General features: G+C 38.1%; 2 protein-coding genes and 1 pseudogene across 6 annotated transcripts in view; 1 reads left to right on the top strand and 2 right to left on the bottom strand.

The window, feature by feature from the left end:
- STON2 (stonin 2) overlaps positions 1–48,405 on the bottom strand; it is a 138,756-nt gene extending 90,351 nt beyond the window's left edge. For 2 of the 4 annotated variants that reach the window (XM_079128053.1, XM_079128056.1), the window contains exons 1-3: positions 48,254–48,405; positions 14,521–14,796; positions 11,905–12,180 (exon numbers count right to left, since the gene is read on the bottom strand). In XM_079128053.1, coding sequence (XP_078984179.1) covers positions 11,905–12,180; positions 14,521–14,608 — 364 coding nt within the window. In that variant the 5' untranslated portion in view covers positions 14,609–14,796; positions 48,254–48,405. Of the gene's footprint in view, positions 1–11,904; positions 12,181–14,520; positions 14,797–26,784; positions 26,927–48,253 lie in introns of those variants that run through there. The other 2 variants (XM_079128055.1, XM_079128054.1) reach the window with 2 other exon arrangements.
- Positions 48,406–71,392: 22,987 nt separating this feature from the next.
- SEL1L (SEL1L adaptor subunit of SYVN1 ubiquitin ligase) lies at positions 71,393–131,090 on the bottom strand. The gene is made up of 21 exons (XM_079128057.1): positions 130,913–131,090; positions 125,564–125,601; positions 124,520–124,751; positions 107,144–107,311; positions 105,448–105,553; positions 104,478–104,640; positions 102,151–102,204; positions 101,999–102,058; positions 99,349–99,430; positions 98,874–99,028; positions 96,770–96,826; positions 95,320–95,388; positions 93,464–93,541; positions 92,307–92,369; positions 84,181–84,268; positions 83,468–83,616; positions 82,603–82,768; positions 82,198–82,272; positions 81,295–81,467; positions 77,565–77,693; positions 71,393–75,521 (listed from the first exon to the last, which is right to left on the bottom strand). The coding sequence occupies exons 1-21, from the start codon at positions 130,980–130,982 to the stop codon at positions 75,312–75,314; spliced, it is 2,385 nt and encodes a 794-aa protein (XP_078984183.1). The 5' UTR covers positions 130,983–131,090; the 3' UTR covers positions 71,393–75,311.
- On the top strand, positions 99,954–100,555 carry LOC306654462 (large ribosomal subunit protein eL29-like; annotated as a pseudogene). The gene has a single exon. The product of its transcript is annotated as a large ribosomal subunit protein eL29-like (transcript).
- Positions 131,091–144,179: the final 13,089 nt, after the last annotated feature.

Below are 144,179 nucleotides of genomic sequence, written 5' to 3'. Positions count from 1 at the left end.
ACAAATTCTGTTACTTCTACTTTCAAAATTTATCTGCAATCCAAATCATGTCAATCTCCAAGCTACCAACCTGGACCAAGCCACCATCTTCCCTTGCCTGGATCAGTGCACTGGCCTCCTACCTGACTTTCCTTGTACATCTGTTTTCCTCACAGCCTATTCTCAACCATGCCACTTTCAAACACCATACTACAGCAAGGAACACAGTTTCAATAACGTTCAACTGAAGTTGGGCAGGGCAAAGTGGTTCATGCCCATAATCCCAACTACTCAGTTTGAGTCCAGCCTGGTCAACTTAGAGAGGAGGCCCTTTCTTTAAAAAAAAAAAAAAAAAAAAAAAAGTCAGGGCTGGGGATGGAACTCAGCAGTAGTGTCCTTGGGTTTAATTCCTAGTATTGTAAAAAACAAACTGAAGTTGGATCATGAATGCATTGCTGAAAACCTTCCAATGGCTTCCACTTTAGCAGTAATAAAAGCCAAAACCCTCACCAGGCCCTCCAAGGTCCCAGGTGCCTCAGATCTTAACCTTCAGGCCTCATCTCTCTTTTCTCCCTTGCCCCCATGCACTCTGCTCCAGTCACAGATCACAAACAAGACCACCCTCAGTGCTTTTCACTTGCTGCTGCTTCTGCATAGAAGGTCCCTTCCTAAACTCTGCTAGGTTCACTTCCTCTATCCCCTCAGGTCTTCACTTACATTTTCTTCTTAAAATATAACTCTCTGCCTTATAAAAAAATTTCACAACCTCCTCACCACATTAGCTTCCTCTGCCTCACTCTTCTCTCCTTTTCATTTGAAGGAGTTAAAATTTAAGTGCCCACAATTAAATCACAGAATCTGTAGTCTAGCAAATGAACTTAGGAAAAGAAACAAAGAGGGACAGGCTTGAGGCCTGAACATACCTTAACAAGCCTAAAATAAGACTGCCAAAACATCAAAATCTAACTGGCCATGGAGGATAAACAATCTCCACAAGGCCGTGGACCATCTGGTGTCACCCACTTTCCCCCTTCTTCCCTTTTCTTTAAGGTTAACTTGACCGCCTGCTAACCAAAATAAACTGCCCTACCACATTGCTGGAATGTCAATTTGCACGTACTACTTGCTGATGTAATCAATGTAGTCATGTGCCCGCTTATGTTTGAATCAGCCAATTATGTGTACCCGCGCCAAACTCCCTAACTTTTCCTATATAAACCCCTGACTACTGAGCCCCGGGGTCAACTCCTCTATCTCCTGCGTGAGATACGTGTTGGCCCGGAGCTCCGTTATTAAAGTGCCTCGTGCTTTTGCATCAAGCCGGTCTCTCGTGCTTCCTGGAGCGCGCCATCCTGAGACTCGAGTAAGGGTCTTCCTTTTGGGGGGTCCTACACATTCACAATACAATAATGTGAGTTTCACTCACATTAGTACCACACTTACTCTACATGTACCGCTTTACGGTGTTTCTGGTATGGCACCCCCAGCAGAACATGTGCTTCATGAGTCAGGAAAATTCAACTGTACCCAAAGTGCCTTGAACAGTGACTATCATACAGTGCAACACTGGTAAAATAAGTAAGGTTATAAGGGGCTGGGGAGATAGCTCAGTCGGTAGAGTGCTTGCCTTGTAAGCACAAGGCCCTGGGTTTGATCCCCAGCACTCCCCCCCCCCCCCCAAAAAAAAGTAAGGTTATAAACTGTCAGCTAATATATTTTTCTCTTTCTCCTTTGGGATCCTGGGTAGATTAAAATGCTAAGTACTTACATATGTTTTGATGTCATGTCCTTTATTTTTACTTTGATGTCTAATCAATAGACAATGATTTTTTTTTTCAATGCTGTGAAGGTCCCTATCAGTGAATACAAAACAGATCTAATTCCATTCTTCATTTGTGACTCTCCTGCTATTTCAGAGTTAGCAATATGAAGCAGCTGTCCCTAGTACTGGTTCAGAGGAACTCTTATTCACTCCCAGAAGTCTTCAGTAACCGACTGCACAACTGTTTAGGTAACCTCAACTGAGGGAGAGCAGGGACTGTGTTCAACTTTTTCATAATTGTATTCCCAGCACCTAAATATTTTTTGCATGAATGCCCTAGTTAATTGATGCATGCTTGGGTAGTTTATTGTGTTTTATGTTCCACATTGCAAGTACGACAGGCCACAAAGCTTCCCTGGTGAGCTGGCACATTTCCTGGAAGAGGAAAATAGTGAAGTTAAATTTTAAGGTTCCTCTTAGAGAGAACTGAGAGCTCTCCCCGACTCCCACGTCATGATAGTACCTTTAAATAAAAAATATAGCAGACAGTTTTAAGTGTGCTTTTTTGGAAGGTAGTCTCCCAGGTAAAGATATATATCACGTATATATTTGGAAGTGTATGTCTATGTGTATGTGCACGCTATGTACATATGCTTTCTATGTTTAAGTATATATGTTACATATGTATGTATATGTATCTATGTATATGTATGTGTTATGTGTACGTGCTATGGTTTAGATATGAGGTGTCCCCCAAAAGCTCATGTGTGAGATAATACAAGAAAGTTTAGAGATGAAATGATTGGGTTATGAGAGCTATAAACTAATCAGTATATTAATTCCACTTAAAAAGATTAATTGGGTGGTAACTACAGGCAGGCAGAGGGTGGCTGGAGGAAGTGGGTCACTGGGAGCGTGCCTTTGGGGTGTACATGTTTTGTCTCTGGTGGGCAGAGCTATCTCTGCTTCCTGATAGCCATGTCCCCAGTCACTTTCCTCCTCCACATACTTTCACCATGATGTATTGCCTTTCAGGTCCAGGGCAATGAAATCAGCCATCATACACTGAGACCTCTGAAAGTTTGGGCCCCACACTTTCCGCCTCTTATGTTGGTCTTGTCAGGTCTTTTGGTCACAGCGATGAAAAAGCTAACTAAAACAATATGCGTATGTATGTGGGTGTTTATGTGTATGCAGGTATTGAGTATTTAACAATGGGAAATTATAAGTTGATGATAATAGTTTATAAGAAAGGGCATGATGAGTAAGAGGTTGGCCTGGTTTCCTTGTCTATTCTCTTAAAAAAAAAAAAATAAATGATTTCACAGAGGAACCATCACTCATGGTCTGCCTAATGCTCATTTGTACCATCGATGGCAGTCATTTAGGGAGTCTACAATAGATTTCATATATACCTTTCATTCACTAACTCAACACATACTAAGTAAGCACATACTAAGTTCCACACACCATTTTCTGGCACAGAGAGTAAATCAGAGAAATGAAATGCCTCCCTCTATGGGATAGAGAAAAATGAATAAACCAAAAAGTTAATCTAAGACCAAATTCAGGTAGAGGCACAGGCTGTGAAGAGATTTAAAGCAGGAAAAAGTTGGAAAGTGGGCATAGAGTATTCTGGACCTCCATGAGAAAGTCACACATGCACAAAATTCTGAAAATGTGAAGGAAGAGTCCTCAGGGCAGAAAACACAGCAAGAATAGCAATGAATTTGTCTGGAACGAGAGAGGCAGAGTGGTGAGAGCAGAGTGGAGACCAGCAGAGAGGAAAGGCTCTGTTGAAATTTATTCCTGGGTATATCCTCTAGAAAGGTCATTTAGAAGCACAGAACAATTCAAGGTATTAAAAGAAAATAAGACTGCCTCTGTTTAGGAGGGAAATACATATGCATGCAAAATGTAATAGGCCTGGTCTACATATTCACTCAAAGATTGGGATCTTATGGCACCCCACCCACTCTCTACCCCCAGTAGCCAGAATGAACAACATAATAGAAATGAACCACTGGGCTAATCTCTGGGATGAAATCTCTCAGTTGTCACCCTTGTCTCCCTCTTACATGGCTGATGTCATTTCTGATCCTCCTCCAAACAAGTGACTCTTTCTCTTGCCCAGATAATTAGCTTCCCCAGACACAATGGGAGAGCCTTAGCCCAAGCTTTTAGGGAAGAAGTTTGAAGCACAAGGGAATACTAGTGTTTTGCTTGGGCTATGGGACAAGTGCTCCGGAAATGAAAGGGTTTTTTTATATTTGTAATTATGCACATCCTGCAGTATCTGCATAATGGGTCCAATTCAGGCTTGGCCTTGCCGAAAAATTGCCATGTCCGTGGAGGAAGATCAAGTGCATAACGTGATGAGTGAACAGGAAGCCTTAATTTAGTGCCTTAGTTTTTTTCTTAATATTGAGGATGAACTTCGCTCTTTCAATTTGTCTGCAAGCATTTGCAAACATACCTTTGCTTGGCAAGAATCCTTACGAACATTTTAAAAGGTCATCGGTAAGCTGACCACAACATTCTTCATGGTGCATGGTGACATACTAGAGACAGGAGCGGCCTTATATAAGTTAATAAAACTTTTTCATCTAGGAAAAGTCAGAATCACTATTTCTAAATGACTCAAAAGGGAAAAAAAAAAAAAAAACTCAGTTAATTTAGTTACTTTTTCAAAAATATTTCTTTAGAGAACAGTATGAAGGCTCAATTGAATTTAAACAGATTTGCCAGAAGTTTGTTTGTTTTGCTCTTTGATTCTACTCATTTTCTAGCAGAATATCTCTGCATCTAGCCCAGTATAGTAAAGGAATTTTCTGTTAATTTTTTTTTTTTTTTTTAATATTTTTCACTGTATAACCCTGCATAGTATGGCATCTTCAAACTGAAATGTGAACGATGCTCTTGTGGCTAATATAAGTGTGAAGTTTAAGTATTTTATGTTTAAAGTCTAACACAAATCCTTATTAAGTTAAATAGATGAACCCTACATTTGTCCTCTGCCATATTTAAGGGATTTTAATAGAGTAAACAATTTTCACAAGAGATTAAAAAGACAATTTTATTTGCCCCCTTGTTCCCAGTACCCTCAAGTCCAAAAAATTGATGCCAGCCCTCCTTCCCATATGTGTGGTTATAAAAAAGATATTATAGATCTGACTTTATTTTAACCATATATTTCTAAAGAAGACCATATATCTCCCTTTTCCCAGACCAACCACGATGGCATTTATTCACTCCAAATCCTGCCCTAGTTAAAGTCCAAAAGAAAGTTGTTTCTTTGATGGATTTAAGTATTTCTGGAGTTGTCTGCCCCACTAATGGTTGCTCCTAGTTACCCAATCACCCTTGTCATGTGTCAGTGCACATTAAAATAAGTAGCCAGGTCACCAGGGTAGGGACTAACGACTCCTTGGCTTCTCTAAACTCCTCAGTGCAGCTTCTGGCCATTTAAATGCCATAAAAGCTGTACCACTAATGACAGTCTCTTTGTCCCTAATTCCACTGTGCCTACAGTCTCCTTGCATTTTAATTAGTACAAATAGTACATTCCCATTCCAGGCTGAATTCCAATGCTCCTTTGGCTTTATTCTTAGGTAGAACAGCTTAAAAGACATATTCTTTTGTTTTTTTGCTCTTCATTTGCTACAAAAACTTCAAAGAGTGGAAAAAAGGGACCTGGGGGAAGAGAAGAAGTGTCCCAGATATGACTGCTTCACCGAGCCACTCCTGTGTATGTGATACCCTGTGTTTCCCAGCTCTCTTTGCAAACCAGGATATTCAGGTATGAAATAGCTAGCTAAACTTTTCCTTTCATAAATCAAGGCTAGGAACAGTACTATTAGTCCCACTTCTCTTCCTCCCTGTCATTTCCCTCAGGCCACAATATCTACCTTCTCATAGAAGGATACCCCACGCAGAGTGCATGGCACAGAAACCAGAAAAAAAACATTATTTTCTTTTCTTCTGATTCCAGGGCAGATTTGATTTGAAAGTCTGGTCATTTAAACAGAAGCAAATAAGACATGGGAATGGGAGAAACTGAAAACTGTAGCTATGTATCATAGGAATCAGTTTGCTGTAGTGCTACTGATGTGACTGGGAAGTTAGCTGAAGCCAAAAATTACTTTCTCTGGCTGAACTTCATCTCCTCCATGCATGGAGACAAACCAATGTATTCCACATTTACACTGAAGATTTCAAATCACTTTCATGTTTAAGCACAGCATGTCTACCATCCCTCTTGTCCCAATTCCATTTCATTTGTGAATTATCCAACTAAAAACAGTTTGCTTGATACACAAGGGTGCAACTGTGGTCCCAAACAGATCCAGGACCTGACTTACAGAAATTAATAAACAAAGAAAAACATGTTGGGGGGGTAGATAAGTGAGAAACTGATGCACAAATCATTTTTTTGTTGTTGTTGTTGTCAGATTAGACTAAACAGCACTAGATGGCCACCTATTTAATATTAATTTTGTGCTTCTCTGTGAATTTTCTAAGTAGGTACCACTAGTCTAGGGAAAAATTAATTAGGAGCTTTGGGGAATCTCCAGAAGTAAATGATAACTAGCAAGGGAGGGAATTTTGAGTTCTGATTTAATCTTTCACAGGAAAAAACAATGGATGGATCTGGCTATAAAAATGAAACACTCAGGCAAGCAATTCTTCTAGTACTCACCTTTTCCTTTGCTTTCTCAGAGCTAGTTCCAAATTCTCAGCTACCATGAAATAGAAAACATTACCAACAAAAAAAGACATGCTGTAGTAGAAAGACATGCATGAAAAGACATGCAGTTGACTATCAACTGGAAGCAGATGGAGGAAATAACGAGGGCACAGATTAGCCATTTTCCTACTAGAGGACCCAGGAAGAAGCTCAATGGATGTTATATTCAAAGCAGTAAATATGTCTTTGAATATCCACATGTAGCAGAACTGCAGAGAGTTAAGTACTTAATACAGTGACTCACTGAATAAATTATAAAGGGCTGTAGGCTTGGAAATAAAGCACAGTGGCTAGCATCAAACTGCTTAACAAATGGTCTGTTCTATTACAGATGCCCTCTAGACCACACAGATTCATTTTTGGCCTTATGCAAATGGTTCTACTTTAAGAATTTAGAGTTGGGCTCCAACGCCTAAAATCACAGAGATTTAGGATGCTGAGGCAGGAAGATTGCAAATTTGAGCCTCAGTGACTTAGTGAGACCCTTATCTCAAAATAAAGAAATAAAAAGGACAGAGGATGCACTCAGTGGTAAAGCACCCCTGGGTTCAAACCCCAGCTCACACGCATTTCGCACGCGTGCGCACATACACACACACAAAGCAAAAAAAGAATTTAAAGACAGTGCATTCGTTTCCTCAATAGCTTATAACAACAGTAATTTATTTTCTCATGGTTCTGGAGGCCAGAAGTCTGAAATCAGAATCCCTGTGCCAAAATGTCAGCAGGACCCTACTCCCTTCAGAGACTCAAGAGGAAAATTTGTTCCTTGCCTTTTCCAGCTGCTGATAGCTCCTGGCATTTCTTGGTTATGGCTTTATCACTCTAATCTTTAAGCCCTGCATCTTCAAATCTTTATGTTCTATCTTCACATTTCCTTCTGTGTGTGGGCAAAAGCACCCTCTGGCACATTTTTATAAAGATGTACATGATTGTATTTAGGGAGCCCACAGAGAACCCAGGATCATCCCCTTATCTCAGAATCCTTAATCACATCTGTGAAGACCCTTTTTCCAAATAAGGTAGCATATGTAGATTCCAGGAACTAGGACCTAGTGTCTTTTGGTACTGTTTGTTATTCAGCCTATCATATCTCAAAATTAAACACAGCCAATGAACAGGGCACACAGCAGTGTGTACAAGAAGTCTCACAATTTCTCCATTGTGAGGATACTTGCTGCACATCTGGGTTATTTCTGTGTAATGACTGCAATTATATATGTGGTATTTTTGACAAGGCACATGTATCCAAATATTTTAGATTCAAATTAAAATATGAGCTGCATAACAGACTTCAGAATAGAACAATGATCTAACTTGAGCAATGTCTACATTATCCATGCTGAGTGGGCTAAAGGCCTAGTTTCTTCTGCTTATCATTTGGTTTCAGTTCTACCAACCACTCTTCCTTATTGTTAAACACAGCCTAAGGGAGGAAACCCAGGGAGTTGAGTAACAGGAATGTATCCTGCAGCCTTTTATTTAGTAGGTTCATTGGTGAGTCAAGTTGGATACTGGCAGGAGATTTAGAATTTGGCTCTTAAATTTATTATCTCTCTCTCTTTCTCTCTCTCTCTCTTTAACCACTCTAATGCTGCAGAGTTTTCTGTGGTTCTTAGGCTTGTAGGTTAGAAGCACTGCCTGTGTGAGAGGGAGGGTGTATGTGTGTGTGTGTGCGCGCGCGCGCAGGGCTAGTTCTATGCATGGCTTATTTCTGCTGTTTGCCTATTCATCAGGAATCAAGTCTGCTGGTAAATCATCCTACAAACTCCTTCTAAGGCAGGGTTGAGTGAAATTTTTAAATATGAAAACAGATGGGATTATTAATGTCTGAGCAATTTTCAAGCCAAAATTATGTTTTCATGCAGTTGAAAATTGTGATTTCTTGATTTTTTTTCTTGTAATACCAATAAATCTCATATCTTTAAAACAATTCAGGGCTGGGATTAGGGTAAAGCAAGTGATGCACTTGCCTTGGGTACAAAATTTAAGGGGGTACAAAAAACTGTTACTGTAGGGGCTGGGGATGTGGCTCAGTGGTAAAGCACTTGCCTACCATATGTGAGGCACTGGGTTCAATTCTCAGCACCACATATAAATACATGCATAAAATAAAGATCCATCAACAACTAAAATAATATTTTAGAGAAAAACTCAGTTATCATTGTAATAATTTAAAAAAAAAAAAAAAACAGCAAACTATGGTCAAAAGGTTCATCACTATTTTTATAAATAAAGTTTTACTGGAATGAGCCAGGATTAGTGTGTGAGTCATGCAAGTATTAACTGGATCTTGTCTTTAAAATATGGATATGGTTTTCATTGAGTATATTTTGCATTATTTTGATTTTTAAAAATAATTTTAAATAATTCTAATTTTTAAATTGATTTATTAAAAGTTTAAAAAACAATTTAAACCCCAATTTTTTTCAAGATAAGAACCCCTCGAACAACCACTATACTTTGGTGTGGATCAAAAGTGTTTGGTTTATTTCCCAATATATCACAAAGGATATTAAAAAAAGATATACTGAAGAACTGAGATGCAATAAAATTAATGTTTTTTATTACTTCATTAAGTATATTATTAAGTGAAACTGGAGTTTTTCTTTACTATGAGTACATAATGGCCAGAAATTTAACTCACCATTACTTCTTCATCAATACAAATGCAAATGCAGTAAAAAAAGCAAATAACATCTTAGAATTATCATGAAAATAATTTTGACCATACAGACCCCCTGGAAAATGCCTGGGATCAATAGGCATAATTTGGCAACTGTAACCTTAAAGAATAAAGTTTTTAACAATACATCCAAACTACTGTGAAGTATAACAAATTTTTAAAAATTAAAAAATTTTTAAAAACCACTGTAAATAAGATAGTATCCTTAATTAGATGGGGGCACCATAATTAAGACTTCCGCCCAAATTAGTTTTACAATAACAAATGGGGAAGAGTTGAAGCAAACTGACCCATCTGACATATAAATAGTTTTGAGCAACCACAAAATCTTTTATGAGGCTAAAAGTAAGATATGAAAAAGATGTAAAAAATCTGAATGCTATGAATATAATCAGTGACCTAAAGGCAAGGCTATTTTAGGGCAAGAGGAGAAATACCATTGCACCTACCTTTCACCTCCTATGCTGGCCTCTCATCCCTCACCTCCCATTTAATAAAGGAGCAAAGGCTCTAGAGCAGCAACAGAAGGAAGAGAAAGGCATGAACTGCACAGTACACCTAGGCTGCACCAAGATTCTGGGGTCAGCTTGCTTGGTAATGGAGCTCTCTTCTGCTGCTTCCTAGCATACAACCTTGGCACATTCCCAAACCGCTACTTGTTTCAGTTTCCCCATAGAAATATGAATATAATATTAATATCTTTTTCGTATGATTACGATAAGGAGTACATGAGATGACAGACTTAAAGTATTAAACATGGTGCCTGAGAGAGTAAGTATTTAATAAATATATCTTATTAGCTGGGCATGGTGACACATGCCTGCAATGCCAGCTACTTAGGAGGCCAAGGCAGGAGCATTGAGAGTTTAAGTCCAGCATGAGCAACTCAGTGAGGCTCTGTCTCAAAATAAAATAACAGTAACAAAATAAAAGATCTGAGACGTAACTCAGTGGTAGAGAACTTGCCTAGCTTATGCAAAGCCCTGCATTTAATCTCCAGTACTGAAAAAAAAACTATCTTATTAAAAATACAAAATATACTTTTGTACTTATTCATTACTATTTTCTTAGTCTGTACCTGCTGCCATAACAAATTGCCTTAGACTGGGAAATTTATGAACAATAGAAACTTACTGCTTACAGTTTGGAAGACTGTGAAGTCAGAGATCAAGGCACTAATTAGATTCAGTGTCTGGCAAGGACCCATTCCTTAAGGATGGCAGCTTCTAGCTGTGCCCTCCTAGAGCAGGGACAAGCACTATTTTGTCAAATGTGGGGATAGTTCCTTCAAATCTCTTTTATAAGGGCACTACTCCCATTTACAAGGATTCCATCCTCATGACCTGTCACCTCCCAAAGGTTTCCCTCCTCTAAATATCAACATAATGGGGATTAGATTTCAACATGAATTTTGGAAAGACAAAACATTCAAATTATAGCACCAGGGTTCGATAACTTTCCCCTGCATGAACAAATGCTCAGTCCAGTGTCTAAACAATGTTAGGTATTCTACCCTCTTCAGCCAGACCGAAAGTCTGTTGGACCTGTTACATCACTATGCTCCTTTGAGCAGTACCAACAACTCAACTGAAAATCTCATGCTTACATATGAAAAATATACATAAAGGTACAAATTATTATATAAAAATGGAAATGTTTACTGTATGGTTGAATCATGTTTTATATCTTCTTAAAAATTTTATTGGTGTTGAAAACATATTTGAAAAACAAATCATTTGTATAAACTAGCAAAATATTTAACTTACAAACAGAAAAATGAAAAAATTGTTCTTGTGGGACAAATGTACTCACAAGGGTCTCTTAAAATGGAAGAGAGAGGCAAAAAGATGTCACATTGGAAGACAGACACAGAAGAGATGCTACATTTCTGACTTTGGAGACAGAGAAAAGGGTGGTCGCATGGCAAAGAATGCAGGCAGCCTCTGGAAGCTATAAAGGGCCAGGTTATGATTTGTCCATAGAGCCTTCAGAAAGGAATGCAGTCCTGACAACACTTTTATTTTAGCCCCAGGACACAAATGACACAGAATTATAAAATCATAATCTCATGTTGTTTAAGCCACTAAGTTTGTGGTACACTGTTAAAGCAGCAAGTAGAAACTAATACGGACCCAAAAGTTATCCAATCACCTTTGATGCTTCAGTCCATGATACAACAACAAATAGCCAGACTGCCAGAAAGGGAACAAACGACTGGCTTTTGAGTTTCTCAGTACAACTTCTAGCCTGTTAAATGCCACAAAATCAGTGATTTACTATTTACAACCTCCTAAAGATTTGGAATTCAGAAGTCTAAAACATGAGAATCTTCAGATTCAACTAGTCTCACTGGAGACTTTACAAGATATGGTTAATGATCCATATCTTGAGAGAGATTCATTTGTATACATAAAGAATTTACAATTTAAGTGCTGAGTAAATAATTACAATTCCTAATAGTTAAAAAAAAAAAAAAAAAAAAGTGTACTGTTTCAAAGACAAGTCAACAAACAAAGACAGGGGTAAAAGACTGAAAATGCCCAGACAGGTAAATTCTTTTAAGTGCATCTCTCAACAAAACTATATAATTAAACCAGATGTGATCTCTCTCTGTTTTCTCCTATGTGACAGAGGTGCTTTAGGACTCTGGAGTAAGTAAAATAGAATCCTGGAAGCCCTACATACTTCTCACACATACCAAGGCAGAACTTTTCCTCCTGACTGTCCCACCTGTTTCCTTAGAAGATGGTGAGGTGCTGGCCCAGGGTGTGTCGTCTTCAAATTGAACCCAACTGCTGATGGCTGAGGCCAGGTCAGGTGAGGGCTGCTCAGGGCTCTCAGGAGGAGAGGCCACTTCAGAAATGAGGCCCATTTTTTCAGAGGAATCATCCTGCTCTGAGTGGGAGAGATCCTGAGAGGCTCCATCCACCACATGGTTCTCCCCAGAGGAGCTCTCAGACTGGTCTGAAGAAGATGACAGTACTGGGAGGTGTTCTTCAGTGACCCCTGAAACAGACACCAGACACTGCCATGTGAGGAAGGACACTCATCAGAACTGTCTTACAGAGGCAAACACTAAAGATGGGCAAGGTATGACCACAGGACTTACCATTATAGTGGGTGAGGAGATGAAACAGCCAGGCTGATCCATCCCTATGCTAAATAGCTGTTTCTCCAATAATGTATAAAAACTGTATTAGCATGTTCCCAGTTGTATCTACACAGGTTAAAAAATGGAGTCTTATTCACTATTTTTAATCTCAGTATCTATTGCAGAGTTTGAGGATTACAAATTAAAATACTTAGAGAAGTCAAATAAGAAATATAACTGAGTTGAGCGAAACAAATGAACGGCAATAGGGACTTCTGGAGACAGGCTGAACAGTAGTGCTTTTCTTTATACTAAAGACATTTAAATTCAAATTTTAAATTGTGTAGTCTAAACTATGCATGTCTTCAGGCAACAGGTGCACACTCTGCACTAATGACATATGAATATGACACAGGCTCTTTCTGTAGCTTTGTATCACTTTATTGGTCCTGGAACATTTAATATTCTTGAAAGAATTTCTTTGAAAATAAAAGAACTATATACTGATTATGGTGATGGATATTCATCTATACATGTGCTAAAATTCATCAAATTTATGTAAAAGCCCACCAATTTTACCATATGAAGAAAAAAATTTAGGGCTGGGGATAGAGCTCAGTTGGTAGAGTGCATGCCTTGTGTGCACAAGGCTTTGGATTCAATCTCCAGCACCACGAAAAAAAAGTTTTTGTAATGGAGATTGATCCCAGGTGTGTTTTACCACTGAGCTACACCCCCAGACCTTTCTGAAAAATTTAAATTTTAAGATAGGGTCTTACTAAGTTGCTTAGGGCCTTTTAACTTGCTGGGGCTGGCCTCAACTTGCAATCTTATTTATTGCCTCAGCATCTTGGGTCACTAGGATTATAGTTATGTACCATCACACCCACCTACTTAAATGAAAACTTTTGTTTTTTTTTTAGTTATAGATAGACACAATACCTTTACTTATTTATTTTTATGTAGTGCTGAGGATGGAACCCAGCCCCTCACACGCACAAGGCAAGCACTCTACTGCTGAGCCCCAACTCTAGCCCCTTATATGAAAAAATTTAAAAAGCACAGAACTAACATGAAAATCCTTTTTCATATCACTAGTCAAACAAACTGGTAACCTGAATATAACCAAAGTCTTTAGAGTAGAACTGCCTAACAGTAATAAAAGGTGAACCATATGTGATTTTAAGTTTTCTAGTAGCTGTATTTTAAAGAGCAAAAAGAAACAACTTTTTTTTTTCCTTTTGTGTTGCTGGGTATTGAACCCAGAGTCTTGTTCACGCAATGCTAAGCTAAATCCCCAGCCCAAGAAACCATTTTTAATAATATGCATTTCAACCCAACATGTTGGAAATTTGTAATTTCAACATGTAATCAATATAAAAACTGTTGATGAGATGTTTCACTTTTTTTCTTAAATTAAGTCTTCAAAATTCAGGCTAGGTACTCTATACTTTTAGAACATCTCAATTCCGATTTGCCACATTTCAAGGACTCAGTAGGCATATGGAAATCATGTTGGGTGGCACTGTAGACTCACACTTTCCAGGTGTTTTAAATGAAGGTGGGATGATTTCAGCTGGCAATGGCAGCTGTGGTACAGGACCAACTGGCATGGCTCTGCAAATAGTCCCTGGATCCTGCCTTGGCCTTCATCCGTGACCATTAACTCCCTAAAAGACACTATAATCACCTTCACTGTGACCAGAGATGACCATGCTGAGCTCCTTCTACAAGGCACCCTTCTAAGCACTTTACATGTTAATTCACTTGATTCTCACATAACCTTCCCAAGCAGATATCAGGATTATCCCTCTTCTGCAGATAATGAAACAAAACAGAGAAGTTAAATAAATAAATTTCCCAAGGGCACATCACTCATCTATGATGAAGCCAGGATTTGAGCTCAAACAATATGGCTCTGGAGCCTGTCACTTTTAACAGTTCACTTTAAAAACTGAGAAAATCCAAATTGCTGATGGGAGTAAACACCAAAAAGGCTGACAATGAAGTACTTTTTAAAGATAAAGTTTATGTTCCTTAAGAACCAATGCCTTTGGTATTTCCAGGTCCTTTTCTGGGTTCCTGAGGTTATTTTCTATACTTAAATGGGAAAATTCACATATCTTGGTAAAGTGATGAAAGTAGCTTTCTTCTTTGTTAAGATCCTTTTCAAAGAATAACCAAGTAGAAGTCACAACAAGCAGGCATGGTTCTTTGCCAATCTTGTCACTTTAGGAAATGAAAGCACTCCTTACCCTCAGAAGGGACAGGAAAGAGTGGTTCTTCATTGAAGGAGACCCACTCTGACTGATGGGTAGCAATTATGTGGTCCAAGGTCGTCATGCTAGGAAGGCACTGGTCATCTTCACACTGCTGACTTTGGATGAACCCCAGAATAATATCTGGGAGGAGGGGTGTATGGCAGCACAATAAACTTGGCCTACAGTCTGTAATAGGAGTCTTGCTGAGGGAAGTACTCAGAACATAAATTAGCCTTCCTTGCTTTCTTGATTAATCTGCCAAGCAGATATCTGTCAAAAAAAAAAAAAAAAAGTAAATTATAAAGGATAATCATTGCATCATACCAAATCCACACAGTCTAGGACTTTCAGCACTGCCCGTGAAAAATTCTGAGATAGTTTATAACTTGCCATATTTCTCTCTACTCCTGTCTTGCCTTTTCTTCATTATGCTGAAACATCTGCCATGAGCATCAAGATCTCTGGATAAACCTTCATATCAAACTTCTGATCATCAGTCAAATTTTGGCAACTAGAGTCCCTAATTTTCCTGATCTTTATATTTCAGAAATACTATTATCCATAATACAGTGCTATCATTGTAAAGCAAATATTAAAACTTTTCAAAGTGTTTTCACTTTGTTTTACCAGATGGTAAAATAAAAGCATGTTCTTTTCTATTAAATTAGTGTAGTTTCTTGCCTTAGGCAGGTAACTTTTTGCAAGCCTGATTTAAATCTTTGGCAGAAACCCAACAATCTCCAGATGGTATCTCCAAGCACAGTTTACCAATCAAGAAAAATAGAAATGGAATCATCTTATTCATTTGGAGTAAGAGGATAGGAATATTTGCTTTAGTGAAAAATATGAGTTAAAGAAACACATTTTCAAGTAGGCCAATTTGAATTAGCATATGAATGTCAACTCTTTATTTACATTGCAATTATGTTCTATGTATACAGAAGCATAGTTAATTGGCTTATAATTTTGTTTATGCTTTAATGTCTTTTAACACTTGAACCTAGCTATTGATCTAATGATGAATTAATAAAATTGGAATTAATGCAAAATTAATGTTTCCACAAAAGATCTGTCTTGAGCAATATCAATTCTTATTAACTGTACACTCACAATATTTAGATGGTTTCTAGAATGACTTAACTCATAGCCTTCCCATTGGCATACAGTAACAAGAAAAGCTGAGGAAATTCTACTGCATTACTATCTTCAACAAATAATCTACACTGGGCAAGATCAAATAGAAACATTTAATACATTTTGCCTTTTATAATTAACAGTTTTATTTTATACTTCCTAAAACAATTCATTTTCTATAAAATTTATGACTTTCAGAAATACATTTTCAGACAATCCTTCATTTGATTTAATAGTCATTTCAGCTAAGTAGGACAGGTGGTACTATAATTCTTTTACAGAAGAAATCTGGGCAGAGAAAATAAGTTGCTTGTTCAACAGTTTTAGTGTTCTCAAACCTTTATTGGGTGCCCTAAGATTCCTAAAATGCTTTTTCTAAGTAGAAGAATCCATGAACCGCAGAAGAGTGATTAAGTAACCTTTATTTCCATAATAAAATACCACATAAAAAATGATCAAGTAGAATTCACAATAAACAAGTGTGTTAGATACATCAAGCTAGGAAGGAATAGGTACAACCCTTTAATGCAGGTCTTTGGATGCTAAAACACTTGAACCCTTAGGTTACAGTCACACACAAAAAAGTACTACATAATATATAGAAACTATCACCCAACTAAAATATTTTACAAACACCAATAACAATTAAATAGCCTGAGAAACTTCCCATGTGGAAATCTGCCAGAATACCCTAAGCATAGAGAGGATGGAACACCCAGAAATCTCTAGTCCAAATCCTTTCCTGGGATCCTTACCAGTCACAACACTGGACTTATTCAAACCACCTGAGAGTGCACAAACCAGATCTTACCAGAGAGCAACACAGAGCCTACACTCAAAGGGCTGATTCCCATGAGCTTCTGCCTATGAAGCTTTTTTTGAACCCTGTCAAATATTAGTGTCACTCGATGTGGTTATGGCTGTAGGCCAAGATAAGACAGCAAATATGAAGAGTCAGATTCCTCTCCCCACAACAGCAGCAGCATGTAAACCGCACCCCCCACCCTGCCCTCTCTAAAAGAAAGCCACAAAACAAGCCCATGTGCTGACACATGCAGCGTCATAACTCAGTGGGAAAAACATCCTGCTGATCCCGTGATGATGAACCCAGTGAAATTCATGGATGAGTGGGATGGGGGAGGGGATGGGGAGAAAGAAGGAAAAGGTAAAGGTAGCGGGAAAATAATTAGAAATTTTAATCAGAGGTGTTTTAAAGATCAATAGTGCAGCTCCTAAGTTTTACTAATGAGAAAACTGAGGTTCAAGGAAATCAGGTGCAACCACAAAGATTAAGAACATTGGATAGGAAGAGCTCCTGTCTGGATTTGAGAGCTGTACAGTATTTTATTCATAATTCAAACTCTTTAAGCTTCAGTTCATCCCTGTACAGCAAGAATAACAAAACTCACTTCATGATTCTAAAGCTAAGTGAGATCATGTATGTCAAGTGTTTGGGTATAATAAACCCTGTATAACAATGACAATGACAATAATAGCAGATGTCCTCACAGAGGGCAGACTCTGCACCAGGCATTATTCCAAACCCTTTGTAAATGTTAGCCACTGCCATCACTGCTGTTGTTAAATGTCTCACCCAAGGCTGCACAGCTCCTTAGTGGAAGTCTTAGGACTAGAATGCAGATGTCAGGAAACCATCCCACTTCTGTCACTTACACATTCAGCTTTTAGTGATTTCCCTGTTCAGTTACTGTAGGAGCAATACTCCTAGATGCCAAGTGGAGTCAAATGCTCAGTTACAGGTGGATTCTGAAACATCCTCTTTATTGCTATGGACACATTCTAGCTGAGAAACATTACTCAGAAAGTATCAATGAAAAAGGGCCCCAAATATCGATCTACCCTTACTTAACTTGTTCATCACAGATCATACATGGGCCAGTTACAAATAAGAAAATAGTCCCAAGAAAGTCTGGTGAAACATTCATTACAGGACCCCCCCTCATAAGCCCAAGAAATGAATTCTAGGCATTTGCCATGGAATAGCCACATTTAATAAACCCTAAGACATTAGACCTTGAGAAGTGCTATGCTTGCAGATCAAAATTCACAAAGGAACACAATAATTGTGAGGCTAAATTCAGACTAGGATTAGTTCCTCAGTAAAAACCTCACCCCATTTTTAGAATGTGAATCATAAAGTGAGGCTTAGAGTCACCGCAAATGAAAAGTGACTCAGAATCAGCAGCAATACCAACAAGGAGACACTACAAATTTCACTGAAGTTTTAGGGTTGCCACTCCAAAGAGATACTTCTTTCTCAGTATTCCTTACACCTGAATATTGGGGGGTGGACAATGAAATTTTCTGATAAGACTGAAGTCATCAAAGTAGATCTGTGTTATGTCAATCCCATAATATGCATTCATGACCCCTATGTGTCTGGACAAGCATCAGATGCCCTTGGAGAATGGTGACCCTTGAGTAGCTCACAAGCCAGTTGGGGAGACGAAGATACAGAATGGTAAACCCAAGTCTGGGAATAACTGCCAGCAGAAGGACACACTGCAAGTGCTGTAACAGTCTAGCCATGGGGAATCTTTGAGGACTGAAACTGTAAGGGGCTGAGTAGGTTTCTTTGAATTTGAAGGATGTTCTTAGTTTTGGACCACCAAAGGATAAGCAAAGATGTCCTTGGGAAAGAGGATCAGCGTGAGTGAAATTTAACTATCAGACCTCAATAAGGTTTGCTTCTGGGACAGTATAATGAGATCAGAGGTGCAGATTCAATGGGAAATGAGGAGTTGTTCAAGGTTTAGGAGTACAGAGTGACTCAAGAAGTGTAACTAAGGAAGATTAACATAGCTCAAACTGCTAGGTAAGAGCCTGGAGATGAAAGTTAACAGCTGGGAAGGTCCCCTCTAGTGTGTTCCACAAAATCAGGGGCTGATATTATCAGGAAGATGCACCAGGCACTCTGTTCTGGGACTGTTATAAATTTGAAGGGTGCAAGGAAGAGCAAGACAGCATCAACACCTTTATGTAACTGATAGCTGCAGGGAGGTATGACAGTGACATAAAATAGTAACTACTGCTTTCTAACCTATTCAGATGGGTTATCCATCAAACTGCAACAGTAGAGAGGAAGGGCATTCAGAGACTCCTGAGGGCTTCAGCAATGGATGGTCTTGAACCACACCTTAAACTGGAAAGGGGGGCTCTGAGCAAGAGCAGAGGAGCAGTCACTTAGGATGGGGGCACAGGAAGGGCATGGATAGCCAAGTGAGCTATGCCCTGTTTATCTGAAAAGTTGGGAGTGGTATCAGGTGTGTGGGACAAGGAGGACTTAGAACAGTGACAGCTTAGATTTCAGAACCAGTTTGAGGGACTCTAGAAACTACCCTTTCCGTTACCACTGCCAATTCCTTGGTTCAGCCCCTCTTGTTCTCTCATCCTACTAGTCTCTTATCTGTCTCTTATCTTGGGTGATCTTCCTAAAACCTGACAACAGCCATGCCATGTTTCTACTTAACAACTCCTTGATGGCCCTCACAGGTTAAAGTGATGTGAGAAATGAGCAAAGGCCCCTAACAGGAGAGGCACACCAGCTTTGTCTGTGGATATATATACCTTTGCATTGAATAGAGTACCTGGGATGTGTTAGGTGCTCAATAAATATTACTGCATTGATACAGGCACACTGGAATTCTTCCCCGTCTACATCTCTAATTTCCTGCCATTACCTCCCCATGTGAACCTTACATTTTTTACAAATAATTATTTTTCTCCAAAATACTATTATTTTATATACTTTATCCTCTTCCACTGTGTTTATATATTTATTAATTAAATATGATATTAAATGTTCTATCCACTTTTGTTTCATGAGCTTCTACTCACCTTCAAGTCTTAGCTCATGCATTGTCTCAGGTTTAGTTCAACAATCTTTGACACCAAGTGGAAATTGCTGAATTCAGTGATAGAGAAGACAGATTCTTTTGCTCTGAAAACTTTACAGTGGACATGTTTGCTATTTTTGGCCATTCAAAAATCCAAAAAACCTTCCTTTTTTTGAGAGGAAAAAAACACCCTCTTCCATTCCTCATGACAAATTATTCATTGTTAATAACTCTTAGAATCCTGAAGGAATACTAAATGGTGCAAGGGCCTTGCATGCATTCAAGAGCAGTGTGCAAGCAATGGAAGATCAGGGCAAGCCCAGAGGCAGTCACAACCCAATTCAGCGATGATGGTACCAAATGCAGCATCCTAACCAGACCTGAGGGTGTGACTCTGATTCTGTCCACTGCTGGAAAGATTCTGTGGTTCCTATTTTTCAAGTCAAGTTTTACAGTCATCTGCTAATCCAATGAGCTCTCCAATATCTTCAATAGATTCCTTTCCTTCCTACATTAGCCAAAGTAATTTCTGTTGCTTAGAACCAAGAACTGTAATATATAATGCCCTCGTCTTACACTAATCTCCCATTTACTCTGTATGTTGATAGTATCTTAACCTATACTCACATACTAAATTAAAACAAAACTGTTTGCTAATGTGATTAAGATGTTAACTAGCCTGTGAGCTTCCTGAGGAAAGAGACTATCTTTTTCTTGCTATCCCCAACTCCTAAAACAGAGGGTCTGGCATTTAGTAAATACGTGTTGAGTAAATGGTTGAATTAATTAATTAACTTGTTTACGAAGGCATCTCTGAGTCTTTTGAGATGGAAAATGTTTTAGGAAGATTCATTTAAACACTAGGTATACGGAGTTGGGGAGAGAATTTGGATATAGGGCAACATGCTTACTTCTTTTTTTTATACATATATCAATATATCTCAAATTATGCTATTCAATTCCAATTTAGTAGCCACTAAACACAGGAAAAACTGAAATGTGGCTAGTACAAACTAAGTTGTTCTTTAAGAGTAAAATAAATGCACATCAGAATCCAAGAAATTAAAAAATGTGTGAAATATCTAATAATTTTTGTATTGATTACATGTCAAAATGATATACTAGATGTATTGAATTATATAAGTACATTGGTGCTGGTGATATAGCCCATCACATAGAGTGCCTGACTCCCGTGCTGGAGGCCCGGGTTCGAGTCCCCAGCACTGTGGGATTGCGGAATTAACAAACGAAACCATATAAGTACATTGTTAAAATTAGTTTCATTTAAAAATGAAATGACTAAAAATTTTTAAATAATACATTTGCAGCTTATACTATATTTTTGTTGGAAAACATTACTCAAAAGCAATCTATTATTTATTTCACAACTATTTTTGAAACTATGTCTCACTAGACATAGAATCTTTCCCTCAGTGATTTACCTTTCAGTCTGAATGTTTTCAATGAGGAGTTGGTTATAATTCTCTATGCATACAATGTTATCTTTTTGCTCTCATTGCTCTTAGAATTTTCTCTTTATCTTTAGTTTTTAGCAATAGGCTATGGTGTGTCCAGATGTGGCTTTCTTACAATTCATCTTATAAATTTGTAGTTTCTTGGATTTTGTCAAATTTTTTCATTACATTTGAAAGAGTGGGTCACTACTTCAAACATGATTTTCTTCCCTTTTCTCCATTTCTTCCAGTTTTTTTTGTTGCTGTTGTTCGTTTGATGTTTGTTTTTAACTTTTCATTGAAGTACAGCAAACATTTAGAAAATCTCCATCACTTAATATTGATCTGGTCTCAAGTTCACTGACTCTTCTGTTATTTCCTTTGTCCTGTAAGTTCAACCTGTGAATTTTTCATCCTATTCAACTTTTCCATTTCAGAATTTTCAATTAATTCTTTTACAATTTCTATCTCTCTGCTGAGATGCCCTAGAAATTCACACTGTGACAATATTTTCCTTTAGTTCTTTTAACGTATTTAAAATAGTTACTCTAAAGACTTTGCTAAATCCAACATCTAGGCCATTTAGGATTAGTTTCTACTGAATATTTTTTTCCTTAACTACAATTTTCCTATTTCTTTGTATACCTAGTAATTGTTGATGATACACTGAAGACATTCTGAATTTGATTTTTCCTCTGCAGACTGTTGATTTTTGTTTTAGCATGTAATTTGACTACTGGCTCTCACCTTGAGCTTGTACCAGCTTGGTCTTTCACTTTATTGGATGAATTTGTTTCCTAGGCCCCTGTAATTGCTAGAAGATTCAACCTTCAAACTCTACCAGATCCTCTGCAGAGCTTAAAAGGATTTGGTTCTAGGCCTTTTTATGTGGACTAAATACAAGTATTATTCTAGAGCAGGGGTTGACTAACTACAGTCATACCCTAGGTCTAGCCCTCCATATTTTTTTTTTTTTTATTCATTATACACAAATAGGGGTACAACTTTTCATTTCTCTGGTTGTACCTGATGTGTAGTCACACCATTCATGTAATCATACATGTACACAGTGTAATGATGCTTGTCTCATTCCATTATCTTTCTTTCCCTCACCCCCTCCCCACCCTTCATTTCCCTCTGCACAATCCAACTTTCCTCCATTCTTCCTTTATCCTCTCCCACCCACCATGCCATTATGTATCAGCGTCCACTTATCAGAGAAAACATTCAGCCTTTGATTTTTGGGAATTGGCCATATTTTTTGTAAATAAAGTTATACTGGCATGCTGTCACATATATTAAATATTATCTGTGGTTGTTTTTGATTTCCATGGCTAAGTAACTGTGACAAATACTGTATGGCTCACAGAGCTTAGGATAATTACTGAATAATTAATAATAATAATTATTATTATTACTACTACCGGCTTTTTTTTTTTTTTTCACTTATGCATTTATTCACTTAACAATCCTTTATCAGGTACATGTATGTGCCAGGTATGGTAAATAATGCAAAGAATAATAAATTTCTACCTTGAAAGAATACAGTGAATTATTACATAAACAAAAATGTATTTATTTTATTAATAAAAGGTTCTATAAGGATTGTCTAGAATGGAAAGGTATAGTGAAATTGCTTATCATCAAATGGTGAAGTTTTTGTTTAAAGAAAAATCACTTATTTTTATAAAGGTGGTAAATGTTCATAGACTAATAATAGATTTAAATGAGATGAACAAACATAAAGACAAAGGTAAATAAAAACATTTCCCCAAATCACAAACTCAGGACATTGAAAAAAAAAAAACATTGATATCATATGACCATCTTTTCAGGATTCTGTGTGTGTATACAGAGAATAGGATGGATATACAGATTACATCTTGACTGGCTACAGAGTTGAGTTATACTTCTTTCTTTTGAAAATCTTTGTTAGCCCCCAGTTTAAAATATTTCTGGAGAGAAGTAGGAGGTTAGACTTCTAAATTCTCCCATGTCATCCCAGTTTACTTTTCTTCCTGCACACCTAAATAATTCATTCTTTTGTGAAAATTCCTTAAACGTTCAATAATGCAAAAAGAAAATGTTTTGGTTTGCAACATTCACTGTCAGATTTTTCTTTTGATTCATTATATCTTTCATTCTGTTGTTTAAATTGCTAACCCACAGCTACAAACTACAAATACTGGACTATATGTTTTATTAGTTTCCTTTCATCGCAAACTTTTTCCCATTATAAAGATTTGGCTTTTAGCTTCTTAATGTTTCCAATTTATTTTTAAGTCATTCGATGGTAATTTTCCTAAATATTTTTTCTTTAGGCAATCAATCTTTTATTATTACACATTACCTCAAGTCATTTCCTCCTTGAGAATAAGTTTTCTGGAATAATGCTCTTTTTAATAAACATGAAATTAATTTTCTTTTTTCTTAAGTTATATTTTCTTCTACACTGGGCTTTTTTTCTTATAATGTTGTATTCCTGTCTTCTTTTTAAAATTTTGTTCTCACTTTGTATTTCTACTACTAGTCAATAATACAATATTTCCATATTAATTATGCCATTTTCTTCCAGTTTAGTCATGCTTGAGAAGCCCTATTTTCTGTTTCAGTGTGGGTATATTATTGCTTTTCTGCTACATCTGATGCTTGTTTTTGTTTTGAAGTTCAGTTTGAAGACAAATGTGGCTGCTTTCTATTCCTTTTCTGCTATCCTAAAGCATGACATGTGTCTATTTACTTATGTGAGAGATAAAGTTTATTTGGGGCACATACATAGTATACTATCAGTTTTCAATGACCTGCATTGATGCTCACTCCATTTGAGGAAGAAGAAGCTCTTGACATTTTTTTTTCTCTTTGTAAAGAAACTTCAGTACCCATTAATCAACCTCTCTCCATTTCTCCCCCACTTCTGGTCTTGAGTATGGTTACCACCATTACAGTCTCAACTTCTATGAAATCATCCAGTCATTCTTTTTGATGGTTGAATAGTATTTCATGGGATAGATATACCACATTTTCTTTATTCACTCATCAGTTGATGGACAACTTAGGTTGTTATTTCCATTTCTGGGCTACTGTGAATAGCTCTGCAATAAATACAGGAGTGCAGACGTGTCTTCAACATACTGATTTCATTTCCTCTGGTAACACACCCAATAGTGGAATTTCTGGACCACAGCAAGAGTAGTTTTAGTTTTAACTTTTTGAGGAAACTCCATACCGCATTTTAGAATGGCTCTACTAATTTATATCACCACCAACAGTGTGAGTTTCCTTCCTTCCAAATCCTTGTTAGCACTTTCTATTTTCAATCTTTTTGATAATAGTCTGATAATATCGTTCTTACTGGGGTGAGGTGTTATGCATTTGATATGCAATGCATTTTGATATGCATTTCCCTGATCATTAGTGAGGTTAAGCATTTCTTCATTCACCAGTTGGCCATGTGTATGTCATGTTTTGAGAAAGGTCTATTTAGGTCTATTGCCCATTTTTCAGTCAGGTACTACCAGCTTTTTATATTCAAAAAATTTACAAGTCCTCCTTGAAAGCATCATCCTTACCCCTAAGACACACACTTTCTGTATCTTGGTTGAATGCTCGAGATGTTAATAAAGTGTTAACAAGGTCTTTCTACTGTGGCTGTTCGACCACCTTCTTAGTCTTGGAGCAGTCACCTTTAGTAAGCTTTATAAGGCTTCAGTCAGTAGATACACACTCCAGCACTGCCAAGGATTCTCCCAGTACACCCAGACACACTTCTGCTTCCCTCTCTCCTTCCCCATGCAACTCTCTCCTGTCTAGTACCCTGCTATGATTGGAATATAGTATTCCCCATGTGCTAGAAGCTTGATCTCCAGACTAGCAGCACTGAGGTGGCAGAACTTTTAGGAGGTAGAGCCTAGTGGAAGGTAGTTAGGGCCCAGGGCCATCTCATAAGAGCAAGTTGTTATAAAGTAAGTTTACCACATGCCATTACCTGCTCTGAGCACAATGGTTTCCTTTCCTCTTCTCTGCCATTTTTTTAACACATAATGGGCCCTTGCCAGGACACTAGTGCCATGCTTTTTAGAACCTCCAGCCATCAGAATCGTAAGTCAAAAAACATCTTCTTTATACATTACCTAGCATAAGGCATTTTGTTAGAGCAACACCAAAGAAACATGCCCTCTTCTGTAGATTCCAGCTGCTTCAATGGCCCCAAACTTGAATCTCTATTTCCTTAGCTCAACAGGACTGCTGTGCTCAGTTTAGACTTCAGTTGACTACACTATAATCAGGAAACTCTCTCATGAAAGAGAGCCAAGGTAATGGTTGATGGGGCTCACCTCGTGAGTTTTCCTTCCCTGGGGATGGAAATCTTGACCAATACCTGAAAATAGTTGCCTCATACATGTGAATATTTTGTGGCTATTTACTGAAGAAGAGCCGGTTTGTTGTCAATTATAGCCAGAATTAGAAGTATTCTGCTAAAACATTAATTTCTGGTTTGTGTTTACTTTTTAAGAGAGACCAGTCCTGATAATCTAAATAAAGGTAATTTTATATTGGTGTCCTGGAAATTAATTAGAAGTTTTATAAAACTTTTATAAATCATGAGAATAACAGGAGAGTTTCATACAACCATAAGGATTAACCCTGTCCCTCCAGACAATGGAACAATGTTTCACTTTATTAGGTTGGCTATACTAGGTCCTTGCTTGGCTAATGACCCAAAAGAAACTGTATAAACCTGTGGTCATCTTTCCCTTTTCCTCTTTTTCATATGTAATTAACTTGATAGCTTCCTTGAAAATCTTAGTATCTACTTGTTGGATTTGAGGCTACTTGCAAATACTACCCAGACATCTGTTTAGGTTTATGAAGAAATATTTTAAACCAGATTCTGGTACCAATTCTAAACTCCCAAATCAGGCCTCAGTTTTTTCCTTATCAAAAACAAACATCTATAAACCACATTTTCTTTATCCATTCATCTGTTATTACTCAGCTTTAAAGAAGAATGAAATTATGGCATTTGCTGGTAAATGGATGGAGTTGGAGAATATCATGCTAAGCAAAATAAGCCAAACCCAAAAATACAAAGGCTGAATGTTTTCCCTGATGCACGGATGCTAATTCATAATGCCCTCCCACCCCAGGGAAGAAGGGACTTACTTTAGATTAGGTAGAAGGGAGTGAAGGGAGCGGAAGGGGTTTGGGGGTAGGAAGGATAGTAGAGTGAAACAGACATTATCACCTCATGCACATATAAGACTGCATGACCGATGTGATCCTACAACATGTATAATCAGAAAAATGAGAAATTATAATCCATTTATATATGATTCATCAAAATGTATACATGCATTCTACTGTAATGCATACCTAATTAGAACAAATAAAAAAAAAGATCGAACATCTAAAGGTCCAAAGGAAAACTAGGTGAAAGGAAAAACGGGAAAATAAGACGACATGGATTCTGTGTATTCATAGTTTTCTTCTAAAGCTAGACATTCTATTAACTCATTAAGCATCTACTATGTATACAGAATTATAAATATAAAATATCAGACATGGTTTTACATCTGGAGATCTCTGTTACAGTGGGTTACAAAAACCATAAAAGTTAATCAGGAAGCTAAAGTAACCATACTGCTAACTTCATAAATTCTTAAAATAAACAAAAGGGTGGAAGGTCCCATGACCCGATGAGAAAGACCTGAATCAAATTAAGGATTTTCCTTTATGAGAAAACAATTATCATTAATAGAACCTGACAAAGTTTCCTGGACAACACACACACACACGTTTTCATTGACAGGTACCTTAATGCTCTGAAGAGAGATATGGAGTTTACTGACCAGGGTTGTTTGCTCTTCATATTTCAACCTTTTTTTTCTTTCATTCTTTCATTTAAATATTTCATTCTTGGAAGAAAAAAAAGACACTGGCCATTCTCCTTCCAATTTTCAGTGGAAACTGGAGAAAGGAATGAACATCCAGCTTCAAGTTAAACACATCTGAGAAAGAACTCTAAATGGAACAAATGCAGGTATCAACTGTAGTAACTACACATGATTCTATGAAATAAATCCCCGCTCCTTTTTTTAATCATTTATGTCATAGTCCCCTACCCACAGGTGTCTTTCTCTTTCTAAATTCATATTTTATGTGTATGAATATGTGCACATATACATAACACACAGATAAGTAAGTGCATATATATCCCAATGGTATAGTTACAAAATAAACTACTGTGTAATTTTTCTTCAAATAACCAACCCTCATGGATGTGCTATCCAACAATTCCCTTGCCCCACATTCAGAGTCCCAGATCAAAGTCACACTTTGCTTGAAGAACAGGTTAGACATAACTTCTGGTCTCTGAAGCATTCCTGAGGAAGTGACCTTGAATGACATCCCCAGGCACCTGAATATTGTGTCACATCAGTGAATGACCCTGATAGGAGGTCAGACTTTAAAGTGTACAGAACACTTTCTAGTCTCTTGAACTCTTAAAAGGTACTGGCTTACTCCATCTTAGCAAATTCCTCTTAGCTTACCTTAGTTTCACATTTTATAATGAGAATACTAGACTTCATCCATATGAAGATAATGAGTTAATGTGGATAATTTCTTCTCATCTATATTTTAGAGACATGAGCGTATCACTGTGGATGTTCTAATATTACACTGTCGGTTTCCTGAGTCTACAGGAGTCTTTGGGGTTCTATTGGTAGCCACATTTCCTGCCCATAATCCTGTGGCTTTATAAGAACCTTAACAAAGTACTGCTATATGTATTTTTATTTATTTGTTTATTTGGTACTGCAGACTGAACCCAGGGATGCTTTACCAGCGAGCTTCCTCCCCAGGCCTTGTTTATATTTTAATTTTGAGACAGGGTCTTGCTAAATTGCTGAGGGTCTCACTAAGTTGATGAAGCAGATATTGAACTTGGGCTTCTCCTGCCTCAGCCTCCTTAGTCTCAGGGATTAAGGGCATATGCTATCACAACAGGCTTACTATTATATTTCATTGAAGTTAAAATGCCATAGATTGTAAAAGACATTCAATTTTGGAGATGAATGATATTTAAGTACACAGTATCTCCAAAAATAAAAGAAATATAGTCTTATTTTTACACCAAATGTTGATAAGAAGTCAAAAGTCTCAGAATGGATCATTTCAATTTATTTTTACAATAAGTCTGAGATAAGTGAAACAGATATTTCCCTCACCTGATATATAAAGGAACTGGCTGATAGAGGCTATATAATGAGTTCAAGGCCACCTCGCTAACCATGACAGAATTATTACAGGATCACAAATCTTCTATTTTTAAATCCTGTACTCTTTCCATTACACCACATTTTGTCTTTCATAAAATAAGTACAATGGTATCGGCTGTGTCCCCAACATCCATTTTCTCTCAACATCCAGCACTGAGGATAAATCATTATTGATATAAATCAATGACAATTTGTATTCCTGCTTTCTCAGCTCCCTTTGTACCTAGTGGTAGCCAGTTCACCAAGTTCTAGCTAATTAGACATTACTGAAGATGTGGGGTAAGGAATATAGTTGTGAGAAATTTTTTTTTTGGGGGGGTCTTTGTTTTATTTGCCCAGTGAAGAAGAAAGCTGTAGCTAATGCAGCCTTCACTTTCTCTTTTCCTATTCTGAATATGGTCACAACAGCTGGAGCTACAATAATCATAGGGAGAACAGACTAAGAGAAACACAATCATATTGGCCCTGATGTCACTGAGCCACTGCAATGATATCAGTAACCATTTGCCTATTTCTTGTTATCTGGGGGGGGGGGGATATATATAGATAGATAGATAGATAGATCGATAGATAGATACATATGTATGTATATGTATATATAGAGATATATATATGTATATGTATATACATATAGTTTATTTGTTTATTTAAGCCATTTATATGTTAGGTTTGTATGTAACCTATTTGTATGTTAGTGCTGCAATTACATACAACCATAATGGAAAAAATGGGAGAGATAAATCATGGCAAGCAGATTCTAAGATGATCCATGATCTTCACAACTTGGTATTACTCCTGTGAATATTACATGGCAAACAGATTTTTACAGATGCAATTAAGATTATCACTCTGTTTACTTAAGAAGGGGGATTATCTAGTGAGGTCCCAGACCACTCTATATCTGGCCACTTGAAAAGAGATGCATTTGATAGACCTTTATTTTTATTTTTTTGTTTATTTACATGTAGTGCTGAGAATCGAACCCAGTATCTCACACATGCTAGGTGAGTGTTCTACCACTGAGTCACAACCCCAGCTCCAAAAGAAGCTGAAATGGGGCTTTTCTCTATGAGATGTCTTTAATTCTAGAGTTGAAAAAAACCAGAAGTGCTGCCAAAGAACTCAGTAAATATAGGAGAAAATATCCTTGGCAATAACTCTGACATTAGGAGAGGGGCAGGTGCCAGGCATGTTATAACAAGAGCAGGAATTTCCTGAAACTACAGTCAATTTAAAAATTCTGAGTAATTATTAAATGACATAATGTGGGTGAGAATGCTTGGCAGACTGCAGCACATTATTTAAAAAGTAAGGTCTGTATATTGTTGTCTACCAAGTGGCAGAATATGGAAAGGGGCTTTGTCCCTGAGAACAAAGTCAAGTGCTTTGGGGACTCACATGAGGTCACCAGCCCTTCTTTTTTGTGGCTATCAGGTGGGCAGAGGCACAAGGAAGGGAAATTTTGCTGACAATGATGCCCATGATCTCTCTCCCAGCATCCCCACTCTGGACCCAAGCAGTATTCATACACAGGCTCACTTCTGCAATTCCATAAATGACATACTTTATCTCTTTTGTTCCTCTCACCAACTTTAGGAGGCAGATACTATTAATAATATCACCATTTTAGAGATGACAAGCTGAGGTCAGAGAGGTTAAGTAATATGCTCTGAACTTTCAAGTTCAGAAAGTAGTAAATGATAGTTCTGGGATTCCAACCCAAATCTTCCTAACTTCTAAGGCAATTCACAGACAATTCTTGGACTCCTTCATTCACCTAACACAATTTAAGAGTCTCCAATGTGCCAAGTTCTGACCCTATACTAAATGTGAGGGATTCAGAAATAAATATAGACTCCAGAAAGGCTGACTGGCCAATAGCCTCATACCATGAAGGATTTCAAATAACACACTGAAAGAACTGAAAGAAGTGTCTCCTACAACCTTAATTCATGTCCCAATACCAGACGACTCAGCATAGAGTTCAACGTATATCTTTTGTAATTCTTGTAGTTCCCTTGTGTCTAACAAAATTAGACAACATTGTGGGGTTTTGTATATTAAAGGTTTCAATTTGGTTAAATGGAAACATAACAAAAAAGATCATAATTTTTTCTAATCTTGTCTTGAAAATTCAGTTTTTAAAATGCTGTAAACCTCAGAAAAAGCAGTGAACATCAGGCTCTCTCCACCACCTCCGAGAGGCCCTGAGCTTGAAGGACAAAGCAGTTTATTTGAGAGAATAACCAAAGATCTCAGGTCTGAGGCATGAGGAGCTCAGGGAGGTCTCATGGAAGACTGTTATCTAACCTGGATCTTAGGAGGATTCAGAGCACAAGGTCTTCAGGCAGGCAGGCCAAGTCTGGCTGTTAACTGTAACCATGGGTATTACTCAGTTGACCTTAGGAAGGGGGATTTATCCAGGTGAGGTCCCAGACCACTCAATATCTGGCCATTTGGAAACAGAAAAGGGGCTTTTCTCCATGAGATGCCTTGAATCCCAGAGTTGAAAAAATAAATAAATAAAAGTGCTGCTAAAGAACTTGGTAAATACAGGAGAAAATATTCTTGGTGATAATTCATAAATTCTTTAAGACTTTGTTTTATATGATGGTATCTACCTCAGAGATTCCTCTAGGATGAAAAAAGATCTGTAGTGTAAGGCTTTGGTACAGTGAATAATAAGTGCTCAATCAATAGACTCCATAACTATTGCCATTTCTACTAGTAAAGGATGAGCAGGAGTTAGCGTGGTAAAGAAAGAATAAGAACTTGATGATTTCATTCCTGTGGTGATGGCATTCAGGAAGTGAAAGTGGAAGGAAAGGGGAGACCTTAGAAATTTGGGTGAAAAGGGAAGTAGTGGTGTGAGATAGTAGTGAGACAGGAAACAGCTAGGCCAGCCTGATGCAAGGCACTGGTTGGCCTGGAAATGAGCAAGGAAAGGTGTGGGAAGTAGTGCCACCATGCTGGACAATACTGAGGCCCCGTTCACAGGGTCATCTCTGTGAGCAGCGCCATTGGGGATGTACTAAATAACCTGTGCAGCTGAGGGGACAGCCTGCCTGCATGGTTCTCCCCAAGCCCTGAACAGCAGACACTGCTGTTGTGCTGATGTGCTCAAATCACCCGTTTCTGTCAACAATGAACAGCAGTGTGACCAGAGGCATCGCCTTCTTTGGGTCACATGGAAATCATGTTCAAAGAAGTCCAGTTGTGACACGGGAGTGTGAGATTATCACAATTTATCAGTACAGCGGCAAGATCACAGAACTTCATTTTAGAAGCTCCTGTCAACATTCTCTACACCAAGAATAACAAGGGTTAGAGGAAAATAGCTCCAGGCCACAAATCTCGAGTGTGGTGACTTTTTCTCCAGTGAAGTTAGCTCAATATGGACTCATGTAGAAAAACAACCCAGGTAGGAAAATTCCCCCGAAGTAGATGATAGAAAGAAAAATGATTTCACCATCCTTCCTGCTTCTGTAGATATGAAACTTTCCTCCTGGGTTGATCTGCCAGTTCTCCTCAATGCTTTCCCTGCCACTCAGGCCTCCAGCACTGCAGATGCCTCACCCTCATTGCACAACTCCAGGTGGCACCACTCAGACAGGTATAATGTGAACTGAACCCCCTTACCTAAACTCTGCCCTGGAGATGTACAAGCCAGCAGCCCTGCATAGCACACACCTCCTCACCACATCCACATATTGGAAAAAGCAGGAAAATGATGAATGTGCAGGAGAAAACTCTGAGCAAAATATGAAAATAGACAAAATGCCTATAGCTATAGGAATCCTTGGGTTATTCTTCATTCAACAGAATGAAAGGAACAACAGTGATAAGAAATTGTAATTAAGCTTGGGTGATTACAAGAATGTAGTGCCATTAGCAGCTGAACTGAAGGCAGAGAATGTCCCAGTACATATTCTAAGGAAATTAGGAGTAACCCAAAAAGACAATTAAATGAAAGTGGGGAAGGGAAACTTTTCTGGGATATGTTGAGATTCAATGTTTGTAAAACCAAAAGGTAGTTAGAGAAAATGTAGATTTGGTACCTACAGAAAAATTAGGGGTAAAAAGTTAGATTTTTAAAGTCATCCAAGGAAGATGATATATGAAACCAAAGGAATAAGTAAGTTATCATTATGGGAAGTAAAAAGGTAGACAAAGAAGTTGACTCACTCTCAGAGCATGCCTACACATAGAAGGGGATTTGGAAAAGGGGGAGTTTTTAAAGTCATCCAAGGAAGATGATATATGAAGCCAAAGGAATAAGTAAGTTATCATTATGGGAAGTAAAAAGGTAGACAAAGAAGTTGACTCACTCTCAGAGCATGTCTACACATAGAAGGGGATTTGGAAAAGGGGGAGTCTCAAGTAATAGCCAGACAGAGAAACAGAAAAAAAAAACAGAGGGTTTCAAGGTCATGGAGGCAAGAGACGGTTTTTTAGAAGGTAGATTTCTCTAGTAAATACTACTGGGAGACAGAAAGGGGCTCAGATGGTCATTAGTGACTCTTGTAAAGATTCACAGGAGTATTGGCTCCAAAAGGGATGGGACATGCCCTTCCTGGTCATATTTCCAATGCTCAGTGCTGTAACACAGAGGAAAGCAACAAGCATTGCTGGAATAGCTGACCTGGAAGTTGGACTGCAAGGAATTAATAATAAACCACAATTTCAGTTTAAAGTTTAATGATTCAATACAACTTTTTAATAGAAGGTTAAAAAAAAAACTACCAGTGTACACATTGTTAACTTGATTACATGCTTATACAGAGGAAATACTTTCTATTTACTTCAGATAAGTGAAATTCGCCTGAGGCCAGTGGCAAGAGGTTATTCCTGGAATCTTCTGGGCCATACTTCTCTGACTGACCATCACAAAACTGTAAAACTTTCTGCCTTTCTATAAATTTATTAGGTTGACATAAACTTGTTTGCAAAGGTTTTGAAAATATCTAGAAGATGGAAAATAGACTTAAAATACCTAACAAGCAAACACTGCTTCCATGGAAGTTTTTTTGTTTTGTTTGTTTGTTTGTTTGTTTGTTTGTTTTTATCATGCCTTCTCATCCATTTTGGTAAGATGAGCCTACACATTTTATTACCTAGAAAAAATTTCCAGGTCAAGAAAATACTTTTTGAAGTCCCAATAAAACCTCTAAGGACTACGAAATAATCACCCTAAATCTGTTTTCTATACATACCGGGATTAACACATCATTCTCAAACTGTGTTTTAAAAAGCAAATACTAATAACTAAAACTAATATCTTTTGAGTGCTAAGGGTTTTATATGTATCATCTAATCTTCATAACAGCTCCATGAAATAAAATACTCAAGCATTTCATAACAGTTCCATGAGATAAAATGCTATTAATGTTCATCATCCATGTGAGGTAATTAAAGCTTGGATGGGCCAATTTTCTCAAGTTCACACAAATAATAAACAGAAGAGCTAAGATTTATAGAATAATATCATAGATCTCATAATGATCCATTTTCATGGCTATTTGATATCCCACTGGATCATTCCCATTTAAAATTAAATACATTTGATTTCTTTAAAATTAGATTTTTTTAATAACAGGCAATCATGGAATAGGTGGCCAACCTTCACAGGGTTCCTGAAGATGTATCTTTCTATACTAATGGACCCATCTGCCTAGTTCCCCTAAATGAGGGTGGCCAGTGCCACTCACTGCTCCACAGATAAGGAAGGACAGGGGGATAAATGAGTAAAATCTCAGACTCCCAGCTAATTTCTGCTGGATTCAAGCACTGGAGACTTCCTGACCACCTATGGTGCCCATTTGTCTTTTACCTTCACTAGCTTGTGTTTTTCCAGGGAAATGGGGGCAGGATGACTATGTCTTAGGCTAGACTCTAGAAAACAGCTTGAGACTAAGCTTCTATGCCAGTACCTTACAGCAATTCCAGGGAAGCCAGAGTGGAGGTGGGAAGAATGAAACAGGAAAAGCAAATACAAGATGGAGTGGACTAGCCGGCCATGACTTCACATGAAATATAGCTTGTTGCCTGGTCATCTCAGAGAGGCTATAGGGACTTTGGCATCTCAAAACCTTCCCATTAGAGGGGGTGGTGCTAGGAGAGGAAATGTATTTGTCAGCTCCCATCTGTTTTTGTTCCCCTTTGGTCAGAGTTCACCAAATGGTGACCCAACTTCCCCAATGTTGGGGTACATCTTCTGGTTCCTGCTGCATTAGATAGGACAGATTCTATACCCTTCAATGTGTTGCTTCATCTGAACCCAGAAAGGGTAGGAGGTCCCCTAGCAGTAGCCTCAGGTGTCTGAATGGATCAGAAAAGCAGAGTCAGTCACCATGACAACCCAGAGTTGGTGGGGCTAAGAGGATTGGAAATAGGGTGCCTAAGGGGCAGTCAGTATAGGAGGCTTATACATGGATAGAAATCCATTCTGGCATGCAATCTCATGCACAGAAGATAGATGGGATGACCCAATAGGTCTTGTTGGATTCACCATTATTTGTGCTCACAGAGCTTCTGCAGGTTATTAGAATTCTGCGACAACGTCGCCTGTTCATTTCTTCAAGCATTTAATAAGCATCCATTGAGCATCTCCTGCTGCTAGTAAAATTCTAGGGATAGAGGGGACTAAGACCCAGCAGTTCAAACTGGCAGTATGGTATCTATGAGAACAAACATAACAATACAATATGGTCAATTAGAGGGTATCATTTTACTTACCCATGTTTAAACAGTCACAGTAACAGGCAAAATCACTGTTTGTTATGCAAAGATGTATACAACAGATATCCCTGATCCTCAGGTCTATCTCTAGGCGTCCTGCCTAGCCCCATATTTGAACAACATCTACTGAACCCAACTTCTAAAGTACATATCAGAGATGGGGTAGGGATCTGTAAATAAGAGTAAGCCATGGTATGAAGGGAGGCTGAGGCTCAGAAAGAAGGCTGGAGTTCATAGAAGCCCTAAGATTCAGCATTAATGTTAGAGATAGGGTGATGCAGAGATGGCCTACAGTGTCTGTTTTGTACACATCTTAGAAACCTGAAGCGTAATAGTTTCTTATAAGGCCCCCACTCAAAAGAGCTGCAACAAAATGTAATACGCTCACATAGAGCCTAGGAGACAAATGAAAGCATGTTGTTTTTCTGAACCAAAAGTAATTCGGTGTGATGAAGCAATGAGCCAGACGAGCCATCAGGCAGGAGGTAGGAAAGACCAGAAGGAGACAGGTCAAGCAGAGCCTTGTAGGCTGGGCTAAGGAGGTTATTTCCTCACAGAGGCAATGGAGTTCAACTAAACGATTTAAGTGGCAATAGAGATGGACTAAACATGGTTTGCTTTACGTTTGATGATCACTCTGGAAGCAATGAGGAAGATGGATTAGAAGGTGGGAAGATAAGCTAGTAATTATAGAGATCAGGCACTGAAAGATGAGGGACAGAGGGATGTTTCATAGCTATTTAGGATATAAGATCAGCAAGACATGAGGATAAAGTCTCTTTGGGGCTCATTTAGATTGAAGAAAGGATTACTGGTAGGTGGATGAAAAAGAACCTTGGAAAACTGGATCAGTTTTGTACTATTCATCAAGACAAGGACTCGGAAGGAAGAACACAATTCAGGGGTGGTAGTGATGAGATGAGTTCAGTGTAAACCCAGAGAGTTTGATGGGCCTGTACAACAATCACTGAGGTGTCTATGGGTCTTGCTAGAGGCAGGTCTAGAGTTCAGAAGAAAGATGAGTGCTGCTAATTCAGAGGTCACTAAAAGAAGGGTTTCAGTTAAGTCACTCAGAATAATGTGAGTAGAATAAAAATCAAGGTTGAGATCCTGGGGAAGGTTAACATTTGTGTGTCAGGCACAGGATAAGCAGTCACTTGGGAGTTCTCTTATTACCTTCTTAGAAGCCTGGGTCAAATTCAACTTTCCATTGTGGGGAAAATCAACATGATTCTCTTAAAACTCAGAGGAAGACCAGGTAAAAATGATATCTGTGTTCACAACTGGTGTGAGTTTCAGGTAATACTGAATTAAGGGAGCACAAGAACAACCAAGAGAGGGGCAAGCAGGAGGCATGAGGATCATGCTATAGGAGCTGGAGATTTGTTTCCAGCATTTGAAGAAGTGCACCTGCTTTACCTTCTACAGGACAGATTTCTAGGGGTGTGCCAAGGTGCTCCACACACTTGCACAGCTACTGCCACTAAATTCATGTGTCCCCAATGAGAATCAACAATCTAGTGAGGGCCAAGAGCAAGATGAATAATGCAAACTTGAAGACCTCTCCCTGGAACTGGTTCTTTTCCTCCTTTCCTTCCTTTCTACCCTCCATCCTTCCTTTCTCTCTCTCTCTTTTTTTTTTTTTTAATATGGCTCTTCGCATCTCTTTGAATTTTAATTTAAGTCACAGCCTCTTGTCTCTGGAAAAATGTATATACACATACCATCATTTGAAATTTAAGGTGTTTCATAGATGGCCTTCCCAAAGTCCATCCAAAAATCCCCTAGGGATCTATGAACTCCCTGTTAAAAGCTCCCACCCCAGAACAATTTATCTAGCTCAAGTCACTTTCAAGACTTCAAAACAAAACAAGATCATTCAAGAGGAGAACAGAAGGAAGCCAGGCACTGTGGCTTCTACTGACTCTAAACTGATAATTCCTTATTTCCGTTTTCATTAATGTGGAGGATATCGTCTTTCCTTTTCTGAGAATCCATCCCCTCCCTCTTCCCCCAACAAACCAGACACACAGGCATAGAACCAAAACAACCCATCCAAACACTAAAGCTTAGGCTGAAGCAGTTGGCCTTCTGGGCTGCAGCTGTGCACGGGCCAGGCTGATTGCAGCGTTACCCTTGTGAACCAGGCCTCTTACAAACAAGGCACATCCCAAGTTCTTGTCTGTTGACTGAAGGCAGGGGCACGTGGGTGTCTCCATCTGCCAAGGACAGATGCGATGAACTGGGACATACTGGGTGGGCTTGGCACAATGTGAGCACTGTTGACGGAGGGCTGGCTCTAGAAAAGCAGGGTCTGGGTTTTGATATATGAAATGCACTATTTTTTTTTTTTTTTTAATTTTGTAGCTGTAGATGGTTGGCATGCCTTTATTTTATTTGCTTAATTTTGTATGCGGTGCTAAGGATCAAACCCAGTGCCTCACACATGCTAGGCAAGCTCTCTGCCACCGAGCCACAGCCCCAGTCCCTGAAATGCACTATTAATATTCTACCCTTTTAAAATAAATCGTAAATTAGAGAGCAGATATGTAAGGAAATGTCCCAATTGGTAGAACAAAAGAGCTCTCACATTAAAAATGTGAGCAACTGAGCCCCTGTGAACAGCGACAACTCACCCATCCCTACTCTTACTTTCTTCCTTCTTCTCTATTCATTTTTCTAATTTCTATATAGTTTTATTATAAAAAGAACATTTTCACTAAAGACAATCTGGAAAACATGGAAAAGCACAAACACTGGTATACTTCTAAAATGATATGATTTGTAAAAATAACGTTTGCGTGCACTTCAACTTCCCAGGGACACTTCCATTGTTTAAGGTAAGGTGTTCCTGGTGGAGGCAGGAGACGCTGTCACCACAGACAAATGGGACAGGATCCTCTGACCTTGTGACTCGCTAGGTTTGCGCCTTAGTGACTAAGAATTATTCTATTGTTTTATCCAAGTTGATGGAAATTTCCCACCATGGAGGCCTATTCTCTATATTTCCTCAACCTGAAAGACCAGAAAGAAAAATTTAATCACTAGAAGCTCTTTCCTATTAACTTTTTTCTTCTGCTCTGTTGTTTCTAATGTTTTCTTCTTTCAGTCCTCACATCAACAATGCCCATCTGGAAAAGGTTTCTCTAAAACACTGTTAGAATTTAGAAACAAACCACGCCATTACATGTATTTGGTCCTGCCACCACTAATAGTAGTTTATCTTTTGGTGGCTGTCTCACTAACAGTAACTCTTGAAAAAGAGAAAAGCCACAAATTCAAAGCACATCAACTATAAGTGCAAACACAGCAGACACACTAATTAGGGAATGGAGAGACAAGACTTTGGAATGTGGTTCTCCCTATCTCTGAATTCTTATTTAGCATATTAGAGAAAGAGACTTTTTAAAAAATAGACTCAGAATAATATTATTCTGAAACAAAATAGTTTAGATGAATTTTCCAATAAACCACAAAACTCAAATTTAAAACCGTAGGGAAGATCAGCTAGTCTATTAATTAGAAGAGAGTAAGTAATTTCTTTCATGACTCATGGTGGCAAAGAGCAGGCATGAGGTTAGTGTGTGTACTATTAAAACACTGTAATTGCCAGGGATATCCCTTTTTACCCTGTTTCGGCTTTCACATCTCTGAATGCTCATGCAGCTGTGATTCATGTAGCAACTGCTACATACATGAGTCACTCGATCTTTGGATGTAGTGTTTCAAATATGAAGGAAACCTAAGTGCCTGACTTGTATGCAGAATTTATTGCAGTATCTCCCTGACCTCCCTTTTTTATTTGAATAAAAAAAAGAAATATAGTAACAGTATGAGTTAAATTAAAATATGGCTGGGAAAATTCAAAGGACTTTAAAAATGTGTAAGCTCTTACTGTTCTCACTTCCAACTTGGCATGAACAGTGAGAACTTTACAGTGAATAAAGGAAGAACAACTTCATAGCATTAATGCAGTATTTAGTGAGCCCTCAGACCCATGAACTAAATTTTTTTACTACCAGTTCTCATCCCATAGGTAAGGAAACTAAGTCTTAAAGACTAAGCAACCTGCCCAAAGGCCCAAAACTAGTAAGACATCAAATGGTAGCTGCTCTTATTCTATTAACTTTAAAGTCCATGTATTTAACCATAGCATTATAGGGATCAAATGATAACACACTATACAAAGAAAATGCCAACATTCCAAAGAGCCACACTTCATTTTACCCTGGCAAAGTGAAGGAAAGGGTAAACTAGAGAACTAGAGCCAGCCTACCTTTTCCACTGGAGCTCCAATGCCCCCTGGTTCAGTCCTAGGACCACTCCCCTGGTACACATAGATTTCATTTGCACAGAACTCATCTTGAGTACCCTTGAAGCAGTCACGTGGGCTGCATCTATCATGGTGCTGTCTAACCTACACACAATGATATTCACTTACCACTTTATTTTTATGTATTATTTGATATACACTTACATAACACTCCCTATCTCCCAGATGCTGATGTCAAAGTCCTCTACAACTCATTTAGTTAAACAACTCCTGTAGTCTTTATAATAAGTCTATGGAGCAGATTCTATTATTTCTTTTATAGAGAGAAAAAAACTGAGAGGGAGGTTAAATAACGTACCTAAGACCTCGCCATTCAAACTTGGACAGGTAGTTCCCAAGTCTACCCTCCTTACCACTTCACCATGCTCTCTATCCATGAGATATACATTTTTTTCCCTTTTAAGTTTTTTTTTCCTTGTAAGTACAGACATATATGCATAAATGAACCTATACTTTTATCTAACTATTTTATGGCTAGGACCCATCCCTGAAGTGCCTGGTCTAACTTCTTCATAGGAAAAAGGTAACCAAATGACAGGGGATCAAAATCCCTGCTCCCCTGAGCATTGTCCTATGACCACTCATGTCATCCAGACAGAGCTGATATATGACAGCAAACAGCTCTGACTATTTGGAACTGCATCTCCAAGGCCTGCTCAGGGATCAGGAACTCAAACCAACCAGCAGCAGAGCATCTGAGCTCCAGGACCCCTGACTGTCATGGATGGTATAGCTAGAGGAATATAACCTGGCTGTTGTAGACAGCACCACTTACGTTGATGTGTGACTGAGAGTCAGGCTGTATTTACTCAAATAGATCACTGCTCCCCCGGCCCTTTTTGTAAAAGTCATTCTATGACAACTTTGTTAAGGAAGAGGAAATAAGAGAAAGAAGTGTGCTCCAACCAATTGTGTGAACCAATAGCCTCAAAATAAGGGCAGTGTGGACAGTTAGCACTCATTAACTCTTTAGAGCACTTTTCCTTTAGTTTCCAGATACTTTAGTGACTGAGATCAGAATTAAGAGATTAACAGAGGTAGATTCACAGCCCAGCTCCACCCCAACCTCTGACAAATTACTTAACCCCAGATGTTGTCTCATCTACAAAATTGAGATACCACCATTCCTGACCTTAGTGAACTGAAGTGCAAATAACATGAGATGATGTTGCAGAGGACCTAAGCACCTAATAGTACTCAATGAAGGACGGCAACTGATAGTGATTTTGATAATTTCAATGGCAACAGAAGTGTTTCACATCCTTCAAGTGCTCAAAATCTGAAATAGAGGGAAATACAGCAACAAGGAATGATATGGAAAAAATTAATATTTTATGTTTGGCAAGGGTAGAGATACACACAAGTAACCTGTAGTCTTGACAGCTCTGGGTTCACGTAATAGATAACATTTAAACAATATATATGTTAAATTCACTGTCTATGGATCACCACAGCCTTATCCACTTAATCACAGCATTATAATTCTTCTCTTTTAAAAGCTTACCTCAGAAAAAAAGACTCAATTTCTACAACAATTTCTACTACAAACAGTGAACTAAAATCAATCTTTATTTAAAGCATCTGATTTTCTAAAAAGCAATTAACTAACTTCAGAAGGAAGCCAATAAAAGATTCTATCAAACTGGTAAGGGTGTCTATCAAACTGGTGTCTCACTTCAAAATTCAGGCAGATTGAAAGCTACTGACAGGCATGCCTGCTATACTGGTTGGCATTTGGTCTGAAAAATACTTCGTGTCAGCTGGGTGTGGTAGCACATGCCTGTAATCCCAGCAGTTTGGAAGACTGAGTTTGGAAGGCTGGATCCCAAGTTCAAAGCCAGCCTCAGCAAAAGTGAAGTGCTAAGCAACTCAGTGAGCCCCTGTCTCTAAATAAAATACAAAATAGGACTGGGGATGTGGCTCAGTGGTTGAGTGCCCTGAATTCAATCCCATGTACCAAAAAAAAAAAAAAAACCTAATGTCATTTCATTCAGATGGTGTATGTGCACAGACCCACAGCACTAAAATTGTACCCTGTTTCAGTGAGCACAAGGATTGAGTCTGAAAGAGAAGGTGTAATTATCTCACTGTCAATTTAAAATTAATGAGAACTTTTGGGGTTATAGTTCTTCCATGGAATATAATGCTAGCCCACAGAGATTCCAACTAGATGATAGGGTCTTAAGTTCTTAGTACCACCATGCTTATGGTGATCTGTAAAACAACTTAAACTAGACACCACCAAACATCAAGGGAGATGGTATCAGTTAACACGGAAATGCCAGGGGATTCTTCATGACTTTAAACAAGTCACTTGACCTTTCTGGGTTACTCTGGAAATGTAGAGAGACTGATCATTTGCCAGTATGACACAGTTTATGGTAGGATTAGATTTTATTTATAAACAGGTTTGACATCCTTAGCTCCAAAGTGCTTTCCTATTAATAAAATGAACATATTAAGAAGGAAATCAGAGTCCAGTATCACTCATCTATCAGTGAATAATCTTAATGTGTTAGGAGAGTATACAAGCTGTCATATGCAAGAATATATGACATTGTATGGTCAGGTGGCATCAAGAGGGACTTTTAAGAAGTGACTAGTTCAAACTTCCCTTCTTCTATCCTACTTGGATTCTTTTACTCTAGACACAGCCATATTGTCAGTGAACCTGAAACATGATTGCCCACCAATGCAGAGCCTCAGTTCTCTTAGATCCAATTCCTACAAAACCAGTGCTTCCATCTAGCTAAATCCTATTTCTGCATCTAGCCTAGAGCAACCTTTATGAACCTTCCCAGTCCAGTACAACCTCAAAATGATTCCCTGTCTGAATTTATGGCACTTGGTACTCTATTTGATTACTTGCCTACTGCTGGTTTCATTGTTGTTTAATTATTAACAGCTTTGCACAAATATGTTGTTTCACTCTCAAAACAGAGGCTATGTCAGAAGTCAGAAGAGTGAGCATTACACTTCTCTGAGTTCCTCAGAACTTGTTCCTCAGTGTCCCATGCCCAGAAGATGGTCAATGCCCATTCACATGAACTACCTTCCAAAGGTTTTACTAGGCCAGTAGCAATCTGCAAAGCAGCTACATACCTCTCAGAGGGACTAAATATCACAGGAACACTAACCACATTTTGCTGGTCAGTGAGGCCACCACAAGTAACAAGTTCAGGTTAGTATGAGACCAGTTGGGGTGAGAAAGGTGTATACAATGAATGAAAAATTCAAGGGCTCTTAAGCTTTCTATGATTCCCTTTTATCACCTATCTATAGAATTTTGGTCAACTGTGTCTTAGTTATTGTATTTCAGGAAGACAACATTAACACTGTATACCTACCTCCTGATATTGCTAGAGATAATATAAAGAAGGATAGTATTTATCTAGTGATCTTATTTTTACATTTCTTAAATGTTAAACTGCTGAATAAGTGTTATACCATGGGGGCAGTGATAGTTTCTAATGAATTAGAGATAGTGACACTTTTTTTCTTTTCTTTCTTTTTTTTAAACTGGGGATTGAACCAGGGGTACTCTACCACTGAGCTACATCACCAGCCCTTTGTTGTTTTGCTTTAATTTATTTTTTATTTTGAGACAGGGTCTCACTAAATTGCTTAGGGACTCATTAAATTGCTCACACTTGCAACCAGTCTCCCAAGTTGATGGAATTACAGGCATGTGACACTTTCTAATGAACAAACACAGCATTTTAAATCCCTTCTAGCTAGTTTCTCTTTCACTTTTTTTTTTGGGGGGGGGGCAGTACTGGGGATCGAACTCAGGGCCTTGCACTTGCGAGGCAAGCACTCTACCAGCTGAGCTATCTCCCCAGCCCTTTTTTTTTTGGGGGGGGGGGGGGGGGTACTGGGAATTTAACTCAGAAGTACTTTACCACTGAGCTGCATTCCCGAGTCTTTTTATAAAATAATTTTTTAATTTTGAGACAGGATCTTGCTAAAGATGCTGAGAGACTCTTTAGTTTGCTAGGCTGGCCTCAAACTTGCAATCCTCCTGTCTTGGCCTCCTGAGTCACTGGAATTATAGGCAAGCAACACTGTGCCCAGTTTGGCTAGTTTCTCTTATGGCTCTCACTCTTGTTAAGTCTAGGGTTTTATTTGTTGCATCTTTTGAAACTTTAGGCCAAGTATTTTGGAAACCTGAGATTGAAGGAACTGTTGTAATTCTCAGCTGACAAAGGGAAGATGGGACAGAGGCCAAGTCTGAAGAAGAAAAAAACGGCTTTTCAGAATTACCTGGAAAGGCAAACAGTTGGCCTTAGGTCTCCTGGACAAAAGTCTGGATCTACGCTTTCTCATCCACCTCTGGAGATACCCAGAACTCTTCACAGACAGGGAAACAACCTGTCTCAAAAAATACTTTAGGGCTGGGGAGATAGCTCAGCTGGTAGAGTGCTTGCCTCACAAGCACAAGGCCCTGAGGTCAATCCCCAGTACCGCAAAAAAAAAAAAAAAAAAAAAAAACTTTAAAGTTGTGATTTATCTGTCAAATCTCAAATAGAAAAAGGCTCTCTTCAAATCTCATTTCATTTTATAGTTTGAACCCACCATATTTATTATTTCAGACAAAATGAATATACAGTCTCGATTTTTTTCTATCCATGCTCCAATGGACCATTTTGTACTCATCTCACCTTGAAACAAATATTCAAATCTGCTAGCAAGCACACCAAGTGTTGACTCTGGAAGTATTCATGCCTTCACAAGTTGTCTTTTGGATGGGCATACTACTGCTACCTGGGCCCTAAGTAAAATTCGAACTTTTGTTACTTTCATGATAGAGAAAAATGTAATTAAAAAAATAAAAGAAACATTTATATTTTATTTCCTGAATCACATACACCCCTTAACATATTTCTTCCTTAACAATCATTTTTTAAATGCTCTGTCATCGTAAGAGTGATGAGTCAGAGTTAGGGGAATTTGTTGTGTCTTGCTCCACCTATTAGAATAAGTCAAATGATTTGGGATGGGTTGATCTTGGGTTCTCAGGGAGTTATTTGTCTAGGGAGTGGAGAGGATGGACTACAATTTGTATGACCACACAGACAGATGTTTATTTATAAAGATTATCTCAAGTGAAACAAGCAATTTCTTGGTTGGATTGTATTAAAATTCAGCCAAGTGTCCACCCAGTGGGCAAGCTCAGTTCCAGAAGAAATTATGACTGGAATGACAAGAAGCATGAGGGACCAGGATTGGGGATATGTGGACAGGCTTGAGCCATGGTTTACAGCCAAACTAAAGGGTGTGTGCTCAATGACAAGATGTAGAGGTTGGGCAGAATTATAGAGGGAGGGGACAAGGCAGCACTTGGATACTTCTTACTTCTCTGAATCTGAGATTTTTTTGTTGTTACTTACTATTTGTTTCCCACTAGAAGAATTACATTTGCAATTTAATATAAACCTAGAGACTCAGTCACTCATACAAAACCCCACTGCTCATGGCCAAAGCTAACACACAGCAAAACTGTTACATGGAGAATGCTAGAACATTCTAGCCTTTTTTCTCCTTCCACTGGGACCCTTCCATTTAGGTCCTTCTCTCAACCACATCTTAATTTCTACCTTTGGTGGTTTTCACAGTGTAGTCATTGAACCAGCAGCATCAGTATCACCTGAGCACTGGTCAGAAATGCTAATTTCTCAGGCTACACCCAAACCGACTGCTTCAGAAACTCTGGGATGAGATGGGGCCAGCAATCTATTTTTCTCAAGCCCTCCCTGATTTTGGTGCACACTAAAGTCTGAGAACTGCTGCTTTAAATGATTTTCAAGATAATTTTAGGTTGAAAGAGTATATGCTTTCTAGGAGAGGACTTGTAGAGAAGATAAGCCACTCAAGTGCTAAACAAATAATTTTCTAGTAATGGAATTTCATGTCACATGAAAGAAGACAGTGAGAGACTCAAGGCCACTATATTCATTCTGGCCCTCACCATCCCTTGCCTTTCATCTCACCTATTTCAATCTTCCCTCCACATTGCCATTAGAGATGTGTGCTCAGTGGGAAAACCTGACCCTGTCAAATCGCAACCTAAAACCCTTCAGAGGGAGATAGCTCAGTCGGTAGAGTGCTTGCCTTGCAAGCACAAAGGCCCTGGGTTCGATCTCCAGCACTGGAAAAAAAAAAAAAACCCTTCAGTTGCTGCTCCCTTGCCAAAGTCCCAAGACCCTGGCACACAACCCAAGGTCCTTCATTATCTGCCTCGGGCCACTTCCCTGACCTTGTCTCCTTCTATACTTGACCACATACTGTCACATCTTGCTATCTGCAGGAAACTTACACTTCCCCATACCTCTGACATTGGGTATGACCATGTGATTGACCTTGGCCAACAGCATAAGAGCTGAAGGGACGCTGCCACTTCTGAGCAGACTTGAAGTGTCATAGTTTTGTTCTGTCGCTTTCTCTTTCCCGACAGAGATTAGGACTGTCCCAGAGAGTCTGTTTTATAAATTCAGTGGGTCCCCAAATAAAGACAGATGAGGACAGAACTACAACTGACCTACTCTAGACATGCAGCATCATTGGGGGTTATTTGTTCTTTAGCCTAAGCTGACCATGGATATTTTGGTCATTCCTCTCTGTCTGGATGTTTTCTCCTAACTATTCCATCCTTTCCAATCCCACTGCAGACCTAGTTGCACAGAAGATTTGCTCATAATTTGACACTGAGCAACTCTCAATCAGGCCTTTATCTTGCCTAGGTGTAACTGATCACTCTCACCTAGAAGACCTCCTCTAGATGCTACATCAGTAACTACGTCCCTAGAACTGGGTTTCTCATTCATTAACACTATTCTTAGAATCCACTAAAATAAGAAAAAATGCAAGTCTTCACTTGAAAGAGCAAGAAGATTTTGGCTCAGAGAAGTGAAGGAGCTTGTCCAAGTTTCCCAGCCTCAGTCAGAGCCTAAACTCTCACAGGTGGGGTCTGGCTCTGAACTCAGCAGCCTTGTCCTAGGCCACACGCTTCTCTACATCCCCAGCAGATCCTCCCACTCCAATGAACAGAGTAAAAGCCTCTTAGTAAACAACTGAAAAAAAAAAAAAAAAAAAAAACTGTCACATTAATTTGAGACTTACAAGATTTGCATCTCTCTGAAAGTGAGTTTCTGACCCCCTGAGAAGACACTCGCTTTCTCTAAGAGGATGTATGTGTTTTAAAACACTTGGAAAAGACACTGTAAACCCTAGGAGAACTGGGGCATTCTGTCTGCATTCTCTCCCCAGGTCCGAGGCTGCAGGGTTAGGAAAGTGTGGTAAGACAGGCAAATGCAACCGACATCACCCTGAAGACCTTTTAGGATGGTCCTTATGGGTTTGTCATAGAGTAGAAAGCAAGTAGCTGATGATTTAGAACTCCAAGGAAGCCTACTACATATTAATAGTTTAGGTTTTAAAAAAACGAATGGAGTCAAATGTCCATTTGATTCTTCAGATTAAACAAGGAAAGGAAAATGAAACAGTGGCAAAGGATTGGACTAGACCACCCAGATCAGATGCAGGATCAAAAGTCTGAAGGTAACAAACGCAATTTCAGGTTTCTATGAGATGCTAGTATTTTGTTGTGTGGTGCATTTCCTTTGTGTTTCTTTCTCCCTTTTTAACTTTACTTATTTGTTCATGGGAAGGGTAGGAAGTACAAAAACCTATCCCATCCCTAATTAGCCCATATGAGCCTTCAACAAACTACCCTGATTTTTATTTTTTTCATGTTATGTTCATACTAATTTTTTCAAGGATGACAAAGCTTCGGTTTCTAGTTGAAGGCCACTTGTCTCAACATCACAATGAAGTAGGTTTGTTTTTTTTTTTTACCCTCCTCTAAAGGTTATATTACCTTTAAATGATATCATCAGTAATACTAATAATAGCATTTTTTCCCTTTCAAGTGTAGAAAGCTGTTCAGAGCCCAAAGTGGTTGTTGGGCCAGTTCGGACACATCTGATTTACTCTTTAAACATCCATCCACTTCATACAATAAAGAAGAGTCAGCATTTATTGAGTGCTTGGCGCTGTGCTCTGTTTTTCAGACATTGAAATCCTCAAAGCAAGTGTAATTAATCGGAATCGGTATCTGTATTGCCACTTCATAAATTAGGAACGCGAGGCAGGGAACTTGAAGGAGAGAGGGGAAGAGCCAGGAGAGAGAGGAAAAGAGAGAGGAAGGCAGGGGCCAGTAGCTGCATAAGACTATAGTTAATGATTCACTCATAGCCCTGGGGCAGCTCCTTTCAGTAGGGGCTGCACCAGAACGAAAACACACACACACACAGTGTCTCATCTCCAACTCTCTTCAACACACACACACACACAGACACACACACAGAGTCTCATCTCCAACTCTCTTCATCCCAGCCAGAGGCGGTGTCCGGCAAATTGCTTGGCAACGCGCGCTGGAAACTCCATCCAAAGCCCGGGTCCCGGCGGCCTCTGGGCGCTGTCCAGCGGGCAGCGCGCCTGAGGGGCCAGGCCGGGGTCCCGTCTCCCGACACCCCGAAGATGAAGCGGAAGGCCAAGGTTGGGATTTCAGGCGTGCGGGGGGAGGCACCGTTCCCAGGGACACCTGTTGTCGCCTGCCCACTCACGCCAGCGAAGCAGTCCTGCACGACCTGGATCTCTGGGGAAGACCCCGTGGCAAGAAGCGCCGCGCAGGGTGCGGGGGTCGCAGGTGTAGTCCCCTACGCCCACCCTCGGCCGACTCACCTAATCCCCTCCCACTCCCGGACGCCGGCGCTGGTGAAGTGCCGCGCCTCGCGGTGGCTCGGAGGCACTCGGGAGGTGCGGAGCTGCGCCGCGGCGCTAGGACCTCGCGGCCGGCCGACCCCCGCCCGCTCCACCTGCGGGGCCCCTTCCTCCCAGCGCGGTGCCCCCGCCGCTGGGCGGGGCAGTTACCTGAGACGCCGTCCGCAGGGTCTTGAAGTCGACTGGCGGGCGGCTGCCGCAGACCGGCTGGTGGGGCCCGGGGATCCCGCCCGCAGCGAGGCTCTCGTCGCGGTCCCTCCTCGCCGCAGCGCAGCCGCCGGCTCCCCACTCTCGGGCTCGCTGGGCGCCCGCCGGCTCCCGGCGCCGCTCCCGCCGCTGCTGATTGGCTGCGGCGCGCGCCCAAGCCGCGCCCTGATTGGGCAGTTCGGGAGCTGGGCGGTGGGACCCGCCGGGCACGGCCGGGATCTGCTCCCCGCGCCTCCTGCGCGGCTGCCTGGCGTTCCTACCGCAGCCCGGGCCCAGATCGGGGCGCTGAAAGTCGGATCCTGTCCCCTTTGGACCGAATGGGGCCAGCCAAATACCGGGAGGAGCGGAAAGTGTCGCCTTGAATAAAACGGGAGTGGGGGGCAAATGGTATCGCCTTGGAGTATCACCCACACCCCCTGGAGGCTGGGGACTTCCTATTATTGGTCTCCTGGCCTCACCTCTACCTGACGCTTTGACTTCATGTTTTTTTTTTTTTTTTTTTTTTTTTTTTTGCAGTGCTGGGGATTGAACCCAGGGCCTTGTGTTTGCGAGGTATGCACTCTACCAACTGAGCTATCTCCCTAGTCCTTCATGTTCATTTTTTATTCTTTTTACTGTACGTAGGCCGTAGGTATCAGGACAGTAGCTTGTAAACACTGGGCGCCAAATAGTGTTTGTGGACTTGAATTGGAATCCGTACACAATCTCTATGTAGTCTTACTGGAGTTCGGGAAAGGGAAGCGACTTGTCCAAGGTCCTAACCATGTCAACAAATTATTAATAACACTGGTAGGTGCTGCGGGAAGAAGTAAAAGAGCAAGACGTTGAGATTTTCATTTACAATAGCTAGGAAAATGAAGCTGAATAATAATGATTACCCATAACATTGTCATGGTGCATATTATTTGGTAGGCACTGTTCCAAGTGTTTTATTACTATTCATTCAAAAACACAGGAACTGGGCTGGGGTTATGGCTTAGTGGAAGAGCGCTTGCCTAGCATGTGTGAGGCACTGGGTTCGATTTTCAGCACCACATGTAAATTTAAAAAATAAAAAAGGTACATTGACAACTAAAAAATATTAAAAAAAAAAAACACAGGAACTAAGTCTCTCATAAGGACATCCTTATGTACTATGAGACATGTGGACAAGTGACTTTAGTTGTGAAGATTGAGAGATTTTCATCCGAAAGACACAACAGTAGTCCATACTAGGTGGGGTGGCACAACTGGACCAGAGGAAATGTGGGGGATTTTCATTGTTCCCATCCTCCAGTCTCTTCCCCTGTAATCCTTTGGTTGATTTTTTTTTTTTTTTTTTTTTTTTTTTTTTTTTTTTTTTCGGTGCTGGGGATTTGAACCCAGGGCTTTCTGCTTGCAAGGCAAGCACTCTACCAACTGAGCTATATCCCCAGCCCCTCCCTTGTAATTCTTTATCCCGCCCAAGATTTCCACCCACTTGAACAGAATCCTTCTAAAAAATAAATACATCCTCCACTTATTAGCGATATCATTCGTCCTTTGGCTTTTTGAGATTGGCTTATCTCACTTAGCATGATATTCTGCAATTTCATCCATTTGCCTGCAAATGCCATAATTTTATCATTCTTTATGGCTGAGTAATATTCCGTTGTATATATATACCACAGTTTCTTTATCCACTCATCAATTGAAGGGCATCTAGGTTGGTTCCACAGTCTGGCTATTGTGAATTGAGCAGCTATGAACATTGATGTGGCTGTGTCTCTGTAGTATGCTGATTTTAAGTCCTTTGGGTATAGGCCAAGGAGTGGGATAGCTGGGTCAAATGGAGGGTCCATTCCAAGTTTTCTAAGGAATCTCCACACTGCTTTCCAGAGTGGCTGCACTAATTTGCAGCCCCACCAGCAATGTATGAGTGTACCTTTCTCCCCACATCCTCGCCAACACCTGTTGTTGCTCGTATTCTTGATAATCCAATCTCAAAAAGCCAAAGGACGAATGATATCGCTAATAAGTGGAGGATGACACATAATGGGGGGGAGGAAAGGGTTAGTGTTAGGGTTAGAGTTAGGGTTGGGGAGGGGGGCAAGTATGGAGGAAGGAAGGACTGTATAGAGGGTAAAGAGGGGTGGGAGGGGTGGGGGGAAGGGAAAAAATAACAGAATGAATCAAACAACATTACTCTATGTAAATTTATGATTACACAAATGGTATGCCTTTATGCCATGTACAAACAGAGAAACAACATGTATCCCATTTGTTTACAATAAAAAAAAAAAAAATAGGCACCAAAGGGAAGCAAACCCACCATATTCTTTTCATGTTTGCTTGATCAGTGTTAAAGTGCTATGGCTGAAGTTTTTAGAACTATACAACCTGAAAATTGGTCCCTGTAGATGTCTTATCTGTGATTGTGAGTCTGCATTCACTTTCATATATGTATCATTTTTACTGTGATATTATTTTGTTTAATAAATACTTTGTGATGAGAAAAATAAATAAATAAATAAAAAAATACAACAGGGGCTGGGGAGATAGCTGTCGGTAGAGTACTTGCCTTGTAAGCACTAAGGCCCTGGGTTCGATCCCCAGCACCCAAAAAAACAAAAACAAAACAAAATAAATACAACAGCTATAAATCTGGATATCACCAGGCCTTTGTTCTGCCACTCTAAAAGTCACCCCCTGGATACACCTATAGGCAATAAGTAGAAGTAAATAACACAGCATATGAAATCATTTTTTCTGCAGGCATTTCTCCCTAGTTCTATTCTATGCAAGTAGAACTTGGGAGTGGGAAATTTGGATTGGTAGACAAGTACTTAAAGACTCCAGTAAAAACCAGCTTGCCCTATTCTGAAAGTCTTGGCTTCTACCTTAGGACGAGCTTAAAAGTCATGTACTTTGAGCAGCCCAAAAATGTCTTCTCTAGTTTATATCAGTGAGCAATTGATTCATTTTGTATTGAAAAGATGAACTAGACTGGGTTGAGCCTCACCTAGTTGGAACACCAGAGCATAACAAGGTGGAGACCATATGAGGACAATTCTTCCATGGGCATCCTTCTTCAAGTGCCAGGAGCACATGAAGACAACAGCCCATAGATACATAATTCTAGTTGCTAACTTTTCATAGCTGCGAGGTTTTCTTTTTTTCTTTGTGGTACCGGGGATTGAACCCAGGGTCATTCTACATCTATATCCCCAGCCTTTTTTATTTTGTATTTAGAGACAGGGTCTCACTAAGTTGTCCAGGCTGCCCTGGACTTGCGCTCCTCCTTCCTCAGCCTCCCAAGTAGCTAGGATTACAGGTGTATGCCTTTGCTCCCTGCTTCACTGCTGTGGCTTTTGCCAAAGCGGAAGTTCCATTTGAATTGATCATATCACTGAAGCCAGAATTGAGGACAGGTAGTTAGTGTAGAAATAGGGAATTGAGTCAAATTGAAGAAATGGAAGCCATGGAAGTCATGAAAGCCATCAGACTGTGGGAAGTTGGAGACTGCCCCTGGGGGACTGGACTGTCAGTGTCTCCAGAGCCCTTTTGATCACCAAGGATACCTGCCTAACTACCCCTCCCAAAATGCTGCAGGCAGGGAATTGCTAATTAATGTCCCCTGAGCCCCTCCCTGAATCTCCATTTGGTTCTTCCCCCTACCGTCTGCTGCTCACCTTTTTTGCTATGTCGCCAGCAACTCCTGGAACTAGTCACATAGACAGGAAGGAGAGATAAGTGGGAAGAGAACAGAACAAAGAAGACCCTAATCTATAAGAGTTGCAGAGCACACTCACTTCTTGGGACTCTAGAACATCAGCCTTGGCTCCTTTCTCCCTCCTGGGAGAAGCTGTATTATTACCTTAAATAAAACCTGCTTGATATGCTTGCCTTGGTGTGCTTCTCTGATGTTATACTTCAACACGTGAGGAAGCAGAACTCGTCACTGGTAAATGGCAGCATCACCATCATCCCAAAGGAGAACAGAGGGCTTATTTCAGTCAGAGGATGAGGCTACCCCATGACGATGTGGCACAATGCTCAACCCTGGTTGCATTGTACTAATCTCAGTCCAAGAGTGATGAGTGAATGAAAAATCTGGATCCGGTGGGATCTGGAATCTTCCTATGGGCAGGAATTGCCTGTGTTTAGATCTGTCCCTGCCTTACCTAGAAAAATGCTTTACTTAGTCCTGCATCCTGCATCACATTTCTTCTTTGACAACTCCTATTTAGCACTTAAGCCTTCATTAACTCTCCCAGGCACTGAGCAACAGCATTCTAGAGATCTGCTTATGTGACCACCTTTTCAACTATAGGATGGTGTGTTACTTAGTAATGAATTCCCAAAACCTGACCTATTAAGTTGAACAGAGTAGGTACTCAATAAACATGAATTGACATACTAAAATTCCTGACAGGCTAATAAAGTGACCTGACAGGCATAAAGGAAACTAGGCCCACATCCCTATCCTGGTCTTCATCAGTGTATCCACCAGTTCCAGACCGGACGGACATTTGATGTAGGTGATCATCCTTTCAATTCAACTATGAGTACTATGAGTAGGTAGTTCCTGTATATAAAGCAGTTTCAGGAAAAGAGAAAAGAATGAAATCTTTCTTATATGAACACAAGATGAGATGGTATAGTTGATTTACAAAATTCTTTGGCAATTCCTCAAAAAGTTAAACTTAGAGTTACCCTATGACCCCGAAATTCTGACTCCTATTTATATACCTAAGAGAAGTGAAAACATGCTCACTTAAAAACTTGTACATGAATATTCATGTCATCCTTACTCAAAATAGTTGAAAACTGCCAAAAAAAGCTGTTAACTGATAATAAATGAACAAAATGTAGTATAAATTGGAATATTGCTCAATCATAAAAACTAGTAAAGTTCTGATTGATACATTCCACACTGTAGATGAATCTTAAAAGTATGATGCTAAGTGAAAGAAGCCAGAAGCAAAAATACACATAATGTATAATTCCATTTATCTGAAATGTCCAGAATAGGTAAATCCATAGAGACAGAAAGCAAATTTGTGATTTTCTAGGGGTAGGGAAAGGCAAAATGGGGAGCAACTGCTTAATGGAAATAAGATTTCCTTTTGGGGTGATGAAAATGTTCTGTAAGTAGAGATAGTGGCTATAGTTACATAATTTTGTGGATATACTAAAAAACCACTGGATTGGAAAAACAAAATGTACACAGCCTACAACCCAAGAGTGTAGAAACTGTTAATGGGAAGTGCTAATTAAGTACTTAGGTGTAGCAGCTAAAAGTATAACAGTGTGGAGGAATTTTGCTTAGCCTGTGAAAAACATTTAAATATCACACATTTACTGCTCATACTTGCACCCTCAGCAACTCAGGGTGGATTTACTCCCTAGATCTGTGTTGCTTAACTGAATAGCTCTTTATCTGAGCTATTCAGTATATCAGCCACTAGACATGTCAGCCATTAGACATTGAAATGTAGTTAGTTGCAACTTGAAAAACTAAATTTTAAGCTGTACCAAAATTTGAATAGACACATGTGGTTAATGGCCACCAATAATGGCAGTGGAATGTTGGCAGGTCTAAAGGACGAGAACCATTTTAACTGGCAATTTGGAAAAACACCGGGGGCGGGGGGGGGGGGCATGGGAGAGGGAGAATCTGTGTTTTTATGTCCCATAGCCCTCCTGAACTCTGTATCCACTAGAAATCCCTCAGTAAGAGCTGGCTGCTCCCATCCTTCTCCTTTCTATGAATTCTTAATGAACATCAACCCATAATTCAGGGTTTAGCTTTGTCTTTATGGCAAACTGCTCAAACTCCCCAAATATCTATGGCATAGGCACTTTGTGGAACATGCTAAGATGATAGACAATGTCAACCAAAATCCAAAGGGTTGGTCTTGCTTGAGGTTAAGAGGTAGATGGGACAGAAGAAATCCCTTTCAAGGACCTGACTCCTTCCTTTCCAATACCCCCATCCATTACTCTTCCAAGTGGGAAATGTTGCTACCAAGATGCTGAATTTATTTATATTTAGATTTCTTGTTTCCAACTCAAGACTTGTAACATCCTTAAGGCTTTCAACACATCTGGTTCATGTTGGTCTTTCCCTTCTGTGAACTCTCATTGAACTTGAAATCAGTAGTGTAGAATGCAATGATTTTCTAGATTTTCTAGGCATTCTCCATAACATGCTATCCCCATGGCAGAATTTATTTGTTACATAAAATCTGTTTGAGCTCCTGTCTACTTATTGCCACAACAGTCCTGGTTTGCTCTGGATAGAAAGAATGAAGACAATCACTGGGCAACTAAAAGCATGGTAAAGAGACACAAAAAATAGTAAAGCCAGAATTGGGGACAGGCAATTAGTGTAGAAATAGGAGATCGGGTCAAATCGAGGAAATGGAGGCCACGAAAGCCATCTGCTCTGGAAGTTGGAGACTGCCCCTGGGAGAATGGAATGTCAAGGATCTCCGGAGCCCATTGATTACCAAATTTACCTGCCTTTATCAAGGACTGCAAGCAAGGAGCTGCTAATTAATGGCCCCTGGGCCATTAAATCACTTTGGCCCTCCCCCTGGCCCATTCTTCTCACTTTATGCAAAACCAAGCCTAGTCACGTGTGGGCAGGAAGGAGAGATAAGGGGGGAAAGAACTGGAGAACAAAAGAGACCTTAACCTATAAAAGATGTAGGGTGTGCTCACTTCTTGAGATTCTAGAACATCAGCCATGGCCCCCTTCTCCCCCTAGAGAGAAGACTGTATTATTACTACTTTTAAATAAAACCCGCTTAATATGCTTGCCTTGGTGTGCTTCTCTAGTGTTCAAACTTCAACATTAGAGGGAGCAGAACTCGTCACCGGTAAACGGTGATATCAATAGCATTGAGTGAGTTAATAATCAATCAAGTGTTTAGGACAGTGCTTGGTGCACAGTGATTAAAATTGTTAGATGCTATAAAAATCATTATTTTGAACTCACTTAAAATTAAAAATCAAGTTTGGAGACTGCAAATGTAGTTCAGTGCACCTGCCAGCATGTGCAAAGCTCTGGATTCAATTCCCAGCACCCCCATAACAACAAAAACCGTAATAATATTAAAATCAAGTCCATTCTTATACATCTCAATTAAACTTTTATTTCAAGGGGTCTGTATTTTAGTGATTGAAAATAAACAAACAAATAAAAAAGAACAGGGAGATAAGAGCCGGCTTTGTGCCTTTGCCTGAAATTCCTTTATGCTCCATAAAACCACAAAGTATTTTTCCGCTCCCCCAGCAACCAGTATTAATTCTGTCACACTCTGGTCCCTCAAAACAAGATACATCTCTCCTTTTTACTGATCCATGTATTTTCTAGTGTACTCAACAAATGATTCTTGAATGAAAAGGTAGAAGAAAGTAGCAGACGATTTTAAGCTATTATAATTTACAAAACAGAAAACTGTAGTTCGTAGTGGATTAATATTCTTTGTCTCAGATGGCAAAGGAACTGACAGAATAACAGTGCCTCTCTCAACACTAAGAGGAAAAAGCACAACATTTAACAAGCAATTAAATCTTTAACTAGTAAGGGCTCTGGCCTCCAAAGCCAGGTACTCCTGGGTTGGGGACAATTCAATACAATAGAATAGTCCAGAATGGACTGTGGACTCTGCATGAATCCCATTCTGTCACTCTAACAGCTGTTTAACCCTGGATTAAAACATCTCTGAGCCTGTTTCTTGCCTACAAAATGAGGTCATTCTAGCCTCCAAGGGTTATTTTGATGATGAAATGAGATAGTAGTACAATGCTTAGTCCTTGGAAAATGTTTAATGTTTGCTGAGTAAATAAAAAGAACTTTTTATAAAAGCACTATTGTTGGAGAAAACAACAATTGTTGTCCACTACTCATCATTATCAGTGAACCATCCCCAAATTGTCACGAGGCCTCCAACACACAGCTTCTCTGACTCTGAATCCAGAATTGAACTGCGACCAAGAAGCCTGGGAGGCAGGGACTTGGCACACCCCTACCACAAGCCCTTCTCTCCAGCTGGCACAGAAACACTCCACATTTGCAGCTTCCACAGCAATTACGAGAACCTACACCCTTTTATTGTTTTTCTTTTCCTAACGATGGAGTAATCACATGATTTCAACAGGAAAAACAGTTCTTGAACTGGAGACAGTGTGGATCCAGCCGTAGAGTTTCTGGTCCCTGTGTCTGAGCCCCTGGAAAGAAAAGATATTTGATGCTGGCAAGATGGGGCGGGTATGGGGGGGCAGATGGATGGCGGTGTGTTTGGGGGCCAAGCTGGATGAGAAACAGGGCCTGTATAATCTCACACCAACCTGGCCAACTGAGCAGGTTGTGTTTCAGGATTACACATAGTAATGATCCTAACAAAATAGGAGCTCATATTCACTGAGTGCTAAGTACCAGGTGCTCTAGGGGCATCATCAAAAAACAAGAGGAAAATTTTATTATCTTCATTATATCAATAAAACAAATGCACCTCAGAAAGTGAAGGATTTAAGCTAGCATTTCACCTGGTCTGCAAGCCCCCAGAGCAGAGCCTGTGTGTTCATCCCCACCTCCAGTGCCTTACAGCAAGCTGCAGTGCTTCCAAATCCCCAAGTGCAGGAAAATCTGGGAATCTTCTTGGAATATGCAGATTCTGATTCTCTTGGGCTAGGGTGGAGACTGAGAGTTTGCATTTCCAACAAGCTTCTGGGGAAGGCTGCTGGTCCAGGGACTTCAGTTGCAGAGATTAGATGGGAGGGTTCAAACTGCACTTTTCAATCTCTCAGGAGCTGTCAAAAAAGCTGATGTCTAGACAAGTGTGATGTGGCTCAGGTAGAAGGATCGAGAGTTCCAAGCTAGCCTCAGCAATGGCAAGGTGCTAAGCAACTCAGTGAGATCCTGTCTCTAAATTAAAAAAATGCAAAATAGGACTGGTGATGCGACTCAGTGGTTGAGCGCCCCTGAGTTAGATCCCCGGCACCCCCCCACCCCTGCCCCGGGGTTCTAGTGCTGGTGCCTGGGCCGGGCTCAGAGAGTGATCCTATTGATTTGGTGTTGCAGCTCCAGCCCAGCATTTCCAAGGCTCTCCAAGTGAATGAAAGTGTAACCAGGGTGGAGACTTGGGTTTCGGAGGAAGTACTATCTGCAACTCCCTGAGGACACCCTGTTACCCTGAGCTTCCCTTTCCCAGCCCCAGAGGCCTCCATGGCTGGCCTTCGAGGACGCCCTTGAAAGAGGCCTCTCCCAGCAAACTCCCAGCCTGGAAGAAGGTCAGAGACGCCACCTGTTTCCTTGAAATAGTTCGCAGCTGTGCTGGGTGACCTCATAACTCTGGCTCTGCGGCGGGCCAAGCCACAATCTGGAAAGCTTTCTTCCCAAGTCGGGGCTCCCCCTGCATTGGGGGCTGTGGAAGGAGGAGCTGCAGGCTGAGGCTGGCTGGGGCTCCTGGGAGGGACCACGGTTCCAGCCCAGGTACCCAAGGAGGTGTTGCCCTTGGCTATGAGTGAAAATGACAGCCTCTGCTCACCCTCCCCCAAACCCCTGGGAACTGTTGAGATCACAAAGGGCTCTCCTTCTCCTCCTTTAAATGATGTGTAAACAAACCCTGAGGTATGTACGTTAAAATGGAAAGTGCACCTCTTCTTCCCCTTAGACTTCCTGGAGGCAAGAGCAGCTGGGCGAGCATCCTTCCAGAACTTTTTCTGCACAAGTATGCATACGTGTATTTCGACACACATGTACTTATGTAATCATGTCTTATCAACAAAAATGCATCATGGAGGGCTGGGGAGATAGCTCAGCTGGTAGAGTGCTTGCCTTGAAAGCACAAGGCCCTGGGTTCGATCCCCAGCACCACAAAAAAAAAAAAAAAAAAAAAAAAAAAAATTATTATTAAAATAAAATACTGCCTGGCATCCAGTGGCCAAAGTCTATAATTCCAGCAACTTGGGAGGCTGAGCAGGAGGATCACAAATTCGAGGCTAGCCTTAGCAAATCAGTGAGACCCTGTCTCAAAATAAAGATCAAAAAGAGCTGGGGGTATAGCAGAGTGGTGAGCACCCCTGAATTCAATTCCCAATACCATGTATACCAAAAGTAATTTACTATTGTTTGAGTATTTGTACCCCACCAAAGTCGTATGTTTTTGTTTTTGTTTTTTGGTGTACTGGAGATTGACCCCAGGGGTGCTGTAGCACTGAGTTATATCCCCAGCTCCTTTTTAAAATTTTCAGAATTTTGAGATGGGATCTCACTAAATTGTTGAGGCTGGCCTCCAAGTTGTGCTCTTCTTGCCTCTGCCTCCTGAGTTGCTGGGATTACAGGTGTGTGCACTGGCTCCAAAGTCATATGTTGAAACCTAGTCACCAAGGTCATGGTTGGTATTGGAATGAGGTCATGGGGTTGCAGCCCTCATGAACAGGATTAGTGCTGTTAGAGGCCTGAGAGACCCCCTCATTCCTTTTATCATATGAAGACACAGAGATAAGCCACCACCTGTGAACCAAAAAGTGGAATTTCACCAGGCTCAGAATCTGGTGGGGCTTCAATATTATCCTTCCCTGCCTCCAGAACTGTGAGAAATAATTTCAATTGCTTATAAGCCACCCCGTTTATGATACTTTGTTAAAACAGCCAGAACACACTAAAACAATATTCTACACCTATTTTTCAAGTTAAGTCTTGAAAACTGGTATGAATTTTACACTTGCAGTATGCTCAACTTGGTCTGTAACATTTTAAGTGTTCGGAAGCCACATGGACTGGGCGACTCTTTTAATGGATAGTGAAGATCTGGACCTTTTATTTTCCTTGGAGGATATTTATAGAGAACAAGGAACAAAACAATTATGGGACACCTATGATCTACTTGTACTGAAGGAGCACCTGTCCATTGTTTTTAACTGCTCACTAAGTAACTGCTATACCCACTTCGAATTGTGCCCGGAGTCCCTTCCATTGCTCCACATTTGGGCTCTGATCTCTGTTTACAGAACTGGGTCACTGGGGAAGTGAGTTGGGAGGTAGGGGAGCACACAGAGAGGGGAGTTCTAGACAGAGATTCAGGGAGGGTGAAGCGGTTTCTTTGTGGACACTCATGGAAGCTTGGGGGTTGCAGCATAAGGAAGGCAGGGCATGGTTATTATTGTGTCCATTATCTCAACTTAAAGTCAATGATCACCACCATCCGCAGTCAACAAACACAGAAGCAGAAATGGAATCGGATCTTCAGATTCCAAAGCTGGTACTTCTCTTTGAACCCACAGATATCACCAAGATGGCTATTCAAAGTCTATCCCTCCATTAGTGATGCAGGGAGAACTATCAACAAGTTAGGGGAATTATCAGCAGTCCCATACACAAACTGGTAGTTAGACTAGAGGTTAAAAATGTGTGCACTTCCTCCCCCTGGTGGACATCAAGGTTAATGCGAGGGGCTGGCAAATGCCTTCGTGGTCCTTCTTTGTTCATTAACAGAATATATAAAAATATGACAACTATAATGTGGAGGTTCTCAAAATTTAAAAATTATCCTCCTTTTGGGATAGTTGAGAATAAATGCAACACATTTTTCCATCTCAGACTGTCATAGAAGTCATGGAGGGACCCACAGTTTTGGCCTCAGACATGTCTTTTTTTGCTGAGTGTTTTCGATTGTACTTGGTTAGATCTGAGTCTCTAAATTTACAGGCTGGTGTGTTATTGTATCTGGTCTTCAGCTAGACTGTCAGCTTCTCTAGGAAAAGACTTGAAGTCCCTCATTTATAGCTCTGGACATTCTGGGTTCTTGAATGAGTATCCTTGATGGAATAAAAGAGCACAAAATAAATATGGTGTTTGTAATGGAACTTATGGATTTTGATGACTTTGAATCCCTTTCTCTTTGGGCTGCAGTTCCCAGATTCTCTTTTCCTTTCCCAATTCACACAGTTTTAGTGAGGCTGTCAATCAAGTGTCCTGACCTCCCCTGGCCTAGGGTGGGCCTAGAGATTTGAATTTTAAATTCAAATTGATTTTAAATAGTGAGAAGAAGTGCTCTTCCTCTCCATCAGTTGGGCTAATAATGTCTGTTAGCTAGATCACTGGAGCTGTCTGCTTATCCAGCAATTCTTTGTGTGATTCTGAGACCAATGCCCCACCCTAATGATAAACAACTCTGTTTTCATTATATCCAGAATCAATGTAAAAGATAGTATTTTACTTTTTTACTTAATACTGATCCGATTTGGAAATTTAAACACATTTTCATAAGTATCAAAGGAACGGAAGACTTCAATTGCCAAGTGTATAACTAGCTTCTTTTCTCTAGAGAGTGGAATGACCAGCAACTACTATCATCCCTCCACTGTGTAACATTTCAGCCACTGTGGTCCTGGAAGATTATATGGAGCAGAAAAATTCCTATTACCTGGTGATGCTGTAGCCCTTTAACATTCCTCAGGTGTCTATGGTCATGTGGATGTGAACAAACTCACTGTTCTGACTGGCATGTAGTCTACTGCACATATAGTTATGTACAGTGTATCATACTTGCTGATGATAATGCATAGCTATGTACTGGTTTATGCATTTACTATGCTATTGATCATTATTTTAGGGTGTATTCCTTGTGCTTATGAGAACAGTTTACTGTAAAACAATATGCCATATTAATCCAGCTGCAGCTCTGTAAATCTTCTGTTTTTTTTGTCTCTTGATGGCATCCAAGGTCATCTTGATTGACTGATGCCATCAAAAAGTGCACTCTGTGATGTTTGCACAATGACAAAGTCACCTAATGATGCATCTGTTGGAACATTTCCTAACTTTAAGTAACACACCCCTATACTTTGACAAAAGTTGTCTTTTAAAAATCTTAAATAGTTGGGCACAGTGGCATGGGCCTATAATCTCAGCTACACAGAAAGCTGAGACAGGAGGATGACAAGGTCAAGGTCAGCCTGGGCAACTTAGTGAGACCCTGCCTCAAAATAAAAAATAAAATTTAAAATAAAGGGCTGGGGGTATAGTTCAGTGGTAGACCATTGTACTAGGTTCAATCCTCAATTTCACTCCCTCACCAAATAAAACCCTGTATGCTAAAATTTTATCATCTTTAAGGATTTTGGCAAAGCTATTAGATAAAGACCTTGTACAGAAAATGAAATAGCCCTAAACTGGCACCTGTTTAAGCTGGAAGATTAGAAACCCTGCCTCCTGCATTTCAGCCACTCAGCTCTTAACAATGGCTGCAGCACAGAATATCCAGAGTGCATCTTCATCCTATGAAGAACATGTCAGTGACTTTCTTTTGTTGCTATGATTATTTACAATTTAATCATTACCAAAAAGTCCTGACCATGGTTTTGAGACTAAGCCTTGTTTTGCTGCCAAGTGGTAGGACCAGATTCCAGGCCATGAGTCCATGGTCAGCACTTGCTTAATACTAACCAATGGCAACCTGATGAATAAGTTCAGAAAGGAGCTTACCTGAACCTTCAACAGCATGCAGAGTACCATCCAATTGAGTGGCAACATTAATAACAAAAATTCACTCTGTAAAGAGCTCCTCACTGGCTTATGATTCTGGTTGTTTAGAAAATGAGTCATCATCAATGGCAGGAATATTTGGGGGAAATTTTGGCCTCAGAATGTTCATCTGATCAGGCAATGACTCCTTGCCCAAGGATAAAGTTACCGTGGCAGGTGTGAGAAGTTGTATAAACTACAGTGTGGATAATCCACATCTGGCTATGTAGGAATTAAGCTATGTTTGAGCAGAGAAATTACAATGGGGAGCTAGGGAAATTCCACTTTCAAGCTCAGCTAGTTTTGGAGGTGTTTGGAAACCCCCAAGGTGCAAAAACCTTACTCCAAGTTTGTAGAAATGGAGGACAGAGGCAAAAGATGTGTGCTCTCAGGTCCTTAAATCCAACCAACTAGAGAATCCTTCAATTGGCAATATCAAAGGAACACTACTAATTTTGCAAGGCTAACATTTTAATAAGACACACCCAAAGCATCAATGCCATCTTTAAATTTAGATGTGGAACTTTTAACACAATCCCATGGGTCAGAGGGCATAGTCAGAATTTTATCTTCCATCACTGCCCCATTATTATGCAGTTTTCTTTCCTCTAAGGACACCAAGGTCACTCATTCCACATGTGACTTTTCTGTGATAATTTAGGCATGTGCAAACGAGTATAACCTTTCTTCCTCTCCCTTTTATAAAAGGGCACCATTTTGTAAACATTGTTCTTTTCCTTGCACAGTTTGATCTTATCGTATTAATACAAAGAAGGAGTTCTCCTTCCCTTTTGAGTCTACATGTCACTGTAGTCCTTGGTTGTAGCATGCTTTAGAGAACTGATCCCTTTGATTGACATTTATTTCTTTTTTTTTCTTTTTTTGGGGGGGTACTGGGGATCGAACCCAGGACCTCGTGCTTGCAAGGCAAGCACTCTCCCAACTGAGCTATCTCCCCAGCTAAGTTATTTCTAATCTTTTGCTATTACAAATAGTGCTGCAATATCTCCTGCACCATACTCGACAGGGGTCATATTGTCCACCAAGAGTGAAAATGAGTTCTTGGCAGGAGCAAAGAAACCTTTTTATTTGTAATGCACAGATGCGCATGTAGTGCATGAACAGATGTATATGTGGTATTAAAATTTCCTGGGGAGGGAGTTGGAATTAGGGGAAAAGCATAGAAAATGTTCCCTCTGGTTGTGAACAATGGAAAAGAGAGTTACAAAACGCTCCTTTAGCCCAATGCCCCACTGTCCAAGGGGTGGATTGCTAGCTATGAGTAGGTTAGAACTGGCATGGCATGTCCCACAGAACTGTGCATATGGATGTGGAAGAAAAGCTGGGAGGCTTGCAACAAGGAGATTTTGTAGTGGCTCTTGGAGAGCTTCTGGAATTTTCTAGTCTTGAGACTGCTGGCATCTGGGCCAAGGGAAGGCCACCTTTCCAGAAGCTTGGAAACTGGGAGCTGCTCTGAGAAACTGCTGTATGTGTAGGGAGCAGGACATAAAATGGATAACTCTCAGTAGTTCTCCAAGGAATCACTCTAAGGATAATCTCACCTCTTTCTCAACTTAGAAACATTTGAATTGTGTTTTCTTAATAGTTTTTAGATTTAAAAACATTCTCACGAATGTTGTCATTTAGTAAGTCTATTCCTTAATTGCCCCTCATGAACTCATTTGGCACTAATAACACTTTAGAATAACTCTTCACCTCCTTCATATGTAATTACAGTTAACATCCTTTGAGAAAAAGAGGAATGAAGGGGTAATGATGAAAGCAGAGTCCTTTAAAAATTACTGTGTGTCCTTCTCCAGTTGAGGGCTTGTTAATGCTAAGCATTTTATCTAGAAGATTTGTGGGGGTCACAAATGGTTTCATGTGTCCTCTGCTCTCAGGAGGAGATGAGGAAGCTCTTTCCCTCCCCACACCCAGCCGTTTCCTTTAGCAGTCTGTCCAGCTTGTTTTCTTCCTTCAAAACCATTGCCACCTTTGCCAGCCTTGAACCAGCTTCCTGCATCTGACTGAAGATAGTTTCTGTTTATATTGTTCATCAGGAGGGAAGTAGGTCAGAGAAGACAGTCTCAGAGCAAGAGGCAAGAGGCTGTCAGCTGAGGCCTCGGTGCGACAGCCCTTGCCTGGGTTGTGTGAGGCCCTGGGTTCAATAGATCTCCAGCACTGGGCCGGAGGGAGTCAGCAAAGTGCCCAAATGATCTTTGAAATGCAACCGAAGAACAAAGCTGCATGTAGGAGAGATTCCTCTCAGGGAGAATCTGGCATGTGACTGAAAGGTGGAGAGGGGACTCCTCACCTATCCCAGGGGATTGCTTCAGGGGCTGCCAGCAGCATTCTAAGGAAGGTGAACCCTGGGCCCTCCTCCCTGTTTTCTAAATGCATTTAAATAAACAAAGATTATTAGTTTAGAATATCTCTTACTAGCCTACACAAGGCACCAAGTTCCATCCCAGTCCTTCTTCCTGTTTTCTATTTTTCTTCCTATTTTCCATCTTTCCCTTTCTTGGAAACATACATTTAAAAAGACAAAAATCCCAGAGGCCATAAAGGAAAAGATTGGGACATATGACTGTATAACTACAACAACAAAAAGTATGCAAGACAAAGTATGCATGATCAAAGTGAAAGAACAAATGTCAGCTGGGCACGGTGGCACATGCCTGTAATCCCAGAGGCTGAGGCAGGACAATCGCAAGTTCAAAGCCAGCCACAGCAAGTTAGTGAGGCACTAAGCAACTCAGCAAGACCCTGTCTCTAAATAAAATACAAAAATGGGCTGGGGATGTGGCTCAGTAGTTAAATGCCCCTGAGTTCAATCCCTGGTAACCACCCCCCCACCACCAAAAAAAAAAAAAAAAAAAAAAAAAAAACTCAAACTGGAAAAAACTGGCAGTTAATTTTAAGCAAGAGGTTAATTTCCCGAAGGCATAAATAGGAAAAATGAACAAACCTGCTTAATGGCACAGAGAGAAATGCGTGGCTTCTAGCACAGGGAAGATGGTTACCTCACTAGTAAAGGAAATGCAAACTACAATAGCACAAGCACTTTGGAGATTCTTCCTGGGAGAATGGGGTCACTTTCAGTAACAGACACTCCTCCTGCCCCTGGGGCTCACCTCTCAGTTACTTTCAGCTGACACTTTCCACATTCAGTGCCTGCTTCTCTCCCTCTCCTGGGTGTGGAAGGAGCGACACTGGAATGTGGGAGAACCTGGAGGGGGTCTGGGGAAGCCGCCCGTGGAGGACCTGTGGGAGAGGCTACAAAACCTGTGGATCTGTTTCTTATGTTCTTGCACACAACTGGACTGGCAAGATGACTTGTCAGGTTACTATCAGCCAGTTTAGGTCCTCTGCTACTTCATTGTTTTTGTTTTTTTAACACAAGAGAGGCAATGAGGAAGCATTAATGATGCTAAATAGAAGCCCAGATGATGTGTCTAGTGGTTACAATGATTTTTGTCGTGGGAAGCTAGGGAGCACGTGTCCCTCGGATTTCATCTATCCCCAGAAAAGTCTTCTAAAAAAGTTCTGGAAGTTTTTCTGCCTCAACTTTCCTCAGCAGTAGCCCTTTGGTGCCCTCTTGAGGATATTCTGGTAACTACAGACACACTTTTCAGAGGAGCCCGCATTTGCATTTCAATTGAGTAGCCCTGTGAGCCGTGAGGCCGGAAGTCAACACATAAACACACACACACAAGTGTAGAGCATCTATACTAGAACCCAGTGCAATTAATTGTTCACCCTTCAGTGAAATAATGCTAGACAGAGTAAGCGGAGACTGCTTGCATTGTGGATTCAGTTCTCTGTTCTGTCCTTCCCTTTACAAAAACAAAACCAACCTAGGGAACCAGATAGAATGAAAAGAGCTGGATAGGGCCTCCAGCCACAAAATCCTAAGGTAGGAGTGAGACCCTTTCAGTAATGAAAAAATATTGGACACTGGTTAGTTTTCAGTTTTTAATGTATTTTAGCCAGAATATCGTTACTGGGGAAGACTTGAGAAAACCTAAGCAAATCCACCAACTTATTCCTTCTGAGTTTCTCCTTAGTATGATCTCACGACAGTATCCATTTACAGGGTGAAGGAAGACATGCATGGAAAGGCCCGTGTCCTGTGTAAGTCTGCGTGCACCCAGTGCTGACACAGCAGCACCCCCAGGTCTGTGGGCGTGCTTCCTGGCACAAAGCCTTGCGGGAGTAAGCATTCAGGCAGCACTGAGGGCCAGGAGGGTAGAGGTTGTCTTGGTTTCTTTTCAACTGTGGTTTAAGTACTCAGTGTTTTCTTGCTTTTTAGTTTGCAAAGGTCTTTGTCACTTCAATGGGCCAAATTCAATGTAGCACCCTTCTGCCCCTATTTCCGGAGCACAGCCCCTCCTTCTCCCAGAAGCCGGGAAAGCACCTGCCAGATGCATTGGGTTTCCTCTGCCTCATTTGAGTTGTTTTCTGAGAGGATTTCTCCTGCTTGCTTGCATTAGGGAGAACCAGGCAGGGAGCGGAAAAATGGCCAAGTCACACAATACTACATAAACCCTTCAAGTACATTTGTATTTAGCAGGATTTCTTAAGAGCTGACTCTGGAGCTTCACCATCTTTTATAATGTTATTTCTGCTGGAAAGTCCATCTGCTAATTCAAACATTAATCAAATTAATTTGTGTGCTGGGCGTTATGCCAAGCTCTGGACACACACTGCTGAATAGGACAGATTGGTGCCTGTCTTCTTGGGATTTACCAACTGGGAGATCAAGATTACACAAATATTGTAAACAATGATAAGAAGGGCTATAAAGAAAAAACAGGGGTAAATAACAGATGGATCTGATTTAATGTAGGCACAGGCAAGTTTGAACAGAGACCTGGGGGGGCGGGGTGGGGTGGGGGGTGGAGAGTGAACCGGGTCAGGGGAAGATGTCGGGCAAAGAGGCATGGCAAAGCCTTAGGGCAGGAACAGTTGCAAGAATCGAAACAGGTATGACTAACACAGCATAACATACATCCTCCATTAATCTTTTTTCATTCGTTCATCTATTTCAGGAAAATGGACGTGGGAGGTCTAGTTATAAATCTGTAGACAAACTGGGCTGGTAAGTTACATTAGAAGCTCCTAAAAGTTGAAATCAGGGAAACAACCTTGGTCTTGAAAAGTTCCTTCAGGCCACTGTTTAGGTAGTCCACGAGGTTGCGGCTGATGTCCGATTCACTGTGTCACCCTGTCTTCCCACAAATCGTAGCACCAGTTACATGCAGAGAAGTTATCACCAAGCAAGTCAAACACTGGCGATCTGCATTACCAAGTCAAGAACTACAAAGGTTGCTGATGCTACAGAGAAAAGGAACCGGTGATTGTGGAAGCCTCATCTCCAAGACTCTTCCTCCTTGTCCTCCCCTGCTGATCCTCTCCATGGGGAGATGGAGTCTGTTGCTCTTCCATATGGCATCCTTTGAATCTGAGCTGGCCTAAGTGATGGATTGATGCCGTGGAAATGGTATTTGGGATTCCCGAGGCTGAGTTCTCCCCCTGGACTCAGGATGCTAGCTTGGAGGCAATTTTGCAGGCCTTGAGACAACCGCACATGAAGCGGATTGCCCATCTCCAGCCGTTCTGGCTCATCCATCCCATTCCATCCAGGCACCTCAGGGTGGGAGCTATTTTGGATATTTTGGCCCTGGCAGATACTAATGGGAAAAAGGTTTAGGTTCTAGTCAAATGGCTCCTCATACCATTTGAGTCACCCCACCCGACACTAGACATGGTGGACCAGAGAGGAACTAACCCTCACCCGCTCCAGATGGGTTTTATCTTTAAAATTGTAAAGCAGCATGGAATACCTGTTAACACTGCTTTAGAAGTGCGAGGTAAGAGTATAACAGCTTGACAGAGTGGACAAGTTGACACGTAGACAGGGCAGATTTTACAAATTTTGCTGTTGCTCTTTCCCCATGGCACTATGTTGGCCCCTCCGTTATAAACCTTACCACACCACATTAAGGACAATGGAATAGCATCATAGTTAAGAACTTGGGTTTTATAGCCAAGACAGTCTTTTACTTGAATTCCAGTTTTATGACTAACATTAGCTGTGTGATCTAATACAAGTTGCTTAGCCTGAGCTTGCTTCCTCCTCTGTTAAGTGGGAATGACATGAACTGTGCCAACATCAAGGAGGATTTTTCAGTTCAATAAAATTTGTAAAGCACTTAGTGTCGGTCAGATGTCGTGTTTAGTCAGTGGTGAAGATGATCCCAGAGTACAAGAGCCTCTTTCAATTTATTCTTTTCATTTGTGCTCATTTTTAAATTCACTTTACATTTCAGTGCCTGGAACATAGTCTAGATAAAGGCTGATGGACAAAATGAAACCTTGGGTTATAAATTTATTATCAGTCTTTTTAACACGAAGGGCGACTTGGCCTGTAAATTGTCTGGAGTTGACGATTTTAGGATGACGAGTGTGTTATTTCCACCATGAAGGCCTGTAAGAGTCTGCTTTTAGTGAAAAAAGTCAATTCGATTACTTCCAGCCTTTAAGATCTTCTGTGGTTGGCTAGGGTCCTAGCAGTTTGAGACTGGGTGCTATGCTGCCTGTAAGAACCACATGAAATGAGCAGTTTGCTGAAGGCCACCCAGTCGGTCCAGACATTTTTTCCCTTTACTATTCCCTCTGTACTTTTTGGGGCCATTCAGTGGGGTTAGGACTGATCACTAATCTCTTGGGATCAAACATCAGAGGAGCAGCACCCAGGAATGCAAGACCCCACTGTAGCCTGTGGAGGTTGTTGTGTCTGAATCTGCACCTTATGTATCTGTCCCATTTGTCATGACTCTTGTCCTGACCTGGGGACACAATTATAAAGCTCCTTTTAATAATGGTAATAGGCCAAAGGAATTGTAATTACTTTTTCTGCAGTTGAAGTGAGGGTTTCATGCCTGTTCTAGGCCTTTCCTCTATTTCACTACTCTAAGACATAATGTCCTGTTCATGACTTACTATATTGTGTTTGGTGAGACCTAGTTGATTCTTCTGTGCCTTAGCTAACCTAAGTACACAAAATATCAATTTTGTTATGGGACTTTAATTGCCTGAAATAAGTAATACAATACAGATATCGATTAAACTTAAATCTTCAATTACCCTTTTCTTTTCTTTTCAAAAAAGAAAGGCTGTTCTTAACAGTTCTTGTGGACAGTTCCACTTACAGCACATACTTCACTTCTAGCCAAAATGGGACTCTTAAGCTAGCTGGGGTCTATCTGTAAAGCTATGGGTTCAATCCCTAGCACCAGAAGAAAAAGTACTATAGGGAAATACTGTACTGTTCTTACTCTCAGTCCTGTCAATAAATTTCCAAGCATGGTTTAAGATGTTACAGGTCAAATAACATTGACCAAAGAGTATATAAAAGAACATATATGTGTAGGTTGGAAAAATTCAAGTAGATTTTACACGAGTGTATAAAGGAAACAAAACCAGCTAGAAGGTTCCCTCTGTTCCCCACCATGGGTGCATGCACACGCACAATCAGGATTAGTCTCTATTTGGCTCAGATTTCATTTAGGGGGAAAAAATTCAATTAATCACAATTTCCTTAGAGAAGCATACTACGGGCAAGGCCATGGGGCAAGAGTGGGGAAACCCAGATGGCCAGACTCTGAAACTCACAGCTGTGCTTTTCATATCCTGAAATAAATGTTTCCAAGAAATGAGGTTTCTGTTCATATTTAAATCTTGAATCATATAAAAGTCAATGAAATCTTCATTTGCAAAGTCACAACCCTTAGGAGATTTAAATCTCCGAATGCTTACAAGGCACATGAGAAATCATGCTCAACCCTGCGAGGCTAACTTCAACAAAGTTCTACCCGGAGGTAGCGAGAAGGCAAAAGAAGGCTGGATTGGGCAACAACAAATATTTACATGAATATTTTGAAGGTCAGCTGATGTAGGATGATATACTCAATTTACATGAGAAAAAAATATGTGGGGCTTTTAGATACAGGATTTAGTATACAATTAAGAATTAACACTAGGTCATGTTTAAAAGAAGTTAATCCAAAGAATTTGTCCTCTAAGGAAAATCAGAATTTTGTTCAAAATGAACACTAACAATACACTAGGCTCATAGAATTTTCAGAATCTAATTATAATTGTTCAATCTAATTGTTCAATAATCTAATTGTTGTCTAATCTATAATCTAATTGTTCAATCTGATGGCTTTTAGGTGGTGACAGAAGTCACACAGAAGTATGACAGATTCCTGACACAGAGGCACTTCCTTTTAAACTAAACTTCATTTTATTTTTATTTGCTTATTCATGGAAACTATCCAGAAACTAAAAAAATTTCCTTCTTTTGTTTTTCATAGTTTCTACTACAGAAATTACCTTCTAAATTTTTACTTTTACATCAGTCAAGTATATGCTGTAATTTAGTGCAAGCAAATCTCAAAGCTAGTGTAGGCAATCTAAATTAGCACAAAGGAAGTTAAAGAGGCTCTTTCTCATCAAGTTTCATTCAACGAAGACTGAGCACTGCATTTTAACAACTCCTCAGAAAGGGGCTAAGTGGTAAGTAGGCATCACACCCAACTCCAGGCTGAATGGCCCAACTGCTATTGGTATACCTCTCATGTCCAGCATCCCCACAACTTTCATTTCACCCAAGGTCACCTGGGGTGGCTGGCTGTGCTCCTTGAAGTGAACATTAAGATCCAACTTGCCACAATTTGCATTCTCCATTTTATCCAAGGTTCTGGGCCTTCTAAGCTGTAACATTCTGTCTTGATCACCTCTGAGTTGGCTGTTATGAAGCTGAGGGCCAAAATTGTATCCCCTGATTTGCACTTTTTTTTTTTTTGTGGTACTGCTGGGGTGTAAAGCCAGGTCCTCATGCATGCTGGGCAAACACTCTACTACTGAGCTACATTCCAGTCCCTGATTCACATTTTGCATACAAAGCTCACTCCCAGTTTAACAGTTATTTTCCATTTCCCTTTTACTCAGATCTTCTTACTTATTCTAACTAGATTTTATTGTGTTGTAAGTTGACATCTCTGCAAACTTTAAAAACTTCCTGGGACTAGAGAATGAGCAAATGCACTTTGGATAAATGATGCTATAACTGGGTTAATTTAAGGTGAATCATGTTATCACAGGCTGATTTAGGAACAAACATCAGAGATTTAACAAATGGCAAATTCATATTCTCCCTAGAACAATATTTGACTTACAGGAATCTGAATTTCAGAAGTCGAAAATGATTTCAATGAATTTCAGGGATTCAAAGTGCCCCCCAAAAAATGTTTTCCAGAAGCTTCTAAATTTCTGAAGTTTCCTTAGTTAAGAGGAGTAGTTGGAAAAGTGCTTTGTGGTGGTACACTACAGGATACAGGAAAACCAGAGGCAGAATCTTTATTTCACAAGTTTCAAGATACAGTATAAAACGAATCTGTACATCTCTCTATTAACAGGGTTTGTCTGTTTACACAATTATATTACACATCACCAGCTTTTATACTGCATTTCATTAAATACAAAATAAATTCACAAAAAAGTCTACATGGTATTCCTTCACAATGCCAGCATGGTCTTTTTAAACTTCCTCTTCTAAGTATGTATAGTGGTTACTTGAATCATACTAACATTTTTTTTTTTTTTAATGAAAGAGAAATAGTGTTAACTTGTCAATCCAAATTAGTAAAAACAGTACATGTGAGATGGCTCCCTGCACATAACCAAGGAATCTTTCTTGTGTATAAAATCAGACTTTTTACTTGTACAAATTGTCATCCTAAGACCCAAATATTGTCATTTGGGGTCATTTTAAATTTTCTTGAAATATCAAGTGGATGGAGAAATTTAGCTTCTTTTCAATGAAACTACACATTTAAAAACCAAGTAGTGCCTCAGAAAATATGGCATTCACTAATTGCATATTTTCACTCATATTTGAGCAATGACTGATGAAAAAGTTTGCATAAAAATAGAAGTTTTCTTTTGCTCTGGTTATTTTTTGCATACTTCTGGTCCAAATATTGTGTAATATATATTAGGTTCACTTTCAAAACAAATACCAGCTGTCTTTGGAGAAAAATAGCCCTGCTACTCTTGGCAGGTAAAGGGGCTATCTACCTGAATGAAGCATCTTGTTTTTGAAATGTGCATGTGAAATGTTAATCCAAACCTCTGTAGAGGAAGTTTTTGCAGATGTAGTTGGACATTAGTACACATGCTACACACATGAAGAACTGTGGTTTTCATCTACAGGCTAGCATGCATACTTCCAAAACAATGGTTTGAAGAGCAAACATAAAAAGCAGAGAAGAGAGGGAAAAACAAGTGAAATTCTCTATATAAAATAATTAGTTTTCCTGGAGGCTCCTTAACTAAATGAACCATCAGATCATCACCAGATCACTGGTGGAAGTTTCTAAAGCTTCCCAATGGTAGAGACAAAACAGTTTAGTGGTAAAAGTCCCAGAAATTAGCCTTATATGCAGAAGGGTAACAAATCCTCAAGAACATCAAGATAATTGATTCATAAAGTTTATCTGATTTAAGTACTAAATAATGAATTCTGATTTCTATTTTCTGTGCCATTGACTATTAATCAAAACTAAAGTAAGCCTCACCCAGAAAACAGAAAAAACTTCAAACACACACACACACACACACAAAAAAAAATTGGAAAAAACACCCACCAGTGCCACCTTTGCAAAATAAAATAGAAGCAAAATGGATGGTTTCAAGACTGAAACTGTTGGCTAACCAACCAAGCTAATGCACAAGAGAAGAGAAGCTGACTAGAGCACTAATGTCATCACCTTCGAAGGCTGAAAGACAGACTATAAAAGGCATCAGGAAGGTGGGCTACCATGGAGAATGAAGCCACACTCTATCTGGTAAGTCTAAATTCTAACATTAAAACTCCTGAATCCTGGAGTTAGTTTAATGTCACTGACATTAACTAGCTTTAGTTATTGTCACTTTATTCAAATGGATGCCATTTGATTATATAAGTATTGTGCATTAATTTTAGGAGAAAAACCAAACCCAATTCCTATTTGCTTAGGTACCATGTCCCATGAACAAAAAGAAAAAGGGAGCAAAGTATTTTGAGACAGTCTTTAAAGGAAGCCATAAGAACTGAGTTATTTTACCATTCAAATTTCTAAAAGCAAGTGGCCCAGGGTAAAAGAGGAGGTAGAAGCAAACCAAGGAAAGGATATCTGCAGTATTAATAATAAAAAAGGACACAGTAAGGAGTAAACTAACAGGAAGTCTGTTATTACATGAAGAATAAGACTATACTTTCCCATCCAGCCCAAGTGCATGCTGTTTAAGAAATATCTTCTCCAAGTATTAATGGAGGGAAGTAAAGATAGATTTTTAAAAAATGCTATCTAAGGAGAAATGAGGTGGATGGTGCAGGAAAAAACTGGAAGTTGGTAGTCATCTTACAGGGTTTTTCAACAAATCTTTTTTTTTGAATCAGGCTCTTAGTATGTTGCCCGGGCTGTTGCTTCAGCCTTGGGAGTAGCTGGGACTGCAGGCATATGCCATCATGCCCAGTTTCTTCAGCTTCTAAATTAAATTAATGCCTTCTGAAGAACTGTGTGTGGCTGCTACATAGATTATACTTATTCTGAAGAGTGGGGGCTGAGGCAGTCATGAAGACCCTGACAAATTGTTCCATCTGCACTCAAGTTTCTAAGTGCAAGAGATCAAGGGGGTCACTATATTTATAAGAGCTGTCCAAAGCAACATTACACTTTTGAGGGCAACATTTCATACCGCTTACAGATATGCTTTTATATGCAACCACCTCTTCAAATTTGGAAGCAAATATCTGGGAGGAAAGTTTGCTCACCAGGTTTCCCTTAATATTCCAAGCATACAAAAAAGTATACAACTTCACATTTAAATCCTTCATGTTCATTATAAACTAATTAAATCTAATTCTAAATAAAATTCCAACTTCAAAAACCAAAGCATTACAACTCTACAAGAAATAAATTCTTCAAGTTTTCTGGCAGATGAGGGATTGTGGGTAAAAAGTCCAAAGGTTAATATACAAGGACTGACATTGGACTGCTCACTAATGTAGGCTCAGAATAGATACTGAATGGCAAATACCACCACTTAACCATAAAAAGAAATATAAATTTGGTTTAATTCTTTCATGTGAGAGATTACTTGAAGTTCTCAATTTTCTTTTTTGTTATTTTTGTTTTCTCCCATCTATTTAACCACGTAAACATGAAGTGTAGTAGCCTTGAATTTCCTAACATTAACAGTGGGAAGATGGTGAATGTGACAACTAAGCAAATGGTTAACTTTTTATTATAACATAAAACTATCAGAAATAAAAAGCCACCTGAACATACAAAATAGTCCAAACAGGCCTTTGCTTTTGTCAGTCACTGAGCTTAATCCATCTTCAGTTCTCCGAGTTTAGTATGATAATGGTAGTTACTGTATGCCATACCCTGACAATGATATTTCATATTTGAAGAATTCAGGATGTTGATATCTTCTTTGAGCAGTAAAAAATGCAAAGTATTTTAAAATAAAATCTGGGAACAAATACTTCAACTTTTGGGAAAGTGTATCTATGATCTTGGTACCCATCCAAAGATCTTCAATGTTGCTTTTTAATTTCTCTCAGCTAGTCCAACCTCTGGCTTCTGGGTCGAGGATCTGTACCACTCAAACAAGCAAATTACATTAAGTAGGCGGGGAAAATTCACGTTAGTGCAACGAGTCAGTTCACAGAGGTTTACATATATTCTATTACAAAGAAGTGATGTTCACATAGAACTCTTTAAAGCCTTTCAGTCTTTGAAGGACAAAAGCATGGTATGAAGTGTGACCATCACCTATAAGAAACTTCCCAACCTTCCCTTTTAAAATAAAAAATATGAGGCATATGTATACTTGCATGTGGTCTGGTAAAAATTTCTCAGTTATTTGCAGTTCCAAAATACTTTGAAGACATCTTTTTTGTTTTCTTTTTCAACTTAAAAGGCAAGTTTACTTTCAGACTTTTAAACATATGGGTTTTCCTTTTTACACTGATCAGTTTTTAGTGTCAATGCACAAGACCTCAAAGACGTTTGATATAAGAACTTATGCCCACTGAAAGAATGACCAAAAAGATTATAAAGAAAGATAGCCGGATGCAGCAGAAATTACTTTGAGTGTCTCACGTGTTTCCAAAAAAAAAAAAAAAGGAAGAAAGGAAGAAAGAAAAAAAGTGAAAAGCCACTGAGAGTTGTTATTCCATATGGCACTGAAACAAACATTCAACTTAGTTAAGTTACTTTTCCCTGAAAATAAAGGCATCGGATTCTAAGCAGCTTTAGGAGTTCAATGCTTCCTTGTGCCTCTTCCAGGAGGTGGCCACTGATCCCAAGTTCTATATCAAATGCAAGTGTTCTCAGCATACAAGTTCCTTTGTTTTCACTGGTCAAGGCTGGATGGTGGCTGTTACTGTGGTGGCTGCTGCTCTTGTGGCCCCTCCTGCTGGGGTGGAGCTGGCCGTGGCCCTGGAGCCCTGGGCACAGGCATGTCTTGGTGCTGCCTCTGCCTGTAAGCTATAACTGTTCCCAACAGCAATGCAATGATGGTCATGAGGTAAAGATCCCACTCGGGGCCCAAGAGCTGGTCCATATCAAGTTGGGTGAACATGTCACGAATCTTAAAGAAAACAATGTAAAACTCATCATCACTTCAATGCCAGGCAAGGAATCATGAAAGTTACATCACATATTAGAGATAAATGCTGAATTAATTAACTGCTTTTTCAACATGTTTTAAAAAAAGGTTTTAAAAGCTTTCGACTGAAGTTCACAATAATGTGTCTCAGGAACAGGGTTACTATAGAGATTGACTATATACAATGTCTAAGAGGGTTCCCCCCTGCCACTGGTAATTTAATGTACCAGTTTCCAATCATCTTCCACAGAAAAAGATGGAAAGAAACATTGGCATAATAAAGGAACAGGGCGAAACGTGAGCATCTTGGTTCTGTAATCTCTTTGTGGTGCTGGCACCCGAGCTGAAGAGCTGTTCTGGTGACAGCTGAGTTATTCTTGCTACCTTTCATGTAACTAAAGACTACTAGGATTCAATGCCTAATAGCTGAATGGATAATGCTTTCTGGTTAGGCTTTAACTAAAACTCATAGTATATTAACACATGAATTTGAACTAACAGTTATGTTCTTAGTCTATGGGATTTTATTTGTCATTTTTGAGAAGTTATTCCTGATATTTTCTGACTACCACTCACCCCCAAATTAGTAAATATGGGGCTTATTAAATTTACAAGATCTCCATAATGCATATTTGTAGGTACAGGTGCTAAATTTTTCTGGGAAAAAGAATTATAAGAAACAACTGAAGAGGGACCTGAAATGGGAGATTTTGTGTTTTTCTGTACTATTTGTCTTTTAATATTTATTACACTTGTACTTTTTAAAAGTTGGAATATCTGGGTGGTAGGATTATGAGATATTTTATTGTCTTTACATTTCTATATTAAAAAGAGCAGATATAATATACTCTTTTTGGCAGCGCAATATCAAATCCTAGAACATACTTAGTGATGAGAACTCTGGGATATAAGAGTCTGAATTAGTCCCTGAGAGAATCAGTGGGCTTTTCAACTAAAGGAAAAAGATAATTTCAACTGGCAGAGTGTATGACATACTCTGGTTCATCAAAGCAATTATAGCAACTGACATTACACATGTATGAACAACAGGAAGGACAGAATCTAACATGTGCAGTACTCTGGAGCCTTGTGTGTGGAGGATCTCAGCAGCATGGCTAAAGGTGGCAAAAGGGAGAAGTTCATTTCTCCTTATTGCTGCTGGAGCAGCATGGACTACATTTCTATCTGTAACATGGAGGGGAAAGCTGACCTTGAATCTGAGGCCAAAGTGCTATACCAAATTATTCTGAAAGACATTAACAAAAGGTTGAAACATCATCCTTTTATGGTACCGAATAAACTAAAGTTAAATGGCCTTTGTTTTTAACAAGGGTTTTGAACATTTTGGGTTTTCAGAGTTAAATTCTGTAATTTGCTATTAGGAACTATTAGTACTATGAGCAAAATTTAAAACTGACAGAACTCAAGAACACCTACATGTAATATCTTTAACTAAAATAGGTAGCTTTGAAGAAAACGGGTAACCCATCTTCTTTTTAGGTTCTACTAATAGCCTCTTTAAATAATTGAAGTTATTTTTAGGGAGGAAAATTTTGGTGGCGTTTTAAACTTATGTTTCACTATTGGAAGAATCTGAGGGACAACAGGTTGTACAGATTCTCAGGTTCTTCTCCTTCCCCCAACTTTTTTTTTTTTTTTTTAAAGGAATTGGTTCAAGTCCTACCGGGCAGTCATCTCATTTAATGTTTACTGGATTTATTTAACTACTATTTCAAATTGCCATGAGTTAGTCTCTTTTCCCTAAACTGGAAAACACCTGATCAAAGAAAAATGCTTTAACATTAGGAACTGATGTGAAATGCTACCTGAAAACTGTGTTACTGCTTCATGTCTACATCTGACTCTCACCTGATGAGGTCCTGTGATACTTCACCTGGGCAGAAGAAGGAATGAGATCCAACACAGAATACTCTTCCCTATGCTTTCCAACTTTTTAAACAAATCTCCAGGCCTGAGAAAGTGATATCATTTTTATTTTAATTAAAAGAGGCATGGACCACTTACGTTTGTTTCCCGTATGTACTGCAAGAAATAGACAACACCCAGTTTGCAGAGTGCTAAGAAGACTGGTACTTGGGCATCAGGGCTAGCTTCAGCTGCCATGTCATAAAAGCGTTTTGCAAGGTGAATATCCTATAATATAGGTAACAAATTCCAAATTTATTTCTTGTCAAAATATGTAAAACTGTTTATTTAGTTCATATATTAGGAATATTTGTTTTACTTTAACCTAAAATGAATTTCCCTTATCTAAACAAAACAAAACAAAACAAAACCAGCTTTAGTTGAGTAAAACTTCTTGAATTATCTAACTGCACAATTTTGAAAAATTTAATTAAAATTTAGAAAACTTTATTTTCTCCAATGTAACATACTATTTGCTTTGAAGATATGCTGGCTATAGTCATGTATACTGCTAACCTGGAGAATTCCAAGGATAGCCTCTAGGTTTGAGGCTGTTTTTTTCTACTTAAAACTTCACTTGGTGTAAGCAACTCTGGTTTCATTTCAAATCTCCAGTTCACACTTAAGATTTCCAAGCGGTACTTCTGTGGACAATATTAAAGGTCTCTATATTTTAGTTCCTGAACTTATATATAGGCTTTCTCTAATCAGATAAATGCCTGGGAATTGGCCTGTGTGCACAGCGACCTTTCTGCACTTTACAAAGAAAGGCTCTTCTCCTACCTCACCCCTTTCTCGTGTGCTCTGCCCAGGGCATAAAAACTTCAGGGTCACCACAAAGAGAAACCCTGAAATACTGGGTTTGGAGAAGTCTCCTACACTGACCAATTATGAACCCACTGTAGGGTATCTTGTCTTAGACATATTTCTATGAAAGGTAAAACAAATCACTACTAATTTTGACCCAGGAAGCAGTGTTGGGAATTTAGATATATAGGAAAAGTGGATAGTGAGAGTTGTGATAATTTGCATTTAAAAATCCAACTTTTTCCATGCCCTGATGATTGTAAAAAAAATACCAAACTCTTAGGAAAGAATTTCATGAGATGGAGGAAGAAAGGTTACACACACACAAGAATTTTCCTCCTCATATATTTAAATATAAGCATTTACTTTGAGCTATTCTCTATTGTTGTCCTTGTGTCATTAGTTAAAAAGAAAGTATCTTCAAGTAATAGTAACAGTATGGTTAACATTTCTGATTTTTTAATAAAAAATATAGTAACTCAGGGCTGGGGGTGTAGGTCAGTGGCATAGCTTATGCTTAGCATGCATTAGACCCTGGGGTGGATCCCCAATACCTAAACAAAACCTGATGATTTTTTTAGACTGCTGTATTTTTCAAGACCATAGATCAAATTTTATGTAGTAACACAGACTGAGGATGATTCCATAGAATAATTTAAACTTTATCAAATCATATCTTGAATTTTTTTTCTAGTTGTAGCCAATTCTTATCTCTATATAATACTTAACATTTTTCTAGCTATAAGATTTGCCGAACTGATTAACACTTAGCAATATATTTTAAAAAAGAGAAAAAATAGGAAAATGTAATTTTGATATTACATGAAGTAACAATTATTACGATTTTTGTATAAGCTATTTTCAAAATCTGAATCTAAGTTCCCTTCCCTCCTCTCATTGAAGAAATGACTTTTTGTCATATACTTTATTCATAAGAATTTATAGTATTAGCTCTCTATATATTAGAAATTAAACTGAGAAGAGTATATTAATTTTCATGTTTTATTTAAAAAAATTTTTTTTAGTTGTCAATGGACCTGTTTTATCAACTTATATGTGGTGCTGAGAATTGAACCGAGTGCCCCACACATGCTAGACAAGCGCTCCATCACTGAGCCACAACCCCAGCCCCTCATGTTTTGTAATCTATTATAAAAACATTATCAATGATCATTTTAATCTTGATTTCTTTCAGTTAAATTACTGCTAAATATATCCCACGAATGCATAATTTATATATAATCTTTATATTAATCATCAAACACATAGCAAACTTTACTTGAATTTAAAAAATGAAGTCAGTTTTTCTGATAGAAACCAAATCTGACTGGCTGACAAGGCAGAGAGCCTTCTCTGATGTGTCATGTGGCACAGATTTTCTGGAAGCAAGGCACTGAGTCTGCACTCCAGTGTTCTGATAAAACTACATTTAAATACTTAATAGTGATTATATTGTAAATATTGAGGTTACTTTAAAATACTAACACTGACATATTGAAACAGAAATAAAATAGCGAAATGTGGTAAAAAACATAATCTGTCAAAAAATAGCATTAGCAAAATGAAATTAACAACCTTCCCCCCTCCATCCTTAAACACATTAGGTTAACAAAATGCCCCTATGTGACAGAGTAAAGGGTATAATGAAATCATTTCATAAATCTTGCCAAAGCTTTTTCAAGACTCTTCAAAAACTGAGAAAGTGAATGGCTCCAGGGATAGGAAACACATTCTTCTGCCAGTCTCCGGTATCTATTTCTTTCAACATTAGTGAACCCCTTCCTAATCAAAGTTGTCAGGGACAGAGCACTAAAAATACTTTTTAATGAGAGATCACTCTGATTTTTGGCATACCACTTGAAAGCAGTTAAAAGAATGGTAACTGTGTTGTAATAAAACTCTTCCAATTCCTATATATTTATGTGAACAATGTTCAAGTCATACATTTATAAAAATAAAAATGAGAATTAGTGCTATTCTCAATTATACACAAACTGATTTAAAAAAATACAAAAATTTTAGTTATTTTATTGATTAATAACAGATTAATAACTAGTCAACTATGACTAATATCTTATGAATCTTAACACAGATCATACAAAATAAAAAATAAATGTATATACTGTTTCAGATAAGTATGAAAAGGTGACCAGTTAAAGACCAAATCACTAAAAATATAGCATTATTATATAATTCTATGAAAGTAGGGGCTAAAAATATAAATTTAAGGAGACAAGGAAAATATAATTAAAGAACTTGTTTATTTTAAAAAAATCAACACTGGTATCAAGTTATTTTGATATTTACAGTCCACTGGATATTCAACAATTTATTAATTTTATTTCAAGAATATTTTAATTTTTAAAATAGGTGGAATTTAGATCCTTTTGAAACTTAAGAAAAATTTAAAAGTAAACTTAAAAAAAGTGTAAGAAGTACAATTTTTCAAAGTTCTTCTGAGAGGACACAGGCAAAAATGCTAACACTACAATTCTAGGGAGCATTAGACTTCAGTAGAAGGTCTAAGAATTGGAAATAATTTTATCAGTAGGAAAATTTTTAATTCATTTCAAAATAATTTAGAAACAACAGAATTTGCCTGATTAAGGACAGTATTTCTTTTTTTTTAACATTTGTTTATTGATTTATTGATTTATTGATGTGGTGCTGGGGACTGAACCCAGGGCCTTGGGCATGAGAGGCAAGCACTCTACCAACTGAGCTATATTCCCCACCCCAAGGATGGTGTTTCTTGAACAAGAAGTGATAACACAGGCGGCATTGATTTCTGTGTCACGAATCTGCCTTTAATTTAATATCCTAAATATAACAGTGTAGGTATTAACGTGTGTGTGTGTGCTGGAAGATGAGAGCATTAAGGGCAGTCTTCTGAAATATTACAAATCATAATTTATTGGCCTAAAATCTGATGGAATTCCAAAGAAAGCTATTATCCATACAAATGCAGGCATTTTTTCCTTGTCATGATTGTTTTTCAAACACTTGTTTTGAAGCTACTCACCTGTTTAATGCCTAGTCCTTTCTCGTGCATATATCCCAGATTAAACATAGCTTGTGCACTGTGTTGCTGCTCAGAAGCTAGCCGATAATGAATAAATGCAGTCTCGTAATCTACATCCGTGCCAAATCCATAGAAATGGTAGTCTCCAAGCTTAATTCTAGCCACAGTATAGCCTTAAACAAAAGTTAAATGCAAAACTGCCAATAAATAAAGTGTGCTTAAGACAGATTAATTTGTTATTTGCCCTCCCTTAAAATATTTGTATAAGACAAAGAATTTTAATTTGCAGTACACAAACTACAACAAAGTCCTCAAACTATCAAGTCAGTAAAAATTTAAACTAGAAGTACAGCTGTTCTATAGAATGTTTTGTAGTAGGGAGAGGTGAAACAAATTCGCTAATATTCTATTTTACTAACACTCCTCTTAAATCTTCATGCTCTATTTTATCCTATCATTTAAATTGTAAAAAGTGGTTCAGCATGACTACTGTTTAGGAGAAGGAAGAGGCAGATAATTTTCAGGAGATTTATGTGTGAGAAACAAATATTCAAAAGAAAAAGAGTGGGGAAAAGTTAGAGTCCTTTTGAGTTTCAGGATGATATTCTATTATAAATTCTACTCAAATCTCATTTTACACAACAAACTGGCCTGAAATTAGAAACCAAAGAGCAAACCACAGCATGATGGAAATGTACAAAGACTTTATGATTCCATTTATAAACTCTGGTACTAGAACTACAATTGAGAATAAATACTGATCATGATATAAACAAGTGAAGCCATAGTTAGTATCTCTGCTTAATTTTAAGGTTATGAATGATCTGATATAATGTGCATAGGAGATGAAAATTAATTAAGAAGTCACTGGGTAAAACTCTTATCCTAGAATTAATCTCTCACCTTGAGAAGCAGCCCTGTTCCAATGTAGTAAAGCTCTGGGATAAGTTTCATTCTCACCGACAATGCTTGCCTCTCCTACAGAAAAAGAAGTGAAACACAAATCAGGCATTTAAGGAAAGGCACTAGAATTTCATGCTTCATTTGCAACTAGGGTGAATATATGGAGGATCATAGGTACTAAATTAAATAAGTACTGGAATAAAACGCTGAGTTCAAAAAAGCCAGTGAATTCAGGATATCAAAATGTCTTCAAACATGTTCTGATAACAATACTGATAATAAGACTAATTACCGAGCCACTTCTGGGGATTCAATCCTGGGAAAATTCAGTGTTTTGTTATTTGCTGTATTTTAAGAAGATACTGAACGTAGTTAGGCCAAAGGCAGGACTAAAATGAACCTTACTCTGATCGAGAATGAAGGCTGCATTGCTTTGTGCCACTTCATAGCCTTGTTCAGCTAGCAGGAGGTATTGGACCACTGCAGCATTGTAGTCACCATCTTTATAGCTGTTATAGGCAGTCATAAGCCTCTCAGACCAACGGCCTCGTTCACATACATTCTTAAATAACTGGGAGAACAGAAAAAAGAAAATAACATATGCCAAAAAATAACTTTTGTGCCCTGGCTACAAATGATTGTTAAATTTGCTCTTGAACATCTAGCAGCTCACTTTCATTTACCCTTTAGAGATAAACAGGTTTATAAAAATAAGAGCATTATATGCCATTACTCTGAATAGGTGTTGTTCTAATGATTTATATATACTATGCATAGTAACATACTTAATCCTCCTAAGAGGTTGATGAGGGGCCATCCTATGAGGTAAGTCCTTTTAGCAGTCCCACTTTACAATAAGGACACTAAACAGATTTAGAGAGTTTGGTAAGCATTTATCAATGTCACTCTGAAGTGTCACATATGAGAGAGCTGAAGAGGAAAATTTCCGATTAGGAGATACTAGCATTCCCCTTTGGAACATTTATTCAACAATATTCTTTTTTCTGATGCTATCAGATGCTATTTGAGGTGCAAGAGATACCACAGACACCAACATCTGCTCTTATAAATACTGATGCTAATGGGAACAGACAAAACAGAATAGTTACACACGGATCCCCACAGTCTTCCCTCAGTATATCAATGCTAAAAAGCGGAGTCTTATTCTACTGTAGAAAAAAATCATGCAAGGAAAACCAGAACTAAAAGGGTATGGCTTCCTACTGGATAAATCAATTTCCTACATACAAATCATTAGAAACTCCCTTACCTCTACTGCAGTGTGACATGATCGCATCACACCTGTGCCGCTGGCATGCATTTGTGCTAGGTTATAGAAAGCCAGGATGTGGCCTCCTTGAGAAGCTAAATTAAAATACTTCAAGGCCTGTTTATAATCTCTTTTGACTCCAATGCCGTCTGTAAGAAAAAAAAAAAAAAAAATCACGTGAAAGAGCCTTAAGTAAGATTTAGTTAAATATCAGAGAAGCCTTCCCTATGAGGAATAAACTCTAATGAAAGTATCATGAGTTCAAAGCCAGCTTCAGCAACTTAGTGGGACTCTAAGCAACTCAGTGAGACCCTGTCTCAAAATATTAAAAAGGGGCTGGAGATGTGGCTCAATGGTTAAGCACCCCTGGGTTCAATTCTCAGTAACAAAAAAAAATTCATATATTAATCTATATTAATCAGGTTCACATTTATATTAGTAAATGTAAATACTTATAAAGTATATTAATAATAAATATGTATTTATAAATATTTATGTTTAGAAAATATGTGAACATGGTTAATATAGATTAATATATAAATACTGATTAAAATAATTTTACAATGAAAAATAAGATGCACAAATAAATGAATTGGGAGAATATTAATTAGCCAGAATTGGGTAGTTCCCACTTCCATATCATAGCGCCATCTAGTGGAAAATGGGTTAGTTTAGATCTTTGGGAATTCATGATAAATTTCAATGCTACTTACTGTAGTACATAGAACCAAGCTGTAGTTGCCCATCCACCCAGCCTTGTTCAGCAGCTTTCTGGAAATACTTCAGTGCCAGATCATAATTCTGCAGAAAAAGAAGTCAAATGATGAAAAAGCTCAAAAGGCTGATACATTCAGAAGTTCGGGGATTCATTCACTTTAAGGAATGAGTAAAGCAAACAAACTAAATTTTGAAGAGTTATTAAAAAGGAGACCTTCTAATTTTTTTATAATACACAGATGTTAATATACTTCAAGTCACTGGGGGATTAATATTTAGGAATGTAAAGAAAAGCAAATAAGAGTCTTTATGAAACATTTGTATATTTGCTTTCAGAAAGCATGAAGAACATCAGACCAGGAATTAAGAAATAGTCACTCTAGGGGCTGGGGAGATAGCTCAGTCAGTAAAGTGCTTGCCTTGAAAGCACAAAGCCCTGGGTTTGATCCCCAGCACTGCCAAAAAAAAAAAAAAAAAAAAAAAAAAAAAAAAAAGAGTCACTTTATTTTTTAAATTATTTTCTTTGTAGTTGTAGATGGACAGATGCATTTATTTGTTTATTTTCATGTGGTGCTCTTGTTAGAGGAGGTTGCTTTCCTGGCTGCTCCATGACATAAAACCAAGAGAGTAGACAGGCACTTCTTCATAAGGTTGGTGAACAAAAAAAAGGCGGGGGACTTTACTGGAATCTAACACTGGACGTTCAAAGCAGATCTGGGACTCAGGAGGTTGGATATAATAAAATAAGGAATCCCCAGCAGCACAGATGCTGCCATGGCTGGGCTGGAAGCACCAGTCAGAGTGGTCCCTCCTCAAGCAAAGTGGAAGGATAAGGGAATTAAAAGAACCCACATCTCGGGAGGTTTGAGGCGTGTGTGGGTACGGAGTATTTGAAGATCAAGGGCACTGTCTGACAATGCACAATATCCTTGTGTGGGAAAGAAGCCATCATCTCTCCAGGCAGGTGTGGAGGACAAAGGAAGGAACCATTTTGCAGCCATGGTACTGGGGCCGGCAGCTGAGGGAGCCAATACCTGGCAAAAGAGTTTGGTCTGAAATTCAGGCCCAGTAAACACATACTGCATGACATAAAATGTGCTTCAATGGACAGGAGAAAATCAAAGGTGAAGAGGTTTCATTGCAGGACCAGCTGGGGGAGACATATCTGGCCAGGAACTCAGAAGGGCAGGGGTGGGAGAGACTGGAGACTGAACCCGAGAACAGGAAATGTGGAGTTTGCCAGTGACATAGAGGACTAAGAACAGGCTTCCCAGGGGAGGTCCCTGGGGTATAGTTTCCCAATGTGGACCAGCAAGTACTGGGTCCTGGAGGTGCACTGATTTAGAATCTCCAGACCAGTTAGCATTCAGTGAAGAGCATGGAGCCCACCTAAGCCTAAACCCTGCCTCCAGGAATTCCACCATTGGGATTACCTCTCCCACTCCAGCAATTTGGAGGTGGAGCATCACACTCCAGACGATCTCACCTAAAACTGCCTCAACCTAAAACTGCCAAGAAGAGAAGCTGAGAATCTTTTGAACTCCAATGGAAGAATTCTTTAACTTTTCATCAAGATTTTTTTCTTTTTTCCTTTTTTAAAAATTCTTTTCTCTGTTTGTGACCTAATGGTACTTGAACATTTATACATAATCATATATGTTAATGGTACTTGAACATTTATACATATTCATATTTGTTTTTTCTCATTTCTAGCATTTTTGAAGCCAGTTATTTTTCATGGATTAGTTTTTTGAGAACTAGGATGCTTGATTAGTATATTTAAGTTTTTATATTCTTTTATTTTTAATTAAAAAATTTTTACTTTACATATTTTTTTCTCATTTCCCTTGATTCGCTTTTTTTCTTCTGCTAACTGCCAATCTCTATTGTTCTCTCTTTCATTCTTCAATTTTTTACTTCTATCTTCTCTCCTCCTTCCTCACAATCATCACATCCTATAGCACTTCTGTTCTCTTGTCCACCTTTTGAAATTATAAACCCTTTTGCAAACTTGCTGTTTTCATTGTAGGCAGTAAATGATCATAGTATTTCTGTTTATTGTGATAATTAGCATTCCAGATGTCACAGCAGGAACTATTTGCTGTATATTGTTTGCATTGGTTGTTGTTATTACTTGTCTCTTCCTAAACAGTGAGGTACTGGAAACCTTCAGGGACACTATAAGTCCACAGGGTAGAAACTTGACTGCCTCAGATCCATACTGTTAGATGGGTAAACACACAAACAACATGAAAAAGCAAGGGAACAAATTCTCCTAAACAAACCAAGATATTCCAATAACAGAATCCATCAATACCACAGTGGAAGAAATGGCAGAGAAGGAATTTAGAATGTACATAGTTAAATTCATCTGCAGTGTAAAGGACAGTATAAAGAGTGAAATCAGAGAAAAAAAAAAAAAAAAGCAGAAATGAGGGAATTAAACCAAATTAAAAATTCAATTGAAAGCATCACCAACGGACAAGATCACTTGGAAGACAGTTTCAGGAAATGAAGACAAAATACACAATCTTGAAAACAATGACTATGGAGGAAAAGATGAACAGAACTTGCAAGAAATATGGGATAACCTGAAAAGACCAAATTTAAGATGTTTTGGGACACATAAAGGCTTAGAAATATAAATGATAGGACGGCACAATCTTTTCAATGAAATAATATCAGAAAATTTCCCAAACCTGAAGAAGAAAATGGAAAATCAAATACAAGAGGTTTACAGGACCCCAAATATACAAAATACAACAGACCCACTCCAAGGCACATTATTGTGAAAATGCCTAAAATTCAGAATAAGGATAGGTTTTTAAAGGCTGCCAGAGAAAAACATCAGGCAACATTCAGAGGGAAACCAATCTGGATTTCAGCTGATTTCTCAACCCAGATCCTCAAAGCTAGGTGGTCTTGGAATAATATATACCAAGCTCTAAAAGAAAATGGATGCCAGACAAGAATACTATATCCAGCAAAATTAAGCTTTAGAATTGATGATGAAATAAAAACTTTCCATGATAAACAAAAGACAAAGAATTCACAATTAGAAAGTCTGTACTATAAAACATACTCAATAAAGGTATTTCATAAAGAAGAAATGAAAAACAAAAGTGAAAACCAGCAAAGGGAGGAGCTACACTAAAAGAACAGTGAATCAATGGAGAAGCTAACTCAAATTAAAAACTAGAAATCAATCAAAATGACAGGGAATAAAAATCATATCTTAATAACAACACTGAATGTAAATGGCCTAAACTTGTTAATCAAAAGACAAAGACTGGCAGATTGGATTAAAAAATGAAACCCAAAAATATTCTGCCTCAAAGAGACGCACCTCATAGGCAAAAACTTCTACAGACTGAATGTAAAAGGATGGGGAAAACTGTATCATTCACATGCATATCATAAACAAGCAGGGATTTCTAACCTCATATCAGAAAAAGTGAACATCAAGTCAAAGTTAATCAGAAGGGACGTAGAAGGATGTTTCATACTGCTTAAGGGAGTTATACATCAATAAGACATAATAATCATAAATATTTATGCCCCAAACGATGGCACAACTATGTACATTAAACAAACCCTTCTCAATTTCAAGAAGCAAATAATACTGGGAGACTTTAACACACCTCTCTCACCACTGGCTAGATCCTCCAAACAAAAACTAAATAAAAAAGCTACAAAGTTAACTTAAACAGACATATGTAGAATATTTCATCCATCAACGAGTGAGAACACTTTCTTCTCAGCAGTACCTGATCGTTCTCTAAAATGGACCATATCCTAGGCCACAAAGCAACTCTTAGCCAATATAAAAAAACAGATAATACCTTGCATCCTATCAGATCATGATGGAATGAAATTAGAAATCAGTGATAAAAATATTTTTTATTTTATAAAATAAAATGATAAAAAAATTTTTATTTTATAAAAATAAAAAATAGAAGCTACTCTAACACCTGGAGACTAAATAACACACAACCTAATGATGAAGGAATAGCAGAAGAAATCAGGGATGAAATAAAGAAGTACTTAGAGGTAAATGAGAATAGTGATACAACATATCAAAATCTCTGGGACACTAGGAGGAGAGTGCTATGAGGGAAGTTCATTGCATTGAGGTCATTCATTAAAAGAATAGAAAGTCAACAAATAATATTACATCTTAAAGCCCTAGAAAAAGAACAAATCAATACCAAAAGTAGAAGAAGACAGGAAATCGTTAAAATCAGAGCTGAAATCAATAAAACTGAAACAAAAGAAACAAGTGAAAAAATTGACAAAACAAAAAGTTGGTTCTTGGGAAAAAAAAAAAAAATCAAAATTGGTAAGCCCTTAGCTAAGCTAACAAAGAAAAAGGGAGAAAACTCAAATTACTAAAATTCATTATGAAAAAGTAAATATCACAATGGATACTATTGAAATACAGATGATAATCAGAAACTATTTTGAAAATTTATACTCTAATAAAATAAAAAATCTTGAAGACATTGGTAAATTTCTAGAGATACATGACCTACCAAGATTAAATCAGGACACAGAAAATTTAAACACATCAATTTCAAGCAATGAAATTGAAGATACCATCAAAAGCCTACCAACAAAGAAAAGCCCAGAACCAGAGATTCTCAGCTGAGTTCTACCAGACCTTCAAAGAAGAACTAATACCAATCCTCCTCAAACTATTCCATGAGACACAAAAGGACGGAACCCTTCCAAACTCATTCTATGAAGCTAGTATCACCCTGATACCAAAACCAGACAAAGACACATCAAGGAAAGAAAATTACAGACCAATATCCCTGATGAACACAGATGCAAAAATTCTTAATAAACTGGCAAATTGCACACAAATACTTATTAAAAAGATAGTGCATCATGATCAAGTGGGGTTCATCCCAGGGATGTAAGGTTGGTTCAACATACAGAAATCAATAATCGTGATTCATCACATCAACAGACTTAAAGACAAGAATCACATGATTATCTCAATAGATGCAGAAAAAGCATTTGACAAAATACAGCATCCTTCATGTTCAAAACACTAGAAAAACTAGGGATAGAAGCATACCTCAACATTGTAAAAGCTATATATGCTAAACCCAATGCCATCATCATTCTAAACGGAGAAAAATTGAAAGCATTCTCTAAAAATTCAAACAAGACAGGGATGCCCTCATTCACCACTTCTATTCAACATAGTACTGAAAACTCTAACCAGAGCAATTAGACAAAAGAGAGAAATTAAAGGAATACAAAAAGGAAAAGAAGAACTCAAACTATCCCTATTTGCTGATGACATGATTCTATATTTAGAAGACTCGAAAAATTTCCTCAGAAAACTTCCTGAACTCATAAAAGAATTTAGCAAAGTAGTAGGACATAAAATTAACATATACATCAATTCTATTCCTGTATATTGGTGATGAATCAACTGAAAGAGAAATTTAAAAAGCTATCCCATTCACAATAGCCTCAAATAAAATAAAATATTTGGGAATCAATCTAACAAAAGATGTGAAAGACCTCTATATTGAAAAATACAGAATGCTAAAGAAAGAAACTGAAGAAGACCTTAGAAGATGGAAAGATCTCCCACATTCTTGGATAGGCAAAATTAATATTATCAAAATGTTCATACATTTGAATCTATATAGTGTTCAAAAGCACTATATAGATTCAATGCAATTCCTATTAAGGGTCTGATGATGTTCTTCATAGAAACAGAAAAAGCAGTCATGAAATTCATTTGAAAAAGTAAGAGGCCCAGAATAGCCAAAAAAATCCTTAGCAAGAAAAGTGAAGCAGGAGGCATCACAATACTAGACCTTAAATTATACTGCAGAGCTATAAGTAACAAAAACAGCACGGTACTGGCACCAAAACAGACATGAAGATCAATGGTACAGAAGATGCAGACAGAAACCCACATAAATACAGTTATCTCACATTAGATAAAGGCACCATAAACACACATTGGAGAAAAGATAGTCTCTTCAACAAATGGTGCTGGGAAAACTGGAAATCCATATGTAATAAAATGAAATCAGACCCCTATTTCTCACCCTGTATTAAACTCAACTCAAAGTGGATTAAGGACCTAGGCATTAGACCAGAGACCTAGTGCCTAATAGAAGAAAAAGGAGGCCCAAACTCCATCATGTTGGCTTAGGAACTGACTTCCTCAACAAAACTCCTGAAGCACAAAGAAGTAAAATCAAGAATCAATAAATGGGATTTTATCAAACTAAAAAGCTTCTTCACAGCGAAGGAAACAATTAAGAATGTGAAAAGAGAGTTGAGAGAATGGGAGAAAATTTTTACCACCTTTACCTCAGATAGAGCATTAATCTACTGGATGTATAAAAAAACTAAAAAAAACTTAACACCAAAAAAACAAATAACCCAACCAATAAATGGGCAATGGAACTTAACAGACACTTCAAGAAGAAGAAATATGAATGGCCAACAAATATTTGAAAAAATGTTCAGCATCACTAGCAGTTAGAGAAATGCAAATGAAAACTACACTGAGATTTCATCTCACTCCAGTCAGAATGGCACGTATCAAGAAAACAAGCAATGATAAATGTTAGTGAGGATGTGGGGAAAAAGGTACACTCAAATATTGCTGGTGGAACTGCAAATTAGTGCAATCACTCTGGGAAGCAGTATGGAGATTCTTCAGAAAACTTAAAATGGACCCACCATTTGACCCAGTTATCCCATTCTTTGGCATATACCCATATATGCTTAAAATTAGCATACTATAATGATGCAGCCACATCAACATTCACAGCAGTAATTCACAATAGCTAAGCTATGTGTTCAACCTCTGTGCCCTTCAACAGATGGATAAGGAAAATGTGGTACATATACACAATGGAATATTACTCAGACATAAGAAAAAATGAAATTATGGCATTTGCTGGTAAATGGATAGAGTTGGAGACTATCATGATAAGTGAAATAGGCCAATCCCAAAAAACTGAAGGCTAAATGTTCTCTCTGATATTCAGATGCTGACTCACAATAGGTGGGGGAGGGGGAAGAGAAGTGGAGGTTCACCAAATTAGACAAGGGGGAATGGGGGAAAACAGTAGAATGAATCAGATATAACTCCTATGTTCATATATTAACATATGACTAGTGTAACTCCATATCATGTACAATGACAAGAATGGGAAGTAATATTCCATGTATGTATGAACTGTCAAAATTCAGTCTCCTGTCATAACTAAAAAGAACAAATAAAAAATTTTTAAAAAAATGAAATAGTCACTCTTTTCTACTAACCAACTAATTCTTTTTAAACCTCAATTTTTCTAGTATTAAGTAAGGAAAATTATTCTCTCCTTATTTGTTCCTTCCCTGTATATCTTATCAGATCCTATATGATTATTAGATTTCAAAGGTCATATGTATTTCACAGAGAAAAGTTAAAATAAAGATTACTCTGAATTTTAATATTCTAAAATGAATAGAAGGAGGCAGCACAGAAGAAAAAGATGTGAAACCATGGAAGACCAAGAGCTTTCAATAACAGAACCTTAGGGAACGGAGTAAGGAAATGTCAACTGGACTGACATTAACGAGGTTATTGGTAACCTAGATAAATAAACAGTTATATGAAGGGGAAGCTTGATTGCTAGACTGAAGAGTGAACAGAAGTAGTTTAGTAAAGTTCATTCTTTGGAGAAACTTTGCAGAGAGAAGAGAGTTGGTGGATTGAAGGGGCAAAGGGCAGAATGAGGAACTTACCCCCTCTAAAACAAGGGACTTAAGCACTTTCTTTGACTTAAGTAAAGAAGGTAAGGGGGATGCTTAAGTTCAGAAATGGGGAGAGTAAGTTGGGTGGAGAGCACAGATGAAGAATGAAACAGCTTCACTGATTCAGAGAGAGCCAGAGATAGAGCCATTCTCAGAAGATGCTCAGGCTGGAGTGTGGGATGTAAGGTGGTAGTGAACCAAACTCAGAGACAACAGGAAAAGAAAGGCTCAGCTCTGGTTGCAATGGAACAGTCTCACCTGGGTTGACTGGGCTAGTTAAGGAATACTTCCTTATCAGCTGACTGCTTATTAAAGTCAGAACGTTAGATAGAACACTTACAACTTGAACGCCTCTCCCGTAAAGGTAGGCCATTCCAAGACCACTCTGTCCAACTGGGTTGCCCTGCAAACCAGAGAAGTCAGACAAGAGTAAAAGAATTCAATAGGCAAGAATAAATAACTTCAAAATAAATTATTTTCAAGCACATTCAAAACATGTCTTAAGTTTTCATTTCAAAACAATAAGGCTGACTTTTAAATATTTGGGGACTATCAAAAATTGGATTACAAAGAACATATTCATTTAGATTTAATTTTCTTGCGCTATCTTATGATCATCTGTACCAAGAATTTACAATACAAAATATGATAATGTATTTCATCAAAATTAAAATTAGAAGGTCAAACTTTTGTGGTAGTTTTTCATCTACTAACCTTTTACCCCAATAAAGAAGGATGATATCATTGGGTAGAGTCAACAGTCATATAATACTGGGGAATGTAGCTCAGTGGTAGAGTGCTTGCCTAGCATGCACAAGGCCCTGGGTTCACTCCCCAGCATCACAAAAAGAAAGAATAATAGTCTTATAATAACAGCAATATTGCTATCAGGTGAAAAAGATCAGTGGAGTGTCACGGAACTAAGTTAAGGTTTTGAGACTCAAAGGATGATAATCTAGAATCCACTCAGACATAGAGCAATAGAAGACATGGTAGAAAAGGAGTAACAGTCTTCCTCTGGGAAGCAATCAAATGATATCTAATAGAGTGACATACAGTTGACAGAGAAGGAAATGTGCATGCTGGAGGCACCTAAGGTTTCAAGTATTCACATGCAGTTTTCAGTGGGTCTAAGAAAACCTAAGCCATGTATTATGATTATCAAAGGAATCCAATTATATGTTTTTAAACTTCAAGTTTGCAGTACAAAGTAATTCTATAACTCCCAAATTCATTGTGAAAATCAAGATTTCCCTGATTAGGAAAATTTCTCAAAGAAATTTAAATAGAGAGTTAATAACAATCTTGTTGCCAGAAAAAATTGCTTCTTATTGGGAAGGCTTTGTTTGTTAATACATTTGCATGAATCATACTGACATAAGCACTTTTAATCAGCTTATGGCATAAATTGTTATGATTAATCCTTTAATATAATAAAGTTATTTATTAAATATTAATAAGGCATGCATTTTAAAACACAAAGTCATGAATTCTTACCATGTCAGCAGCTTTTTTAAAGTAGTGAAGAGCTGTCTCATTACTCTGAGGTACAATATCACTTCCTTCTGAATACATCTGGAAAACATACCCCAGTTTTTATTTAGAGCTGTAATCCTCTGTTATGGTTAGTATGTAAAGTGTCCCCCAAAAGCTCACATGTGAGACAAAGCAAGGTTTGGATAAGAAATGATTGGGTTAACCTAATCAGTGAATTAATCCCTCATGGGATTAACTGAGTAACTGTAGGCAGGTGGGGTGTGGCTGGAGGAAATGGTTCACTGGGGGCATGGCAATAAGGTATATATTTTGGATCTGGAGAGTGGAGACTCTCTCTCTGCTTTCTGATCACCATGAGAGCAGTTTCCCTCTGCCACACTCTTTGGCTTCATCTTGAGCCCGGAGGAATGGAGTCAGCCTTCTATAGACTAAGACCTCTGAAACCACGAGACCCCTAAATAAACCTTTCCTCCTCTACAAGTGTTCTGGTGGGTCTTTTAGTCACAAAAGCAAAAAAACTGACTAAAAACCCTCTCTCAATTATATTTTCCTCTTATCTCATTTTGGTTTCTATTAGGTCACAAAAAAATCTCTCCACAAAGTTTAGAATACCGTACAAGATATTAGTATGTAACATTTTAGTATTTTTATATATTTGGTGTCATACTGAATTAATGATTATCTATGAACATGAATATATAACATCAACTCAAAGATCCATCTCAAGAGAAGAAATCTTCAACCTTCAGATGAATCTTCTTGCTCATTCTACCCAGGGCAACTGAATGCTTGGGATAAGATGAGTGAATAAGGACAAGGTGACGATCAGTAGTGTCCACTTTCCTCTCTCCTCGCCCACTGCTTTCCCCAGCATAAGCTAAATGGCGGGTTTTTGTTCAGGACAAGAAATAACTAGAAGGTTATTTTAAAAGTTTTAACACACAATTAAAATATCAGATATAGAACATAAAAAAAAAGTCAAGAGAAAGGAAAACAGAATGGCCAATGCTATTTTTTATCCATGTAAACATTAAGGAAATAACAAAGGATTTGTTTTTTCTTTTTTGAGACAGGGTTAATTAGTAATTCAGAGTAAGAGCCAAAAGGGCTGGAGTGACAAGTTTTAAAATGCCTAACAAAAACAGATGGGGAAATATCCATTTCTATGCTACGATGTTAGAATATTTAAATATAAACTTTCCAGGCCCTAATTAACTAGTTGCGATCATGTGGTTGCTGAGATCTTTCTATCTGTAAAAGCCTTGGTGATACAGTCTATCTGAACTTCCTTACTTTAGCATTTGGTTCCACTGAAAATACCCATTGGTTTATAGTGTATTAATTTTCAAAATAATAAAAAAAGAAGCTTTGAGACAGGTACATGACATGGAATCTACTAAGTCTTGAGATAATGCTGCCTTGCTGACGAAAAGAACTGAATTGAGAGGTAGGTCATGGCTGTCATACTTAAGACAACCAAAAGGTCTACAGATAAGTTCCAATCAATCATGAGAGCAAACAGGCAATTGTGATGGTCTTAACAAAAATGTACAGATAAATGATAAATTCTTCAATATTGCACAAAAGACACAAAAGGTAGGAGCTCTGATAATGATAGCTATTTCAACAGAGAATTAACATACTGATGAACAAATGCTATGGTATCTCTAAGTTGCCTAAGAGAAGGCCTCAGAATAGCACTTACCTTAAGGTAAGATAAAATATCCTTGACACTGGACATTTATTTATATTTATTTATATTTATTTTTGGTAAATAGTAGCTCCTGAATATAGTATGTGCTTACTATGCAAATACCTCTTGCTGTTACATCACACATTCACAGAGTGTACAGTACCTTTCCCAAGAAGGCCATAGCATGTGAATTGCCAGCATTAGCTGCTAAATTGAAGTAGTCAAATGCTCTCTGTGAGATAAGAATTTATGAAAATAATTAGTTTGTAAAAGAATCTATTTCAGGAACAGTAAAAAAAAAAAAAATCTTGTTATATGGCAGTGGCTTTAAAAAAAGAACACCAGTTATGAATATTTCAAAATAGAAATCTGTGCATCCAGAAATTTTATTTCACCTGATGGCTACATCAAGGTACTATTTATTTTTAAATCACTTTATAGTTATAGCTACAAGGAAATTTCTAGTGTTCCTTAAACTTCAGACCCAAGAAGACTTGTGTTATTTAGAGGTAATGTGAGCAAGCATTAGGACACCTGACAGCAGCTCACTTATTTGTCCACTGCACTACTGGTAACTGGGGTAAAGGAAAACTAACATGTCTTTACAAGGTATGAAGCATATTTTCATAGTTCGTTAAAGGAATACAATTTCCTTCTGTACTATTTAGAGAAAAATTTTGGATTCTACTTAGAATCATAACTAAACATACTGGCATCTGTAGAAATTCCTTATCATCATTGTCAACTGTATTGTCCATCTTCGTTAGGGATTTGTAGCATTGATTATTCCTTCTTTCCCTTGCTGATTTCATCTAACCCTCTTTCTGATCCTTTCCCCTTCAAACCAACCCAAAACCACACAAGATGCATCTTTCTTTCAATTTTTCCTTAATGACTGTTACCTGGTAGTTGCTTTGCTTCACAGCCAAGCTTCTCAATTAACTCTCTACAGGCACTCTAAATCAATTTTAATTGCCTTCCATCCATACTACTTCAGAAAGAAAGCCTGTCAAGCTGCCGATGACCTTCATATTGCCAATAAAAATTTCCTCTCATCTCATTCCACCTCTCTGTAGCATTTTGGCATAGTTCAAACATTCTCCTTCCAGTACTGAAACAACTCTTTTAGCTTGGCTTACAAGATGCCACTCTATTTGTTTCTAATTCACTACCTGTGCCATCTAAGCCTCTGCTGATTTTTATTGAATCAGGTGACTTATTAAGACAAAAAATTGTAGTTGTAGATGGACAGAAAGCCTTTATTTCATTTGTTTATTTTTATGTAGTGCTAAGCAAGCACATGTGCTAGGCAAGCACTCTGCCCCTGAGCTACAGCCCCAGCCCCAATCAGCTGACTTTTAAACACTGAAGTTTTTCAGGGCTCATATTTTACTCTGTTCTTACTTTACATTCTCCACTCCCACAGCTACTAAGGCATATATACATTTTAATTCTTTAACTTCCTCAGGGGTTAGGTAGATTTTGAAAGTACACTTATGATATATGTTTAAATGACACAAGTTTGATATTGGCATTGACTAGCAAAAAATACTTCTGGAGCATGATTTCTTGCTACAAAGTGAGGGGCAAAGCCACAGGAACAGGGTAGTTACCTGATGATTTTGTTCTACTCCACGCCCTCCATGTAGATGCAATTGTCCCAGACCAACCTGAAAAATCAATGAAAACAAGGCAAAACCAAGTGGTAGCAACTAGCACATAATTAACATCAGGCCAACCAGAAACTTTGGTCATTAAAAGGCTTCTGTTCATTCCTCAAAAAACTAGACATTTAAGCTGGGCATAGTGGCGTACACCTGTAATTCTATCTACTGGGAGGCTGAGGCAGGATGATTTAAAGTTCAAGGTCAGATTCAGCAATTTAGTGAGACCCTGTCTCAAAATAAAAATAAATAAATAAAAGAACTGAGGGTGTAGATCAGTGGCAGAGCACCCTGGGTTCAATCCCTAGAACCAAAAGCCAAAACAAAAAAAACTAGACATTTAGTCTTTAATATTACTTTAAAATTAATCCAAAATATTATCTACTAATTAACATCGATCATCTAATTATAGTATTTAAATATTAATTGTTAACCTAAATTTTCTAAGAACTAAGTGGTATACTGAAGTGGGAGTGAAATAAAGGCATTTGCAAACTGAATTTATCCCCAGTGAACCTGCTTTAAAGGAGTGAAGAGTGATCTTCAGCTAAGTAGTGAAAATATCTATGAAGCTTGGTGATACAATAATAAATAAAGTACAATGAAAAGGAAAATGTATAAATACATTTAAATTGATATGAACTGTATAAAACAATACCTTGTGAGTTTAAAAAATATATATATGAGATAAACACAGAGTGCTCTAAGGATTCAGTGTTGTCCTGACAATGGTTAATAGTGATTATCCACACTAGACTGATAAACAAGGATGCCAGTTACAATCTTTAGGTACTCACTGGAAGAGTACTAAAAGGATATCCAACTATCATGCTAGTGGAGAGGAAGAGATGCAACAGCAAACAGCACTCAAACCAAGAAGGAAAGAAAGCAGAGATAAGGAAACATGGAAAAGGAAGATAAAGTAAATATAACAGAAAATTTAAGCTAAAATATATCATTTTTAATGAAAGATGTTTAATCAGACAAGAAATTTTGCTATAAATTCCATGAGCTAAGATTTGGATCTACTTTTTAATACATTTTTTTTTTTTTAAACAACTTAAGATTTCCTTTCATTTGCCTTAAACCTAATTGTACTTAATAAGCATCTACTTTTTTTTTTTTTTTTTTTTGGTACCAGGAATTAAACCCAGGGATGCTTAACTTTTTTAAAAAATACTTTTAGCTGTAGATGGACACAATATTTTTATTTATTTATTTTTATGTGGTGGTGAGAATCGAACCCAGTGCCTCACATATGTTAGGTGAGTACTCTACCACTGGGCCACAACTCCAGTCCTGTATTTTATTTAGAGAAGGAGTCTCACTGAGTTGCTGAGGCCTACTCTGAACTCATGATCCTCCTGCCTCAACCTCCCAAGACCCTAAGCATCTACTTATTTCTACATGTTCTAAATCAGAAATAACTACAAATGTCATAGAAAAAATATAGATGTTGAAGTTCTTTTTATTTTACTATCATTGAAATAAACTATGAAGCATAAATAGATAAGATAAATAGCTCTACAAAGCTTGGAGACTTCTTGTTTAGGCAAAGTGATAGTTTTCATCCTTGGTGACTCCGGTAAAAGCTTTTATCATCAGGGTCAATGCTGCTCTATTGAAGCAGTGATTTACCACTGCTGGACATGGGGAAGTCATAGGCTCAGCTTTTAGGAGCTGTCAATGCATAGGCCCCATCTCAGATGAACCCAAATTCAATCTTTTGAGAGTGTAGAACTCTTGGTATTTTTTTCTTTTCCTTTTTTTTTTTTTTTTTTTTTAATAGTTTTAGTAGTAGGTGGACACAATACCTTTATTTTATTTATTTTTATGTGGTGCTGAGGATTGAACCCAGTACCTCACATGTGCTAGGCAAGTGCTCTGCCACTGAGCACAGCCCTAGCCCTTAATATTTCTTTTAATGTGCCTTATGTGACTCTAATATAACTGCTCAAAGAGATGAGAAATGTTATTTACATAAGTGAATGTTTGCCTTCCTCACCACATTAAAATACTAATCAGATATTCCACGAAATGTTTAAACACATACCTGTGCTTGCACATCACCTTTTTCAGCTAGGAACTGGTAATACTGAATCAAATCTTCTTCTAACATTCCACTGTTCATTCCTGGGTTTTCGACTTCATCAGGCAGCCGTATTCTCTGTACCACTGAACCTCCTGTTAGTGAGATATCACTAGCAACTGAAATAGGGGGACAAAGTAAAAATGGGAAGGAAATAAGAAGGATTCCAGCTGCCAAACATTGACAAACACAATGTTAAAAAAATTATTTCTACAGTAGTGTATGCATTTCAAAATAGGAATCAATTAAATCACCCTTTTTTCCCACAAAATATTTAAAAAGTAGAACCCAAAGCAAAATTTTAAAGAAACATTTTTCAATCAACTAGGTTTACGAATGATTCTACTTAAGAGAACCATTTATGAAATTTCACATGCTACAATAAACATAGATCTATTTAAATTTTTTTTTCTAGAAGGTGAAAGAAAAAAATAGCTACCATGATTGGCAACAAGTCGGTAATGGGTCAGTGCAGATTCACAACTCTGGAGGACTCCGATGCCAGCCCAGTACCTATAACCCTGAAAGACACCTTCAAGTGAGAGGAGAGCAGTTTCATATGATTCGGTGGCATTTTTCTTGGAATGAACAAAGCTAAGTACACTCAGAATGTAATTCTGCTGCCTTTTGATCATAGTACATTACCAGCTCATTTAATCCTCAGCTTTAAGTTCTCAGGTCCTTTATTCAGCAACTCCAATAAGTACACTATAGTTAAGAACTAGGAAACAGAGCAATTAAAATAAATGCCATGAAATTTATGTGTGCACTTTAATCATAAGAGAAAATTTCTTAGGCTTTTGCTTAGAACCAATTTTAATCTTATAAAATATTAATTATTATTAATCAACAAAAGAGTTAATCTTCCAAAGTAGCAAAGAAATAAAAAATAGCAAAATAGGGAGGATGAGATTACTGGAAGCAGGCATAGCAATACTAGTAATAAATAACTTCAGAGTAAGTGGGAAGATCATTAATTAAAAAGAACAGCTCTTCCTCTTCCGGTCTCAACCGCTCTGGGAGCAGCGGCTTACGGTGCAGACCATGGCCAAGTCCAAGAACCACACCTCGCACAACCAATCCGAAAATGGCACAGAAATGGAATCAAGAAACCCCGATCACAGAGATACGAATCTCTTAAGGGGGTAGACCCCAAGTTCCTGAGAAATATGTGTTTTGCCAAGAAGCACAACAAGAAGGGCCTGAAAAAGATGCAGGCAAACAACGCCAAGGCCATGAGTGCACGTGCTGAGGCTGTCAAAGCCCTGGTAAAGCCTAAGGAGGTTAAGCCCAAGATCCCAAAGGGTGCCAGCCGCAAACTTGATCGCCTTGCCTTGCTTGCCCATCCCAAGCATGGGAAGCGTGCTCGTGCCCACATGGCCAGGGAACGCAGGCTCTGTCGGCCAAAGGCCAAAGCCCAAGCCAAGACCCAGGCTACAACTCCAGCTCCAGTATCAGCATCAGCTCCGGCTCCCGCCCCCAAGGGTGCCCAGGTCCCTGCAAAGGCTCCATAATAAAAACCTCTGTGAATGTGAGGACAGAAGGACTGGTGTGACCCCTGAGCCCCTATCTATGGGGACTGGTGTCCTCCTGTGCTGTTTGTATAAATAAATCCAGAGGCAGGAAAAAAAAAAAAAAAAAAAAAGAACAGAAAACAAAGTACAACTAACTCTCTGGAATCATTCTGCACAAATAACTGTATAAACTCTAATAATCCCTTAGGATATAACTGTATAATAACATGTATATATTTAATGTTCTAATTCTGTAGTCACTAAGAAGACTGGTATGTATAATTTAAAAAATATTTTTGTAAAATATTTAAGATACATTTGCTACACAAAAAATGTTTCATGTTTCCTGAAAATTCACCTGAAAGGAACTTTTCAATTTACTGTTAGAGAAATAAATGTTACTGTAGACTATACAGATGAAAAAACCATGATAGAAATCAGACATGTTTCAGAAAGTTAGAGCAACACCTATTTTCTACTTGCTTTACATCCTTTAGCAGTTTAGCCTCTAACAAGAAGCTTCTTGCCATCATGAGTTTTTTACATGATTCCCATTTTCCCACCTAGCTTATGAACTACAGGGAGTTCTACTCTTTAGTCATAGCAAAATGCATGCATTTCCTTGCAAATATCACTTTTCCTCTGGTTGTGTTCCCTCTGCATTTATTGTATCACTGCCTGAGCATCCTTCTGCTTCTTCCATTTATTTACTACTATGGTCATCAAAAAAACAAAAAACAAGTCCAAACCAAAACAGCAACAAAAAAAACCTCACACTCTATTTTCTTCTTTCCTCAGAAATATCTCTGTAGATCTCGTTCCCTTTTAATACCAGTGTCCTATTACATTCAGAGTATAGAACTATAATGGCCTCTTTATCTCTCCCTTTTTAGATTAAAAGCTTGTTCAGGGTGAGCACTAAATATATATATATTTGTGGTGCTGGGGATTGAACCCAGGGCCTTGTGCTTGTGAGGTAAGCACTCTACCAACTGAACTATATCCTCAGTCCTAAACAGTTAAATAGTTCTTGAATACACACAGGTGAAATGATCTAGGATCTATCCAGTTGGCCAGAAAACTATATTTTCCTTTTTTGTTAAGTCTCATATCCCAAAAATGATGGCTTTCTCTGATTTCTGTCTCATTTCTTTCACTAATTCTATCTTTTACATTCCTGCAAGAATGAACTTATTTTCATTTGAAACACAGAAGCATGTAGCAGAGGTCATATGACTTAAAGTCAGTTTATAAAGCTGAAGGCAGATTAAGCACCTTAACAGAAAAAGAATTTGGTGTAAAAATTACATATTTGCCACTAAGTTATTTAAGTGACCAATGTAAATCTTTCATCAAATTACATGTAAAATCTACAATAATCTAATCTAAAAAGATTCTGACAATTCCAACTCAGAGAAACTTTTCATCCACATGTAGATTCAATTTGTTACCTCCATTAACAAGAAGGGAAGGATGTTCAACTAAACATATGGTATTAAGGAAATCTCAATCTTGAAGGCTGGAAAAGTTGTAGCCATTATAAACCACTACTCACCTACTGAATTCATTACTTACCAAAACCATGTGGGCTATTAGATTGCCTCCAAGAGCACCAAAAGTATAATATACAAGAGCCTGTGAAAGAACAAAAAGAACATTTAGCTGAATATAGGCATATGTTTATTCACTTCAAATTATAATATACAATAAAGTTTAAATAGTGTTACCTTTGCCTGACTTGAATTAACACCAAGTCCAGAGGCATAGAGAAAGCCAAGAGCCTGAAATAAAATGGTAAAAATAAGAATTCTTCCTTTGGTGAAAGTTTATCCAAGACAGACACAATTCTATGCACTACAAAAAGACGCAAGAGTCTTTAAATGCTAAAAAAAATTGAATTCAAGTATTCACAAAAATGAAATTAAAGAGCCTCAGATATGTATTCAGGATTTAAAATGACACAATTAAATGTAACTTTAAACAAGTTAGAGTTTAGTCTGAAGATCAAAGACAATCTTAAAATATTAACTAGAAAAACAAAGCTAAACACACTTAAACAGGATTCTTCTTCATCTTTATGAAGAGCCATCATGAAGACAAAACAACTCTCAAACTGTTACTTCAACATACATCTCTATCTATGCACAGTAAGATACCTATGAAAATGGACAAGAGATTACTGAGATAAAACTATACTAGGAATAAGAAGACACAAGGAGTCAATGGAGAAAGGCCACTCCACAATCTAGAGTATATTACAATTTCTAAGAAAAACCACCAAACAGTGCATTGGTAAAGTTCTACCCTTTGCTTTCTGTGGATCGTCCTTCATGATATGAAAGTTATAAAGCAAGTGTGGCAGAGAATGCTAGTGCTCATCAAAATCCATAAGCTCCTCTACATTTCCCAGCCTCCTGCATAGGTAGGTAGGACTATGTGCCTGGGATGTGGCAGGAAAGAATGTAAGCCATTTTTCGGACTGGCCCTTAAAAAGCATTCCAGAGAGTCTCCCAGATCTTTCCTTTTCATGATGGCTTGGAAACTGTGATCCTGATGGTGAAGCTACATGATGGAAATAGCACAAGACCAGGTGTCATCACTTGGAAGAGAGTGATGCAAGTAGGAGTTCTACCAACCAAGAACTCTTGATAGTGTCAAGCCACTGTGATTTTGGGACTTTGCAAGTTGCATCAACTAGAATTTATCATGAAGAGAATACTGTGCGATGTGTAAATTTTTGTGTCATTGTAGGGTTCTATTATTAGAGGAAAATGATGCTTTATGAGTAAGACAATTCTTCAGCACAGAATGCCTCTAAAGACAAAGAATATATGTAATATGTGTGACAATTATAGAAACTGATTTATTAAATAAGGGAAAAAAGCTTTGAAACAAAGGGGAGCAATTAAATCCTTTTTTTAAACTAAAACAATTAGAAAGAGTTACGGATTCATTAGATATTCACATATATAGAAAACAATGATTATGTTTCCTATTATTGTTTGAATAGTCTGAAAATAGACTTTCTCTGTGACTAGAAATTTTGGGATATCATTAGACAAATCCCACAGCTTGAATAAATCTGAATTAAAAAGACATTTTAAATAAAAGTCATGGCTTCCTAAACCCAGGTGTTAATCTTAGCATTACTAATGTTTTAATTGATAACACAGATATTATCAATTGATGTAATGCAATGTGAATCTAGAACATCCCTTAAAATGTAGTTCAGCCAAAAATATTTTACTTGAGTTCGTCAGTCATTAGCTGTAATATCCAATTTACAGGAAATACAGAGGATGGAGAAATAAAGGAACACTATTAAGATGCAGAGGTAGGACATTCTGCAGAAAACTGTGCCTACCCCTAACACAGGGGAAATAAAAAAAAACATGGTGCTATGCTAGAAAAAGACAACCAAATATAAGGTGTAGTCCTAGACAAGTGTGTACTTATACAGACAAAAGATACGTAAAAAACTTTTTTGGACCTCAAATCATATAAATATGGTTTGGGTATTATATGATACAAAATTTTGCTGAAATTAAAAGGTAAAAAGAGCAAGTCATGGAACCATAGACAAAGGCATCTCATTTTAATAAAAAATTTGTACATATATATTCACCCACACACAAAGAGGAAGACTTAGAAGGGTATGCATGTATTAACATTATCAGTGCTCAGGTCTGAGTGGTGCATCAGTAATGGTTACTTTCTTAGTTTTATAATTTGGTGAAAATGCAAGGGTAAGTAATTTCAGATAAAAAGAATAACCTACACATTTCATTCTCTAGAGACCTAATTTGGAAAAGCCATTAATGTAATTGTGGCAATTTTATGACCTCAAAAATGCCTTCACTGACCATAAGTGTTCTCACCCGAAGGAAAAGGAATACATGAAGACCGGTGAAATAATCTGCCAAAAAATTTGTGTTTAAAGTGATATTGTCTTGCAGTTTTACTTGTTAAAATACACGAGGGTATAGAGGGTAAATTATTCTTAAAATCAGCAAATGCCGTGTGCAGAGAGATACTTCACTGAAAGTGCACTCACAGTTTGTCCTTTGGGAGAACCTTCCTCAGTCAGCTTCTCAAACATCTCTCTAGCTGCCTGGATATTCTGTGTTAGGTAATCACCAAACAAAAGTGCATATGACACTCTCTCCAGGGCCTTGGTATGGTTCATGCCTGCTGCCTTCTGAAGATACCGATATGCTCTTTAAATATAAACAAGTAAAAAACAAATCAGCAGTGTTTTGGAACTGCTATTAACAGTTTTTCAAAATCTACTAAAATGCAGCACAAATAATATTATCATTTATAATAAAAACTTTCCTGATATTATTTCTATTAAATCATGTTATTTACATGTGTAGAAAATATTCTGGATATTTTGATAAGGTACCAGTACTCCCTATTACCTGAGTATCTTGGAATAGTCTAATTACACTAACAGTAATTCTAGAAAAATCTATTAAAAAGGTTAACTAGGTTTGCCGTAAGAGAACTGTAATGTGATGATATTCAATAAATAATCCAATAATAGGTATTGCAATTTTCTTTTTAACTGTGCACAGGCCACAATAAAAGTCAGGAAAACTGAAAAGGACATAAAATGTCAGTATATAATCACTTCTTTTACATTTTCAAAATGCAAATTCTTTAATTCCAGTTGAAAATTCCAAAGCAAAACCAAGAAACAAACAATATACTTAATGACAATTCCTTTTGTTTGTTTTAAGTTATGCTGAATCCTGAGTGTTATATGCACTCTTGATTCTTACAACCTTATTTACAACCTTAGTCAATTATTTCCACTTTTCTCATTGTTCATTCTTGTGATCAATATTTATAATCTTATATAAACAAATTAAATTTGATAAAAATCATAATATGAATGTGTACGAACAATGTCATTTTCTGGGAACTTATGAAATCTGTCTCTGGCAGTACAGTTTTCTTTAAAAAAGTACTTCGCTAGTTTTCTCAGTAATAGCCTATATTGGGGGAAAAAGGATACATACTCTCTTTTTTGGCTTTTTTTATTGCTTCCATTGAGGATTTTCATTCCAGTCTGATACATCTTGTCTGCTTCTTGCATCTGCCTTCTCTTAGTAGCCTCTTCTTCAGCTAAAAATAAAATGTCACATGCATTTAAATGGATTTTAATGCTATTCCAATTATTTATCAAACATTGGAATTGACTCCTTCTTTGGGAAGGTCATACAAACACAACAAATGATCTTTCACTAGTTTTAACTGTGAGTGGCATTTACTGACATGACTTAAAAACTACAAAATTGGGCTGTGGTTGTGGCTCAGTGGGAGAGTATTTGCTTGTACATGTTAGGTACTGGGTTTTTCCCCCAGCACCACATAAAACTAAATAAACAAAATAAAGGTATTGTGTCCATCTGCAACTAAAAAAAAAAAACAAAAAAACAAAAACAAAAAATACAAAATTCATTGAAAAATTAGTTTCTTTTTGAGAAAGCAATACTAAGCTGCTTTTCAAGTGTACATTTCTGTTATTAATACTGATATTTTATATATAATTCAACTAAGATTTCAGATTACATGCCAAGGCCAGCTAAAATAAGAACAGAAAGATATTAGATAATAACAGTAGTCAGAAAAATACTGTTGTAGACAAAGGATACCTTGGCCCTATCTGAAATCTATATTTTTACAAAGGTAAGTATTTAATTACATAATAAAAATTATATTTAATTTATATAAAAAATTATATTTTTATTAAATATAGATCCAAATTTAATGTTCAAGTTCCTTAATTTTCTCATATTCTCTACTATCACACTGAAAATCACAGAATTGTTATAGATTATTCAAAAATTAATTTTTTATTGGAATATAATTTTTTTTTTTGCGGTGCTGGGGATTGAACCCAGGGCCTTGTGCTTGTGAGGCAGGCACTCTACCAACTGAGCTATCTCCCTGGCCCTGTAATATAATTTTAAACAGACACAGAGATCATCAAAAGACATATATTTCATTAAGATTTTAAACAAACACAAATGGATTCTTGTACTACAGAAAAATCTGATGTATTAAACTGGAGTTCCCAGTCATACTGGCTTATATCCAAAGATGGACTATATTTGATGTTGTTTTCTAGGAATACCCAAATATTGCATCAGAACCATTAGGCTAAAAATGTTAATTGGTATTAAAAGTGGGTCTGTTCAAAATTTTTGTAGTTCTTTTATAATTAGAAAGTTCTCCTGAAAACACAGCTTGCCTGTAGAGGTTGGTCCCTTTATACTAACATTTATACTTGGTATGATTAATAAATTGTATTTGTCGAAAGTTATCTTGGCACAGAATACTTCACTCAAAATATTTAAAATAGGAATTAGTTTTCTTCTAATCACTATTAACTGTCATCATAACAATCTGTTTCCTTTACTGCCAACAATGTTTTGTGTTAATTAATGCAGCAACCTTGCCTAAAGGGTTTATGGAACTACCTGTGCACACAAACTAAAAACCTTTTAATAAGACATGACTGTAATAAGCTGAGTGTTAGTCTGAAAACAAAGGCAGCACATGCTTCCAGTTTTGAAGTTCATTCACTAAGGCTGTAACAGGTCAGCTGGCCATTTCTGACCAAGGTGGAAAAGGATGGTTCCAAAAAGGCCTTCGAGATGTTGCCCTAAACATAAAGCAACACGGATGAGCCTCCGGATGAGCAATACTTACTTTCACAGAAGCCCCACTTCTCATCTGTTTTGTAGTCATAGGTTGTTGCACACCATAGTCTGCCATCTTCCCTCCCATCTGATGTACATTCATCATATTCTTTATCCAGGAAAAGAAAAGGGAAGTGGCAGGGCTCTCCATGTGCTGTGCCTTCAATGGCAGTCAAAGCTGAAAGAAAAGTAATAAAATCTAAACATGAACCATGACTCTGGTATTCATGGTTTCAATGCTGTTGATTTCAATTCTTAGAATATGAAGGTGAAGAAGATACATAATATATGAATCGTAAAGGGGAACCTAAAAGGGCCAGCAATGATTTTTGATGAGGGAGGACCTGAGGTTGAGTCAACAGGTGAGCACGATCAGCTGACTACTCACATCTACATCTAGCCCAAACTTTTTGAGATAAACCTTAGAATGTTCAGTCAACCAGAAAACTTCTGCCCAACAAGGGAGCAAACAATAAGGCAAAATACAACTGAATCAATTCTAGTGCTCAGCATAACTCCTTTTTTCCTAAATGTCATGTCAATTTCTTTAAGAAAACAAAGGTATACAGGGAAAATGCTCCCCAATCTAATACACTTGTCTGTGATCCCATAGCATTTTAGTACAGCACTTATCATATGTCCAGGGACTTTTTTTTTTTTTTTAATCATAATCTAGCTCCCACTAAATTTTTTACATGATGCCTGTCATTTAAGGTAATAAGAATTCAAGAAATCAAAGCTACTATTGTTATTCTTGGCATCCTCACTCTGAAAGGTTGGAAAGTATCCCTCTTTCCTTTCCAGTGTAGAGGTTCTAAATTACCTCTTCACCTTTGATCTGTCCATGTTTTAAAGAAGTTATCTCTAATGGAATTAACAGGCAAATTATCCTTCAGCAACAACCTGTGAGAAGTCATTCTGGATACAGATTTTTGAAATGGGCATCCCTAGGCACTGTTACTAGATCCAAATCTGTTTTGGAAAGACAGTATCTGTAGAGCTGCAGCTTATAAACTGAATTTCAAACCAAATAGCATATAATGGTTTAAAAGAACATTTAGTTTTTTCTATGATAATTGAAAATTTGTCTTAAAAACAAATAGCTTGGGGCTGAGGTGTGGATCAGTGGAAGAGAACTTGCCTTGACTGTGTGAGGCATTGGGGGGTGGGGTTTGATTCTTAGAACCACATATAAATAAATAAAATAAAAGACATTGACAATTAAAAATATAAAATTAAAAAAGAAATGAATAAAAGTCCATCAACAACAAAAAATTTAAAAAAATACCTTATTATAGAAATTCCAGTTCACCAAACTTATACTTTCATATAGAAGTATACAGCAAAAATTAGAGATAGACAAAATGATGTTGGCAACAACAGGTGTTAGCCTACTGCTGATTCAGCACTAGCTGAAGCAGGAAGAACCGCCAGGATGCACCTGCTTCAATATAATCAAAACTGAAAGTTGTCAAAATAATGTGTTTATTAGCAAGTTACTAGAAAGAGAATTCTGAATCTCTTAGCTATTTCTCTAAGCAAAATTACAAAATGGTAACTGTTGCTATCTTTTTTTGTATGGCACTAGGGATTGAACCCAGGGGTACTCTACCACTGAACCTTTTTAAATTTTACTCTGGGACAGGGTCTTGCTAAGTTGCCCAGGTTGACCTTCAATGTGTGACCTTCCTGCTTCAGTCTCTTGAGTAGCTGGGATTACAGGCATGTGACACTACACACAGCTGTTACTACCTTTTAGACCTGTCTTAAAATTTTTTAAAAAGTTACTGACTGGGACTTCCTAATTTCAAATAATTTATCTCAAGGAAAAATTCCTCATGATAGTGTTAATTTCACTCATTTTTTTTTCCCATGGAGAGAGTGCATAATGATTTCAAAGCTATCCTTTAAAACACCTATACAAGAATAGTATCAGTTTTAGAAACAAGGTAATCACTCTTTTAGTATGACCAAGCTGGTTGGTTATGCAATTTAAAATAGTGATGGCCAGCACAATTTGATACTTAAAATGAAAGGGGAAAAATGTGACATTAAGTTAATTCTGTAGCTTTGTGTAAAACTTCAGATTTTCTAAATAAGGAACCATATTTGGGGTCTATGATGATGATGGTCTCACAATCTTTTTGAGCATTAAGAGTAAGATCCTTAATTTATGGCACATGAGAACTTATTGTATTGCTTTATATTTAAACTAGTAGAAATCTGCTCTTGCAAAGTCAATTACAATTATTCAAGAAAGCCAGGCATGGTGGTGTACATCTATAATCCCACAATTTGGGAGGCTGAGACAGGAGGATACCAAGTTCCAAGCCAGCCTCAACAACTTAGTGAGGTTGTAAGCACCTTGGTGAGACCCTGCCTCAACATTAAAAAAAAAAAAAAAAAAAAAGGGCTTAGGATGTGGCTCAGTGGATTAAGCATCCCTGGGTGTAATCCCTAGTACCAAAAAAACCAAACCAAACAAACAAACAAACCAAAAAAAGAAAAAAATCAAGAAAGTTACAAAACAAAACAAAACAAAAACATTCAGCACTATCCAGCTAAGTAAATATGTACTTTCATACTGCTAGCAAGTATATAAATTAGCACAATCTCTCTAAGAGGGACAGTTAGTCGTATTTCTTAGGATTTAAAAGGTTTATATCTTTAGATGCAGTTTTTCTACTTCTAGAATTCTTACAGAAAACTCCCACAAGTATTCAAAGAGATTACATGTGAGAGAGATCTGTGCAGTACTGTAATTTTAAAAACTAAGACTGAATAGAAGATTAGAAGTTCACTGAACCAGACAAAGGGGAATGAAGGGAAAGGAGCAGGGATGGGAATAGAAAAGACAGAATTTTTCCTATCCTTATATATGAATACACGACCAATGTAACTCCACATCACATACAACCACAATAATGAGATCCTAATTGGAACTGGTTATCCTTATTCTATCTATGTATAATATGTCAAAATATACTCTGTCATGTATGTCCAGAAAGAATAAATTAAAAAAAGAAATTCTACAACACAGGAGCATTCTTAAAACTCCACTGTTAAATGAGTCATCAATTCAATTAAAAATATCAACCTGAAATAAAGCCTTAAAGATCTGTTGATAGCAGATTGGTCACATCAACTCTGGTACAGCCCTAAATAGAAACATGGGTATCATCAACACGGAAGGAATTAAAGGTAACTAGAAAGTAGTGTAGACAGGAAAAAGGACAGAAGGCCGAGTCCTGAGTCTCATGTTTCAGTATCAGGCAGGTAGAGGAACCAACAGCCAAGTAAAGAAAACATCTTCAGAGATGGGAACAAATAGTAGTGAGGCATTACTAAGATAAGGACCAAGAAATGACCAGATATCCACCAATTACAATGTGACTGGTGAAGGGATGATTTAGCGGTCTGGAGGGGGCTAACACCTCTTAGAGCTGGATTAGAGAACAGAAACACAGAAGTGAAATCAATGATTCCAGACCACTCTCTCAAGGAATTATGCTATCAAGAGGAGTAGAGAAACAGGATGGTAACTGGAGGGGAACTTTAAGGCAGGTTTTTGTTTTTAATATATAAAATATAGCATGTTTGAAAGCTGAAGGAAAAAGTTCAAGAAAGAAAAACGTAAATGTGGCTAGACTGCTGTTATATATTGAATTAAATGTTTGGGGAATATAAACATACCCTGTACTCATTTTTAATTATAAAATAAAAACAAAACACAAAAAAGTTAAGTTTGATCTATAGGAATAAACACCAAGAATTTACTTTGCAAAGTTCCCATTTTGAGAACTTTCACAGTGTCATTAAAGACTGATACTGTATCTATGAATTTAGATCAGTGTTCTGTTAAATAGAAGAAAATGAACCATTTATACTGCCTGTTTGAGGCAATCTAATACATTAAAACACAGTAGTAAATAGCAACTGAATCAAATATTTTTGTAGTCAAATATAGTTGAAAAACAATTTGTGTTAAAAAGTTAGCAATTTCAAGACAACTGTAATAGTTATCAATTTTATTAAACACCAAGATAAAAACTCCATCAACAAACCAATCACATACACACACATAAAAATCCCCAGAGTACTAAAACAAAACACCTGTGTAGATGATTTAAGGGAAATCAAACTTGTCATACTTGATTTAAAGTAAATGGTGCAGCATGATCTCATTCATGTGAAATCTAAAAATGCTGATCTCATAAGCAGAGAGTAGAATGAAGGGTGGCTGAGAGGCCAGGTTGGTTGTGATGGGGGGTGTGGGAAAGGTCAAAGGATATATACTTATAGTTAGAAGGAATAAATTTCAAGAAATCTATTATATTTCAAGGTGACTATAATCAATAATGATATACTATTATCTTGAAAAATGAGGGGACGTGTATTCTTAGCATAAAAATGACAATGTAAGGGAAAGCACTGGTTAATTAGCAATGTTTAACCATTCCACAATGTTATGGGCACTTCAAAACATTGTGTTATACATAACAAATAATACAATGTTATCTGTCAACTTTAAAAAAATAAAAATAAATGAAAATAAAGCAAATGGTAAGGACAAATGAAACATTATTGTTGCCTGGGAAATATTTAGGGGAAAATACTAATGTTAAGTGATTTGTTATAGGCAGATTACTTTGCCTATACAGTTGTGAACTGCTAAACACAGTTGAAAAACTATGTGTAAACTCTCACTTACTACACTAAGGGAGTCATTGCTTTATAGATTAAAATGTATTTTTCAGAAGAAAAATGTCAGATAGAGATGAACAAAAATAAGATCAGAGTTCATACAAATCTCAACTCTATATGAAAAGAAACTAAACATAAAACAAAGAAACAAAACAAACACTGGCCCATATACCCAATACAAAGTGACAAACTTCATAACAATCAGATGACAACACAGCCCAAAATCATACAGAGTAAAACTTGCCCAGGAAAACTGCTATTTAAGAACAATGAGTTTCTCTACACAATGGCTTGACAGGTAATTTGAGTTTCCCAGGCCCTGGTGGGAGCAGGCATGGGTTGGTTTTCCCTAAGAATGATCTTCTAAAAGAGTTTTCTTGCAGAAATAATTTCTTATAAAAGCAAACCAAAGAAACAAGAGTAACAAAGTCTTTCCAGTTAAAGTCTGAACCCATTGCAGGCCATGGTCTATGCTTTCTTTCCCTCCTAACTTTTGTCTATTTGCTTACTAAGTGAAGGGTCATTCCTTCCCCGCCATCCCCACTAAGCAGGAGGTAGAAACACCATTCTGTTACTCAACCAACTTGCTTCCTTTGGAACCTGATTTATTAAGTTTAAACTCAATTCTCTTTGTGCCACTAAAATATTTCATGATGCTGGTTATTCTATTTATTCATTTTTCTTTTTAGTGTTTAAAATTATAAGGATGACGTGCTTATTTTAGGAGATAATCCAAACAATAGAAAAGTGTACCAAATTAAAGAAAAATCAGTCATCTTTATCTTCAACTTCAAATTCTTTTTCTCCAGAGGTAATGACAGTTAATAGAAAAGAAGTTTTGGACTGTTTTCATTTGTAAACATGAAAAAAAAAAGGGGGGGGGGCATTTTTTCACATAAAGGATCTGTTTTTTTAATTTTGTGTCTTAATTAATCTAATCATGATGCCCACGTATTATTCTGGATGTTTCTGGAAGGTGACACTTGGATGAGATTAACATTTATTTCATTTTAATGTTTTGTGGTACTAGGGATTTAGCCCAGGGGCGCTTTACCATAGAGCTACATCCCCAGACTGTTTTTGTTTGTTTTGTTTTGTTTCTTTGAGACAAGGTCTTGCTGAGTCGTTCAGGGTCTTGCTCAACTGCTGAAGCTGCCCTCACACTTGCACTCCCAAGAACCTGGGATTACAGGAGTGCACCCTGTGCCCAAAGAGAAAACATTTAAATTGGTTGACTTTGAGTAAAGTAGATTACTCTTTGTAATGTGGGTCAACCTCATCTAATCGATAAATACTAATTAGAACAAAGACCAACCTCTCCTGAACAAGAGGAGATTTGCTAGTAGACTGTCTGTGGTTCTGTTTTTCTAGCGAACCCTGACTAATACAGGCTCATACTACGTGAATGTGTTAATCAGCTTTTTGCTGCTGTGACCAAAACACCCGACAAGAACAATGTAGAGGAGGAAAGACTTATTTTGGCTTACAGTGTCAAAGGTCCCAGTTAATAGTCAGTCAGCTTGTCTGCAGAAACATCATGATGAAAGGGCATGGTAGAGTAGAGCTAATCAGTTCATGGCAGCCATGAAGTGGGGACAGGGTACACTGGAGAGAGATATATAGTCCCTAAGGCCATACCCCGGTGACCTACTTCTTACACCCATGCCCACCTCCCTATCATTTTCTTCACTTCCCATTCAATGATTAAACCATCAAGTGGATTAATTCACTGGTGAAGCCAGAGCTCTTAAAATTCAATCTTTTCACCTCTGAACATTGCTGCATTGCTTTCTGTGGGACATTGCAGATCCCAACCATAACAGGGAATTAATTTATAATATGACGATTTCATTTACTATATCACTGACATTCTTCCAGGAGGCAGAAAGGGCAGAAATGGCAGAGTTCTATTAGTGGGTTCTGGAGGGCTTTTGCTTTGCTGAATCAGGTACTCCTGAGGATCTAGGACCTGGAGGTGCAACTACCACCAGAACTGATCATGTGGAACAAACATGAGGATGAAGTCAATCTACTAAGGACAGTGAACAGGGAAGAAAGAAAGAGCTGGAGCTCCTGATGGCAAAAGCACTTAACCAACTACCTACTTGCCTACTTCTGGAGTTTTGTTTTTGCAAGCCAAATAAACCTCTGTTTCTACCACTATTTGATGAACTTAATTTGTAACCAATCACGTTCTTTTAAAAATGGCTACAAGTATTCTAAAACAGGGAATACCAAAATGTAATCATTCCTCTCTTGATGGCAATTTACTCATTCAACAAACATTAATTGTGATGATGTGTATAAAATAGTTAACACAGAAGGCTATTATCCTTTGAAAAGCCTGCTTATATGGTAGGCCCTTGGATGGTGTCCAGGAATTTAAGAATTTGGGAGAGTTCCTACCATTCTAACTTATGAAAGCTACTCACTGTGCCTAAATTGCTTGTATAAATGTGTGGCTTATGTTCAACACTTATTTTTTCTTTAAGGAGTCTACGATTTTTCTATGTTTTAGGTAGACAGTGATTACATGAATAGTCCCCAAAGCACAGGAACTATGTTTCTAATGAGCTTACCTGGTAGGCAGCATTTCTGAAGTATTGTCACAATTTGCTGCTGAGGGAGTCAAATATATTCTGTATGATGTGCCTGGGAGAAGACCTTTGGAAGCTTGTACCTTGTTTCCCCCAGACTTTGCCACATGCTTTTCCCTATGCTGATTTTTCTGTGTATACTTTTATTGTAATAAAACATAATCAAAAGACAGTAGAAAGAATTGGACATAACTTTCCTACGTTCATATGTGAGTACATGACAAGTTTAACTCCACATCATGTACAACCACAAGGACAGGAAGTTATACACCATGTATACATGTCAAAATACACTCTTCTATTTTGTACAGCTAAAGAAGAATACAAAAATAAAAAATTATGTGGAACAAAAAAAAAAAAATCATAATCAAGTCCTGTTTCCTTCCAGCAAATCATCAAACCTTGGGATGGTCTTGGGCACCCTTGGCACAGCTGGCAACAGAAGTGGAATTTGTTAGAGTGACCCAGACTCACTGAGATATGGTGAAAGCACTGTTTTAAAAGGGGAAGGATAAGGGATAGCATATAATGATTCTTCAGTGTCCAAGTGGCTAGAGTTGCCCATGATATCAAAGTTGCAGCTGGGTAGCTCTCTGTTATCTGAGGTAAAAGTACACGGAGATCTGAAAATGACAGAACCAACTTTAGAAACGTCGGTTTGCTTTGGCTGCTGTTGGCCCCACTAGTTATACTGAGGTGAAAAGAGAGTAGCCCAGGTGATGTGTGATGTCTTTGATTTTCTTCTTTCCTCCAGTGGGAGGATAAAGGACCCTAAAGTTCCCCAGGCTAGGCCAAAAATGTTAAAAGCTTGCATTCTTCTCTAAGTAAGGGGAGAAACTAAACCAGGTCCCAGGGCTGGAGCAAAATTTTAGATAAATGGGGGCGGGGTAGGGGAAGAGGGAGGAGGAAACACTCTAGCAGCTTTCTCCAGCGCGGCTGCTGCTGTTGCTGCAGTAGCCTCCCTGCCTTCACTGCATCACAGCCTGACTCTTACCCGGCAGCTATAAGGTTAATGTAGCAAATGCTGAACTTAACTACTGAGAGCTTGAGTAAACTGTACAAAATGGGAAAAAAATGGATATTTTTAATAGTTTATATATCTGGATATATGATAAAAATCAATTAAAAATATTAAAAATTATGATTTCAAAAATACTACAGGAATCATCAAGGGAAGCTGTAAAAAAGAAATGTGTCAGTGAGAACACCAATTACTTGCTTTCTGCCACCAGTGGGTGGGTTAGAATTTAAGCTCTGAGTACTGGAAACAGAGTAAGTCTCTGTAGCTGATTATTCAGCTACAGAAAATGTGGATTTTCCCTGATTGAAGTCTCTGAAAAAAGGGAGATAATAAGAAAAAGAGATGCTCTACAAAAGAAGTCTTCAAAAACTGGTTTTCATTTGCTGATGAATTCCTGTGAGAGTTGAAGTATTATGTTTAAAGGCTGATGATTTTCCAACCTGATGGGTGTATTTTTGAGTAGGACGATTTGGACTCTTAAGACTGACTAGCCAAAGTGGTTGAGAAAAGCCTTGCTTATCACCTGGACTTCTTAGCTCTGGAGCATCTCACTTCTGTTACTGCTGAAAAAAAGTCTGCTTTTTTGAACCCTGAATTCACTAACCTTAATTGCCTGATCTAAAACCTGACCTAAACTGCCTGGTGTAAGCTCTCAGCCTTAGGGTGAGCTGTGCTGAACTGAATGCCAGCATAGGCTCAACGAGGAGAACTCACACTCTGCAACCTTGCACATTTAGGATACCTCTCTCTGGGGCCCCAAACTGTGAAAAAGTCATAAATGCTTGGTTGAACTGTCTGAGTCACATGAAAATGCCCACAGGAAAGAGTTTGTTCTTTGAAGGGATCACTTGAAATCCAGATGTACATTAGCCAGATATTTCTGATACAGAAACTGATGGCACTCTGAACATGTGATTACTTCCAAAAGTCCCAAGTTGCGACAGTGTCCATCACAGGGATCCTCTACTGTGAACAGGTCAGTCTGACTCCTTCTCAAGCATGTCACACTGCTGCTGACCCTTGCATTTGCCTTCCCAATTAGCAGCAGTTTATAACAACGGAGTGACACCCTGACCCAGCTTCCTTCACCCCTTCCTGCTCCACACACCTCCATAAAATCTAATTTATTAAGTATGGCTGTTCTTTGAGGGACTCTTCTTTTCCAGGCTGTTCCCTGGATAAAAGACAGGGATGAAAGGGGTGCAAGGACACGATGCAAACCCATTTTGAATGTTTTGAAAGTCCAGGATTTTGCTCTGAATCAATTTATGAACATCAACTTTCTGGTGACATTGCATAAAAATGCTTTTCTGTGAAGATGTTTTTGACCCTCTTGCACACTCCATCCCCCCAAAAAAGTTATGGATGAGATTAGGGGAAGACTGAAAAAATGTAAATTATGACCTCTTAATGGAAACAATGATTTTGTAATAACTGAGGAAAACAAATTGAAATCCCTGACCTGAAGAAGTAGGAGGAGCTGAGACAGCATTAGTGATCTTTGTTTTTTAAAACTATTCCTGAAATTTCTACTGCTTCCTAAAGGAAAACTCTGTGTGCTTTTCCAAGTTGTTGGGAGAGTGACTGAATTCACACTGTGCGCCCATGATTACACCTGACAGGGATGACTACAAAAAGCAGGAGATGCTTGCACTTTCCATGTAGAAAACCTGCGGCTGTGGTTGAGACTCATGAGGTAGATGAACTAGGTGACAGCAAAACAAGTGGAACCTATTGGCAGACCCAGTGAAACCAAGGGCTGGACTAAGTTGTTTGGGCTGGAGTAGGAACCCAAGGACAAGCTACCCATGGTGGGAGGCTGCATGGTATCCTAACGTATGTCTTGCTTGAAGTGCCCAACAATTGTAAACTCTTGGGTTTCCAGGTTACCATGGGTACCCATGGGACCGCACTCCTGACACTGCCCTGGTCCTGGAAGGCTTTCAGGTCAGCTTCACCTCACTGGCTACAAGTCATGCGTGCCTGAATTGATGCTCTGGGACAGGTTAAAGAAGGATTAAAACAGAAACTTGAGGAGGAAGCCACCTGGCTTTCTATAGACATATTACAATTAATAGGATTTGTTTCAACTGGCTAAGTATACTTAGCCTACTAAGCAGAGGACTAAAAGGCATAACTAAAATCAGTACAGAAGGTTGCCTCACTACTGCTGGGACTTACTGAGAATAAATATACTGTGAAGATACCTTGGTCAGTGACCAAGGGGGTGGACCAGGCAGAGTAGAGTTAAAGTAGCAGGTATAGGGGCTGGGGAGATAGCTCAGTCGGTAGAGTGCTTGCCTTGCAAGCACAAGGCCCTGGGTTCGATCCCCAGCACCCCCCCCCCCCCCAAAAAAAAAGTAGCAGGTATAAACTTCAATCTTTCAAAAGACCTGCTTACACGGGTGAGAAGGGCACTTCTGTGAGATTAGAATTCTGGTGAGTTTCCACCGTTCTAACTGAGAATAGTGGCTCACCCAAACTGTAGAGCTCATGCCGAACACCTGCTTTCCTTCTGAGAGTCTACAATTTTGGCATATGCCAGGTAGAGGGTGCCAACTTAACCCGCCCTCAAGAAAAACCCCATGATATCTTCCATGATAGAAAATGTCTGACATACGTTATTTAACTTTTGCTGGGGAAATTAAGCACATCCTGTATGACTCTACTGGGAGAAAACTCTTAAAGCTTACATGCAGTTTTCCCCAGACTTCACCCGATACACCTTTTCCTTTTCTGGTTTTGTTTTAGTGTAACAAATCACAGCTGTGAATACAACTACATGCTGACTCCTCTGAGTCTTTACTGTGAATCACTGAATCTGGGGCTGAGGTCTTAGAGATCCCTAACACAGTTGGAATAAGTGTAAGATATTCAAGAAACAGTAAGAAGGTGAGTGTGGCTGGAGTCATGCAAGTGAAGCTGGACAGAGGAAGGGCTTGATCATGTAAGGGCTTGTCAGTAAAGGAAGTTTGGATTATGAGCATGATAGGAAGCCATGGGAGGTTTCTGAGCAAAAGAAGAATCAGTGTGGCTGTGGTCAGGAATCTGACACATTAATTAGAGAGAAAGAGTAAAAGCAGGGAGGCCAGATAGGAAGCTCTCATATCCAGAAACTCTTCAATCATCCCTGGTTAGTTCAGAAACTATTTCACAAAGGGGAAATATACGTTTATCTTTAAGGATGAGCAGAAATTTGGTAGATGGATTTGTTTAAGGGGTCAGGAAGGCACTTTTAAGCATGGGGGAGAACCTGAACAAAGGCCCAAGGCATAATTGCAGGGTGTAGGTAAGGAACAGTGAAGGGTTGGTACTGCTGAGAAAAGAACTGCAGATAAGGTTACAGAAGACAGCTAGCATGCCAGACACTGAAGACTCACATATTTGGAACTGCATACACACAAAGTGATGCATAAATAATTATTATATATATGTAAGAGCTTAAGCCTTTTCATGTACTAAGAAGAAATTAAAAATGAATCTCAATCATGAATGAAAACTAAAACAAATTAAAATGAATCTAAATTTATAAAGTTGTTGATATAACCACACAGAAAATTACTCAAGTGATTTTAAAACACTTATAAATCCCTACTAAAATATATACTAAGGACAAAAAGAACTACAAAGAAATCTCAGGGCTGGGGAGACAGCTCAGTTGGTAGAGTGCTTGCCTTGCAAGCACAAGGCCCTGGGTTCAATCCCCAGCACCACAAAAAAAAAAAAAAAAAAAAAAAGAAATCTCAGACTGCATTCAGCGGCCCCATAGTCAGTGGTAAGGTCACCGCTGTTATTTTGAAACTATACATGCATATAGATTAGGATAAAGCAATATAACATTAATGTCATTAGAAATTAAGAATGCCAGCATCAACAAAAAAGAAGACAAATGTAAAAGGAAACAAACAAAAGTCTGGATGGGTGGAAAAGCTAGTGGCAGTTCTGCAATCTGTTCTCTCCTCTTACTGGTCCAAGAAATAGAGATGACTTAGTCAAATTACTTTAGAAACATGCTAATGAGAGGCCTCCTGGTAAGCACATTAAAAGTATCTACTATAGGAACAGTGCTTGCTTACTGAATGCTTTAGCAGGATGGAGTTGGTCTATTTAGACTGCTCACTATGCATAAAGCTGGGATGTATACTATAGGCATGACCACCTAGAAAATGTCAAAAATCACACAATTACCAAGAACATACTGGAGATATCTCATGATCAAGACAGCTCTTTTGTAGAAGTGACACTTCACATGCATCACTTAGAGATCTGGCATGTTAAGACCCGGGCCAGAGCCCTAAACTGAAGAAAGAAAGGACCTGGGCGCAGCACTGGCAGTCTCGGTCTTCTCTTCGCTTTGACTGTCTTGTGACAATTATATTTTTGAAAATATGAATCAAATTTGATACTGGATAAGAGCTCTAAGTTTTCTCAGTTCAATTTGTCAACCCAACCCTTTGCATTGTCTCACCTATGATATTTAATTTGAATTAAAATTATTAGTATGAATATTTCCTAATTCTATCTACTGAAGAACTCAGTGGTCAAACACATCCCCAAGGCCTCAACAGTAGAATATAAACCATGAAAATTAACTCAGGTTCCTTGGAAAAACACTGCGATTAATTTCTGAGTTAGGAAATGTATTAAGATGAGTTTGAGACATCTTGGCCTGCCTGAAAAAGTTATGAAAATTAAAAGGTCATGAAAAAAGTTATGAAAGTCAAAAGGACAAAGGAATAAACTTAAAAAAAGGTTCCCAAAGCCCCAAAATGGGATGATCTGAGAAACAAAAGAGAATGACTATAATATGGTAAAACATAAATTCATAAAAATCTATGACTTTTCAATGATCCTTGTGATATTTTGAAATGTATGTTTAGCATTCCTTCCAATTTCCTCACATATAGTTCCTAAAATTCTTAGAATCTCTGAATTGATAGAGTATCTTCTGTTTGCTAAAGAGGTGATTGGAAGCTGGGGGCTCCTAGACAGTCAAGACGGGGGCTTTTTGCCAGGGGAACCATGTGATTGGAACTTTAAGTCCCACCCTTCAGAGGGACTGAAAGTTGAGCTTAAAAAAATGAGTGGCAAATGAGTTATCAGCCATGCTTACATAATGAATCTTCCACAAAAATCCCACAGGACTGAGTTCTGAGAGCTTCTGGATTGTTGAACACATATAAGTTCTTGGAGGAGGGCATACCTTGAGATGGTGGGAAGCTCTGTTCTTCTCTAGCTCACTTTCTGCTCTAGCATATTACCTGAACCCAAAGAAGAGATCACGAGAACTCCAATTTACAACCTATTAATCAGAACTTGGGCACAACAACCTGAGGCTTGCAACTCACATGTGAGGTGGGAGAAGGGAAATATTCTTGTGGGACTCATCCATCTCTCGACCTGTAGGACCTGATGCTCTCTCCAGGTAGACTGAGTTAAACCAGAGGGCACCCAGATGGTGTCCAATGGGAACTCTACTGTCCAGGGCCTGCTTGATATGTGGAGTAATATTCCCACATATCTGGTATGAGAAATGTTTAATGAGTATAGAAAAACACACTTTGTTTTTTATTTTCTGTTTTTCCCCCTCTATCCTTAACAATGCTCAAAAACAAAGCAAAGCAACAAATAATACAAAAAAGAAAAAAGAAAAAAAAATGTACATCTTTGGTCTTTGTTGGAAGGGCATCGAATTATTATTTGAAAACATTTCAAGGGAAAAATAATCAACAATTTATCCTGCTTGCCCCAAATATTCAAGAGGGAAAATTCTCTAAAAAAGAATCCAAAGTAACAAATGCAGAAGGAACGGTAGAAAGTATCACTGCTTTGTAACCCCAAATGGTTTTTATCCAGAAAATAAACACAAATGGTTGCCAGAACTTCTAGGCAAAAGGTCAAAGAAGAAATCTGGTACAGCTGAATCAAGGGAATACCAATTGATCTCACTGATGAATCTTATTATCACCAAAAGTGGGACAATCAGATACTATAGGCCTCCCAAAGTAAGGCACTAGGTACATACCACCACCTATGAAATATATTCAACAAAAAAGCAGAACCAAATATATCCAAGCCTCTAGAGTTAACTTCTAGTTTATAGAATATACAGCAAATAGTAGAATAAACTAAAATAACAATACAAGAATACAACCTACTCAATCCCAAACTGTATAGCATAAAGGACACTATTTTCTTAAATACAACGACACTTAAAAGAAGGGCAGGAGACTGCTACAGATTATGATAAACATAAGCTCTTACTTAGCCTGGATACCGATTCAAACAAATCAATTATAAAAAGACATCTGATGGAATATTACTAAGCCTTGAAGAAGAATGAAATTATGGCATTTGCCAGTAAATGGATGGAGTTGCAGAATATCACACTAAGCAAAATAAGCCAAACCCAAAAAACCAAAAGCTGAATGTTTTCTTTGATATGCAGATGCTAATTCACAATAAGGGGGGTGTTATAGAAAAACAGAGTTACTTTAGATTAGATAGAGGGGAGGCAAGGGAGGGGAGGGGGTATGAGTGTAGGAAGGATAGTAGAATGAAATAAGACATTATTACCCTATGTACATATATAACTGTATGACCACTGGGATTCTACATCATGTATAACCAGAAGAATGAGAAATTATCCTCCATTATATATGATGTGTCAAAGTGCATTCTACTGTCATGTATAACTAATTAAAACAAATTAAAAAAAGACATCTGAAACAAGTGGGAAAACTGAACAGTCTGGGTATTAGGGCTAAAGGAATAAAAGCTAACTTTATGGCTTTGTTAGAAAAATGATCTTACTTTTAGAGATACATACAACAGTAAAAGAACATGTGGAATCTGCTTTAAAATTCTCTAGAAAAGAAAAAAAAGGCAAGAGTTTATGGGGTGGTAAAGATGAAACTAGATCAGCAGAATGTTGACAGATATTGAAGCTGGGTGATAGGTTGGTATGAGGGGGTCATTTTACCCTCCACTTCTGTGCATGTTTAAGACTCTTCCTAATACAAAATAAAAAGGAATGAATTAAACTAAAATACATGGCAAAACTTTAAAATAGTCATACATATTTGGCTAGGTAAAGGAAAAAATGTTAGTCTCAAAAGAAGTAAACAGGATTATTTTTCTGAAAAGTAATTTAATAATTATGTATATATTTTTAAAATTTATATTTAACCCAGCAAAATTTACTTTTAAGAATTCTAAGAAAGCCTGGTATGGTAGCACATGCCTACAATCCCAGCTACTTGGGAGGCTGAAGCAGAATAATTCCAAGTTTGAGGCCAGACTGGACAACTTAGTGAGACCCTGTCTCAAAATAAAAGCACTGGAGATGTAGCTCAGTAGTAAAGCATCCCAGGTTCAATTCTCAGTACCAAAAAAAAAAAAAAGATTCTGAGAAAATTGTCATGGATATGCATAAAGATACGATTTAAATGATCTCACAGCAGAACATGGTAAACAACATATTTCTAAGTTATGGTAAATTTATGTAATTTTTTTAATAGCCATTAGCCATCAAATTGTAAAAGAGTAATAACATGGGAAAATGTTCATGGCAAACTGTTAAGTACAAATTGCAGGCTGTAAAAGAGTATGGACATTTTAACCAAATTTAGTTTTCTTAAAAATTCAGAGAGTTGAAGTTTAGATAGTGTTGCTCATCTCTACCTTGAAAAGGAAATAAGATCATATTCTAAAATAGATTTGCATAGCAATATTTATATTTAGAATGTATTTTTTAGAGGGAAGACCTAATACAGTCAAGTAATGAATAATTGTAAAAAGATAATATTTGAGGATACAATATTACAGAACACATTGATGCTTTAAAATTATAAGTTAAAATATTACTCAACTTATTAAATATAACACATAATTCTTTGGGTAATCTTTTGGTACTTATGATGTTACTTTCTATCCTTACATATTAATAAGATCCATACTTTCACCAAAAAAGTATTCATTGCACGAATGGTATGAATCTACATCGTGTACAACCACAGAAATGAAATGATGTACCCTATTTGTGTACAATGAATCAAAATGCGGTCTGTAAAAATTAATTTTTTAAAAAAGTATTCATATACCTATAAAAAAAGCCTGTAAGTGTACCCATAATGTTAATAGCTATTATTTCTAGTTGATGGGATGATGGGATTTATAGTACTTTTAATTTTTTTAAAAATGTTTTTTCTATTCATGAGTAAGGTACATTGCAGTTAAAAAATGAATTTAAATTTTTTTTTTTTTTTTTTTTTTTTGCGGTGCTGGGGATCGAACCCAGGGCCTTATGCTTGAGAGGCAAGCACTCTACCAACTGAGCTATCTCCCCAGCCCTAAATTTTTAAAAGTTCAAATCTAGATCAATTCCTGACAGTGGTTAATAATGAAATAATAAATGGCTATGGTCATGATTTCTGAAATAATAAACTAAATGACAGAAGGGTGGAAGGATAAGGCAAGGTAGACACATTTTTTAGAACAGGCATTTAGCTCACACAATTGTGAGAAATATCAAAATTTAAATTTAAAAGAAGTGTCAAGAAGGAGAAAAAGGATTATAGTTTACATGTTTACAAAAGCTTCAACTGGAGAGTGATAAATATCTAATTCAAATTATCTAGGATGACTGAAAGGTTATTGTAGTAAAAATTCTAACAGTTCTGAAAACAGCTAATGCAACCTGTAGACAATTCACTCTGTGCTTCTATTTTGTGTACCGCCCTGATAATTTTAAATTATTATTTTTCGTATCCAAAAAGAAATGTTAGAGTATTAATATAACCCGTATGGAATTTCCTCTATTGAATTCAGTTCATGTAACATGGGTCAAATCTGGTAAGTGAATAACTAATAACTTATTAATAAGTTATTAAGTGAATAACTAATATATTTAAATCTAAGAAATGCCATAAACCTATACTCTATACATGTGGTTAATAATAAAAAAAAATTAGACTTCTTCAGCATCTTTCTACACTTACTAGTTTTAAAATTTCAGTTATCTCTTTCCTAAATCAAGCAAAAGCAAAGAAAATGTCCCGACTACCTGGCTTCCGTACTTTCTTTGGCTCTTCATAGTCCTTGTTTTCTGGATTTGGAGATTCTAGAAAGCTGATTTCTTCTGTGACACTTTCCCCCTCCTGGTTCTTGAGGCTGTCTTCCTCTTCTTGAATGTGGGATTCCAATTCTGATTCTTCTGAATCAAGAAATATCTGACCAGCAACTACTCTTCCTGTGGTGGTATGGTCCTTTACTGACTCATCTGATGGCAAAGCAGTCTGAGAATATAAAGTATTCTTAGTTATCAACAGAACCAAGACTCCCTCCAACACTCCTTCACTTCTGTAAACCCAGCTATGTTTGCTTCAGCTCATCCCTACAGGCTCCCGCTTGTTGTTCATGACATGCCTTCATCACTTGCCTGACTCCTCTTTTCTTTGAATTTCAATTCAGATGGTACTTTTCCCCAGGAAGCTTTTCTTAATTCCAAAAGTCCAGTTTAGGTTATCCCTCTACATGTTCCTATCACACCTTGTGTTTCCCCTATGATAACACTGTATTATATATAACTTTGTTTTTATCTACATTTCTTCTAGAGATTAGGGTTAACTAACTGTCCTCCTTGGATATGTAAGACTCAGTCTTATTCATTTAACCAACCAATGGGTACATTAACTCATTTTTTGGGGAAAATTTATGTAAGTGGAAACAAATGGCAGTTCAGTCCTCAAAATTAAAAGAAACTAGACACACACATACACACAAGACACTAAAACCAAAACCTATCTCTCATTAGGCAACAAAAATGTTACTGTCTTAAGTCTCTCAGATACACACACTAAATATTCAAGTAGAAATTAAACCTAATAGCCAACATTCTTAATGGAAGTATCTATTATTCTCTCGTGTGGGTCAGTGACTTTTTTACCCTAGAAGAATTAATAACTAATATTGAGATCACCTTTTTCTTTTCTTTTTAATTTACATCTGCTACTCAAAAGACACAGATTTCATATCCTTTCTAAGTTCCCTAATCCCATGCTTTTAAATCATGCAGTAAATACTGGTCTGTGCAAATTTTAGTACATACCTTGGAGTCTAAGGATTCTTCCTGGCTGCCTTCTTCATCTGTAAAGAAATTTTAAGACAACTTGGTCATATTTTCTGTTGGGATGTTACAAATATTATTAAAAGAAACACCTGATAAATAAGCCAAATAATCAGTACTGGATTAACCTTGAATTATTTTAAAAATGGTTGTATTCAGGATCTGGTTTCAAAAAATTAAGTGAAAAGAAAAAATAGGTTGAGGGGGGAGCTTTTTTCTTTCTCCAGGTAGGAAAACAAATTGTACTCCAGTCAAAACAAACAAACCCCATACACTTTAATTCCATCTGATTTCTGTAAATATTTTGTATATAGTCTATTACTGAGAATGAGTTATTCAGTTCATAAAAATAAATCTCAAATTTCATATTCCAGTCTTCTACTTATTCTGTTCCTCTGCTCAGGATCTGGAGTTACATTAGCTTATTTTAGTGCTAATCAGCGGTTGTTTGCTTGCTAATGTCAAGAATGGCAAATAATAATAATAATGGTAATGATAATTGTCAGTAGAGTCGCCAATTATGTTAGAATTTATGTTCCACTTTACTGAAGAGATAACCAGATAGATAAAAAGTAGCATCCTATTATTGTGTACTTATCCACATGAGAGCTATTTATTAACAAATTGACAGCTTATACTAAATAAATAATAAATCCAGCCACCAATTACACCTTTCTTCCAAATTCATACAGATTGTTTTGGTTATGTCAGATTATATGATTTTCCTTTTACTCTTTCTATGTTTCTCAGCTCTTATTGTTATTTTAACTGCTTGTTATTCTTTTTCCTGCTCTTATATAAACATATGAAATAACTCAACATTCAGGAGCAAAGGTTTGCTCTCTGCATAGATTGCCAGTTAAAAAAATAAAAATTTTAGATGAGCTCTTGTTCAATCTTGTTCTTAAGATTACTTGATTTTATACAAGAGTAAGATTCAGTATTTTCTGCTCCATAAGATATATGAGAAATTAATCAGCAGATACTCTAAGACCATCTGATTTTTACTGGAAAATTTAGTTGTTGTTATATTTACTTCATATAGTTCTATTCTAAATATTATTTGTAAGTTATAACTATAACAAAAACATGTTTTGGATTTGGATTGTCATTAAAGCTAAGCTAACTTAAAGAAATACAATCAAATGATGCAAAAATACATAACTATTTTATAATTGTTTCGAATATCTGAGAAAACCAGTCTACCTCTGAAGTTTTGCCATACATGAAAGTGCCTCAATCCAAAGATATTTAAATTACAGCTGGTATTCACATTCACTTACTTCAGATTACACTCATAGTATGTTTGGTTTTTGGCAGGTGGGGAGAAAGGTATGGCACGTGTTGGGTCCATAGTGCCCTTACATTTTGTAGTGATGTCAATTAACAATCATCCTTCCTGTTAACTTCTTCCCAAGTATAACCTTAAGCCCAAGTTCTGACAGATGGTTCAAGTTCCATTCTCAGTAAATCTTTAGGTAAATTAAGAAAATCATCTCTATTATTTATCAGTTGTATGTGTACTTGTAGTGAAGCATATTATGTAGTTAATATATCAAGAGAAGTCTTTAGGTGTGCAAACGTGTATGATACATCCCCAAAGACTGAAACTTTGGATTAGATGGAATGCTACTAATTACTAAATCTAGTACCTTGTCACAACAGGTCACAAAGGTACCAATAGATAAGTAATATAGACACCTATAAGTAAATTGAAAGACATACACATTTGCAACACTACAAACTGTTAGGCATTAGAGAAGCAAAATGTGTTTCTGAACTCCAAGAGACATGACTGGTGACATCAGGGTTATTACATGAGAATTGCATCATGCTTGTCTTTCTTTCCCTCTCTCTTTACAAACTAGGAGACAGATTGTTGATAAATAAGAGAATTTGTTCTCAGTTACTAAAGTAGGAAAGCCTATTCCAGGTTGCCATCGAAAAGCATAAGCTATTTTTTCTTTCAAACTGATACATATATTCATATAACATATATATTTAAAAAGCTGCTTATACCCTAAGCACTCCAATATGTAACATGCAGGTAAAGATGAAAAACATTGGAGTTATCCATAAATAAAAAGTAAATAGTAATGCTGTTTATCAGAACACCAAGCAACAAGAAAAAATGTAATCCATAAAGAGATGGATTCTCATTCACCAGGATCACATCCAAAATACAATTATTCATACTACTTCATTAACTGTACACCTTCCTTTAAAAAAGATAAATTTTCATTATATCAGCTAACAAAGTCACAAAGTATCAGGGATACTTTCAAGAAAAAGCCATTATAACATTCTTTTTGTCACCTGTCAGGTAGCACACCTTCAAAAACAAAGTCTTAAGTGAAAAGAGACCAGATACTGTCTTCTGCTTTGTCACTTTGCTTAGGAACTCTACAGATCCTGGAATATTCTTGATTCTGATTTATCCCAAAGCTGAGGCCTCTTAAAAACTAAGTACAACACCGGCTTCATCATATATTAATTTGGATAGACAAGGTTCAGTGTCAAAAGTTTGCTCAGCCTCCATTTCTCAATCTGTCAAAAGGGGATGACACCATGTGTCCTGTTCATTCAAAATGTTGTAAGGAACGAAAGCAGTGAAATTTAATATCCTCTCTAAAAATTACTCTCCAAATTTATGGTATAACTGTTATCTGAAATACCGGCAATGGATCTAATTAAAAAGATTCTATAACATTGTATGTCATAAATAAGTTTTTTTTTTTTAATTTGTATTTGTGTGTGTGTGCGCGTGTGTGTGTGTTCGCATGCCCTAGGGATTGAACCCAGGGTCTCCTGCATCCTCTGCCACTAAACTACATCTCTAGTCCCAAGAAAGTATGTACTTCTAAGTGAGAAACATTACACTTTTTCACCATTATCTTGAGAAAAAACTTTTAATCCTCTATTTACTAACAGGGAAAGGAAACATTTCTAATGCAAGTATCATATTCCTACGTCTTTATTAGCTATTAAGTAATAGCTAATAATAGGACTGAGATCATTTTTGTTGGTTAACCAAATTTTACCTAGTTATAAATGCAACCCTCCCTGGGTAACAGTTAACATTCACACTAAAATTACTACCCCAAACTTGATTTTTATATAGGAGCAAAGCTTTAATTCTAAACTCTTAAAACTAGGCTGAAATTCTATATAAAATAAGCACTTTAATGAATGAAAAAGCCAAATGAAAAATCTAAGCACTTAATTCATAAATCTTTATATCACACATTTTATGATATTTGCACTTATCAGTACAACACTGTTGTCTCTTATTTATATGGAGAGCTCATTCCAGGACCCTCAACCCCCAAAACCCAGGATACCAAAAGCTGAGGATGCTAAAAGTCCCTTATAAAAAAGAGCATAGTATTTGTATATAACTTACACCCTTTCTTACTTATAATACCTAGCTATGTAAGTAGTTGTTATATTGTTTAGAAGACAATGACAAGGAAAAACACTACCTTTCCCCCAAATATTTTCCATCTTCAGTTGGTTGAATCTGCTGGAATTCATTAATAGGGGGGCCAACTGGCCTTTATTAACTTTCAGCATGCCTATCTATGTTATTTTAGGTCCAGCTAAGACTTTGCCTTCAACAGGGAAATGTTTTGGCACATTTTTAACAATGATGGAAATCAAAGCAGACATTTTTTTTGAACCTTTGCTTACATCAATACACCCAAGATTTAACACTTTAGTGTTAACAGTGTTTTACTGTAAGATCCTCAGAGACCCAACTGTTGATCTTTAAATATCATCTCCACTGGCATGGAGCTCTGTGCATATGAAACAAAGTCAAAGGAAGACACAGGGAAATCTGTATGCTTTAATTTTCTTTAAACTCTGATAACTGAATCAGAGATAAATATCATATCTTTAATTAGTGTAGTTCTCAATCTTTAGGGTGAAGAATCACTCATAGACCATGTTCCTGTAAAAATACCTGAGCTATTCCAGACCTAAAACAAATTCTTTACAAAACCTACGAGAAATTCTGTTTAAAGTGGTCAGTTACTTTGCTATTAAACTCAGCAGCTTAATTTCTTACTTCTTTTAATCAAACAACTGCTAGAGGTACTTCAAGAGTTATGAACTATATAGTCTTTAAAGATTTGGCATGAACACAGACCATCACTACAAGTTGGAATAGAATGAAGCTCAAAGCATGCTGCCAGTAAAGTAGTTTGAATATGGTTCTTGCTTTTAAAATGGTGTCTTAAACCACATCATGGACAGAATTTTGGTTTAGGTCTCTTATTTTAGAAGCAGGATGACGTTACAGCATTGATTTACAACTAGGGCAGATAATTTGAGGATTTGAATAACCAACTGGGAAATTTTCTGTTAAAAAAATGGGAGTTGGCATTTATTTTTTGCCTTGTTCCAAAAAAATTTAAAGCCAGAGAACAGTTATTTTGTTAAATGACACTGATTCAAATTCCAGATTTCCTATACTAATTGTTTATCAACATTTAGAAATACTATTTTTTTTCATAAATCAACATTCCCACAAGAGAAGTTTTCTGATGTAGGCAAACCAAGACATTAACAAAGAAAACAACTTTCAAACCCAGAGCATAAACTAGATAACTGACAGTAAATTCAAAAACCCATGAATTTCTGTGTCTATATAAAAAGGTGAAACTATTTGTTGTTCAATATGTGATAACCATGTCTTCCTCAAAAGTGATAAAATCGCTGTCAACAAACATGGGACAACTTAGACACTGTGACAGAGGTCACCACTTTCTCAGGAAGGTTTTAAAAAGCGGGTTGGACAGTGGCTACAGTTACATCATAAGTCTCGGTTTTTTAAAGAACAGACTAGGGACTACCTTAGGTGTTAGGCAAACGCACCAAACCACTGTCAACCGCTAGGGTTGTTGGCCCCTGCTGTGCCCAAAGTGACAGCTCCAAGTGTGTCAATTACAAAGCACAAACGCAGGTTTCCAGGCTCAATGCAGTACATCATCTACACCAGGGTCGGGCTCATGTGGTGGGTCTACGCCAGCTGTTGGGATTCATTCCCATGGAGTCGATTCCTTATCGGTGAGAAGCCACGTAAAGTTTGTTACGTTGAGAAAGAGGTGTGGGCAGTGTAACCGCCCCTTCTTTCTCTCCCCTCCTCCGCCTCCCAAAATACCCACTATGGTCAGGCCCACCGAAGCGCAAGATTACGGCGAGTGACAGGCCAGTGCGAGTGCGACCACAGGCAGCGGAGTCCCGAGCCCTGAGCCCCCACCGCCCGACTACCGACCGAGGCCGGGGGGCGGCGGCTCCGGCCTTTAGGCCGCGGGAAAGGATACTGACCCGAGGACGCCGAGCCCGAGCCCAGTAGCACCGCACAGAGCAGCAGCGTCAGCCCGACCCGGACCTGCATCCTGCTCTCGCGGCCGCTGCCAGCCCGTGGAGCTGTCGCCTTCACCTCTGCCACCACCGACTCAGCCACCGCCGCCTTGCCACTGCTCTTCCTGCTCTAGCTTTCTTTCTCCGCCCCTTCCCAGGCCTCCCTGACCCAGCGCGCAGCCAATCCCTAATCGCCTCCGCGGACTCCTCGCCCAATCGCTGTGTTCGCCCCTCCCGCCTCATTGCCCCCGCCTCGAGGTCACCTATTGGCCAATCATAGCGCGAAGCTCCCACACCACCATTCCTGGTTGGACCACAGTCTCACCGACATGGCCCCAGCTAATTGGTAGCTGCTGAATCAGAGCGTGAGGACTACAATACACTTCATGTGATTGACGGGCGTGTGCTCCTGGGAAGCGTAGTCCGTCCTGGGGCAAGCCAGGTGGCTGTGGAAGTTAAGAGAATTTAGCACCCGAGCCAGATACTGACACAAGAATGGAAATCCACTTTTATGTTTTGCTTTTGGGCCAAAATAAATATCAAGGAACCTATGAGGTTAAGACATGATATCTGTTAACCATCTCTATTTGTTTTATTTAGAGAATTGAGAAAAATGTAACAATTTTTAAAGCTTTAATTTTTTTTTAAACTTTAGATTTTTAAGAAATTTACTTTAAAAACTTACGTAAAAGAGTACCGTGGTATGCAGAAACCAGGGTACAACTAATTACTGTTCATTCTTTCCTAGATGAAAGGAAATCATACGCAGTGTAGATTATCTCGACGCTAGAATGAATTTTTCCTAGGGCCACCAGATAATAATCATCTGGAAAATGTGCCAAGAGCTTTTGTAAAACCCTTTTCAAACACTTGTCCTTATATCTCTAGTCTTGTGAATTGCACTGTTTTCTTCCTCCTTGACCTGAAAAGAGGCTGTGTTGGCGAGTGTAGAGATGGAGGTAATAGCTACAGCATTGCCATAAACAGAAATACTTTATGTAACACGGATTCAGGAATGTTCCTTTTGGGTAGCAGGGCAGTGGCTTGGTGCCCCCATCCCTTCTTTCATCAAATTGTGGCATTTTGTTTTCCCTAGTACCTATCTGCAATTAGAGCATTGTCAATCTGGGAATTTGTCCTCTTTGAGAGGAAGTCTTCCCCCTGCCACCCCAGGAACAGTCTAAAAAACTAACTGCTGTTCTTTATCTCAGAGGGGATGAAAGAAAGATATTATCTGACAAAAAGTTCTTTTTCTACTTAACCTCCTTGGCTCTTACCTTCATTTCTGTCACTGACATGTTTCTTCAGAGTTTCTCTGTTTTTAAATCATAGAGTAAAATCATTTTCCTCCCATTTTCATCTGATATTATCTCTCATTTTAAAATTTACTTTTGTATTAATTTACTTTTTTCTCTTTCTTACTGGAAATTTCCTTAATGGGTCACATTTCCCTTACCTGGATGATGCACCTGAGGTCTAGTTGTTACATTCTCGGATGATTTTCCTGCCAGTCTAAATCACATACCACAGTCATTAATTTTCCTTAAACACTCCTTTCATATACCTATTCGAAAATTATCAATGGCCTCTTTTTTTCATAGAATAAAGAACGTTAGAAATGTGTTGATTCACAGATTAGGCGCATGTGCTGACAGTTCTCTTTTGGTGAAGTACTGAGAAAGAAATTTCTGCCTTCCACACAAGAATCGGTGATTATCTGATCATAAGATTTGGGAAGGTACTCTGCTTAGTTAAGGCCCAACTTCTTTTTAATTTTTGTCTTTATGAATTCTCAGAGTTAAGTCCCTGTGATGGGTGCTGTATGGACCCGTTTTCACTTCTTAATATTGCTTTATTACTTTCCACATTAACATAATCTTGCCTTGTTGTGGGTTTCCCTACCCTCTTCTCATTTGCCCTTACTTCTTTGCTGCAGCCCTAGCATTCTCCCCAGTTTCAATTGCTTTTCTTCTTGGTTGAGATTTCTTCAACCAGTCCTGACCTCCTTCGTCTTCATTATTCCAAGTGTCTATTATCAAACACTTACAACCTTGCCTCTTATATGTATTGTAAACTTGCTGAGGTCAGTGACAATCACATGATTCTGAATGTAGGAATATAACACAGGACTTGCCACCTACTAGCATTAGATAATTATTGTTGATTGATAGATACGCCTTCCCTGTTGGTTGTAGATTTCAAAAGAGAGTTTCAGGGAAAAGGCACTTACTACACTATGTAGTGTTCTACAGCTATTATTTCTTATTGATTGCTTATAAGGATGGAAATTAGTTTTATTCCTTTAATTGGAAAGGGTTAAGAACTACTAGAGCTTTTGCCATTTAGCCAGCAATTAGTAACTAATATGTTCTGCAAGTGCTCCATAAGACCTTGACTTCCTGGGGAAATTCTGAGTCTCCAAAGCAGGTTCAAATGATGGCGTGGGAAAGTCAGATTTATTTGGTCAGTCTGCTATGCTGCATGTTGTTTAATTAAAAAAAAGTCTGTAAATTCTCCACAGCCTTATCCAGGCTAAGTATACGTGCCTCAAGGTCCCCTGCCAACATTCCCTGTTAAGGTTATGTACTTACTCTACTGGTACGAAATGTTAATGTTATTATTTATTAATTGGTAGACTTCTTTTATGTTTGCTCAGCTGTGCTCTATTCAGTCTGTCCATATAAAAGTGTTCTGGGTCATTGTCATAGATTTCCAAGTTGCAGAAAACCTATTTACTTTGCATTACAACACAGCAGAGGCTCTGACGGAACGAAGAATCAGTCCCTTTTTGTGTACATGATATTGATATGATTTTAATTTCATTGAGATGAACGAGGCAATCAGCAAATGTTGAGAACCCCTGAAAGTGTTGAGGACACAAACCCTTCTTGCTTATCACTCCAGGATGACAAGACAATTCCCAGAGACCTTTCTTGAGAATGGAACGCTGGTGGGGTATATTATTTCCTGTGCTGTTCTTAGGGATTTATTTGAGTTGTTTAGTGTACAGGCTGCCAGCATTTGTATCAAGGTATCTGCCAGAGCAGGATTAGTGGTGAGAGAAGCAGGATATTTTCCCCTTAGGGATTAGAGAAGACTGTTCTATTTTTTTTTTTTGATAGGGATGGAGTGAATTAAAGTAATTTCTCTTGTGTTTCTTTTTTCATGCATAAATGAAGTATAAATCCTGAAACTATATGATGAGATGCAAGGTTGTGTCTTCTTTTACTTTCTGAGCTTTTGAAGTAAATGAACAAGTGGCTTTACACCTCATTTTATCCCTCATAACTTCAGGATAGTGAATGGTGTAGATAATAAGTAATCAGAATAAATAACCTTTGGATGTTCATGTCACATTCCATGATTACAATTAAAGGTCCTAAAGTTCAAAGTGTAGATAACAGATTGTAGAGGATTATTTTCTCTAAAACCAAGCTTTGAAGCTGATAGGTGAAAGATGGTTTATCAAAGTGACATTTACTTTGTGTGTACCTATTATTACTAAGCAGTATTGAGTCAGATAAAGGAAAATCCAGAAAATCCAGTATGCTTTTATACCCTGAATAAATGGACAGGCTTCTTTGGGTACAATTTTTATAGATTTGTTAACTTCTAATTCTGGACAGAGACTAGATTAAAACTAAATTTCAATAAGAACTTTAATTGGGTGAACTTTATAAGGTAAGCAACTTGGAGTTCGTATTAAATTCAGAATACTTAACCCTTTAGTAGGTGACAATTTGTTTAATTAGTGAACGTTACATTAGGAATTTTCTTTTCCCCTTCCCTTTCTTTCCTTCCACAATATTTTTTGAGCACTGTTGATCTCCCCCAGTCAAAGGCCACCAGGAACACACCTGCAGTTGAGCACATGGACTTTGTGACTCACTGCGCTGTGGAAGAACACACACCAGGGGGTATCTCAGAAAGTCTTATAGGGCTGAGGTCCCCTGAGAAACTGAGGCAGTGTAGAAGTCTCCCTCCCCCTGCTTCAAAACCCGATTCTTGCAATCAGTCCAGAAAGATTTCAGGCATGTCATTCAGAGTAACAGGCATGAGTTTTCTAGAAAAAAGAGGAAAGGGGAAAGGGGCAGGGGACACTCCTAAGGGAGAAAGTGGGTCCTCTCAGAGAGGAATAAAATGGTGTGCCCATCCTGCCCACAAGTTTTATTGGGGGTCCCAGGGAAGTTTCTAGAGAATTCCACCCAGGTCCGATTCTTGACTTTTGACAGATAGCATGATAGCTAACATCACACTTTCAAGTCCCCACTGCCATGAAAACTCTAGGTCAAAAAACAAACAAACAAACAAACAAAACAAAACAAAACTCTAGGTCATTTTGGCCCATGTCGACCAGTTCTACTTGGAACGTGTTCTTACAGATTTTATGTTTTGGGGGAATTAGCTTTATCTCCCTAAGTTCCGGGATCTAGTTTATGTAAGGGTCACAGAATTTCCTCCCCTTCAGGGTAGCTTGTGTTCCTTTTATTGACCTTATTTTGTGCCTGCATTTCTTCTGAAGATAACGGATAACTTGCAGAGAAATGCAACCTATCCCGTAGACTTAAGCCAGTCAGGGCTGCAGGTAGATTGCTTTTTAAAAGTGAAAGCATGCGGTCGTCAGCATAGTGGCTCCAGTTTATAGGACCTAATGTTCCCACCACTCGAGTCTATCTGTCTCCTATCAAAATGATACTTTAAAGAAGCTATCACAGAATTTGGGCTTTTGTTTGGTGATTTGTGGAGGGTCTAGGGAAGTCAGATTTGCTCTAGATTGGATGCCTATGTTTCCTTTGACTTGGTAGAAATAAATCAATAAATCTTAAGGGAGGGGAGATTAGAATGAGAATAAAACCATATTTGGTAAAAAAGTAGCAGTCATTCATTCTGGCTCCAAAGAGAAAGTATCTGGCATTTTGTGGGTGGCACAGGGAACTTGTTTTTATATGTGCTTAGATAAAATTACGTGTGCCATCACATTCTGGACTTGGGAACCTGTCTGTGCCTGGGATTCCATGAAATTGCTCATGTCTAATTGGAGAATAACAGAACCTGGTGGTCAGTGCCAGGTCAGCTCCTGAATGTCAGGAACTGTTCTTTGTTTTTCTTTCTTAGCACCTATTATATGGTACACTATTGTAAATAAAATAAACAAAATCTGGAGTTAACATTCTAAATAGGGGGAGAACAAGAATAAAATAAGTAAGTAAACTATAATATATTAGAGGGTGGCAAGTGCTATGGGGAAAAATTAGCAGGAAGGGGAAGAAGGAGGCTGGAGAAGGAGGCCATTTAAATTAAAAATGGGGAAGACCAGGGCACACTTCCCTGGTCTTCCCCATAAAGTTGAGTTTGAGTAAAGACTGAGAGATTATGCAGGAATGATCCATGAAGATACCAGATCGAAGAGCTTTCTAGGAATAGAGAGAAGGTTGTGGAAAAGCAAGAGCTTGTTTACTGTGTGCTAAGAGCAACAATGAACTCTATGGTTACAGAAGAAGGTAAGGGAGGAAGAAGCACATCAGAGAAGTGGCTGGGGCCAGATGTTTTGGGGATTTTAGGCCAATGTTAAGGGAAAAACAGAAAGCTACTTTTATTTTTCTTTTCTTTATTGATGCATTATAGTTGTACATAATAGTGGGATTTGTCGATTTGTCGTTACAGATTAGCAGAATGCTAATCTGATGTTGAGTCTGGCAATCTGGATTTGTGGCTTGGATAGTGGTCTAGAGATCTCTGTCCTACACAGGAATGATAAAATTTATTACACCAACTATTATTTGTTTGTATATAAAGCTAAAGGAACCAATTAAAACAATTAAACAATTGTATTCAAAAGTTTAATTCGGTGGGCATCGCTATGCATGCCTATAATCCCAGCTACTGGGGTAGGTTGCAACAAGAGGATCTCAAATTTGAAGAGTGACCTGAGAAATTTAGGAGACCCTATTCCTGTCCCTGTCAGAAGAAGAGCGAGGAGGAGTAGTCGGGGAAGGAGACAGAGGAGGAGATGATGCCAACAACCTCAGAATGTAGCTCAGTGCACTTGTCTAGTATTATGGTTTGGATATGAGGTGTTCCCTGAGAGACTCATGTTAGACAATGCAGGAATGTTCAGAGTTGAAGTGATAGGATTAAGAGAGTTGTAACCTCATCAGTGGATTAATCCACTTGATGGATTAATGATTTGAATGGACTACTAGGTGATAACTGTAGGCATTTGGAGCAAGGCTGAGGAAACTAGGTCATGGGCTGTGCCCTTGGAAATTAAATCTTGTCCCATGCACCTCATGCTTTTGCTCTCCTTTTCTGCTTCTTGACTGCCAGTAGCTGAGCAGCTTTCGTCTGCCACACTCTTCCCCCATGATGTGCTGCCTCATCTCAGGTCCAGAGCAATGGAGTCAATAGACCATGGACTGAACCTCTGCGACTGTGAGCCTAAAATACAATTTTTCTCCTCTAAGTTGTTCCTGTCAGTCATCTCTGTCATAGTCACGAAAAGCTGACTTAGATACTCAGGGTGTATGAGGTCCTGGGTTCCATTGCCTGTTCCAAAAGAAAAAAGTCTGATTCAAAGAAGTTCACACACTGGTTAGGAGTTGAGGTGGATGAATGCAAAATGGCCATTTTAAGAGAAAGATCTTCAAATAAAGGAGATAATATTACTATAAATGCAAATCACTTCTGTGATGACTGATAGTAATTTCAGATCAAGGGGCTGCATTGGCAAAAAGAAATATGTGTATTATACATATACTAAAATGTATGAATGTGTGTTTCAAATATACACAAAAATATGTTTATGTAAATGCACATTTATATGTAATTAAAACAAGCAGCAAAAGAATTGAGAGTTAAGTTGCAGACATGATGTTGTTTTTCTCCTAAATATGTTAATGTGTATTTCCTGAAAAAAAATTCCTCACATAACCACAGCACTATTATCAGCCAGGCATTTAATAACTGATTCAATACTAACCCACAGAATTTATTCAGATTGCACCAATTTTCTTTAATTATTTCCTTTCTAACAATAGAAAATCCAAGAGATGGAGGTGTATCCAGTTTGGTTAATTTCCTTTTACTTGGATCAGTTCCTGTAGGGTGTGCGTTTGTGTTTTCCTGTATCTTCTGATGTTGAGTTTTTAAAGTGCATAAGCCAGTTATTGTAGAATGTGCCCTAATTTCAGTTTGTGCCACGATTAGATTTAGGTGTTACACTCTGTATGAAGAAATGCTGAATTCTCCCCAGGGCACCAGATAAGCAGGCAAATGATGTTTGTGAGTCCCTGGCAAAGCTGATTTTGATTTGGTTAAGGAGGCATTTCTGTTGTACTTTATTTACCTTTTGTAATTAATATGTATTTTGTAGGGCATACTGTAAGACTAAGTAGGTATCGCAAGATTCTTAATGATCATCCCCTACTTTTATCATGTATACATTCATGATTCTTGCATGATTGAATTATTTTTGTAAGAGATGCTAAATCCTTCTTGTGTTTATTATTGACTTTCTAGTGGAGGCAGAATTTTCTTATTTATTAACTTAATCAATTAATTTACATTGGTGTGGCCAGATTCTTTTTTTTTATTTCTTTATTTTTATAGACTGCATTTTGATTCATTGTACACAAATGGAGTACATCATTTCATTTCTATGGTTGTGCACAATGTAGATTTACACCATTTGTGTGATTATACATGTACTTAGGGTAATGATGTCTATCTCATCCCACCTTTTTCATACCCCACTCCGTCTCATTCCCTCTGTGTAACCTAAAGTTTCTCCATTCTTTTCTCACCCCCTCACCCCCACCCCCATTTTATATCATCATCCACTTATCAGGGAAAATATTTGGCTTTTGGTTTTTGGGGATTGGCTTATTTCATGTCATAGCAGGATATTCTCTAATTCTTTACTCAATAGGTTATAATCTTTTATTATCGTTACTGTAAGATTATCTCAAAATTGGCTATTGATGCTCCTTCAAAGTGACACCTATATCTTTGTGACATGACCCCATAATTTTTTGAGCTCACCCTTACTGTTTTGTATTATTTACATGTTTTATACCTTCCCTGACCTAGGCCTGGAATTAGCCATTTTTCCAAGGAATCCTGCTCTCTTTCACTGAAAAATGATATTTACATTTTAGGAGACTCCTTGCTGAGGTGTTATTGCTTCTACAATCTCTTAGCAGACAGAGCTGGGAAGTGTATGTGTGAGTGTGAGTGTGTGTGTGTTGGGGTGTAGTGTTATAGTTTAGATCTGGAATGTCCCTCAAGTGCTCATTGGTTGAAACCTTGTCCTCTGTGCAGCGATGTTCAGGAGTGGGGCTTTGGGAAGTGATTGGATCACCAGGGCTCTGATATCATCAAAAGATGGATGCATGGACGGGTTCGCAGTTGAATGGACTATTAGGAGGTGGTGGACACTGTGGGAGATGAAGCCTAATTGGAGAATGGTCACCAGGGGCATGCCTTGGAAGATGATATGGAGATCTTTTTATTAAACTGTTTCTATTAATTTTTTTTTTTTTTTGCGGTGCTGTGGGTTGAACCCAGGGCCTTGTGCTTGTGAGGCAAGCGCTCTACCAACTGAGCTATATCCCCAGTCCTCTATTAATTTTTTGAAATAGTTTTTTACTTTGAAATAGTTTGACTCATAAATCATAGAAATATGTTCCTGTTCTTTTTTTTTTTTTTTTTTTAATACTGGTGATTGAACCCAGAGGTGCTTTACCACTATTCTTTATCCTCAGCCCTTCTTGTTTTTTATTTTGAGACAGTCTCACTAAGCTGCTTAGGATCTCGCTAAGTTGCTGAGGTTGACTTTGAACTTGTGATCCTACAGTGTCAGCCTCCTGAGTTGCTGGAATTAGGGGCATGCGCCACTGCCCTCAGCTTCCTGATCAGTTTCGGAGGTAGGGGGCTGCCCATTTTTCTCTATTCCATTCCTCCTTCTATTCTGGAAGGTTTGCTGAATTTCTTGTCATAATCACTAAGGTTTGTTGTGCACTTACCATGTACCTAACTCTGTGGTAAGCATTTCATACATTTTATGTGAGTTAAGCCTCATGTTAACTACCTCAGGGAGGATATCATAGTTACTCCTATTTTTCAGTTAGAAACCAAGGCATGGTCAAATGTTCAGCAACCTCTGCCTAGTTATATAGCTCAGGCTGTGGGTGGCAGAATTTCAGTCCAGCAGCTTGACTTTGGAGATCAATGTGAAAGAGGAATTCATTCTGCATCACAAAATAACTTAGAGACTTTTATATATTTTGCACACAGTGTACATGCAAGGGTTATAAAGTTCATATATTCATATACTCAAAGGCAAAACAGGATTCATGAGAGAGGAACTGGGAGAGGGGAAAAAACCCTGCAGACAGTCATGAAACAATAGGCATTTTAAACTTTTTTAAGTAGGTAAAGTGATTAGTGATTTAAGAATAGGTTAATCTGAGTGTTCTGTCATAATGTGAGTGTAGCCTGACTAAAGGTATTCCAAGCCAAATTCAATTACTTACGGATTCTCCAGAATATTTGGGTGTTTAGTTATGGAAAACTTGGGACAAGTGCTCCCAGTATGAGTCCCAAGTCCCTCCACATGAATGGACCAGGTCTGTGTCATTTCCCTTGTCAGAATATCCCACTTGTCAGGCCTAAGAACTGATAACTACTATTTAGCAACAATTAAATCCATCCCTAAGTCCTGGCAATTCTTGTCATCTGATATTTCTTGAAAATTCTTCTGTTTTCAACATTCCAATCATAGCCCTCGTTAATTCATGTTGCATAAACTTGCTGATAGAGTCATCAGATTCATTTTTCTCAAACTCCCTTGCCCAAGAAGTTACAAGGGTTTCCTATAATTTGTGCAATAAGTTCAAATTCCCCTGCTTGACTGTCAGTGTCTTTTCTCCCTCCTTTCCTCTGCATCTCTAATCATATTTTCCCTTTTCCTAGAATACATCTATTCTGCTTCAGATGTGAGTTTAACCTATTTACACTATCCTGGACCATCCTATATATTTCCTTTAGCTGGATGACTCATTTTCTGATAATCTTCCTTTACAAAACCCAACTCTAATGTCTCCAAAAACTTTTCTAAGAAGATGACATCAAGTTTAATCCTTCTTTGTTGTTGTTGTTGGACTCTCTCCCTTTTCCAGACAGTTATTTTGTGGTTATTTTAGTTAGTATATATTTGGTCTTAAGCATTTTGCTACCTATTTTTTTTTCCCCAAAACTGTACTTGGGTTGTAATGAGGCAAGTGTTTGTACTGCAGAATAAATGCTGCTATAAAGCAAATTTCTTTATTATGAATAAATGTTGACAACCCAGTCAATAGGCTACTTACATTCATCTTTAATTCTACAAGAATCCACTATTAAAAAAAAAAAAAGACACAGTAACTGCCTCAGTTGGTATGGGGTGAGGTAACAAAACACCATGAACTGTATGACTTAAACATGGACATTTATTGTCTCATAGCTCTGGGAGTTGGAAGTGTGGCCATCAGGGTGTCAGCGTGTTCAGGTTCTGGTGAGAGCCCTCTTTTTGGCCTGCTGACTGAATCCTTCTCACTGTGTGCTTACACGGCCTTTCCTCAGTATGTAGGAGTGGGGAGAAAGATCCCTCCTCTCTCTTATCTTCTTAGAAGGCCACCGGCCTTCTATCATATTAGAACCCCATCTTCGCGTCCTGATTTATGGCAGTCCAGGCAGGCTAGCTTAGACAGATTGAAAGAGCCCCAAGGTGCAATAGCAAAATTGATGAAATGCAATGAAAAGAAGAGGAAGAGCATCTTCATAACCCTATCATCCTTCCCCACAGAGATCTGCCTTATGCCTCTGTGCATGTGTTTGTCTATGTGCTGGTAACAGTCTTGAGGAATGTCCTGTACAGAAGGAAAATTCCTCCCACACATTACAAGTTTCGAGAATACAGAAATGCCGTGTCTTGATTTCTGCCTGGGCCTTTTGAAACCTTTCCCCACAGATTCTCCTTATACCACCAAGCACAGACAGCTGTGAATATGGGGACATGGGAAATACAGATAAAGGAAGGTCCAGATGTAGTTTGGGGTGTGGAAGGTTCTGAAAGTTTTTACACAGCTGGGGAGAGCGGGAGTGGGGCATGAAAACCAGTAATCTGATTTCTGGAAACTGGGGGCGGGGGTGGGGGGTAGGCCATCCAAACCATTTATAATAAAAGTGCATGGTTGAAGTCTTTCAGACTCTTCTAGGTCACAGAGTCTGGCTGTGAACCAGATCAGCATAGGGAGGTCAACAGAATTGCCAGTGTTAAGAGAATAGACATTGGATAATACCAAAAGAGGACTTCCAAGGACCCAGAACTGTCCCCGCTCCCTATCATTGTACCATTGTGACTTTCTCAGTGTAAGATGGACCCTAAGATGGGGAGGGTATGTGCGTGAGTAGATCTTGCACAGATTCCGTTTTAAAGTGGAGATGACAAAACCAAAACAACAAAAACCATTTATTTTATTAGACCAAGGAACATGTGACCTCTAACAGACCAGAATTAAGTTGTTGGCCATTAGTGAGGATACTAATACCAAGTTCAGAAATGAAAATCAATTGTCATGCGTCTTGTTCACTGCTGTGGCTGGTGACCACATGCCTGGCACATCCTCAGTCACCCTAGGGTCTGCTTGGAAAGACCTGAAGATCAGACCTGTGGTTTGCCAGTTACCTCCCAGGGGAGCAGGTCTGATCACTGCTGCCTGAGGCTCTTGACAACCTCCTATGTCCCCATGTGGTCATCACCTGATGTTGCCCCTGCTTAGGGTGGGAGGGAGAAGTGCTATCCTAGTGTCCCCTTCAGGAGAGGTAAGGAAGGAAAATGGCCTGAGGCTTTGAGGATTTGGCTCTTGGTGACAGACGTATGATCATTTCCTATAAAGCATGTCCATGCTGTCAAGATGGTTGATGTAGGAATGTTCCAGAAGCACTACCCTGCTGTATCCAGCCCAGGCCTCACCTAGGACAGTTTGAGACTCAGAATGATCCTTGGTCACAAGTTCAGCCTCTACCCATCCTGTGGTGCGTCTTCTTAGGGAATTCCATTCTCCTTTACTGCTAGGTGGCCTCATTTGAGGTCATTTTGTCCTTCATGCATGCTCTGTTAAATTTTAAAAATATCTAATTTTTTTAAATCCCATAATAGTTAGATATTTACAGAAAAGCTACAAAGATAGTACAGAGTTCCCATATACTCCACACTGTTTTCTCCTATTGGTAACATCTTAGAGTTAGCATGGTACATTTGTCACAATGAATGAACTAATATCGGTAAATGATTATTAACCAGTTCTCCCTCTGTTGAGCTTTCCCTAGTTTTTCCTAATGTCTTTTTTCTGTTCCAGGATCCCATCCAGGATAGCACATTATATTTAATTTTTTCTCCTTAGGATCCTCTTGGTTAAGACAGTCTCTTAGGCATTCCTTGTTTTTGAAGACATCAACAGTTTTGAGGGGTACTGGTAGGGTGTTTTGTACAATGTTCCTCAGTTGGGATTAGTCTGATAACTTTCTCATTGGACTGGGGTTGTAGATTTTTGTGAGAAAGACCACAGAAACCATATGTCATATGTGTATCCATTACATCAAGAGGACACACCATTAACATGATGTATCTCCATTGAAATCAATTTTTGATCACCTGCCAGAGGAGGATCAGTCAATGTCCTCCTTTTTTCCCTTTTCTGAACTGTGCTTGTGGGAAGGAAGTCACTATAGACAACTTTGTTTATCACTTTTGAATCTTTCAGACTCCTGTGTTGAATCTTTTAGTAATTTCATGATCAGTTCATTAGTGGTGGTGGAAGCTGCATTTGAAAGTAATGTCTGTATTCATTTCATGAATAAATATTCTCTGAAGGATATTGTTTACAAAGAGAAGAACATAAACTTGCATAAAACCATATACAAAGTAGTGTATTAGGTAAGGAGGCTTTCTTTAGTGATGCTGAGTATGTGCTCCCCCACCAAGGAACACACCTGGTAGGACCCAGGGCGTGTATAAAATTGGAGGCTTATATACCATGATTATGATTAATTAAAATTTATAAACTAAGCAAACAAATTGTTAAATCATATTCTACCTTCCTGCCAAAACAAATACAACTTCACAACAAATGTAAAAAGTTATAGTCTTACATAACTGAAAATTGGCTCATATCAAAGACGATTGTGTGGT

This window comes from Sciurus vulgaris (assembly GCF_902686455.1).
Source record: "Sciurus vulgaris genome assembly, chromosome: 2".
NCBI lineage: Eukaryota > Metazoa > Chordata > Mammalia > Rodentia > Sciuridae > Sciurus > Sciurus vulgaris.
This window is presented reverse-complemented; position numbering and strand designations above follow the sequence as displayed.

Excerpts from the sequence above, each read along its gene's own strand:
- SEL1L (XM_079128057.1), bottom strand. The coding sequence starts at position 130,982 with ATGCAGGTCCGGGTCGGGCTGACGCTGCTGCTCTGTGCGGTGCTACTG. Across the intron at positions 92,370-93,463 it reads TTAAAAAAGCTGCTGACATG|GGCAACCCAGTTGGACAGAG; the intron begins GTAAGAATTCAT and ends TCTGGTTTGCAG. Across the intron at positions 77,694-81,294 it reads AAGGACTAGGCATTAAACAG|GATATTCACCTTGCAAAACG; the intron begins GTGAGTAGCTTC and ends CCTATATTATAG.